This window comes from Ciconia boyciana, chromosome 12 (assembly GCF_034638445.1).
Source record: "Ciconia boyciana chromosome 12, ASM3463844v1, whole genome shotgun sequence".
NCBI classification, from domain to species: domain Eukaryota; kingdom Metazoa; phylum Chordata; class Aves; order Ciconiiformes; family Ciconiidae; genus Ciconia; species Ciconia boyciana.
Genome location: NC_132945.1, coordinates 18,139,130 through 18,261,025, shown reverse-complemented (window position 1 = coordinate 18,261,025; position 121,896 = coordinate 18,139,130). Strand labels below are relative to the sequence as shown.

Sequence of the window (121,896 nt, the reverse complement as noted above, 5' to 3'; positions counted from 1 at the left end):
AATAAGTAGAGAGATGAAGAAGAGTTGAACTGTTTTTTTCTCTCCATCATGCACTCCAAACATAAATAAGTTAAAGATGCTAATAATAAGCTTCAGTGCTTGCAAACACCTTCAGAAAGTGAAGGTGTTCCAGGCAGAGGGCTCAGGGCTGCTGCTGCCATGCCCAGACGCTTCTTGCTCCTCTGTGCAAGCTTTGATGGCAGCTGATGTTGCACCCTGCCTAAAATATTTTAAATGCCCCAGCCACCCCAAATGGCTTGGCAGGGAACAAGGGGCTTGCAGCACTGCAGATACATCACACCGCTATTTCTGGGCCGTTCTATAAATATGCTTTTCCTCTGAGACCGAACCTCTTCCCAGCACTTGACCTCTCCTTTTTTGGAGCCAGCCCTAGAAAAAAGGGCTTCCCTAGAAAATCCCCTCCTGGATTAAAAGCTGGTTCTCCCCAGATGCAGCTGTTGAGGGAGCCGGGGGCAGCTGGGGCAGGAGCCTTTCCTTCCACCCAGGGAGCCCGTTCCCCCAGCGTCTGGCCTGCGGCACAGTCGCACACCGTGAGCTGAAATGAGGTTTAGGCATATTTCCTAGGGAGAGGGGCCCCTGTCGCAAGCCTCCTTGGGGCAATTTTAGCACCTTTCCCAGTGCCAGCAGAGAAACAAAGCCCATTTGGGGGGACAACGGGACCGTCCCAGCACCGCTGCCCCCCTTGCTTGGGGATTGTTGCTCTCAGGCCCTACACAGGCTCCGCTTGCTAATCCCCAACATGCTGAAACACCCCTCTCCAAGTGCCAAGGGGACAAGGCAGGGCACGGCGGGGGAGCGGGCAGCAGGTTTTGTGCCCCCTCCTCCTCCGTACAAACTCACCGAAGGCAGCGCAGCGGGCAGCACGCCCTGAAGCACACCGGCAGCGGGCTCACCACGGGCTCACCCTTGGTGCAGCGCAGACACCGCAATAGCAAAGAGGCGAAGCTCTCGCTCGGGGAGGTTTGGGAGTGCGTTGCTTGCCTCCTCACCTGCCAGCTCCGCTCTGCAGCGAGCCAGAGCCGAGACAGCCTCCTGCCGCCTCCTCCCTCCGGGACACGGGACACAGGGATTTACCACCAAGCAGCACCTAGTGCAGTGTCAGATTTATACGGCCCGAACCCTTATTTACACTTCAATTTAGTCACTGCTCACACACAAACACAAATCACACTGCTTTCTCAAGACGTTCTCACCAGCAAGGCTGCACGCGTTTTCTCCCCTGGCATTTAAGGGTGGAGTGCAGCCATACTAGCAGCTAGATATTAAAAATAAATAAATTGGGGAAAAAAAACAGGAGCTAGCAGCTCTGATTGAAGATGAACAGGTATTTGGATTTTCAAAGAGATAGTGCTTTGACTTAAGCACATGAATGACTGATCACATTTATAAGATTGTTCATCTGCTTTGTACTTGAATTAGAGGATACACTTTTAGAAACCCATCCCCAGGCAAGTGACGGGCCTTTTTGGAAATCTGGCATAAAAGCACGAGACGGACGTGAGTCACGTGCCAAGCGATGAAACGCAGCAATCGCTCACCAGGTGCCATCTCTCATGCCTGGTGTTTTGAACACAGTCTGAAACAGAAATGCAAATATCTATTTTTTATTAGTGACCCAGCTCAAACCACTTCAGTTTGATCGCAGAGATGCAGCATGAACAGTTCACCAGAATAAACATTTACTCAAGTGCCTGAAAGGCTGGTGTATGCTATAGGAAGGAGGAAACTTTTTTTCCCCAAAAAAATTCACACTTTTTTTCCCTCCCCCTCCCAGAACTGTCAGGAAAGGCCACGAAACCTTTCCACAGGCTTTTCTCTCAAAGGCAGAGGACTGAGGCTTTCCTCGCCAGCTGGCCATGCCCTGTGCCGAGATGGTGGGCGATTCACATCCAGGCTCCAGGGCACCAAAAGCAGGACAGACGTTTGCGGTGGACCACGTGGGACGGACAGACGGGCACCCGCACGATGGAGCCCAGCCCGGCAGAGTACGAGCATCAGGAGGTACGTGGTGGGGACTGATCCACCTGTCCCCACCAAATGCCGTGCCCTGGGGACAGCACCCTCCAGCCTTCCCCACTCGAAGCCTTTCTTCCACCACCCTGCAGCTTACTTCTCAGGAAAGACCGAAATCCTTTATCCCGCCTCCCGCGGGGTGGGTTGGAAACGGGTCCTGGGTCCTGTTCCCCACGTTCCCAGCACAGCCCTCGGTCGGCGAGAGCGTTAGTGGGCCCTCGCCCACCCCGGGGCAGCCCCCGGGCGCTGCAGGGAGCACGGCCCAGCCTGCGGCACAGCGGGACGCTGTCTGGGAGAGAAAACACCGTTCTGCCCAACAGAGAGACACCCAGCTGCTGGGCTGGAGGTGTTTCACTCAATCAATTTTTAAATCATCTCACTTCTTTCTTAAAAAGAAAAAGCTGCTGCTCATTTTAAGGGTTTCTTCTCTTTTTTCCTTGTACCTGGAGGAAGCAGCACACCATCAGCACAGTGCAGTCAAGTCCTTTCCCCACTGCCAGCACAGGGATGAGGAGGGGCCGAGGCGCCTGAATCCTGCAAAACAAACCTCTGAGCTCCCACTCGGTGCCCTGCAGCACCAAGGAAAGGTCTGATTAACTTCACTGTGAAACAGCAGGTATTACATTATGTGCTGTATTATACTTAATCCAGAAGGATAAAACCATTCATTTAGATATAAGATGGATTCCTTATCTGATGTCGTGAAATCAGACAGCCAAAATTTAGCATTTGATCTGCGCTAATCTATGGTCTGCGCTGCTCAGAGAAAACACCGCAGCTCCTATCATCACCCTCCCAGGGTTCCTATATTCCCATATGCACTTGCATTTTAAGCAGATCAATAAAACCTGCCAATCACATAACAATACGGTCTCCTCGGCTCTTGGCAGTTTGCGCAGCTCGTTACAGGTTTCAGGGTTTTGCAGAGGCGGAGGCCGCCCGTGTCTGTGTGGAAGAGCAAAGGGGACGAGCAGGAGCCAAGAGACACTGCAAGGGCAGGGGGGCACAAGCCCCTCCTGCTGCGAGCCCTGCACACTGGAAATCTGCGGGCTTCGGTTTCCACCCAGGTCTCAGCTGCCTGCCCACAGTCGTCTGGTTGTGGATCGGGGCCATCGGCAATCACCGCCCTCAGCCGCACCGCACCAGCGCCCAGAGACCTCCCAGGAACGGCTCCACGGGCGTGGGGAGGCTCAAACCGGCCGTGCTCGCTGGCAGGAGGGGCTGTGCCCACGGACCCTGCAATGCCACAAATGCGTTTCGTGCTCGTGGAAGGGCTGAGCGTTCATCTGCGGGATCACGCAGAGCTCGGGGGCTGCAAGCCTGGAGCGGAGCCAGAGCCCGGCGCATTCGTCGGACAAGCTTTTCTCTCGCCCGCTGGCACTTGGACTAAGACCTACAACCAGCGAGACAGGGCCCCTCTCGTTCATCCAATACACGTGGGATTTTGTGATGGAAGAGCTTCAAAAAGCTGCAAGAGACCAACCATGATGGTCTTTACATTACAGCCCCGCTGCCGGGGGAAGCTTTCCCAGCCGAAGGGGCCCGTTCTCATGCAGGCAGGAGCTGCCTTTCCTGTCTTCACCTACCTGAGCAGGGCTCCTGCTGTCTCAGCATCAACGATCAGGTTTCCGAAGAGCTTTTTGCCTTCGGCATAGCTCTGCGACTTCCTCTTCCTTTCCATTTTAGTGACTTCAGATTTTCCACCCAACACTGCAGAGCTCAGATTTTATAAAGCAGCACCAGCGCCTTCTTCCTCAATCACATCTCTCTCCACTTGCTGGCAGGTTCTTTTTCCTTTACAGCTTCTTTTCCTGGGACATGCACAAGTCCACCCAAATTGCTAGACAGCCAGCTTGACTGGTATTAACAGATTTTCCATTTCCCCCCCTCTCTTGGTATTTTTTTTCCTAACCTGTATCTCATTCTCTCTCTTTGCTTCCCATCCCTCCTCTTCTCCACTTCCAGGTCCATCCCCCCCAAACACAAGAGACTCCAGCTCACTGTAACCACACAGCCCAGCCCACAGCTCACCCCACAATCTCACGCTTCACATCACGTTGGTTTTTTAGGTGGATGCCCTGTACAACTTCTAGCGCTCCCCACCTTCATTTATGGATGTAAGTTGGACGCAGATCTCCACCATGCTGCAGAAAAACAGCAAAAAGGAGTCCAAAGGCTCCTAAATTTACAAAGCCAAGTGGGAGGTGAATCTGCTACTGTCCCTCTTCTCTCGCCCCCTGCTTCTTGTCCGTCTGTCCTGAGGTCGTGCAACTCTGGCACATCCCTGCCTCCGGGCTAGGTGGGCTCCCAGCAGCTGGGAAGCCTCTAGCAGAGGAGAGGGCTGGAGCATCCCCTCCCGTCCACGGAGGGCACTCGGTACCATTGTGTGACACTGCTTTTGTATGGATATGCCTGTATGTTGTGAAATAAAACCCAAATTTAGAACGTCTGTGTTCTGCGCGACTGCAAAACACTGCGTTATTCAGATGCAGCACTTGTTCAAGTGGAGGGCTGATTTTAATTTGCATGTAAACTTTTAAAAGCTGTAGAAGGTGGTCTTTTCTGATACACTGAAAGAGATGATTAGGAAATGACAATTTAGGTGAGAGGCTCCATGTGGCTTCCATCAGCCTTGCAGAGAATCACAGACTTCACCAATACTGCAAGATACTATAACGATTCCAGCAAATTTGTCCAACAGCTTAGACACCGTTCTGGCACCGGAGAAGACGTCTGTAAGTCAGACACCTGCTCGGCGGTCCCCGCAGCTCAGCCTTCTGTCGAGCAGTTGCAGTGACAGAGGATCCCGTTTTTGCTAAAATTCCACTTTGGAGCATATCAAGCAGCCGACATCACCTGCTGAAGTACCCAACCCTCTCCTCACGTGAGTCTCTGGATGTTCGCATCCACACTTCCCATGCAGAAACGCTCTACCTGGTGTAAGATGGGGCAGCACCAGACCTGTGGGCCCACCAAGACAGCCCATGAAACCGTTCTTGGGAGAAGTTCAAACCCCCACCCCTCCCTCCAGCACCTCCACCTCTGCTGCACCCAGGGCGCTGCAGAACCTTTCATGTTCCGCTGTGGGAAACTGCCCTGCTTAACACATGGCATCTCTTCAAACAAGATAAGCAGAAGCCTCTCCACCTCTAATTTGATGTGATGGGGTGGTGAGAATTCATCTATACAGAAAGCTCCCAACACAAGCCCTTCCTAGAGCACTACCACTGTCTCGCACATCCTTCCAAGGAGGGCAATAAGGAGCAGTTTGAAAACCCTCCAACCACCCCTGGAGGGAGGACCCACCAGCAGAGCCGTCCTCTCTCGGGCACAGCAGAGGCTGTCCCGGGCCTCGGTTTCCCCTGCTGATGAAGAGGACACCCACTCCCACGCTGCCGTGGCTCCCCAGCCACTCCTGGTCCATCTCCAGTGAACTGCTTTCTCTCCTCCGTGGCTCCCCAGCCCAGAGCCCTCCTCGGCGCTGGCCCCAGGAGCACACAGATGCTGAGCCACCAGCTCAGCTCCCGTGGCCACAACGCTCCGCACGGCGGCACTGAAGAGATGCTCCAAAACGTAAATCAGGCTTATGGAGCCAATTACATGAAGTGTAAAATGGAGGCAAAGAAAACCGATTCATCCGAGGTTTTACAGTCATTCCTCGAGAAAGGAGAGGGTTTTGCTCCCACCTCCTCTAGCATTTCTTTTTATCGCTGTAACGGTGCCTCGCTGATTGGAAGAAGAGCCTGCGGAGTTTTAGCCTGGCTTAAAACAAATCCATCTACAGCACCAAGGAGCCTTCAACTACCACTGAGAGAGGATGGAGACAGAAACATCCATTATTTAGTGGAAAGCATATCAAATTTGATAGATCCTAAATTCCTTTTTAAATGACACTGATTAGGCCTAATTGGTGCAGGAGTCGGCATTACCTAGGTCCTGACACCAGCTCAGGAGCTGAATGCGAAGTCAAATAAATTCCAGTTTAAAACTATTCAAATTTTAAATAAAAATTGTGGGGTGTTTTTTGTCTTTCACTATGCCAAGAACATGTTTAACAATTAATTGTGCAAATGTCTAATGAGTTAAGAAACTGTCACAATTTTAGGAGAAGAAAGGTTGAAGTAAGGCAGTAAAAGAGTCAAGGACAGCACTTTGGATAGGCTCCCGATTTCATACCCAAGGCTGAAAAGAACTGATTAAGTTAACTGCTATTAATGAAACGATATACCTGTATATCTTATGTCATCATCTAATATACGGCAGTAGCCATGTGGTTTCTCATGTTACTGCTTTTATGGTTTACTGGTATCCACTTCACAGTGCCTACTGCTTCGAGATGCCACTGTCGGGGCCAGGGCAACGGGTGCTGGCGGCGAGGGTGGGTGCTCCCCCACCACAGCACACTGCAAGGCATCTACCCTACTGCTACGTCAGGCAACCACAAAGGGGGGGGGGGGGAAGGAAAAACCAAACCCCAGTATTTTCCAGGTTGAAAAACTTCGCAGCCATGACAAATCCATTCAGAAGAGAGACCTAAAGAAAAAGGAAATTTGGGGAAGAGATGGGAAGTTGGATGACTGGCTTCAGTGGAACTTCCATCCCAAATTCCTGCTGAACATGCTCAGACCTTTGAATTTATTCTTCTTTCTAGCTGGAGGGCCACTGAGAGGACACAGTATGACATGCTAGTAGAGAAAACACACTCCAAGAGAGGTTGATGCACATTTTTTTTTTCCCTGACGATTCGGAAAGAACCTCTTCCCAAAGCCCCAACTAGAGACCGCTCCACTGTGGTGAGGACCTCCTGTTTTAACTGAGTATTATCTTGGGAAGGGCCCTGCAGGAGAAACAGGGAAGAGAGAGCAGTCCCTGGGATGGAAATGGAATAACCAGCTTAGCATTCAAACCCCACTGATCCATAGTAACGTGTTATAAGGACCTGAAGCAAACCCAAATACCTCCCCAGAAGGCATTATGGTGAGAGTGGGGAATTCCTGTTGTGGTTCGAGCCTCTTAAGGGAGCCCTTCTGGTGGGCTCGTATCTCCTGAAAACCAGCAAGATGACCACGCTGCTGGAGCGGATCACCTTATGCTGTGGAAGCACAGGCGTCTATCAGGCTACTGGAGGATCTATGAGGGGAGATAAAGAGTATCTGCACAGCATAATGCACCACCACTTACGCTTCTGGGCTATTTTGGGTCCTAGAATAAATTTAGCTACATTTATGTTGCACTTAAGCCTGAACAAAAAGTATTCTCTTCCCCAGATTTCTGGCCAAACAAGGGGACGAAGAAGTGCTTTCCCCAGGAGCCGAACATCACTTACCTGAGCATTTCTGCAGTGGGAAGTACAGCAGCCTCCACCACAGTGACGCTCCACCACTTAAAACATATTTTCCATTACACATCTAAACCAGAACATCTGTAAATCAAATCCTGACAGTACTGAAAAGTACAACCTGTTCTCAAATTTCTCAGCCACTAAAAGCACGTAAACATCTCCTGTTTTACCTTTCTACTCTGCCAGCTCCTTTATTTCTAGTAGAGGCTCCTGTAATTCAATATTTTCCTAACGTATTAATATGTTCCTAAGACAGAGAACTCGGCCCATTTTAATCTAGCAATTAATTCCTTTCAGCTCCAAAAGTACTTGCCATTTTGTTCGCTAACACAGAGCTAATCCTCCATCCGCTGAAAGGTGAAAGCCTCTGCAGAGGCGAAGGCTGCTGGAGCGCACTGCAGAGCTGTTTTCGGGAGAGAAGAGCGTTCAGCACTTCGTACCGAAAACGGCACTCCTGGGGTGGGTCAGACTCCTACGCACGCACCCCTTTGCACTGCCCGCCGGCGGCTCAGGCGACACGGGGGAAAGATGAAGCCCACGCACAGAGCCTGTAAAACTCGGTGGAGAAGCCTCAGCCCTGCTCTCACAATACAAACCCTGAAGTATCCTTTAAGAAGGTTCTTTTCTTCATGAAGAGTCTTGTTAACTAATTTTATCTTCACCCTGAAGTGGCTTATCATGACCTTCTTTCTTCTGAAAAAAGGATTATTTTTTTTGTTACCGTAAAGCAACAAGAACAGCTCTGCTTATTTGCTCTTCTAAAAGAACTTATAAATGTTCTTTTAGAGATTGGCAGTTTGTGAAGATCTGCAGGCACAAAGTGATGGGGGGGGAAGGAAGGAAAAAAAAAAAAAAGAAAAAAAAAAGAGACCTTATCCCAGGCTGCAGACAGCTGTGAACCAGGCATGGCAGCGACATTCGGGTCAAGGGGATCAGATCAATTCTAGCCCAAGGAAACATCCAGGCTGTGTATGTGCGGATGGACGGGCCCTGCAGAAGGGGACATGCCACACCACGCCTTTTATGCTCTGCTATTGCAAGGTGCTATACTTGGGAGTTTACACAGGAGTATCAGAGTTAACTGGAAATATTTGAAAGAAAAAAGATCATTTTAATACACTTAAGTCTTCCTGTACTCATCGGCCTGCTGAAAAGCAGGCTGGGGGCCGGGGAGGCACCGCACCTCTCCAGACCAGCACCGCTCGTTCCGGCAGAGTACATCTCTGCTCACGCAGATGGAACGACTAAACAGGCATATCGGAATATTAAATACTCCCTCAAGTAGTGATATATTAATAGGATGTACAGTAAGATATATTTGCCTCATAATTCTGGAAATGCCTGCTGAGAGTCAAGTGAATGTAAAAATTGCTTGATCTTGACTTAAGTAGATTAAAGATGATCTTCCATTCCTTCACGGCAGCCTGCCCGGCCAGCAGATCGCGTGTTACCGTCCTCTGCTCCGGCGAGGCCACGCCTGGAGTAGCGCGTTGACCACCAGGCCCCCAGTTCAAGAGGAGCGTGAGGAACTGGGAAAGCCCAGCGGAGCCAAGGAGGGGGTCACGGCAAAGGGCACACGACCCACTCAGAGAGGGCAAGGGAACCGGGCTGTGCAGGCTGGCAAACGGGGGCAGCCCCCCAGCAGCCCAGCTCCTGCAGGCCAGCTCCAACACCGTGGGGTCAGGCTCCTTCTCCTTGGGGCAAGCGATATGGACGGGTGAAGAGCTGTGGCTTAGAGCGCTCAGCTGGGACAGCCGCAAACCTTCTTTGCCAGGAGGGTACTGCAGCAGGTTACTGCCATCCTTCACAGTGTTCAAGGCTCACAGCTATGAAAAAACTGTTCCGTCTAGGCGGACTTCAACTGGCTGACTTAAAAAAAAAGACAATAGGGGCCAAAGGTAACTAGAAAAGCTTCCTATATTTTGGATGGGTGGCAGAAAAAAATACCTGACTCTCAGCCAGGGATAGCAGCACCAGAAATAGAAGTAACAGAAAAAACACCCGATGTCTGAACAAATCAGAGAGGCCAAATTCAATTAATAAGTTACCACAAATTTTCTATCCAGATCTGATTCTCATACAAAGTCAGGGAAATCTCACCCCTAAATGCTATGGTACTAGAATGAAAACAGAATTAATACTTTGACTTTTGCAAAACCTACAAGGCATTACTTTGAAAATACCATACTGATTCGAGTTGCATGGTATTACTAACTTGAGCTTTACTTTGCATAATTGCTAGCACCATCCTTTGAAAGCAGAATTCTTTGTAATCAGCTGTACCATGAACACCAGTTTACTTAACGATACGTATCTGCCTTCAAAGACAAGGCTCAGTTCCGCAAATCGTTCAGTCCAAATTCCTGTAACGTGCACCCTCCTCTGTACCTTAAAATTGTACGGAAAGAGTCCATCATTACAAGAATGAATTACTGTTCTTAAATTCAGAAAATAATCATCCTGTTCAACATATGCAGGTGGAAGAGGGTATCTCGGTATCTGCCTGCCCGCCATTTCAATACCCCCGGACAAACGCTTTTGCCCATTTCCCATTACCTACAGCAGCGCCTGAGGATGGAGACAGCAACGGACTTGTATTGCTCTGACCAGTTACATACAGAGTGGAGTAAGAGGGGCCTTCTAAATCCACGATGCATCAAATCTTTTTATTCCTAGAATACAATGGTCTGAAAGGCTTGGCCCAAAACCAAGCTGGTTTATTTCTCCAACATTTTTCTGATAAAAAATGGATTATCTCACTCCCCAGGCAGGTGAGACCTGACTGCATTTGCCCAGCTCAAGCTGACCACACTAATAAATTTAAAATGAACCCAACAGCAAAGGTAACTTTTCTGGTATTCTTTTTGGTGGAGTCAGAAAAGTGGCTGACCCAGGGTTACAGCACTGGCGAAAGGCCACTGGCAGCTTGGTGACAAGCTAAAGGAATCATTATTAATTACCCCTTCAGAGCGGAGATGGGCACCACGCACCTCTGACACCATGCAGAAGGCAGAGCCTGAGGAGGAACCACGTTGTGGCCAAGCTGTCAGCCAGGGCCCAGCACGTTGACTGGTCAGAGCACCTTGTTCTCTAGATCCACGTTACGCTGGTGTAAACTAGATCTGGTGCCGCAATTTGTGCGTACATGTTCGTGTGATGTAGGACAGGAGTCGTTATCCACCCGCAAGACCCATCCTGCCAAGCTACCACGTTTTTGATTATACATCACTGAGCGGTGTGGTTTGGTTCTATGGACCACTCCATACATCATTCATTTCTGGTACATGAATAAGAGATGAATGGCAAATCAAATTTTGGGAGAAAAAAAAAAAGATACTTTCCTTGTGGGTAGGGATTTAAGAAAAGTCTAAAAGACATGATCCACTATTAAAGTTCAAAAGACAATGACCTAAATCTAATACCATTAACTAAAGGAGCAGCGTGTGAAGAGACAATGCTTCTACACTGTCCAAATCCACAAAATCTGTGGCTCTGTCACAATCTGTGACAAATCAGTAGCGTGCCACAACAAACATAAACAACCTATTCTCTTTGGTTAACTCAACACAGATCCCACGAAAAGGAAGGTAATGTGAACAGCTGAAATCGTGTCCTTGGCAGTCTCCCTGTTCTACAGGGTGCCACTTCTTTCTGTCAGATCTACAAAGCCAACCCAGGTGAGCTAGAGGACTATGTACGTTAAAAGTCGTTCTGAAGTAGAAGTGTTGCAAGGTTTTTAAAAAAAAAAAAGAGAGAGAGAGAGAATTTGTAATGAAAGCAACTTTAAATAGAACATCTGTTCCTTTTAGCTTCATGGCACTTCAAACAAGCTGCTTTCACCAAGTACAAGCTATTGATACGAGCAAGAAAAAAAAAGTTCCTAAACAAGGAAAACTACTGATAGACCAAATCTGTAGGCTTCTCCATTTACAAGCATTTACACAATATGCCCTTAAACCATAACACCATCAGTACCTCAAACAGGATGGAAATGACAAGATAGCGTTTTCACTGACAAAGCCACTTCCCTAATCCACGCGAGGTTTCACACAGCACTTCAATTCCTGGCTGTAATGGAAGACTTCAGTTAAAAAAAAATGCCCCCAAAAAATCTGCTTTTCAAGATTCAAAAGATTATAAGCCAGCAACAGAAATAATGAAAAGACAGGTTTTGTCAGTTGATATGTAAGAACAAATGTGTAAAAGACAGCTCAGTATTTTAAGATGAAAAATGCAAAGAGCAGGCTAAATATAAGATATACCACGTCTTTAAGTGCTTTTGTGCATGATATGAAAAACAAGTGGATGTGGTTTGCTTTTTTGCTTTTGGTAAGAGTTCAGCAGTCTAAGAAGAAGAAGAAAACAGAATATAAACCTGTGAAGAGCGTGTTAAAGTAATAAGAGATCTGCGCGTACGTCACTCAAGAACTGTGGTTTAACTGCTATTTAAAAAGCAACAGCAAATTGCATGGCTTCCTGGAATGGCCATATGGTGTGGTAAATAAGAGGTTTCACGTGGAGCTGCCAACATAGTACTCAAAGGCTGAAGCACTCTATCAGATAAATACTCGGGCTGAGCAGCGCAAGATCAGAAGGTTGAGATGAAGCCCCGTCATACGGACCACAGCTCTGAGCCAACCCAACCCAACCATCAACTGCATTAACTCGGGCACAGTGTTCGTATCAATTCCCAAGGAACCACTGTCTTACAATGCCTGTTGACAGATGTTACAGGCAATTTTGAGAGAAAGGTACACGGAAAAAAGTTTAAGTTAAGGTCAAATGTATTGAATGAGCAGCCTAGAGAAGGGCTAAATAAGCACAAGGACACCATCCCTGCTAAAATTCTGACAAACAAATCATAACAATATTAGTATCCAGGGGAGAAGAAGCTCTCAAAGGCACTTAAAGAACAGAAATAAACGGGACACTGGTCGTTTATTCAAGAGAGCATTCTAGAGATGTCCTCAGCCTACCAAATTTGAAACAAACTGCTGCTGTTCGCATTGATCTGACCTGGCACTGCCCACCTCAACGCACAAGAAACTGTCTTCATCAAACTCAATTTCTCCAAAACCTTGTTGCATTACTTGAATGCTTTCATGAAGAAACTACTAACTTCACATCCCTTTCCTAATTTGAGATGTTCTAGGACCCCTAGAGGTTTTATTATTTTGATTTACAGTTTACAGTACTTTTTTTTTAAATAGCTTTTCTAGAAGTGTAGAACTGAAGCTGTTATCAGCTGAACACAAATTTCACTTTTAAAACTGGTAACTGCAGCTTTTTCTTCAAAAAAAATAGTTAATATAGGCAAAATATGATGGCCTTTCCTCTTCTTTTCCAATGAAAAAATGCTCGGAAAAGCTTAGCAGAAATTACACCACCAGTTTTGGGAAGCACGATTACAGTACAAAGAACTGTACACATTCTCCAGAAGAACAGGGAAGTTTTCATGCGGGGTTCTGTCAGACAGCCATGCAATCACTTTAACACGCTTTGGATCACTTTTCTGGGCACAGCTATAGCTTCTTACCACTGTACTGCCACTATGATTTACATCTATAGAATCTGGCAGTAGCTACAAAAAACATAACACAAAAAGGCAACTGAATCTCTAGTTGGAAGGCACTCATTTACAAAATCCATAACAACTTGAAGTCTAGCTGTTAAAAACTTAAAAAAAGAAGAAAATTAAGATTTAATCGAAGAACTACATTCAAGAAAGCTCAGCAACATGAAGAAGGGCTACAGGAGAGAGACAGCTGAGGAAAATGACAGGCACAATTGAGATTGAATTGATACTTTTTTAAATGGAATTATTATTATAGAATAGTATTGTCCTACATTACCTTGTTTTCCAAGTACTTGTCATCACCCACCTCCATCAAATATACGATCCCTTTTGGATGCCAATAAATATCAGAAATTAAACAATCACAGTACTAGAGATTGCTTAGGATTATGAAAAATGAGGAAATGGCATAAGCTGCATAAATTGATTAAATTAAATTAAAGCAGTTATGTAGGAATGAGTGTATTTTTAAAGAACCAATTTGTGTTTTATCAAAAGAATTCTGAAGCACAAATTGACGATTTTGACAAATGCTTCAGAGAATGAACAAGCCCGTGACATTCATAGGTAGCTATAGGTTGAAAAGCAGCAAAACACTATTGTGAATCACAGCATCCCAAAGAACAAAGAAGTTAACAGTATTGGTACCCTGAAATCCCCTGCTAGGACAAGTGTACGTGTAAACTATAGGAAAAGGGAGAGGAGTAAACTTTAAAGAGACAATTATTTAGTTATACTGAGATTAGAGAAGATGGGGATTTACTGGCTCTAACAAGCTACAGGAATCAGCACCACACCATCCAAAGGGAAAAAAAAACCCCAACCAAACAAACAACAGCAATCACTAACTTCTTACATATTGTCTTTGGTTGTTTAATATCAAGAAATACTTTTTACAGAATATGTGAAGACTATTCCTTTGAATTTCATTCTGTGTCAATATCTTCTCTGTAGCCTCTGTGGTAAACTAGAGGACAGGCTTTACTTTCTCAGAATTGTTTGTTGTTTTCTACATTTTTATCACATATCTCTTCAAAACTCAAATTTCTTTCATTTACAGGCTTTTGTACCAAAATGGTATAACTGGAACAGACTTTACATTGTATAGTGAAGGTATTTTTCTTGTGTTACAAACTTAGAACCTACTAAAACCATTTTCCACAACATACTATTGAACTTACAGCAGGATTTAGAGACAGGAATGAACATTTTTAATAATAATAATAATAATTTAAAAAATATCCAAAGTTACATTAGCAAGGATTAGAAGTATTATCTCTAAGATTTTAAAATGACTCCTTTAAAAAGCCTTGTAACAGAAAGGAGTTTTCAACACACAGCCAGAGCTGCTCAGTAGCTAAGGAGAGGGAGGTAGGAGGGGAAGAGATGTTTAGGGTTTTTCCCCTCATTTCCTTGCTGTCTTGCCAATTAAGCTTAGAATGTTTATCAGGTGTATGATAAATGTAAGAAATGGGAAGTAGCACACACTTTTAGTGGTATTTCAATTGGACTATATACAATATCTCCAACGTCCAAATCAAAAGCATTCTGAGTAATGTCAGATAAAAGTTAATAGGAAAAAGAAACCAACAGAAAGGCTATTGATACACCTTTAAAAAACATAACACAAAAATAATTAACCACTGATTTCTTGGCATGTAAAAGTTCTATACAAATTTTAAAAATTTTATTTGCAGGTACTAACCTCTTGAAAAGCTCACTCTGTATTTACACTAATTCTTTTAACAAGTTTATCTCAAATTAAAGCATATTTAAAACAATCATGATTGCATTAACTTTTCTACTTTAAATTATTACCCAATTAGTGCTTTATTCACATTTTAAAAACTTGTACAATTTATTACAAATATAAAACAGTGCAGTTTTTCATACATTATCCCAACTCTGAGACAAACACTTAAAAGACATGGAAAAAGATTTTGATTTCTATAAACATAACATTTGCATTACTCATACCCCGTTCTTCATTGTCCTCCCCTAACCCCGATTTAAAAAGATCAAACATACAACATACTGTAGGTTTATTTTTATTCAAAAAGTTACTGTCTCAAGACATAAATACAAATCAGAAAACAGTACAATTAGGACAATAGAATGTGGAGGACAACAGGTTAAGGTAATATATAAAACATTTTTAGCTGGTTGAAAACAAAGCTGTAAGAACTGCTTTCACAAAGAAACACTCCTTCAAGAGTAAGAAAAATCAACTTAAGTTTAAAATCATATATACAGTCCTCTCAGCAGTTCTATTAAATGCAGTGGTGTGAAAAACAATATAGGCAGTACTTTTAGACATGAGAGTATTTATTTATGTAAAATGAGTTAGGCAGATCTAGTTTTGAGTTTGTTGTTACCCCATGACTTAGTAAAATAATTACATTTTATCATGATCCTTTAGATAATCTATGGTTTTTGGCTACCACAGCCGAATGTTTAATTTCTGAGTCTAAAAACAGGAAGCCTTTTTGTATTCACCCATTTGGGGAGATTCTTGTATTGCAAGCATATTAAGGCATGGAATGATTAAAATAATATACCTCAAGAACTGAGAGACAACTGACAAAAAATATACATATGTAATATAAGTTAATATTTCCTTTAAAATGATGTCTAGCTGCCTAAGCCTTGCAAAATGAGTCGATGTCAAAATGGCATAGATCCACTTTCTGTTTTAGACCAAATTTAATTTATTTGTGAATGGACACAAAATGAAGTTTAAAGCTTAGCTTTCAAAGAATATTATGGGTTGTTTATGAATTTCTATTATCCAATCTAATTTACATACAGAGGAAATGTACTGTAACCTGTTAGAAGTATCTTTAACCTGAAGACTGCTTGCAAAGACAGATAGATAAAACAATATAAAATACAAATTTAAAAATCATTTTTAAAGCATGAATTCTCATGCTCTTCTATTTTTAAACATTGTTAAACTTTCAATATATTTCTGAAACCTCATAATTTTAAGTTGGAATTTAAAAGTAAGAAAAAACTAAACAAACTGCGCAATTATAAAATCAGCACCAATTTATATATATATATAATTTTATTTAAAATTTAGATCCCTATTCCCACACTCTAATAAGCTGTATAATTTTTGTTTAGAATTTTTCTGCAAACATACTACAATAAGCTTCTTTTATTTGGAGACAAAATACAGTGGCACTACTGGAAGGAATTTCACAACATTACATTTTTCTTAAAGGACAAGCAAACTTTCAGGGTTGATAATGGGCAAGCATAACTGAGATCTGTTACTTTCTGGTAGTTCATAGTTTATGGACCTTTCTGAGAAGGCTAGCATGAAGCTTTTGGAATAAAAGTGTGTTTTAGATTAAAAAGCTGTTAAAATTCTCCTTTATGGTTTTTTTCCATGATTAATTAATACAAACCTTCTGTTGCTGAAGTTTGCATTTAATTTAAAATACTGACACTCTTCTGGTTCTATCACTGTCAGAAAACGAATCCATCTATTATTTCAGTTCATGGATGTAAACAGCAATCCAGCAGAGCTCATGATTATTTAGTATAGCCAGCAAATGTATAGAGAGGGGCTCAAATCTGTACCAAACACCTCTCAGACTGTTAGATTAAAACTCGGAGGGAATACTTCTTATGACCCGGAAATAAACTGATAGCACATAAATAAAATATTGAAATTTTTTTTCCCCAACAAAAAGTGTAGCTTATCCTCAAATTGTTTACTTGTCCTTTACATTTCTTTTTTTTCAGGCAAACAAAACTGCCCCTTCAATGCACTTGATCTTGAAAGCATGTCATTCTCCTTAGAGAAAAATCTGTTCAGAATTTCACTGTATCTACCACAATTTTGTATTGAAAAACTTCCTCTTCCACTTAGAAAATGACTTCACCACTGATTTATTTGCTGCTCTGGTATTAAAACATTGACACCCCAAGAACCTAAAAAAAAAGTTAGAAATGGTGTCAATTTGTAGTCTACTACACATTTAACAAAAACAAAGCAATTAGTATATGATTTAAGATTAAGACACTTCAAGTTATGTTAAGGCATTGTAAGTTTATTTTTCTTCCAAACCAGATTCACCACACTTCTGATTTATGTAATAATATGAAAAGGGCACCTGATTCTTTAGAAAATATTTTTTCCCCCACACTTGAAATTAACTAGATCCAGTAGGAATGTGATAAAGACTGTGCTCTAATTCTTTTAGGTAATAATTGCAAAATAATTTTTAGTTAGTTGCCTAACTTAGACTTCTTTGACAATGGCATTCTATAGGCCTTAACTTGAAATCAAGTGTGTAGTTTCCAGCAACTAAGCTTGGGACAAAACACTCTATACACTGGCTGCTGCTGTGTCTGTGTTCATAAAAACAACAGGTCATCTTGCAGCAGCTACCCAGGACACAAACTTAATATTTCTTATTAAATATATCAACTCTGTCAGGAAGACAGTGAAAAATCAAACAATAAATCAGGTAAAATCAAAATATGTCCTTCAGGAGACTGTGTGATTAAGTGAAGAAAAAGCTTTCCTGAAACGAAGAATCCGTTTCCACTTCCCGTGTGGGAGCAAGCCATATAGTTTTCTATGCCAATGGAAGTAGGTATCACTACTGATATGCCAAAAAAAAAAAAAAAAAAGCCCCAGAAGATCCAGATCTTGTGACTGTCCTAGCTTTTATAGGACTTTATAACATCAGAAAGAGCCACAAGAGACTTAATTTTCCTGAACCTTAACACTGCTGTTCACATTTATCTGTTTACAAACCAATTTTTACTGTCCTTGGTATTAAATTCGGTTTAGATGCATCATACAATATAGCACACTAAGACACAACTGCCTCTGGTGGCAGCAATAACTGGACACATCAAAAAATGAGAAGACAGACTAAAATTTTGATCGTAAACCATGTGCATCTGAATAAATTAAACAGTTTTATTATGTCTAGGTCTATTAAAAACAAGTGCAACAACTCCAAGAATAATGGACCTCAAATAAATTATATGAATAAAGCAAATTAACTTTATTCAGCGAAGGTTTTTTGCGTTTATGAAATTGGGGTTTTTTTACATTTAAAATACTGACTGATAAATTCAGCTCTGATTTAATATGGATTCATGTTGTCTCCTAAATTATTAGCAGAGCTTTCCCCATTTAGGCGGTTAAATTCATTTAGGTGGGGTTTATGCTAAAGAGCAGCTGTGTTCTGCGATGCAGCTGTTTTCTGCAGTCCTGCTTCCAGGATCACCACCCTTGCTGCGTCCTGCCTGGGAGAAAGGTTTGCTAGATGGTGCCCCTTGACCGTACCAACTCATTTCTGTGCACCACTGCTCCCTCCTTGCAGAGGAGCAGCAGACAGCTTGTTCTGCTGGCACACTGAGGCAGGCCACCGCTGGGCTCTCAGAACGGGCTCCAAAAGCTGGTACAGCAATGCGACTGTAACCGGCTGCCATCATGTGGTGATACTCCTACCCTGCAGCTAAGGAGTGGCTACCAAATCCTGGGCTCACATGGGGTGATGAAAGAGAAATAAAGTAACAGGAAAGAAACCTAGCTAACAGTGAACCTATTAAAACTATTCTTAATTAGTTTTAGAAATTGAAAAGCTAAAAGGTTTCTAAAAATCAATGAAATGCACCTGTAGAAGACCAAATTTTCAGCATTGTCAGAATAAAAAACGACTGGTATTTCACAGATCAATCAAAAATCAAGAAGGGGAGGGCAAGAACTATTTTAAAACAGAACGTCAGAAAACAGGTGATATACTTTCTTGGTGTTACTTCAAGAACAGAACACACAACAGTTAGATGCACAACCTAATCTGATTCATTACTACTAAAGCAAAGGCCTACTGGTACAAAATATATGGATTTGCATTTAAAACAGTATTTAAGACTTCTTTCTCCCACAACAAGAACAGGTTCAACGCTGCAACAATACTGTAAAAAAAATACATAACCGTCTTCCAAATTCCACCAAGCTGTCCAAGATTCCCAGGAAGCCTTGTTGTACTGTCCTCTGCTGGCTTGCTGCAGCTTGTTATTTCCAGTGTAATTTTGTACCAGCTACACAAGGTCAAAAATGGCTGCATACATTACAAGTGGTTCAAGACAGAAGGAATCCCTCATGCAGATTTTTAAAAGAGAATAGAGACTGCAGATTTATCAAGTCGGAAAAAAGGGCAACTGCAAGCAGAAACTAGACTTCGGATGTTTTGGACCTAAAACTTCATATGGAAAGAAAAAATACCTCTCATCTCTATAAACAGATAGCTGTATTATCTCTATTTTCTCCATTATCTTACTTATGCACAAAAGTAAATATGCCAATTTAAAAAACAAAAAAACAACGCAAACCATCCAATGCCGACAACTAGTAATGACATCAGAGTCACCCAACTAAGCTCATCACAACAGGAAACTTGCCTTTAATATTGTGTATGCACAAATTTTTTATTTTTTTTTTTTTTAAGCTCTTTGCTACCAACCTCTGCAAGGGTCTTTTCCATACTAGATGTGTTTACTTCTCAGATTCAAAGGCTTTTGATTTTTACATAACTACATATAAAGTAATAAGTAAAAAAATCCTATGAATTTGCAAAGAACACTGACTAGCTTAGAATTTATGAAGCCGAATTACAGCATTAAATATTTCACTGACTGTACCAGTCTGCCAAAATAGGCTAATGAAGACAACCTAAAGATTGCATTCTTTCCATTTAAAATTTGAAGTAAGAGAGTACTGTAACCTTAAGACTGATTTTACATTATTTTCCTCTTATGTAAGTTAACCTACCGATTCATCCATGATTGAAGCGGGGTCAAAGAAATCGGGTTTTAGTTCCATTCTTTCTCTCCTGTTCTTTGATGGTGGCTTTAGAAAGCAAGCAAATAGATGTGTTAACTGTAATTTCAGAAAATAATCCAGAGTTTTTAAACTGTAATAAATGAAGCTGAACTCTCAAGGGGTAAGAATTTACAGGGGATAAATGTTCATCTCCCACATTATTATTACAGGAGGTGTTCTTGCTTTTTTGTATGGCAGTTTGAACAGATGGCACTTGTATACAGATAGTGGCACAGCCGTTAAGAATGCAGAGATCAACAAGCATGATTTTTCTGTTTCACCAAAAGGAAAACTCAATTCAAATATCCTACTTTAAAAGTAGAAACACAAATCCAAAATCCACTAAGACGACAAGTAAATTTCTTACTAGGTCTATGTCCATGGTGTCAAAATCCATGCCTTCATTGAGATCTTCAATCCGCCCTTCTGATGACATCATCACATCTTCAACAATTGGCTCTTCATCATCTTCCATTAGACTTGTGCCACGTCGACTGAAATGAAAAGAAAAAGCATATTGTTTAGCACTAAATCGAGTTAAGTTTTATCTGAATATTTTAAAAGCTAACATTCAAGTAAGGAACTGCCAACAAATAATAATTCCATTAGATAGAAAAGTAATTAAATAAATGCATAACTACTATTAAAGAAAGCTGGTATTTAACCCGCTAGCAGATACTAAGAGAGCGAGGGAGAATGACTAAAAAAGATCAACTTATGGAACTTTGTGGTACATCTCTAAATGGGTATTCTGAGAGGCTGCAGGAATTGATAAGCAGATCAAAACCACACCTAATTCAGAGATTTCCATGCAAGTATGTATGCTCAAGTGAGAAAGAACGTAAGTTTTGCCACCTAAAAAAAAATCACTCTGGCCTTACGACAAGGCAAGGAAGAACATCTTTGAGATAAAGTGGATACATAAATCCATTTTCAGACATTCCCACACAGTCCTTCATCCTCTTTCCTCACAAAGTCTACATGCAACATCAGACCTTATGAGATAAGTAAGGAGTCGTTCTAATTATACTAACTGGTGTCACTGTATTAAAAAAAAGCAAACCCACACACACAAAAAAACCACTGAAACTATGTTACATGAAGTACTGGTATTAAAGAATTAAAAACAAGTAGGGGAAAGATGTAAAGCTCCTCAATATATATGTCCAGGGTTTTAGTTTACAACTGTACTTTCTGCTGTAGAACCACACAGTCTTCATTAAAGCAGAGAACTTCTAAAACTAGTCTTCCCCTTTCCAGCTAAACTAGCTCTGGAACATAATTTCATTAGCGTGCATGTCAAAATGCACACATGATGAATCACAATGAAGTAAATGACACTACAGTAAGAATGTATGACCTCTGAAGGACAACATTCAATTAAGAAACATTAGGCTGTCTTCATCTTTGTTCACAATATGAAAGACAAGGTTTTTGTGTGTTTGGGTTGGGAAGTTCTACAAAAACTGGTACTACAGGATTCCTCTCAACTTTGGTGTCAGTTTAGGTCAGACAAAATCTGTATCGATCACAGAAATGCTGAAGACAGCAGTTTGCTTAAAAGGAATACTTTTTTTAAAATAAAAACACAGCTGGACGCTAAACTTACAACTCAGAAGTCAAAGCAGAATGAAATAGTAGAATTAAACTGAGCAGAAACTTTCTGCTTCACACATTGAACACCTATTTTAAAACTCATTTTTTAATGTTCTATTTCTAAAAATGATTCTGCAGTTAGGAATACATAAAGAAGATGTTTCATATGTTGCATTGATTATATATATCTGCCACAGATAGCATCGACTTCAACCACCAGTTCCCTTTATTACAAAGCTCACTACTATTTAATTTTTCTGGAATTTAAGTTCAAAAATAAGCAAGAAATCAAACATCTGTTCTGCTAAATGCATCACCATACACTTTTACCACTGCTTTTCTAAGGCAACTTAAAATTTTAAGACACAGAAAAACACTACTCAAGAACTAGAACATGTATCCTTCTTAAAAGATACAGGAGTAACACTGCATTTAATAAACCCTCCCCTCCCCAAACCACTGAAGGAACATTTCACTCTCACTCACATAGCGTGTTGCAAGTTGGTTCTCAGCTTGACGTAGTTCATCGCTGCCCTCTCCTGTTGTCGCGCGGCTTCTTCCTGTTGCCTTTGAGCCAACATCCACGTTACTTGCGTGCTTAAAAAGACCATTATTCTATTTTAAACACAAACTGGTTTTGTGTATGAACACTAACACAAAGCAGACCTACTCATCTACGTACTTGTAATCGAGCGGAGCTTGGTGGTGTTCAGGCTGCATAGGATAGACACCCATATAACTTTCTTCAGGTCGCAATCTCTTGGGCTCCCTCATTATTGTGGAAGTAAGTTGAGGTGTCTGCATCATGACTGGTGTGTGCATTGTCTGCTCCCTGTTCAGCCACATACTGTCACTACTGCTGCTTTCTTCAGCTGGAGGGACATATAGGACATCAGTACATTTTTTCAAACTAGTCTAAAATTGAATGTTTAAACATGACTTAAATGCATGTACTTTCTGCTTACTGAGAATCAATTTCTTTACTTTTTGCCAGTGTCTTATGTGTGCCCCAAAAGGCCTGGATTTATAACCACTGGCTAGAGTATTTAAAATACTTTTATATTCTGTGACTTAACGCAGCATAGTGCCTTTATTTCCTTTTGTGAATCAGTGTTATGTTATTCAGACTCTTCAAATGAATAGTTTTCTCACTAAGACATATACATGAAGTTATCCTGTTTTAAAAAAATACATTAAAGCATACAAATTCACTCAAGCTAACAAATAGGGATCGACATGTGCAGTTTATATGAATATCTACTCTAGTAAATTTTAAGATAAGAAAAGTTCTACCTTCAGGTACTTTCCGTTTCCCTGTTGCTGGCTTTGTCTTCTTATTTCTTACTGTAGATCCTCGACTACTAATTCCACTAATCACTGACATAGTATCATCATCCCCACCAGCTAATAAAGAGTTTCTGTAGGACATGAGAGGAAGCCACACATCTTCTCTTCGTAGAGACATCTGAAAGGTCATAAACTTCTCCAAGTAAACATACCTTTAAATGGAAAAAATAATTACAAAGATGCAAAATATCTGTAACAAGATGTTAACATGTCAAGATAAGTAACTACTGAAATTAACACCCAGTGCTCCTCATCTAATTAACAAAAAGGCCCGACAACAGCAAATCCAGAATATGATTTCTGTTCATCCACTATAAAAACAGGAATAACAAGGATAAATACAATTTACCCTTTGTGATTATACTTGACCGCATTAGTGTAAAATTATCTTGACGTGCTGAAGATTCCACTTTAGGTGAATGCAATACACATAAATACATATTTATTCAGATGCATGTCTTTTATGATTATCATTACGAAAATTAAGAAAATACTTACACTGTTCTTTTGTCTTGTCTGAGAAGTTTGGAGGAGAACTCACTCAGAATATCAAGAAATGCCAAATTTAATGGTGGGTGGCTCTCACCTTGTGGATTAGGCTCCTTAAAAGCAAATTCTATGCCATCCCTAAGAAAAAGTTAAAAATTAAGTCACATAAAGCACAAACTAAAGAAAAAGTTCTAAGCACTGGGAGCTATCAAAACCGAACATCTTTCATCTACGCCAAGAAGGCAGTAATTCAATGTTTCCATGTTCTGGCAAAAAAAGTGAATATTTTTCGTAATTTGAATCTAGATGCACTCTTTCCATCATGATGTTTCTACCTTGCATTTCAAGTTTTCTGCATGAGGCCAACATGACCACCACTGACAATGAAGTGGATCAGTTCTTAATGTTAGGGGTAAGACATTAAAAATACTTTTTCATCATAGCATCAACACTGCTATCATTTACAGGCTTATACAATGATGCTGAAGAACATCAACATTATTTAACATTTGGGTTTAATTCAGGGAAAAAACTGCAGTCATCTCCTAATTTATAAATGGGCTATATTGTCTCTAGTGCTGATGCGTTTTGTATTAACAAACTGATTTTGAAAGGCTGAAAACATAATTTTTAATGTTAGTCAAGAAGTGTTACAAAAAGGGAAATAGTACAAAGCACACAATTACTTGTGTAACATGGCAATAGCTTCTCTTGTTTTTAACTGATCCAGTCCAAACGTTAAAGCAAAACGTCGAGCAAGTTCCTTTATGCCACTGAATGTCGGTGATGATCTGTCAAAATTATAACCATTTTCTTGAATCATTTCATTGAAAAGCTGTATGAAATGAAAAGGGAGATTTTCATTTATTAAAAGATTATGCCAAAAACTTTGGATCAACCGACACAGTTAAGTTTCATTTAAAAAGTGTTTTACAGCTTTTTTTTCTTAATTAGACAACCCCAAAAGACAAACATGGAGGCTTAGGAAAGCGAAGTCAAGGCTACTCTTGAAGAGTCTGCGCTTCAGAGTTAATCCTCGAAATGCACACTGTCCAAGCACGCATCACACTGTAAATATGTTGGATGACAGACTTCAGCACTTCCCTAAACGAGGTGTTCTAGAGTTGAGAATACTAAAAATTAGTAGGATTCCCTGATACATACACTAACAAAGAAATAAATGGGGTGAATTCTCACCTGGCCTTTACTATTACAGTTTTGTCAAACTACTGAATTTTTTTAATTATTTTTTCAAAATACAAGTATAACAAAGAAATTCTAAAATGGAAACATGTCTTCAGGGCAGTTGCCAAAGACACCAGAAACTTTGCCACTGAGGATCAGACTTCTAACTATTCATCAATAGCTGGCAAAGCTGAATACTCTGAACTTAACAATCTTTCTTTTGCTTTGATCAATCCTTTTCTCATCCTACTGAATTTGGCTGTAATTCTCTTCAACAGTCAATTTTTATATTATTTTCTAATTTTGTCTAACACACTCACCATTCACTCTCTCATATAACACAGAATAAACCCAAACCAGACTTACTAGGGCTAGGAACATTAACTTTTCATTTATAGACACATTTTGGCCCATAGTTGCATACTTTTATGTTGGTGTTGCTCACTGCAACTTAGTTATTCCCTTTATCCTCTATCACTTCTAATATTTCTTCTCTGGTTAGTTTCTTTTTTAAGAAGTTTTCCTGGAAAAAATACTAGTTACATGTTTAACTTTACATGTGGGGGTTTTTTGTTTGTTTGTTTTATAATACTTGGGTCCCCTCATGTTACTATTCTTATTGCCATATTAGGATTGTGTAACTGCCCCCCTATTACGTGCGTAACTGTACTTACTACATTCACTTCCTCCGTCTGCCCTTTAAAATATAAGGGGCTGGTTATTCATGGGACAGAAAAGACTAATAAGGATAGCATTTACCCAATATCACAAAAATTTGTGAACTCTGGTGAAAAGTCAGCAAAAACTGTAGCAGTATTTAGTTGCATATTTTATGTTGCAGTTCCACCAGCTACTTAACATCATGCTGCTATCAAAAAGAAAGGCCCCATCCTCTGTTGTATTGGCAATATCCATACAGATGAACCACCTTAGGGGCTTCATTAAGGACTTTTTCTGGTTAGTTCTCAACCAGGATCAATATCTAGATCTATATCCACTATGTGGCTCTATGACCTCTAGGCAAAAAAAAAAAAAAGGTGTGGGGAGAGAGAGGACAAATTGGGGTACATTATTCCTTTCAACAACAGCAGAGATCTATGTTGGATTACAGTGGTTTGCAGAGATATGTCTTTATTGTTCTGATCCTGTAAATAAGATTCATGCAGATGGTTCATGTGAGCAGATGAATCCGACTCTGACCTCGACTGAATTCATCAGGTCTCCACACAAACAAGCTCATTTACTGAAGAGAGCATTAAATCATGTTTTAATTTCAAAGATGGGTGAAGCCCCTACCAAACATTAAGAAATACTGAATTACTAAAACTTCCCATTACTTCTCAGAATAGTTTAAAAACAAACAAAAAACACAAAGCGAAGCAAAACAAACAAAAAAAACCCCACAAACAAAGCCACAAAACCCCACCACACTGGCAGGAAGTGTCTTCCCTTGTTTATCTGTTCATGAATAAGTAAATTAGCAGTTTCACAACATGTTTCTGAATATGTGACTCATACTATTGTTTTAGTTAAGAAGGAATCAGAGTTACATTAATTTCATATTTATCAGCCTCTCACATCCACTTTTTGTAGCACAGTATTTGGTAAATATAGGAAGACTTTCAGCAGTTTTTCAAATAGTTGCAGAAAATGTGTTTCAATTTAGACCTATTTATCCCTACCTTCCCTAAGAATTTCTTCATTAATACCTCACACTAGCTATTAAACAACAGGACGTGATCTACAGTAGGAATATCATGCATTAAAATATTGTAAATCATTCTTACCTGCTGCAAGCTAAGAATAAGCGTTTTAGCACACTGGATTTTGTCTATCTGTCTTGTTTTACTCATCGTTTCTTTAATAATATCACCATAGTCATTGTAATACTAGGAAAAAGAAAAAAAAAGGTTAACTTCTGATTTTAGTTGAAAACATTACAACTACTGAATTCTTCAGAAAACAACATCTAGGATGTGCTCTTTAAAAAAATGTTTTGAACACTTTCAAAAGGAAAAAGCCTAACATGTTCATGATTACATCATCCAAATGATATCCTAAAACACCTCCAAAATGATGAAATCAGAAAGAGTATACCTACTTCTTTTAATTCCTGTCATTAGTATTACTTAAGAGGCAGAACGACCTATTTATCTTCAAGGCCATGACACATTTGTTAATGACACATGTGCACCCCTTCAGGGTACAAGATTAGAATCTAATCTTTTTAGTAACTCCTGTAACTCTGATGGGGAGCTTTCTATTTTCTCTGCTGAAAGGAAGCACTTATGCATAGCGTCATAGCCATAATTTTTCCAGTGAAGACAGCTGCCTGTTCAGTTCTTTAAGTATTTCAGGTTCAATAAAGACCAAATTAGTTATTTAGAGATTCAAAATATATAGGGTACTCAGACAGACAAAAGCAACCTGCCCAAATTTTAAATTTTTTAAGGTAAAAACAGCTATAAAGATCACTGGGCAGGGGTGGCAGCAACCAGGCAGGAGGTGGAACTCACAAAACTTTTTTTTTTTTTTTCTTTTTCTTCTACAAAGTTTAAGCTGGAATTATTCGATGAGGCTAGACATGATGGAGTTGATCTTTGTGAGAAGATTCTCAAAAGGCCTGCTAAACTAATAACTGAATTAAAAATACACCATTGATCAGGATAAGAAAACATAAATCTATGAAAAACAACATAAAAATAATTATCAGGTTTCCTTCCTCCCTCCCAGCTACCCACACACTGGAACTGTAAAACTAATCTCAGTCATTTTTTCCCTTCTTATGGAAAAAGAACTTTTAAAGGCCTACAAACTACCAACTCTGGAGTTTCGAATTCTTCACATTTTGAATCAGTTATCTTGTAAGGTGAAAAATAAATAATAATTTAAAAAATTCACAGCTACTGTATTCTGGTAGTTTATGAAGTATCACTGCTAGGCTTCAGATTTACCTTCATATATTGCTTGAAAATGTCTGCAGCTGTATTCATTTCCACCACAGTATATACAATGAGTTTACAGAAAGCTGCAAGCAGATTTCTTCTTTTGTGCAATGCTTCAATTTTGCTAGCTTCATCATCCTGCTGTCCATCTAGAAAAGAGTTCAGAACATGAAAACTGTCAGGTTTAAATACTACATATTAAAGCATTTTATATAAAAGTGATGTGGGCTAATGGTCAGGATTCAGAAAATCAAATCTCAATTCTGATGGCAGTGCACTTCTTTGCCCACTGACAAGTCTCTTTTCCTGATACAGAGACATATATATTTGTGCCTATTAAACCGAACCTTTACCATGATTATCCTACATGTCCCCAAAACATAAAAAGCTTTAATCGGCTGCTAACATTTAAAAGACAAACCTATCTCTGTGTCCATGCAGACCTCTCAATGCCAGAAAAAAGAAAAAAAAAAAAAACACCACACCACACACCCCCCCTCCAAGCCCAAAAAAAACCCCAAAAAAGTACAGGCAAACAAATATATTAGTTAGAAGGCAAATAATATAAAGGAAACATAAGTTTTGTACAAACCTGCACTATTATTATCATCATCCTGATCAATGAAGACATGATCTAAAATAAAACTGAGTAGTTCAGATTGCAATGAAGAATCAGGAGTGTAAACAAGTGGCTCCAACATGTCACGTCCTCCTGTCATAATCTGATGACTGAAGATCATCAAAACATCACACAGAATTGTGAAAGCCTATTAAAAAGAAACCGTAGTAAATACTTGCTTGGAAACTGGATTTTATTCAGAATAATGTATTTCCACTTAACAAAATACTTAGAGCCCTATGGTGTACACAGGCCACTTACGTCCTAAACAACTACGCAGGCCAACTGGAAGTCAAAATGTGCACAGTTTCTTACAGGAGGTTGCTATATGAAGACTGGGTCTCCAAAGAAAAATATTGCACAGATGAAGCCAACTAAATATCAAAACATTGTGAGATTACAACATGAGGAGCCTGAAACTCCCAAATTCTGCCTGACTGATACTACGTTAGGTCACTAGAGAGCTTTGTGAACACCAACCACAGTACAGTCTCCTTTTTTCTTTCTTTTTTTAAAATTGATTCAATCACATTTGTAAAACATCTAACAGCTGAGGTCATTCAATCCCTTTAAATCCTGAAGTATGTCTTGCTTCCAAAAAAGCAACCACCTCTTCATTTTGCTGGCTAACTTGTACATCTGACATCAGATTGAAACGTCTGTACTCCACCTCCTCAGGAAGTTCAAAGGTATCAGTACCTAGACTGACACTCTTCAAACTAACAGACCAAGGCAGCACACTGCTTAGCGCTGCACCTCATCTCTTTGACTCTAATTCTCTTAAGTACTTCCACTTTAACGAACAGATCTGTTCTCTCAAAGCAAACATTACTAATTTCCTGGTCACAAAAACACACATGCTCCTCTGAAGTCCCTTGTGTCCTTTCATGAGATTAGAGAAGGAAAGCAGAACCATGGCTATTGTACCGTATGTGACTGAGGCAGCTCTAGTTTCTAGAGCATTCACCTAAGTCTGAGAGTTATATAGCCTTTTAAAGAGACCTACTCAGAGCTTCAGTAGTTTTTGTTACTCACACTTTCACACCCTACACCTTGTGATTTTGACACTAGATAGCTCTCCAACATAGAACATAGCCCTATTCAGTGCCAGGAATATTCTTGTTATAGCAAGAGTTTCAAAAGCTGCAGTTGTGCGACTTGGTGGGCCAGATTTTCAACTTCAAGCTCAACCAGGTTATTACCACCTTTAGCAGCAAAAAGGGTCCTGGTTTTCTATTTGTTTAATTAAAAAGTGTACCCAGAAGATAGTTTGGTCCTTCCTCCATGGAGAGATACTTCATTTTTTTCATTTTAGCATTCTAGAGGTTGTTAAAGGCATTTACTTAGAATTAATCCTGCTATCAGTAACCTGTGCTCTTCACTAGAACCTGAAATTCCTGTGAGTGTCCTGGCTGGAGAACTATTTGACCACAGACTGGAAGAGACTCAGCCCCTATGGTTTAACCTTTTCCTTTGACCCTGTTACCCTCAGAACGCAAGACAAGTATTTCCCAAAGTAATGTCTCAATCCTTTTTGAAACAGAAGAAAAATAAAAAACAACCCCCAAAACTTTCATGCCTGCATTTTTCTTCAAAAGAGCCAGGACTTTTGTCTCCTGCCTGAAATGTCAGGCACTACTTGCATGGACTAAATACCTACATATTTTATGTTTGAAATATCCACTAACTTAGGTCCAGCTAAAACTCTCCCCCACAAAGGACAACTATAGGAGGGACTGACTATAAAACTGGTAAAATGAAAACTGCTTGCTTCTTCTCTGAGCAGTACATCATTGTTGAGGCTTCCAAACATTTGCTCCAACGGTCTCCAAATATCTCTAACAATACTGTTAACAGTTGACCAGTGTGTGAGCATACCTAAGGATGGCCACAAAAAAGAAATACCATTTTCCAACAATAAAATCCCCTAGGTTACAGCGCATACGTGTGCATGTATAAACACACACACACTCATGTTAAGTACCCATTCTTTTTCTCCTGATTCAGAGATCCTCAAAATCCTGGGACTCTAAAGAACTGAGGAATATATTCTGTATGCAGCATCATGGTGAAGGGGAACAGACAGAGAAGTTGCCCTTGTATGTCCTCACAGGTTTACAGCAAGAGGAGGAAAGTTGTCTTCACAGTTCTTGAGTGGATGGGCACATATATCTATCATAGTACAAATGTGGGAATGTAAAAGCATTCAAAGACAGAACTAAAAAAATAACTTCTCTCTTTTAAATAGCTGTCCCTAGCTCTTCCAGCTCAGAGTCTATGAATCCACATCAGCTCCATCAGAGGTGTGTCACAACCACGTGGTAAGCAAGAGCTTTGAAATGGAACTCTCCTACCTAACTTACAAACCAGAAGGCTTCTACAGTGCACCTGCCCAGTCATTGTTTAAAGAAACAAACAAAAAACCCCTTTGAATAAAAGTTTATGCTGCCTAAAATTACGAGAAAGAATCAAGTTTAAATTGATTCTGAAATCCTACCTAAATCACCTAAAGGAGGGCAAGCATACAAGTACAGTATGTATTCACACTCAAAGGGCATTCAGCCTAAACATCCAAGACACACCACATTCCCACATAAGCACTAAAAGTATTAGCAAAAGGAACTTTTCAACTGCTTTAAAATATTAGAAGACTACAAGGATAAACAACAGTCACTAACCTGTTCCTTAACAGCAGTGTTTACATTGGTCAAGTAGTGTTGACAGATTTGACAGAACACTCTCATCTGCTTCTTTAGACGTAGAAGATCCTCCTTTAAAGAGAAGGATTTCATATAAGTTCTGCTTTTTTCATTTTATAGTCACATTTAGTGTATGCATTTTCAGAGCTATCCACCACAGACCTCGTACGTAGTCATAACATTCAAGTCCACTGCATTATTTAAAAATCACTATATTACAAATAAAAATAGCAAGTAGCAATTTCCTCAATTTTGTCATCCTGTGTACCTCAAAAAAAAAATGGAAGTTGGGATGAAAATACTGAAGTTATTTATTAAAAAAATAGTAACAACAAAACCCCAAAACCAAGCCTAAAAAAACCAACCCAGAGCATAAAGCATTTTCTCTTTAAAATATCTGTATTTTCAACCTAGAGGACAGATTTTAGGTAGCTGTTTATAACTAAAACAGACAAGGCTACATGTTATTATTTAATTTTTCTTTTTTATTTTTTTAACTCACTGCTTGGGGATAAAGTAAAATGTCAGATGAGAGTTGGGGTTTTCTTCCCCCCTTCCATTGAAAAAAAACCAAAACACCATAGCTTTGTAAGTGTTGCAATAACTTCCAGAAAAGTAGATTATTGAGCAAGGAAAGTATCAAACTGGTATAAATACCATCCACATGTGTGGCACAGCTGGTGTTACTCAATCAAGTGAAGATTCTAGCCCATGTAGAACTGGGGAAGTCATATTACAAAAGACCGACTGTGTAACCAGCATCAGTCCAGACAAAAAGGAAATACCCGAGATAAGTTTAAAAACTATCCATGCTATCTAAACCAAAACAAGTCTCTCCCTTCAAGAAAGCAGGTAATACACTGGTACAATTTGTCGTTTCATCTCAACAGGAATCACAAAAGAAACAGCTGCTTCTTGACTATGAGTTTCAGTACAATATGATTTTTTACCAACATTTTTTTTTTAAACCAACTTTTTTTTGTGGCAATGGTAATTTTTTTACCAACATTTACTGATGTTAAGAGAATTACACATGGGAATATTTTCTTTCCTTTATACAACATTCTTTTTTTAAATTTTAATAAAAATTGAACTATTTATATAGTCTTTTATTTTAGCAGCCTATCTTATGAAGCTAATTCCCATACTTAGTCAACCTGTTCACAACCAGCATGCAGTTAGCAGTTAATTTTGTCACAGAACAAAAAACCAAAAAAACCTAAACAAACAAACAAATCTTTAGGCACAGTACATGTCTGTCACTTCTGATTCTGTGCTTCAACTTCTTTGCTGTTATGTTCCATTGGCATTGAACAGAAATCAATGGAACCTCTGTATGTACCTGGTATATTTGGCAGCAGTCAAGCAGTTAAATATAATAAAACAGCTGTGGTTCAGAAGTTAAACCTATGAAAGCTTTAATTTACTAAATTTTACTATACAGGAGCATAAAATAGTCTCAATAAAGGACCACTTTTCAAATAAGTTATTTTCATTCCTGCTGAAAGTATTACAAATTACATTTTACTGCAAAATAGCTAAGTTAATCTTAATTTCTAACCTAACTTTTCAGTATTTAGCTCAGCTTCTGCTGCCAGGCTTGTGATAAAGCTTTAATCACTATTCTCAGACTGCTGTTTACCCTTTAAAGAATAAGCTAACAAAGCCTCCGAAATCCTTCACTCACATAAGTGGTTCTCAACAATCTATGTATCCACTTCATATCTGGTATTTTTGGTTTTGGAAACATTAAGAGCCGTTAAAACCTAGATGGTAAACTAGCTAGCCAGCCAGTGTTCACATTTATTTAACACACCTTCAGATTGTAATTACTGATTCAGTAAGACCACAATTATTCATTGGACTAATGAAGTCTTAACATGACAGGAGGGAAGAAAAAAAAAAAAGAAAGAAAAAACCCCCCACCATGATGTCACAAAGGGGTTCTCTGTTATAAAAAACATTAGTACAAGTTACATAGCATGCTTCTCCACTCCTGTATTTACCAAAACCTCATACTATCACACCCTAAGAAAAAAAATGATACATCCTCACATTAAGTTTATTGTAATAATGGATTTTTAATTAATTACAAATTACATTTTATTGATTATAAATTATTAATGTCCCGAGTTCTGTTTGTTTTCTCCCTAGTAAATTATGACAGATGCCTACAACTTCTTTTTCTTAAATTAATTATAAGTATGGCAGTCAAAGTGTTTAAAAAACCTGAAGAATTTACTTATTTCATCTCCGACATAAATACAGGATGTGTTATCAGTAACTCCAATAGCAAAGTGCAACTCCAGCGTAAATTTCCGGTGAAAGAACACAAAATGTACCCTTCTTACAGGACCGTAGAAGGCTTCCAGGAAAAGTATGTTTGATTATAACTTCTTTTTTTCAGTTAAAGAAATCATCAAAATGTTTCAAGCACTTATTAACTAATTCTAAACTGTCTAGCCTTTCAAAAACCATCTTTCATTAGGCAGTTTGCACAGCAAACCACCTAATCACCCTCTTTAAGCAATGCTGTCCAGTGGATACAAGAAACTTTAATCCCTCCTCCAAGATTTTTCGAGAAGTGAAATTAGAAAGATGACATTTGCCAGAGCTTTGCCCTTCAAGATTACTATACATAGAACCAGAACAGGCCCTCTTATTATTCCCTGAGAAAGTTTGAAATTTAACTTAATCTTTTCATGTCTTTATTTAACAACACATTTAAAAGACTGATGAAGAGCAAAGTATGATTGCAACATACTGAGCAATAAGAATACTACGATAGTGTACAAATTCTTATCTCACTGACTTGTCACTGAGACTTCACGGTTTGCGAACAAATTAAAACCCACTACTTGAGAGTAAGACTGACTATACTGTGTTTTATAATTGGTATTCTACCCCTCTTTAGCATTGTTACTATGCCAGACTAACAGGTATTGCATTTATTTACCACAATTACTTTAAAATTCTGTCAAATTAAACATAATACTGACATTTAAATAATAAAAACAACTTTGAGAAATACTAGGCTTAAAAGTCAAGCATTCCACTACTAAAACTATGAATTCTGAAGAACTTATTAGAAATGCAGATTTAGGCAGGTATCAGTATAAAAAAAAAATTTCTTAATTAATTCCATCACAGTTCTCACTTGATGACACTGCAGGTACGTACAAATGTTTATTTACTAATACAAATGGACCAAGGCATACCTTTGTGGAACTGCTTTCAGTTATTTTTGCTAGCTGCCAAAGGATTACATAATGAGTACACTGCAGTGCATGAATAACAATCTGAAATCAAAAGGAAAAAACGCATTAGATGACAAAGGCCAATAAAAGACAGCAACAAAAGCTATTTATTGTTGTACCTAAAGAACACATTTTAACTACAGACCTGTTCTGGCATGTCTCCATTTTCAATGCCAGTTTTCAATAACTTGTAGTTGCAGCCAAACAAGTCCCATCTTGATAGGTCATGAGCACTGAAAGCGTTAGAAATGAAGCAAAGATGTAATTTAACTAACACCATTTCTGCAATTTGATGTTAACAATTACTAAAAGCTTAACTGGTCTAAAAAATAAAAATAAAAAAACCCCACCAAAACAAACCACAGAAAACAAACCACAAATATCCCCCAAGCCCCAACAAAATCACCCCCAACAACACAAAAAAATACCAAAGCAAAAAAACCCCAAAATATTTCAGTTTTGTGTATATTTCTTCATATATTCAAAAAGCATCATGTTCTGCACAACTCATTCACATTAAAAAACCTCCAAGCTGCATTAAAAAGTTAAGAGATATGAAATTAAAAACAAACAAAACCAATCCCCCCACACCACAAATCCTGACAGATGTTTGCAGAAGCCTACTTGTGAAAAGCTGTGATTCTCTTCAGTGTTGACAAGACTTGATATGCATCATCTTCATCAGGTTCCTCCCCCTATTTAATAATCATACAGTAAGATATCCCAAGCAATGTATGCTAAGCAAACTAGGGAACTTAAGAAGATTTAAAAAACCCAAAACAAAAAAAAACCACCAAACCCCAAAACAGCCCCCGCAAACCCAATCAACAACCACCAGAGAGAGAGCGCGAGAGAGAGCGCTACATCTAAACTATTTATCGATGACACATTCGCTTTCAGAAGAGTGAAAGAGTTTGAGAGAGAAGGTAGCATTTCTAAACAGTTCATGTTTAGAAATAGTCAGCAGCACAAGGAGAAATAGGGGAGGGGGGCAGGGGAGGAGGGAGAAGGAAAAAAAAGAAAAAAGTCTAGGAAAAGGGAATACAATGTATTATGTAGGTGCTTCAATTTTCTCTGAAGAATCCAGCAGAGGCCACTGTCAGACAATAGATACTGGACTAGATGGGCCATAGGTCAGTACCTCAATCTTACTTTAATCACAGAAAAAAGTCTTTGAGAGAGGTAAGGGAAGTGTTTTGTTCTAGTTTTCCCACAAGTTCTGACAAACTTGCATTTGGAGAAAGAAAAAGAGTAAAAAGGAAAGGGTCCAAAAATTAAATATATAAGTACATAGGATAAACTATCTAAGGTCACAGAAACTCCTCCTCTATGTATCCTCACAGATACTGCAAGTCCAATGCGTTTTACTGTTCTGTAGTTGCACAACCTTATCAAAGCACTACGGATTTCAATACCGCTACCAGACTATTTGCCGTTTTCCTTCAAAACAACTGTCTGACATTTCATTTCCTTGCTTTACCTTGACTTCTTTTTCTCACAAAGGGAGAAATAAATGGATTACTAGGCACATTTCTTACGTAATCCACAAATGTCTAGGGTTTCTAGAGTGGAGTCCTAGTTCAGGCCAGTAAGCAAGAGGAACAGGAGCAAAGCTTGATAAAATAGGTATGCACCTGAGAAGTGTGGAGAATGAAGTCATCAAAAAGACACTTCCCATGCTACTTATCACAGATGAGGAGGAGGAGAAACAAGTTTTGTCTGAATGTCAGAGATCCCACATAGTGAAGGTAAATACTGTATCGGAAAATTCTCACTCTTCAGATCAGCACAGTGTGGGAACAAAGTGATTTTTAAGCTATTAACTGCATCAGCTTGCATTCAGGAAGGGAGGGGGAGTGCTTTCTAGAGATTTTGATATCTAACAGCAGCAACATGCAATCACAGACAAGACTAGCAACACTAGGACATCTGAGGAGAATCCCAGTGGAATTACAATGCTACATCTCTCAAAAACCATGAGCTTCAAAACCTAAAGGTGAAAAGTTTACATAATTTCATAGTTTATCTAAAACTCCATCAAATTCCCAAAAGACACTTGTCAAAAGGAGATTAAAGACTCACTGTCCTAATATAAAAGAACAGTCTGAGTTCACGTAATCACTCCAATGATACTGTTGTATTATTGTGCTTGACTTAACAGTTTAGTCAGAGGGAAGTTCCCATCCCTAATTCATTGACTTGCATAGGAAGGCAGAAAAACATACTGGAAATATTTACAGGGGCAGGAAAAGTTGATCTTGCACATTAAAATACCTCTTGCAGGAAGTCTTCAAGAAGTCGATTAAACTTGTCTGCCAATTCATCTATTAACTGACTTCTTGCAATATCAACCCTGTTAAAGATTGTGAATTCTTCATTACAGAGAGCATGGTATGTTTTTGAACAGGCTTCCAAAACATCTATATCTGTGTGCTTCTCCACAATATCCCGGATTTGTCGCAATAAGGCATCCAAATGCTACAAGAAAGATGAGGCATGGAAAAAAATATGTATTCATATATACACACACGCGCGTGCACTTATTTGTAATAAACCTTAAGGAATTTTAAAAGATAAATTCAATATATTACTTTTGTAACTATGATACAGAACACAAAACACTTCTAGAAAGGCAGTGAAGCTTCTGAGTAAATTAAAAATCTATTTAGCAAAAATTAAGTAGGAGCTTGTCAAAGACTAAAGATTCAATGCATTTTAAAAAGTAATTAAAATTTTGAAATTGTCAGTATGGTTTTATCTAACACTTGAATGTGCAATGACAACTGAACAACAGAGAAGCATTTATCTCCCACTCACACAAACATTTATACATGGTCTTAAGAGCTGTATAATTGAAGATTTAGTTTCGTAACACTCGAGTGTCAGCACTGAAACCAAGCTTCAGTTGTTCTTACGTGCCTCCCCTCAACCTGAATTGCTCACTGCTGCTCTATCACTGCTAGGCTATCCTGTCAACTAAACATTTTATTACTTTTTTGACCCTAATGATTTCTAGCTACTCGCTCCACAATACAGCAAAACAGTGCATCTGAGAAGGAGAAAATAAAGATGACAACAGCCTACACCAACTTCATCACCACAGCAGATAAAATGAGAACAGTAACTACATAATTTGTAATCTGGTAGCTTTCCCCTTTTTCGTGCAATGAAGACGGTGGTTTATCAGTTTCAGTGATCAGAAAAAGAAAACTTATCAAGCTATTTCTACAAGCTCTATCTGTCAGGCAGCATACCTCAAACACAACCATAATCCAACAATAAATGCTCTCACATAAAGGTCATCTAACTGGCAAGATTCTCTGTTAAAACTCACCAGACAGACCTTAGAAAACTCAAACTTTCAGTATATCTAAGAACAGCAGCAAGTCACAGCTCTGAAGTCTAAGTCTCATCCTCAATAAGGGTCATGATAAATAAAGTCTCATTTACACAAAAAAAGCACACCTACAATAGTGATTGAAATTCCAGTGACTAAGTCTAAATTCTGTGTTTTCTCCTTTTGTGTTAAGTGTTATTGAATGTTACCTTACCTTTTCTAGTCGTCCTGTTGTATAAATTTCCAAATCAAAGTACTGTGGCAACTGCAATAAGTTGGTGACTTTTTCTGCATCTACAGAATACTGTAAAATTGACAAGGAAAAAAGTTTAAATGAAAAACTCTTGGACAACACAATTTGTTATAGAACAATCAAATATTAATAAAGACTAATAAGAAAAAAAGAAGACTTGTGCAAGCCATACAGTTAATTACAAAAACTATACTTGTTAACATTTCAATAACAATCCATCAGCAATAAATGTAATTAAACCTACCTTTGCTAGCAACTGAGGAAGTGCCACTGCAAAAAGTTCAGTAATTTTTGTCCTGTCATCCAACTGGGTTTTCTTTTCCTTTGCTGTCAGCACCTAAAATATTGGTATTGTGAGGATTTTACAACTAAAAGTTCTGGTGCAAAGTTTCATTATCATTAATGAAATGACAATTAGCTACACAGACCTTCTAATATCACTGTAAAATATCAATGTAAAAAAAAAAAGCCAGTTAAAAAAAAAAAACATTCAGCACTCGAAAAATGCAATTCAAAGTTACACCTAATACTATTGAGATTATCTTGAAAACAGAAGTGACAATCTAGAACAAAAGGTTACCTTCCCTGCAACAAAATACCACGATCAGAATGCTTTTCTTGACAACGAGATAACAACAAATCTTTCAGCTTACTTACGACTTTTAATGACATTTACTCAATTTCTATGTCAATCTGAGCTTCATCCAAGTTTTCAATCTGTACCTAAATGGGTTTCTTACCAACAGCTGGACAGTCTTGAATGCAGTTCACTTCCCTGCTTAATGCCCCAGTAAAAGAGGCCTGCCTAAACTTTATATAATCAGAGAAAAGCCAATTGGTGGACTGTCCTCCTTCCAAAGAGCCTATGAATTATATTCCCTTCTCTCATTTTGGTCTTTCAAATTGAAAATAGTTTTACCTTTCCCAAACACTGATTTTTGTTCTCCTTTCCAACTGATACTTCTTTCAAAATCAATTTTGTATTATCTTTAATAGTAAAAACAAATGCATTAGTTCAAACAGTATTAAGCATGTGCCAAAGTCCAGAAAAAGTGAACTAGCCAGGGTAGTCAGATACTGGAGGCTGTGGAGAAGCTGAATTTCTGAATTCAGTCCCTTCAGCAGCAACAGCTTACAACCTTTTTCCTTCTTCCCACCCTGTCCCCACATAGCCATTCCCACATGTCTAGACGAGTAGCTTGTTGCTTCCTACCCTTTTCCCTGTTCCTCTTCCCACAGGAGGATGACATTCAGCTGCTTGCCGAATTGTACAAAGCATTATTTCAATCAGTGCGCTTTCCTGTCTATCCGTTAAAGCTGAAATTTAAGAAACAGATGTTAATACACAGCTTGATTTTTCATTTTCCACAAGTATTAGTATCTAAGGATCAAAATATGTTTATTTTTTAAAAGAAAAAAAAAAAGAAAGGCATTTAGGCCAACAGCTCATTTCCAGGGGTGGGGGTGGCACAAGGGATAGAGAAGATAAGCATCTTGTAAAACAACATCAGAAAATATTTACCATTGAGGGAGTATCACTGGATGAGTCACAGGACAGGATGAAACAAATACCAAGTTTCATAATCATTTTAGTTCCTTTTCATTTTTCAGAGGTCCATTTACTAGGACCTATGAATTACAGAATTATGCCAGGGGTTTCTTTGGTTTTACTGTCATCAAAGAAATGATGGTATTTTTCCATAGGGTAGTTTTAACACTCAATAAATGAACCAGTTTCAAAAGCAACTTAGTTTCTCTAATGCCAGAAGTGCAGGCTGAACCTGTGGAACAATAGGGCAACTGGACACTGCGTGCTTATTCCCTCTCTTTTCTCCCTCTTTTCTTCCCACCATTGTTCTTCCATGTCTCACTTCCATACCAGAACTGATCTCTTTCTACTCTTCCTCACATTTTATAATTAGTATTAGTGATTTGTTATAGTCATGTAGAAATAGAGAATATATGGGGACTCATAAATGTAAACATCTTATTTCCTTATAAATCAAGACTAACAGAAACTGCATAGCAATATAAAGAAAGATCTACAAAAATCTCTTACGTTCTTCTCCATTAAGAGGCTCCTCCAACAGAAGACTGTTCATACATTCCCAGTCCTTCAAGAGGTCTGTTGCACAGTCCCACATGCTGTCCACAAGATAAGCAGCATGTTCATGCAACTAAAATGAGAACAGATTAAGTATTTTTCTTTATGAGCAATAAAGTTCATTACAGAACTTGCTATAATACAGAGTATTTTTCTCGCTTGGCTCCTGTCTGTGGCAAAAAAAACAGAGACAATTTTGCAAGTTCTCTGGTTCAACAGAAGCCTCTCTTCCCCAATTAACTTAAAAAGGTGAATCCAGACCAACGGCTACAAAGAGTAGTGCTACAAGATCTGTAAGAACTTGGGGGATAGGGGAGTGAGGGGTTGTTTTGTGTTGGTGTCCCGTGTCCCCCCCCCCCCCCCCCATAAATCTCCTAAATCACCATTTCTTTCCACCTATATATTAGCATGAAGAATGACAGACAAATATTTGTCAGAGTAGAGCTCACAACCCGTCTCAACACTGTGTACTGGACAGATCTTTGAAATAAACACAACCACACAAAACAGGCTTTCAACCCCCAGGTTGCTCAAGTAATAGGAAAACCAGGACAGATTCATGGTTATTAACCAATGAGTGGGGAAAAGAAAAAAAAAATTAAATTTAAAAAATTAATTAAAACAAAAAACAACCAAAACCAACCAAACAAAAACAAAACAAAACAAAACAAGCCACAAAACATGCAGCACAAAAACAAGGATATCCCTGAAACTCAACTTACTTCACTTTCCAAAAAGAAAAACACTAATGTCTTCACAAGATTAGCATTTGGACTTTGTCTTCCCCTCCTTTTAAGTATTCCATCATCTTCAGGATCTCTGCGGCTGAAAAGCCTAAAAGAAAAATTATTTCAGAACAAGTTTCTTCTTCATTGCCTTTGCCACAGTCAATTCATATCAAGATATTGTTTTTTACAGACACACACTTAAGACCTTGCTGCTTGGCTCCACATTTTATTTTAAAAGGAAGTAATTTGGGACAAGTATCATTTGAACAATTTCATATATGCTAAGTTGGTATTTCACTGACTGCTTCCATTGGAATGTATAATTATACCAAAATACTTTACAAACATCAGGTAATTGCAGGTGCTTGAGGTCCCATGTTCCTCTTTAGCAAACTACATTTTCTGAACCTCCCCACGTGAGACTTCAAAGCAGCAAAGAAACAGTGGAAGAAGGTCTGAAAAGTATTAGATGGAAACTCTATTTTGTTTCGCTACACACCCGATATATGTGTTGAATCTCGCGCTTTCGGGGGAGGGGGGATGTTTGGATTTTTTGGGGGGGTTTGTTGTGGGTTTTTTGGTTTTGGGGTTTTTTTTTAAACAGAAAAATGCTTTATGAAATGGTCACATGAGCCACCTTGGTGAGGGGGCTGGGAGGGAGGAGCTACAAATGGGAAAATACTCGATATGATGCAAGCACAAGTTTTAGGTACCAAACTATGTGAGCATTTTAAGATGTTTCACAGAACACAGGAAGGACGGGAAAGGAGAAGACACAGCAATGTTTTTATTATATTCCCTGTAGGTATAAGCTTTTGAAGCGCAGCCTTCAAAACTACTCTCTATTTCCCATTCAGAAAAACTACAACAGTTCAAAAACTACTGTAGTGTTACATTTTCTGTAAGTTACTTCTTCAGGCCACTTCACTATTGAGTTTTTCCTTTTCTTAATTAAAACTAATGAGAATCATAGTATTAACGCACACACTAAAATCTACAGAATAAGAAGTTACTATAATTTCTCCACCTTACTTTTTATAAAGAAATTCCCCGGCAGCAACTGCTACTGGCCGATGAGCTGAATAAACCAGATGGTAGACATTTTCACAGTCTTCTGCAGTCAGAACTTCTTCACTACTCCTAGGGATGGGGATGGGAAGAAGGAAAGAAAAGAAAAAAGAAAAAAAAAGAAAAAGAAAAAAAAAAAGAAAGAGTTGAGTCAATAGAGTACGGACTCTAATGAAGGAAACAGAAATGAAGGAGAACCTAAACCTTTTCCTTCAATTTACCATCCTAAAACTCCAAACAAGATAGCTTAGTTCCAAAGTCTTCCTAAACAAAAATTACTGATAAAGTATGAGCGTTTGGTAGAAGGTTATGCTCAAAAATTAAGCTACTGTGTAATGTTCAATACATCCTATATTTCTTCAGTTCAAATATTCCACAATAGCTTCAAAGTAGGGAGGCTGAATTCTAAGTTTCTAGCCTTTCCACTTACTTAACTGTGGTAGGTAAGTAACAGCACTGTTCTAGCCAGATTACTTTTGAAATTCCAATTTGTTTGAGTGTAAGATGCGTAGACATTTCTCTAGATTTCGGATTATCTGAATTCTGTCAAGCTGCTGTCCTCACCCACAGGTATGAGAAATATTTTTAAGTTTTAATACTTGTTGTAGGTCAAATAAGGAGATACACATGTACTTACTGTAAAACAAGAGTGAGTAATTTTATTGCTTGGACTGCAACATCATATTCTTTGTCAAGAGTCATAGACACAATTCTATCCTAAGAACACAAAAGAAAGTATTTTCAAAGAGGAAAGAAGTGTAATACAACTTTAAAAAAATTCATACATACTTAAAAATATGAAGTTACACTAACCTTGAACCGACTGGTGAAGAGTTCCAATTTGGAATTAAGCTCTTTATTATAGTAAAGCCCTTGCAAAGCAGTTAGGCATTTGAGTCTTACTTCCCCTTGCTAAAATAAAATTAAGAACTGGATTAAAAGTCAAGTATAGAATACAGATGTGATCTTCAAATCATACAAGTTTCTTCTGCAGTCTGAATTAATTCAAAGACAAAGATTAAATGTTGTCAAGATACACTATCAATAATCATGTTAATGGCATAAGAATATGTCCTTGTTTGTAACAAGCCAACAAAGTAAAAAAACCAAACCAAACAAAAAACCAAACAAACCCAATGTCTTACTGCAGTTAGTATCTCTGTAAGTCAAAATACACTTGTTTCATTCTTTAAAGATGTATTCTAAATGATCAAGATATTTCTAAGTAGAATTCTATGTGTTTCCTTTCACTTAAATTAAAACTGGCAACATCTATATCATTAATGACCACCTCTTGTCAGATCAGAATTACCACGTAGATACAGAGAGAAACATTCCTCCTGAAGTACAAGATCTACTTCAGCAGAGAATATGTTTTAAGGCGTAGATACAGAAAAACTTTTGAAAAGTCTAGGACAACTGACTTCACCCAGTTTCTTATCACCCCGCTGCCAGAGGTTATTGGTTTTTGATACCAAACCCATGAACAGCATAGCATGAGTGAGCATCCCTCATTTGTTTCACTTCAAATTTTGATAGCTTGAGGTCTCCGATGTAAGAACTGAGACAATGTGGTGCCTCAACAATTAATCAAGGAGATTTGTAAACTATAGCTGTTGACCACTCCAAGCAGAGAATAATCTCTAGCTGGTAAGTAACAGCTTGAGGCACTCATCAGCACAAAAGGGGACTTTTCCCATGCTTTTTACAGCTAGCTGAGAACGCTAAAAAGTTTCTTATCTTGACAAAACAGAGAAACTGTTAGACTACATGCCTGGGTTATTCCACGTGAAATGTATTAATTTTAAATAGTTAAGTATTATAAAGTAGAAGTCTGTATCAGCAATAAATAGAAAAAGCCATTTCCTTACAAATAACAGTTCCTTAAAAACCTATACATATACTCTCTAAAACCATTCAAAATATTCACGTCTATTATATTTATATAAATATATAAATATATATATATATATATATATATATATATATATATATATATATATATGTTGAAACAGCAGTGCTTCTGAGTGATAAGAAAAGCAGCGACTGATTAAAACAGTTCAGAGATCAGAACCTAGTCTGGCAAGATCAACAACCAAAAACGTGGAGTTATGCTTCATGATTCTGTTCCTTTTCCTCAGTGCAGCTTACCTTATCATGCATAGTCCACCCTACATATTTTAAGTAGCTGTCATTGAGAAAGGCATCACTGTACATCTTCATCCATATTCCAATCTCTTCAATACAGATAGCTCTTATTTCAGCAATTGCATCTCTGTGGAGATAAGTGGGGCAATAGGATCAAAAAGGTGAATAATTAGAAATAGCTTGTCACTAGCTTCCAAAATAAATTAATGAAGCTACAAACTAGTTACTAAGAGAAACTTACCGGTATCTATGCACAAAAACACCTTTAAATATTGCATTCATCATATTTTCTATTTCATCCTGATTTTCCTGAAGCTGAAAGAATGAACAGAGTACATAAACAGTGAGCAGCACTTTTACAGTCAGATCAGATGGTGCTGATGCTAGACAAACTAAATTAAGTTAACATTTGCAAGTGTGGCCATTAAATCCTTTCCTGAAATATTCACAACTCTGTTTCACAGTACAATATGCTATTATTTAAGGAATTGTATCTACCACAGCATACAAATTTTAGTAATTCTGACCACTGGAAAACTGTTCTTCAACTGTAACACAGACATATGCGGTTTCTGCAAGCTCCTTCTTAAGTTATTGATAAGAAAACTTGATTTAATTTTCTAGTAACTTTTTAAGCCCGATGTTCAGCCCAATTTTTAATACACTTACTATGTTTTAATAGACACGTATTATTAGAACAATACCCAAATCATGTGAACTGCATTACAAGGAGTCTTTTCTGTACACTAAAGAATTTGTAATCTAAAACGACAAGATACAGATTAAGAACTTTGCAAATGGCTACATGAGCAGCAATACTCTGTTTTGAATACCTCTTTCCTCCTCATCCATCACTTAGAAAAAAATGCAGAAACTGAGTAAGGTATTGCAGAAAAAATTAATTTAAGAATATGGAGCTGAAAAATAATGGAGGAGACAAATCCAGTCTCAGTAACAACACAAGAGCAAGACATGCAAATGAGTTTAAAAGTGATACATGCAGTGTTTTAATACACAGAAAATTGTATTTGCTTTGAAAGCGCAAGAAAGTCAGTTAAAAGATTTGAAAATAACTAAATATTGTCAGCAGACAAGCATATTTTTTTTGCAGCTTGAACAATAAAGGTCGGACAAATTGAGACAATGTTAATGAGAACAGTCAAGGAGCGAGGAAGTCAACATTTTGGGGGATCAGACTGAAACAAAACAACACAACCACCACGACGTAAAATCACCCAAAAAACCCCACAAAGAAACCACCAGAGATACTACGGGGGGGGGGTGGGGGGCGGGGGGGGAGGCCAGGGGCGGCACATGCAGGGGAACAGATACAAAAGGTAAAGGACCTCTCCTACAGAAGTTTAGAAAAACAGCAAGAATGAACAATTTCCATAGCATCACAAGATTTAGGAATTTATGGAAGAAAGGAAAAACTATAAGGAAATATAGTAAGAAGAAAAAGACTAAGCAGCAGGAGAAAAGGACTAACAAAGCAAAATATTTAACATGTTCTGGGCCTAAATCTAACACCTGCCCACAGTACCCTCTGAAGTACGAAGATGGGAAAAAAAATTCAAAATTTTAAAACAAAAAGACATGCAAGAAGAATCAGTGAATAAAGTTAATTTTAGTACTGGTTAAGGCTGAGAGAAACAAAACAAAACCTGAAATCAAACAAACAATTGAATGTAACTTCGAAGCTTATTTTCATTTAGAAATGAAAAAAGAAAAACAGAAAATTGAAACCAAAACTAGAAAAGCTGGTAAGAAATCCTAAAAGCCAATATACGTAAGAGCAATTGAGACTGGGAAAAGTCTTGATTCTCACATCACTGCCTTTTCTGTGTATCTATGCATTACTTAGAATAGGACTGGTTCTGCACACGCATCTAGCACAACTACATTTAATGGGGTTTATGAGATCAGTTTCAAACTGCAAGATCTTTGTCACAAAGTTGTTAGTTTATCTGAATTGTCAAGAAAGTAAAAATGTTAACAGGTGACAGCACAAAAGTTGAAGAGCAAAGGTGAGATGCTTCCTTTGATCACAAGAAGGTTATGCCTAAAACAAACAAACAAAATCGAAAAAAAAAACCAAAACACCAGTTCCCCCCCCATAAAAGCCTTAAACCTGAATGAATTAGGCCTTTCAACAAGACAGCACTGTCAGCAATGAATCAGCAAGTCCCTTTTACACAAAAAGAAAGAAAATAGAAGTAGATTGCATTTTCAATTTTGACAGTGTTTGCCGTAGAAGAAAAAAAAACCTTATCCAAAGCCTTTAAAACACACTTTCTGCTGAGATCGGTATTGACATAATAAAAGCAGTATTTTGCCCCAAGATCATGGGGTTCTTCTCTAGAAGCCAAAACCAGTCAATGTACGGTAATTTTTGTTACATACTTGAGCTCAGTTTAGGAAACTAGTCAAGAAATACAACAAAAAATTATCTATTACTGATTGCAGTCTCTCTTGCTCCCTTTACTAAGATGGCACTACCTGAAAAATTTTTAAGAGTCTACATTTATCTCTTTTTACAGAAGACCAGACAGTAAGAAAGAATTACAAAGAATTCAAAGAATTTCAAAGCACCTTTCAAATAATTTTTTCAAACATTAAACATGAACAACTTAAAGAATAAAACAGAGGGACTAATAACTATCTTTACAAAAAAAGAAATTACAGAACAAGATTAATTATTAATTGCCATTTATAAATACTCATCCTATGCACACCAGCTACAGACAGCTGCACTAACCTCCTTTCTTTTTTGTAGTAAGAGTTCCAGCCTATCATTAGCTCGTTTCCCAATTATTTTATTTCGTTCTGCTTCATACTGCCGTTGTGTATTGTCCATGTTAATACTAAGATTTAATGCCACATTCACTAAAGCAGTCATCAGCTTCATGGCTACAAAAAAGTGAAAAGAATAAGGATTATTTAAAAGGTTACTTGATCAAAGAAAAATTATAAACAAAAATCTTGACACCTCCTCCTGTCAACCCTTTCTGTATTTATGAAAATATATTCACTGTAAATTTCTTGATACGCAAACTTTAGCAGTGTTTTACTAAGCACTGCATCATTACTTATCAAGACAACAGATAAAACACTGACATTTTGTTCTTTTCTGTCAATTTTTTAATATTATAAGCATCATTGTTGAATTGAGATATAGGATATGCTTCCCCAAAAAAATGAAAGTGGAATGTAAGGTTTACAAACATAGCCCAGGAAATATTAAAAGGATTCCATTATTAGAATCAGTTAGTAGACCGATAGTACCAAATCATTCAGCCTCAAACATACAAGAAGCTTCTTTCTTCAAAAGAAAGTGTCTTAGACAACCAACACCACTGTATCACACTATTTTTTTTCCTCTCAATTTAATTTTCATGAGGGGCAGTTTTCTTTAAATATTCCTTTATCTGCAGAAGCAGAGAAAAAGACATTAGCCAATTAGAAGGCAGAAAACTGGCCAAAATGTTAAATGCATTAGGGTGGGATTTTTTGCGTGCTTTTATTTCTGAATCAACCCTTTTTAAAAGGGTGCAGACAAATATGCTTATTCCAGAAACCAGGAGGTGGTCAATAGTATACTTGCTTTTCTTATGAACTTTTATAACAACAAGGCATGAAAGGGCTTGCAATGGCAGAGCATACACAGAACATTATTAAGCGTGTATCAGTAGCATAAAGTTGATGAGTAAGGCATAAAGACATGCAGATATATCAAAATATCATCACACACTGATCTCCAAGGATATCAAGATGAAAAGAACAAGTCTGAGCTAATCATAGAAGCTAAAATTACTGCAAATAACAGTAAATATGGATACAAGGATTTTGTTGGCTGTCTCTATCCCATATAAAACACAATCTTCAAGAATACAAACTGTAATCTCATATGAAATGCACAAGTAATTACACAAAATCAACAGAATCGACTACTGATGTGAACAAATGCAAACGGACTGCTGATAAAAATTGTTGTGTGACAAATTAACATGCAACAGGGCAACTTCTGCAACTTTTATTCAGGCACAGCTCAAAAAAAGTAGTAAAAACTTGGTTTTTTGAGAACTAAAATTTGTATTAGTCGTATGGTACAACAGTCAAACTGATGATACAGCAGAATCAGTATACTCTCCTGAAATAAAAGGTTTTGTTCCTCTCTCCATAATACATGCCTTGGCTAGTGGGAGTCTCACAGCAGCAGCCCAATACACAGTGTGCTCATGTATATTCAAGAGAGATTATTGATGAAATACAACAACTGATCAGATAGTCAGAAAAGAAGCTAGTTGTAAATTAGCCAGTTCCAGTAAAGCTAACAAGAACTATTTCCAGTGTGGCAAAAACTCAGTTTCACATGCAGTCTAAATTCACCTTGTTCAGACTAAAATTGCTATAATAAGCCTTACGTAAGTGGACTGCTGCACAATGCCATCTGAGACCCTTCTTCATTAGTCAACACAGGCTTAGGACTTCCTTATCCAAGCAGCTTATCCTTTTCCCATATAATTACGTATTTATTTAAAACACTCCACACTTAACTCATAAGGGATTTCTTTGTATTTTAACAGATTTGGAAAAAAAAAAACATCACGTAAAAAAAGGACAATTACTTACAACCGTAACAGAAATTTAGTGACTGTATCAATGATGAAGCATTCTTTAAAATTATTTCCAATACAATGAATGGAAATGCTACTTTCAACTATGTTGTGCCATGGCCTCAATGTACAGCACAATTTAAATTTGTAGTAAAAATTGCATCCAATCTAAAATACGATTCCTGTTTGACCTAATGCAGAGCATAAACACGTTCAACTGTATTTGAGGTTAAACAGGTACCTACACCCTTATTATGACCAAAAGACAAACTTGCAGAATCAACTGGAAAGTTTCCTTCTATTTACTTTTTCTACTAGACTTAAAGATAACCAAAATTAAGTACTAGACAGCTGGTAAAGAATGCTTTAAAATAATGGCTATGTTTTTCAGTAATGAAAAGCCAATAAAGACAAGATAAGAAAGCTGTACCAAAACAAGTTGCATTAGACGAAAACTGTATCCACAATGAAACACGAGTTGAATGTCCAATATCAAGTTGTTCAACCAGAACAATTCTTCCCTGTGCAACACAAAACATAAAATGGAAGCAATACACAGATAACTATAATTCACTGACCTGCCAGTGTGCTAGTGTGCCGAAATGCTCTGACTTGTGAGTCTGACAGCCCCGTAAGCAGTGAAATGACAGTATCCATCATATATTCATCATATATGATGCTATATTGACATTGTCGGACGAGGACTCCAATGAACTCACAAAAACTGGATTTGAACTTCTTCCACTGGGGACCAGCCATAGTTAGTGGATAATCTCCACTATCCTATTAGAAAACAAAAAGGGAAACAGGAAACTCTTTCAAATGTCTTAAAAGTTATTTTATTAAATAAAGACTAAAAAGAGATGGGTACAACTTTAAAGCAAAAATCTCCAATGCCATAAAAACGATACATCAGAAGAACGTGGTTCTACAAATATGCACCTACTTTGCAGCTTGGGCTTGTTATATGCAGAGACAACATTCTACAAGTCCTACCATAAAAACCACACATAACCAGATATACTGAAATTTCTTCTTTCTGTCCTACTCCCTTAAAAAAAAAATTCATGCTCCTTAGAAATCTGCTTCAGGTTACACTAGAACAAAAGAACCATAGCATGAACAGTTAGTTGACATGTTTAGAAACACTCAGTTCAGGACCATAATAAAGTTTTACAGGGAGATGCTTACACATCAGACTGAAAATTCCTGAAATCATAGTGACCTACTATAACACCTTGAACATAACAAATGTGTGTTCCTCTCCCGATTTGGGAACCTTTACAAATAACTGTAAAATGGCAGGGGAAAAAAAAAATGACAATCATTTGTACCAGTGCTTTCTGTGGTTAGCTTCTTTAAGAGGCTAAACAACATTACAGGTTGAAAATGAAGAAAGTATCCATGAAAAAGGATTAGAAATCTGAGAGTTGTTCATTAGAATTCTGTTACAAGAAAGAGTCAGCATAACATCGTGATAAAAAAAATACTGAACAAACAGTCCCAGCTGAAGCTTCATAAATTTCATACAATATTGCCTTATAGTAATCAAATCTATATATGCATTGAGATAGTTCTAAGGAATACTAAAATTCTTTTAAACAAAAATGTATTACATTTTCCCCTCTGTTAAAGTTACCAATGTTTTTTGGATTGGGGGGGTGGGGGAATGGGATATTATTTCCATATTCGACAAATTTTGGAAGAAGGTTTTAAAGCTACCTTTACATTCTTTGGAACACAGGGTGAAAGGAATACCACTCAAAAATAAACCCACAAACAAACAAAAAAACACCAAAAACAAAACAACCCCCCAAAACCCACCCACACACCCCAAAACAAAACAAAAACACAAAAAAAACCCACCCCAAAAAAACCCCATATCTCATCTACCCCAAAACTCAGTGGAACATAAAGTGACAATTTAAAGGAAAAAAAGCTATAATCCCCATGAAAGGCAAAGCATTAGTCTTCAATTGGAGAATAATCAAACCCAAATCCCCACGATTTGTAGATTAATGAATGCATAGAAATAAATTTAGCAGCCATTTTTAACAGTTAAAGACGACTTAAAGGCCTTACATACACAGCAGGAATGGGGAGGCATCCCACACAGCCCCACAGTAGTAGGAGTTCCCACTATTCAAAAACTGAAAGTTGGTATGGATTTCTTAAACCATTAATAAAACAAGTTATATACATGCAGAGCTTTACTTCTTAGTCTTACAAGTTCAGTGAAATAAGGGAGTTCAAGATTTTAATTCATAAACGTCCTATCATTTTTGCAGCTGACCTTACCCTTGAAAGAAACCTATAGCAACGTGATCCAGTAAGGACAAATAACATAAAAAGTTAATATCAATACATTATCAGCACTTAATTAAATTACCTCATCAAATTCTTCAGTCATTTTTCGGATTATTTCAGAATTCTGCATATGTCGGAACATCTCTGCTGTAACAACTCCTACAATTTAGATATTCGATTATTAGCACTTTTAATATGAAAGAGGTAGGTAGATAGCAGATGACATGCCTCCTGCTACAATGTAAAAATGATCAATTTTCAGCTAACCTATAGGTTATACATGTATTTTTTAGGAAGTTACACATTTTTTTATTTTAGCATCCATGTATAACAAGCACTGGGCACCAATACTTTATATATTTATATGTGTGTATGTGTGTGTGTATATATATATATATATATATATATATATGGGGGTTTTTATTATTCTTTTTTAAAAGTGTGTTTGTGTGCATGTACACGCACATCTAGAATTTACTCATTCACTTGTATTCAGACATCAAAGGCACTTGTGCCAGACCTCTTCATCAGCCGAGAGACTACACTAATCTGAAGTGACCTTTCAGGACTCAAGATTCTAAATGGTGTAAGACAATTTTGAACAGTTCTATTGCTACTTATTATCTTCTGCACTGTAATAAACAGTGATTTCATGCAATTTCTAGTTGTCTTAGCCTCAAATTGTTAGAGTGTAAATGGTGATACAAAAAACAAATGTATCTCCTAAAGTTTACTGCAACTGTACTGCAAAATTCATGACAAGGGTCATCTCAGAAAGCATTAAGATTCTGTAGTTTTATCTGGTAACAATAATCAAAAGGTCACCGCTCTTGAAAGCGCAGATAACCTCTGAGGAATGCTGTTAGCTTTCTGGAGATTTATGCACGTTAAAAGTTTATCAGGACAGAGAAACGCTTGAGCAGAAGAAATTACATCCAGTCCTACTCTATCAAGTGCAGTGACACTGCGGGGTAAGTTACCTTCTCCTCTTCAAAAGGAGGTGAGAGGAAAAAGAATGGAGGACGTGAAAATGAGGAAAGAAAAACAGAAAATAAAGAAGAAAATATGGAAACACAATCTTACTGTAGACACCATGAAGCTACCATTAAGCTGTCCATAAAATCTTTTAAATCAAGCATCTCTACAAAGGCTATTAAACAATCTTAAAACACTCAATAATAATAAGTAGATAAATGCAAACTAGAATTCCAAGACTGAACAAGCTAAACTATCAATGTTAAGAGAAAGAAATGGTTTTCTGAAGTAATATCGGCAGCAGAGGAAGATGAAGTAAGTGTTAAGTACCAGTATGGCATTCTCTCTGATGTGAATACAAAAGGCTTAATCTACATTTTTAAATATAGTATAGTATTTCTAAATCTCCTGCTCACAAGTTCAGAAATACTAGCTTAACTACAATAACCTAATAATGTAAACTAGCTGCAGGGATGGAGCACTCCTACAGCATATGTAGTATAAAGGCAAAGAATGAGAATCATACTATAGTATTACTTAAACAGGTAAGTAAACATTTCAGTATCTTACCTTTGCAGCCTGAACACTGAATAAAGAAGTTAATGAGATCAAGAAGTGCTATATCTCTGTCATGTTTGTATGACTCTATCCAGTCATCCACTACAGACTGAAAAGAAACAAGTATAAAGGCACTTTTTAGTTTTCATAAATTGAAGACAGCGTTATTTAACTGCTTTCCAGTAAGTGATTCTTGTTCCTTCCATAAATAACTTGAACTCTGTGTTTTTTTGATTAATACAGAACAAAACGTTTGAATGATCCTTTACTGCCATAATATCAATTATGCGCATATAGCACAAACATAAAGCACAGGAATACCATATAGTCCTACAATAACTTTTTTTGAGGAAGAATGCAAAAATAATTGGTATATTTTACAGAAGCAGGTTTTTCTCTCCCCCTCCCCCCAAACTAGTGACACTTCTCTAAAGATACTATCTAGGCATTCAGTTCCAACAGCTACAACTCCCTATACTCTTCAAAAATGTTGCCCCTTTGATGAACTGTGCTCCATGCACATTAGCCATAACAGGATGAACAGCACTGCCCTACACTGCATGGACATTAATTACTCTGTGTTCACTAAACCAAATCGCAACAAGAGCATTTTACTAAAGAACCTTAAAGGAAAGCAAATTAATAGGAAACCTGTGATAATGGTTTTGAGAAAACAGAATTTACACGCAATTATGTTTAAACTATCCACGTGTATAGTACAAACTGTCTACTGCAGAAGCCATAAAAACATACATCATACAATTAACTTACTAACACAGGCACAAGAGACTCACTTTAGTATCAAGCTCTCAGTTTTGAGTTTTTAAATATGTTGATAATCTGACCTTAAATCTAGTCATTCTAAATAAAGAGAGATGATGAAGTAGTTCAGAACTTCCAAAAGACAACTGAACTACGCAGCATCTCCAGTGCTTCCAGTCTGTACTCTTCTCGGTGCTTACTCTCACAGGCAATAATGCCATGAGCACAAAAAACATATTGTCATGCAGAAAAATTTCTGAACAGAGATACAGCTAAATCTCTCTTCCCTAAATTTAAGTTTGTTTATAGTATGATGCACAACTTTCGTCAGCAAGACAAAAAGAAGGAAAAACTCACAGTGAAGCTGTCATAGTATTCCCAGAAGCAGAACCTACAAACTAGTACTGATTTGACTGATCTGTGGGGAGGGGGGGAAATCATCTAGGAAACATCTTAAATTAGGCTTGTAAAGAAGGTCACTGTGCAAGAACAGGATAATGCTAGGAACAGGACATATTTCAGTTAGGCTGCCTTGTTTTCAGAATTTATTTTAAAGAACCTCCAGCAAAACAGTAGTTTCCCAAAACATTTTGTCTCGGTGCATGAACCATCTATTTTTGCCAGAGAACAGACACTAGCTCAGAAGAAGTTATGGAACAGAATTTCAAATAAAATACAATAAAAATTATTATCAACATCTTTTCAGGTAAGCAAGCACTGAAGGCCATGGAGAAAACTTTTTACACTGAGTGCTGAAGTGGACTTTACTTTAGAAATACTTTGAGAATTTTTTTCTTCCTTAATTTTGACAAAAAGTATCGACTAAGATTCACTCTATTACCCAGGTACCAATTCCCCAATTCAACAGAGTAATCAGGCCTGGCAAAGGTCCATTTTGCTCTTGGAAAGCAAAAAATTTTGACCATGTATCAATTTAAACAGTTAAAATGTCATGAAGATACAACTGCTAATAATTGGCTGAAAATGTAGCACACACAGCAACAGTTAGAAAAGTATAGTTTTTCCACCCGCTTTGAAATACAGCGGAACAAAACAAATGACGGAAGTATCACAATTTCTCTGTGCAAATACATCAAAGTAGTCTGTTCTTTTTTAAAAAGTCTGAAATAAATTTCTGCCAAGGAATTCAGGCTTCAAGGTTCCCAGCTCTAATGCAGGAGCCTGCAAATCTCAAGAGGACTGCATATAGACCCAGCTTCCTGCATGCGTATCACAGAAGCTGTAAACTCTAGATTTTCAATCCCAAAGATAGTCTTTCTTCAATGCTGCTGAGGAGTCACATGAGTGAGTCAGCGGGAAGGCTTCATGGCTGACAGGCTTACACTTTAACCCCCTCTGCACTGGAAGATTCACACAGTCAAGCAAATACTTTACTGATTTAACTGAATTTTAAAAAAAAAAAAGTGCCAAATTTCTTAATAGACTGACTTCAGTCCTATTAGTAAATACAGTGGAGACAGTGCCTAATGCAGAGACTTCTGACAGGTTAAAATTTCCTGACCCAAATTCCACCCAATTAGAGTGCTGCAATATACATTACCCAAGTCAACTTCAAGGAAATTTAAAGAGTAGCCCTTAAGTTGCAGCCAGTGATTTTATTTGGGTGAGAGAAGAGAAGGAATTATTCCTTTCCAGATAATCTAAGCTCTGGAAGCATCTACAAACTACAGACTTCTTGTTAAGTTCTATGACAGCCATAGGCATAACCCACATTTGTATTTAGTTACAGACACACAAAAAGGACTTTAAAGTCATGTAATCTAAAATAACCTTTCTTCATTCAAGATACTGAAAATTCACTTTGATTCACAGTTTGAATTTCTTCATTATATATATGACTATTCATGCCTAACATTTAAAAATGAAAAATCAGTTCATTCAAATTCAAACATTAACAATGCACAACCACTTTTTTTTAAATCTTAATCTGGAACTAAAAACTACAAACTGAAGGGGAAAAAAATTACTTTAGGCTTCATTTTATTAAATCATATGTACAGGAAAATATTGTTATATTTAATTTGTATATTCATCCAAGTCATAGAGATATCTATCCCAAGTCTTACCTGCATAGCACTCTTGCCCATTTTAACTACTTCAAACAGCATCATGTTTTCCACACCATTCTGTTGGTGATGTCCATTCATCCGATTTGGACCACCAGGTTTCCCTCCTCCGTTTCCACTTTTCCCCTTCTCTGCTGGTCCTTTTTTCCCTTTTTTACAGGTCTGCAATCATACACACACAAGAAGTTTTAACTGGGTATTATGTAGTAATAAAAAAAAAAAAATCCACCAACAACAAATTACTATTCATACATGACAACTACACACAAGGCCTTTTGTTTTCAGGAACCAGATTTAAAATCCAAAGTTGAGAATAATAGCTGATCCTGACTGATAAATAGACCAATGAGAATTCTACAGGTTGCATTTCCTCCTTCCCTCATTTAAAATCTTCTAGCAACTAAAAATGCAATTAGTGACATTGTATGACACAAAGATTTTTCTCGTGTTTAAATTGTAAAACAGATTGTAGAGATTTTATTGAAAACAGCTACGGCAACTCCCTTAACACACATCACTAAGTCTCCTCTGCAATTCATTAACCTTTTGTTTTTTAATTTGAGCACACGTTGGCAAGTTGGGGCGAGGAAGAGCAGACAGGTGTCTTTGTATTTGATTCCCCAAATCAAGTATAGCTTACAGAAAGGAGAAAGAAAAAAAATTTAAACAGAAATTAAATGACTGTTGTACAGAACTATTTATCACCACCTCTTAAGAACTGGGCGCACTCTACCGGTACAGGTACATGGGGTGCCCAGCAAGGCAGTCACAGCCCAGGCCAGCCGGCATGCAGCAGCCTGCCTGCGCCACGGCAGCGAGGGAGCCGCGTGTGGTGGGTGCCAAGCTAGCAAGAGGGCAGGAGCCACCCGGGTGGGGAGGACACCTGTCTGATGAGGGGGAGAAGGGCTATTAACTGGGTTTGGACCTCCCAACTTGGGTAGCGTAACCTCCCATCTGCGACCTATTAAAAAAAAAAACCTTTTAATTGAATTATTGGTTTCTGTTCACTTTTCAAATTAAAAGAGAGTCAGAATTAATGACACTAACCAAAAGAGACTGTATTAGCACCAAATTTAAGTAAAGCATGGAACACATGCAGAGAGACTAATAAAATCAAAGCTAATCTTCTTCTCCCCCACTTCCCTTATGCCTTCACAGCACTTAGGAAATATCATGCAAATACTCAAGATGAAGCATTTCAATGCAAATACAAATATGAACTCTCTTCACAGAACACTCGCATTTTCAGAAAATATTCCTAGCTCATTCAGCTTCAAAGCAAGTGTTGAACTCTTCAGTTCGTAACAGGAGAAGCGTTTCAGTATCCCTGTAAACTGAACATACTTTTCCTTTGCCTTGTTTTTGGTTTTTTCCTTCAATATCCTCAAAGTCTGTATCAGAAGAGAAGTGTGTTTCAGACTCCCTGCAAGGATAAAAAGACAAACCATTGACACATTTCATTAAAAACATTCTTAAATATACTACATAAAGCCACATTATGCTCTCAGGCCAGTAAGTCAACTCTAACAGTGAAACTGCTTTTTTCTTCTGCTTAAGTCTACTGTCAAGGAACAGATCAGAGCATATCCTCACACTCACACCCTGCCCTGCCTCCTCCCAACAATTTACCTGCCAAGAAAGCCATACAGCAGGGTTAAAAGATGTGAGGGTGGGTAGAAAATAGCAACAGGTTGGGAACCTTGCTTTTGGCACATGACAAACATTACGCCATCTCAAAAAGCAAAGAGCACTATAAATATCTACCACAAATACTTGAACAAAACAAAATAAAAAGAAAGGAAAAAACCCAACAGCAAAAAAAGAAACCACCACCTTCCCTCATAACCAAAGTGTCTCAGCAGATCTCTTCATGCTATTAGAAACTAAGTAAGTAGTTAAGAGGTAAACACTTATGTTGAAAGGTACAGAAAAGAAGTTTTGGTGAAGTTTCTCCATCAAAGAGACAGCCTGTAGTTTTGTTTAAGCTTATAAGATAAAAAGATCTTAAACAATATACAAACTTTTTCATTTGTTTAACTTTCTACATCATTAAAATATGCTGCATTGATATACAAATCCTTTATTGCCAACATTGATTGGGGGGGTGGGGGAGGATGTGAAATCACCTGAATTATTAAAGAATGCTTAGCTTATATATTCTCAATTTCTACATTTCCTGTAGAATACAAGTTAATGCAACTGGATCTTGTTTAAACACATACATGCAGTACGATGAATTCCAGCTGCTATCACAAATTTCTGATACGTATTTCCTGATTCAATTTAACAATGCAATCATAAAGATGACCAGGGGGCCCAGGAGACCCATTCCTATGTATTTATTTATAACATTCTGCAACAATCCAGCAACTTAAGGTCACTGACTATTGCAAGTGTCTGAAAGGAGCTTTCTGCCTTTTAACATGTATTTTGCTTCTGGTTTTGTTGACTATGTACTCTGACAGGGACTGAAAGAGTCTCCAACCTGGGGGTGTGAGAAAGAAAAAGGTGAGAAAAATTTCTTAGTCAAAACTTCCTAGGTGTTCTTATTTTCACAGGAAAAAACAGAACACAAATTCCAAACATTTCACTAAGCAATGAATTGTACCAATAGAGTAAAAAACCATTATAAACAGCTGTAAAAACAGTATTCCATATTAAACCATCTTCCAATTTACCTTTATTTGTCATCAAAAGGAAAAAACCCCACACACAAACAACCTCATTGATACAAAACCACATCTTTGTATCTTTTTAGATTTTATACCAATTTAATCCATTTCAATAGTCTGTTGAAATGTATTCATGCCAATTTCTTGACAATGACAAGGTGAGGAACTGGATTCTTTTGGTCTGCTTAAAATAACAACTTTATTTCCCTGTCCAAAATGTAATCTATATCCGATTTTAAATCTTGGAAATTCAAATGTCTGTTTCTTCAAAACTGCAGGAAGATTAGTGAGCTAATAAAATGATGTCAAAAACACCAAGAAACTGATGCCTGAGGGAACCTAAGACTTTGGCTTTAACTAAAGCATTTGGCATTAGGTATTTTAAATATTAGGCAACCTGCCCCGGTTATTAAGGGTAAATACCTCAACTACTCCCTCTCTCTATATAAAGAGGCTTTAATGAAAGAAGCTCTTTTTTGGTATTCCTAATCAAACAGTTTCTCATTCAAATATTTCATTTTGAGAGACAAAATCCTGAGAAGTATATAACATAAATTAAAAAAAGTGTCTGTCACAATAGCTTCCTACTAGTAAAGTTTAAAAATTGATTTAAATAACTAAGCACTTCTAAAATACTTATTTTAATTACCACTGGATACTCAAGAAAGAATTCAGACAATGCTTTATCAACGTCAACAGGAAAAAATCTAGAACCCTATTCCCTCATTTTGTTTCCTTGTTTCCACGAGAAAAACAACCATATGTATTAACACTAAAAAGAGCCAATACATTTAAAAACGAAACTTCAAGTTCTTAAAATACTTACTGAAGGAGAGTAAAATCAGTTGGTATTTCTGGAGCTGCTATCATTTCTTTATCATCTTCTGGAACACCACTGTATTAGAAAGATATTCAAAAACCAGTCTGAAGTACAAGCTTACTTTTCTTTCTTCCTTTGTGGTGGACAACTTCTATAATAAAATAAATAAATAAAATACAGTGAAAATTTTTCCACATATGAAGGGGTAAAAAAGTTGGAAATACAGAAAATTTAGATCACGCCACCCTCTGTTTCCAACCAAGCTTTTTCCTATTTAAAGATTTTGTATTTTTCACTCCTCCCATGATCTTACTACAAAGTACCTCCACAAATCTTAAAAGCATCACAGTAAAATAAAATACAAAAACATTTGGCAAAAAAAACACTTTCTAAATAGGATGAGCAAACTGGAATGGTTTTCATTAACACCTTGCAAGTAATAGCTTTCATTTCTAAATCTCTACTAGATTTAAGTTTGAACTGTAACACCATGCACAGCAGAGCCCAGGCTTGCCAACACTAGCATATTTCTGGTTAACCAAACCAAAACCAGATTTGATGTTAAATTTAAAGCACAGTATGTGTACATTTAAGGACATTATGTATACCAACTCTGTGATTTGTAAACTTCCATGACATTTTCCACAAAGATAAGCTCTTATAACAAGTTCTTACAACCTAGCCAGCTGTTTCAGAACTCCCTGTCTTCCAGAGTTGATAAACCAGGCTTACAACCATTTTAACATCTCAGGCATTTGACAAAACTCTAAGAATATCACAGAAGATAATACTATCCACATGTTATAAAGAAAACACATCAGAAACAGCATAGCGTTTTATCAAGAAATCATAAGATTGTAAAATACATGCTTTTCAATTTAATTGTAATATTGCCACCTATTCATAAATTTTGTTATTTATCTAGTTTTCCTATGTTTACGGGGAAAAAACCTCACTGGATACTTCAAACATGAGATTTAACCATGCAGGCTAAAGTTTTCTATGCCCATTGTCTGCCCCAGGCTAACTTTTCTACAGTTAAATTAAGAAAGCATGATGCTCAGGTATTTTAAAGATACAATAGCAATGAGAAAAACCTTCAGAGTCAAAGTCTGCTGACTCTACAGCTTGCTGGAGCGATAGGTATTTGAGAGAAAGATTTAATTTTAGCATGCTAAGCACATGTTGCTTAATGTCTGGTAGCTATGCTTCAGAGACTGCATTTCAATTGAGTATGTAGACAGATGCCGTACTTTTTTTTCCTGCAAGTGCTTATTCTGAATGCTAGGGGCCACTGTAGCTTCCAGAATTTAGAGAACCGAGAGAAACCATAAACCCTGGACTTATTATGTTCTCTTTCTTCACATTTCACACAATTACATAAAAGCAGAGAACCAGAGTGAAAATAAATAGTGGCAAAAAGAGAGGAAGTTTGAGATAGGCTGGTGAATCTCAAGATAGTCTGCAACTACTAAAGCATGTTCCATCCAAAACATAGTAGAAGATAAAAAGCATCAAAAACATTGCTGCTACAGAATGGCAGCAATCTTTGTCACCCCACTCCTCCCTTCTCTAAAGCCACACGGGCACGTGACTGGTGCGTTTCATCCTCTCCTGCTCCATTTATACACTCTCTTCAGCAAACAATCATTCACAGGCAGGGTAACTTCCCTTCCCCAGCCATTTATCTTTGTCGGCTCTGCCATTCAGTATCACCTGATTCAATTCCCCAATAAAATGGGCAAAATATACCTGAAGAATTTTTTTCCCCTGGATTATCAAGTTAAACTGGTTCGAGAGCAGGTATCCGGAGCCAATGCATGGAAAACACAAGACTGCGTAGCCATGAACAGGGCAGGGAAGAGTAAAGCTCCCTTCTTTGGTGACAAGGAGCTATTATACCATCCAGGCTGTCTGCAAAACTATATGCACAGTTGGCAACTTATCAAAATGCGCTACACTTTTGATTTTTTTATATTATTTATTTATTTTTTATTTTTTTAAGACTTGCTCTGTTTCCTGTCAGCTCTGATTCCTGTCAGCAACTTGAACTTGGAAAAATACCACAGCACACTTTAGTGCCTTGGTCATCAGGCTAGCACCTGCTCAGAGGTGGGGGGGGAAAGAAGGCACGGGGAGAAGAGATAACAGGGAAAAAATGAACAAGAAAGAGATCCAGCCACACAAGTCCTTTTTGGGGCCATACTTGTGATTCAGCCCCAGTGCAAAGCAAAGATGCAAACTTCAAAAACCACACTGCTCAGTTTCAAGTTCAGCCTGTCTATCAACATGTTGTTTTTTGACTTTTTCTAGTTTACAGTTTTCAATGTTGAGAAGCAACACATCTATTAAAGTGACAATCAGGATGCTTACATGCAAATTTTGTATTGTGGCTCATTAATAGTACCTATTTACAATACTAAAATTACCTATTCCATAAAATTTGAAAGTACTGAGAAACAAAGCAAGTTAACCACTTGTTCACAGAATTAACACATTTTTAGTTCCCTTTATGAAAAGCAAATCTATTGTCCTATCAAATTTTGCAAAAAATTCTCAATAAAGTTTCTTACAGTCACAGAAATATTTTAAGGACAAAAATAAGTAACAAAACTATGAAAAAGGATGGGTAAATGATTAAAGTATATATTTTCTACATCAAATGAGTTGAATCACTGACAAAAATAGCTCGCTGCAGTTTATATCAACTTGAACTTCTTGTAAGAACTGTTCATCTTAGTACAAACAACAAAACATGAAAGAACACATGGCCTTGTTTGGTCAGAATCACCTTATAAAATGGGAGAGAAATATCAAGTTCTTGCTAGATGCTGAAGCATTAAGCCACTAAGATTTACGTTTCAAGAATTGTTTTTCTTGAAGGAAGAAGAAACTTGGCCCGCATGAGTACTGCTATATACCGGTATTATGGAAAACAGTAGCTACAGATGAACGCCTTGCAAGAATACATGAGGTAAGACTGTAAGGGATCGCCAGCGTCAAGCTCAAACTCCAGCAGTGACAAAAAACCCCTTGCATTTGTCCCAGTAAAGGACAATTTTACAAGATTTACATACATCCAGAATACGACACAGACTTTTGATTCTCAACCAGCAGGGTCAGCCTAGCCCAGCATGTCCTCTCTGGCAGTGGCCAACAGAAGCTGCCCAAAGAAGAACACATTTGCTCTGTTCTTACTGGTGATGTTTTCCCTGAATACCTTCCCAGCATCCAGAAATAACTCAGGGATTTTTTCAGCCAGAGAGGCTGTCCCTGTATTTTATAACCTTTTATCAATATTTTTCCATTAATATTTCAAATTACTTTTTGAACTCAATATTCATCAGCGATGGTATTCCACACAAGAACTCCCACAGCCAAACTCCATACTACCAAGAGGCACGTTCTTTGCTTTGAATTTATCACTTTCCGATTTTATTTGATGTTCTCTTGTTTTGCTATGGGAAAAGACTGGCATTGGTCATTCCCCATTATCTTTGATCTCAGTAAGTGCCTTCTGGAAAGTCAGGACTACTGCCAGCCACATCTTTATGCATGTACTTGATGACTCATTCAAAGGACTCAGTTTAGGAAGTCAATGAGAAAGGGAAATGGTCCATATAAGTATCCTAGCAGAACTTCTAAAATATACCAAGTTCATCACAGTGTAGTCTGAAAAGAGGAAAGTGAAATTCTCGCAGATGCCATTCCAAACAGTGAAAGTCTATGTTATCTATTAAATGTGCTCTAATAAGCAGATTATTTTAATAAGTTAAATCTAAATTGAAGTGCATCATAAAACGCAGCTGCTCTTCAGTTTCTTTTTTTGTGTGTTCACAGAATTCCAACTTTAACTTTCCCAAGCACATACTGAAATCTCTCAAGTCTGTGAAAACTTTCTGAAGTCACTCAACTTTGTGAAATCATAATTAAATTATTAACTATAAAAAGAAAATGTATCCTGCTGAAAGATCACAAGGTGGAGCTCTAGCCTAAAGCTAACTGAAGAAACTCCAAAAGACAGGTCATCCAGAGGTTGACCTAGTTATTTCTGTGCAATAAACTTTATAATAGATTGCTAAAAATGCAATAATATTGTAGCGCTTTTCCTTTAGATTTATATTTAGATTACATAAAGACACCAGAAAATTCTTGTGTCTTTTCTGAAATAAATGCATATACGTTTTGATTCAATGACTCTTCCAAAGATAGAAATGCATACAGCTGCTGTAGTACAACTACTCTGAGTATTTAGTTTTCAAAAAGTAAGCAGAAGAATTTAAAAATACATTTTAACAGCAGAAATAATGTATCCCTTTATTGTGCTTTGCCATTTAAAATTTTGCTAACAAAATGTTAATGAACTAGAAAACCACTGGAACAACAGAAGTAGTCCACGAACACACTAATCACATAACGTTGCTGCCTCTAAATGTAAGAGGAGGTTCCATTTTAAATAATTTGACTGATAAAAGCAAGAGCTAAGCATGAAACACTATGAAGAACTCAAATGCATCTTCACTGAAAAACAGATTTGAATTCTAAAAGGTTATTTTTCCCTAATGCATGAATAATTAATTTAGGTATGGTTGTGATTAACTCAAATATACTGGCCAAATGCTGAGATCTGGCAAAAGTTGAGAAAATTCACCAGCACAATTCACACAACAACACATATGCGATCAGCAGCTGCTGAGTGCTACCTGTCGTCTCACGATTTCTATTACATGCACAGATAGGCTAAACAAACATTAATACAATTCAGCGAGCAGTCTTTGTTAAAAGAATATGCATACACACACACACACACAAGATATAAAGAATCACAAGATCTGTCCCAGGAGCTTGTGTTACATACACTTGTGTAAATTCAGTAACTAGAGTATTACTTAACAAGCTCACAGCAAGGTGTTTCAGGTAGGTGGGTTTTGGTTTGGGGTGGGTTCCCTGCACATGCACTTTTGTTGTTGTTGTTGCTTGGTGTCTATTATCTGGAAGTTTTACAAGGCAAACCAGTGAAGCAGTTATCATTTTTCTGGGAAAGCAGAGATGCAAAGTTTAAAAATGGCTACGGGGCCAGGACAAAGATTTTGAAAATGCAGGACAGCTGTTCAGAGATGTATTGACTTTTCCCTGTAATTCAGTTAATCAACTGTAAAATCAAGAACCTCACTTTCTTAATTCAGAAAATCAGAACTTCTAAAATTGTGATGCTGAAGTGTGTGGCTAAAGTTCATCCCTGAATTATTTATCTATCCATGAATGAGAGATGCTGATGCTTCAGAACCAATTATGCAGCAGCAACAGTTAAAATGCTCGTCAGATAAAATTTAAACAAAGGATTAGAAGTATGTCCAATATTTTCCCTTAACTATTTTAGAAGAGAAAGCTGTTGTCAACTACATTATGCCCCTCACTCCTTTTCTGAGAGACTAGACTATGTCTAAAAACTTTTGTTTTATAAAATAAGGTTTGGTTGTCTGGGTCTTTTTCCCCCAAAATAAGTATGCTTCTTCATATTACTCTTGCATTCACCTTCATAAGCATATTTTTAAGCAAGAATTTGAGCAACTGCATGACATTCCCTACAGGCCTGAAAGAGTGTGTTACTTCTATGTGTGTTATTTCTACTAATATTACACAACCTAGTATTTCAGGTGCCAACAAGCTTTAAAGCAATTCTGTAATTTGAGTAAAACACAGAAAACATACTTCAAGTAGCATTCTGTATTGTAACAACTGTACTTTAACATGATTTAGTTATAACCATATCAGCAGTTTTGATCATATTACGATAGCATAATCAAGACTAAACTGAACAATAATGCAATTAATACCTTTAGATGCTTGGTTATTTTTGTGCTGTTTGCTTAACAAAATTAGTCTCGTAATTCCTTTACAAGAAGACCTGAACTAGACATCATCAATCTACATTCTTCCATGCTTACCAAGAGACATGTATACACAATAACAGTCCATAGTGCCAAAGTCACTGAACAGTTAACACTCCAACAAAGAACCTAAATGACCTAATTTACACAGGTCTTATCTTTTCCGTCTCTTTCTTCACTATTTATTTTCTTCTGAATTTCCAGCTCTTACACCCCCTCCACACCACTTCCGTCCACACATCTCTCTTTCTCTTCATCTTTCAAAAAATGGAAAAGCAATGTTACGGTGGCTGTTTATATTATGCCATCACACTACCATTTTTATTCCCTGGCCTGCTCTTTATTCAGTTTTTATAATATTTGCTCTTTAGTTCATGCAACAAGTCTGCTGATTAAGTGGGAAAGAACCATCTCAGAACATGCTTTTCTGACACTGTGGGCTGCTGCTGAAAGCAGTAGTCTGGTCTTCTTTCCCACTCCCCAAACACACAGGAAAGTTTCTGCTCCCTTCTAGCGCTCAAATGAACCAGCAGCAAGCAAATTATGAAAACAAAACCATTTTCTCCCCCCATGATTAGCTCTCCATTGGATCAGCCAGCTGAATCAACTCATCCTGCAGCCACACAAGTCACTAGATGCAGTATCCGAGGCAGCTGAACTCTACCCCTTTACAACAAAGCCAATGACGAGCTTTTGCCAACGTCAGTGCATCAGCAGCAGTGGCAGAGCCCTGCTGTGACACAGGACCCGATATATTGAAGAGAAGTGGCAAACTTGTGGAGTCCTTGCACAGCTACTACTAATATTCCTCCCCTTCCCTTGGGAGGGGCCACAGCCAACACTCTGCTGTTCCGTGGCTGCGGTGGGACAAAGCAGGCAGTACGGCCCAGACACCCACTGGGCTGCTACTCATGCACCTGGCTACCTGCGAGGGGAGAGACAGCCCTGCAGGCAAGCACCTCGCCGGCGACCCACGCGTCAGAGGGAGACAGCATGTTCTACCTGTAAATTCATCAGGCACCTGCCCAGTCTTAGCTGTCTCCTTCTCAAAGCATTCTCCTCACTCCTTTTTCACACGCATTTCCTACATTTTCATTACATAGCAGACTTGCACATATACCTACATAACCATTTACTTCTTACCAGCCTCCAGACGAGAAGCCCAGCTAACAGCTGATGGTGACTGCCAGAACCTGAGATGACGACCAGACAGGAAACAGACAAGCACATGGAAAACATAGGTCCCCAGAGGTAATGCATACATCAGTAAATACAAAGCAAAATTTGCTTTCACAGTTGTGAAAGCAAAAGCTTAAACAGGCTGAGGGGAGAATATTTAAAAGGCACATGAAAAAAGTCAGCCTAAAACCTAAAGTGAAGGTTGAGACTTTACCCCATGCTGAGACTTGAAAGTGAATAACATACAAGGACCTCTGTACCACCCTAATAACTCTGCCAACCTCAACTTCACCATCAAATAGTCCCCCTCTCATTAGAAGTATTTTTTGGACTTCTGCTGTTTTTATTAAATAAACATGTGGAACAACTATTATGGAAGGAAGAGAGTGTGATACAGTGCTTCACAGTCATAGGATTACTCATTAAAGTACCACTAATAATATCGATATCTTTAACGCAATAAGTTAAATACTATTTTGAAATATACTGTTACAGTCTGAATCATATGAGGTTTTTATATTGGTATTTAGTAATTTACACTGTCCAGTAAAATGTGGGTTTAAAACACTTGATATAAGCATTACAAAATACTGAAAAATTATATCAACTGTACAATAAGTGCAACTATTACCCTTATTTAAGTGAAAAATACTTATATTACTCTTTAACTATTTGGCCCAACCGTATTGCTGAGTTTTGCTAAAACATACCTGAAGTTCCCATACATCTTTAAGAAGGTTTGGTTTTGGATGTCTTTTTTAAAAGGCAAAGGTAAGATAACAAAAGTAGAAGTTACACCTCATTGTGTCTGTCACATCTTTCCCTGCCAAATAAGAGATGGCTTCCAGATGTTGCAGTCTGACTGCGTGGAAAATGAGGCTCTTAGGAGGAATAAAAGCCAAGTCAGATGACAACCAAGATTTAAAAATTAAAAAAAGCGCCACATACACCTACTTAAACAAGCCAAAAAAGTATTAGTTCATTTATGATACAAGGCAAGCACACCTCCCAGCTGCCTAAATGCCCTAAATTTCCAAACTAAACTAGAGAATAGATCAATATGCCCCTTTGCACACTGATTTTTCAAAAATGTAGTCCTTTGCACACCCCCTCAAAATTTTGGCTCTTGTAAAAGCTAGGGATGAAGATGCACGCACACTATCCACAGCAAGGAGGTAACCAGCTACACAGTAAAAGCCTAGAACAGAATTAGCATTGTTCAAATGTGCAGCCAACAGCGATGAATTACTTCAGTACACATGGCAGAGGCAGGGTTTTCCAACCAACAAGGTATCCCATCTGGCAAGTGTTATTTTTTGTTCTTCCACTGATCAATGTAAGCCTGCAAGTTGCCTTGCTTTATAGGAGCCTCAGCTTCCCCTCCTACCATATAGATATTCCCCTTTGGAAAGTCCAGGTCACCAGGGCTTTGTGCCCAAAACTTTGCCTGGGCATTTCTAAGAACAACTGCATTTGATTATAACTTCTGAAGGGGGTACTAAACAGTACATACTGCAATAGCATCAGCTGCTACTATAAGATACAGTCAATATTAGATGACTGCAATAAGGGAAAACCCCATAAAACAAAACTACTAAAACCGACTAAAGAGTGGAAAGTCAAATCTCTCAAGCACATCTCCCAGAGTCAGCTCAGGTCACAGTGCACCTTCGATAGTCCTTTCAAGAGCCCACTGTACTCCTCTGCACTACGATCCCAAGCCTTCTCAGATAAGAAAAGGAGAACCAGCTCAGTTCCGTGTTTTGTCAGCTGAGATCCACCAGAGTTTACAAGATGAAGCTTCACACTACATAAAAATGGTTGAACTGCTTCCAGACGATAACTGAAGAGACTAAGTCCAGCACAGAAACAAACAGAACAGAACACAAGCACAAGTCAAACTGCATTAGTCTCAACTGGATCTTTAAAATAATTTAAAAAAAAAAAAAGGGGGGGGGAAGAAATGCGGGTGCTTGGTGTGTAAGAATGCTTCATGCCCCATTCCAACCTGCTTTCTTCTCCTGCACCAGCCCAGCTTTTTTTGTAACAGGCCTGGACTATAGAAAGGGCATCACTGTCTCGGGTTCCCCATGGGCCACCTGCAGGAATGCAGCTGCTCTGCACCCCAAGGCAGCGCGCTCTCCTGTCACCCTCTCAGTCGGATGACTACCGTCATTACCAGTCTCACAACAGCAGTACAAGACTCTTATTTATAGTGAAGCTCCAAATACTGCCATTACCTTGGTGTTTGTGTAAACAATCAAGAGCAGTCGTCCATCCTTCTCTGGCTCAAATGAAAAATCTATGCCATCAGAAAGGAAAAGGAATATTTAAGAAAAAAGAAATAAATATTGTGCTGCATCCAAACCAAGCAGTATGACAACTAAAAACCTAAGCCTTTCGTAAGTGGATTACGGTTCTTTCAACAATCAATCTAAATAACCATCCTTACAAAATAAAATTCAAGCAACTACTCATGTATGCAAAAGCTGGCTTCACCTCTAAAACAGAAGAAATAAAGATAAAAACCTTGTTATCTTTCATTAAAAAGTTATCTCTGCAATTCTGCCAACCTCAGAACATCTGTGCTCCATACATCCTCAGTCATAACTTGAAGATTTTTAATACCCAACATTTTGTTCTTGTTCTCCCTCATAACATTTGGGCTAAAATCCCAATTGGTTTGTTCAGAGATTTGCAGCACTGAATACTAATTTTATATGAAACAGCAGTTGTGATGTGCACAGCTTTCCCCCACACAATTTAGAGAACTGAATATACCCACAATGCAGAATGCTAATAATCCATTAATGAATTCATTACCAGATGAAAAAAAAAAAATACATATTATCATCACCAAGTCTAAAAATCACCCTCTCTTTCTTTTTCTTTATTCTTCCTAAAACCGAGTCCTCTTAAAAGAATTTTGTGGGAGAGGTGCTGAAGCCTCATGTATGGAGACCTAGAGTTAGCTATTGACATTCATTAAGCATCCAGAGGAAACCAGCGTGGCCACTTGTACATGTCCTAGGAACTTGCAAAAATATTGACATTATTCAAATCAATAAGTGCTTTCAACTCTGTAATTGCTTACTTGTGGCAGGTAACAAATTACCCCAACTGGGAGAGATATAACATACTATGCCTGTTTTATGAAAGCTAACATGAAGAAAAAGTATAAAAATCCATTTTTTTAAGAGACCAAACTCATTTTACTAAGTAAGCTGACAAATACTGAGAAACTCTTGATGTGTATAAAGTATTGGGAAGCAAAGGTTAGTGAGACTTGTCCTTTTGAGATTATCTTCCTTTATAAGTCTCTCAAATACTGTGCATTAGACACCATAGGGATACAGGAGCATACATTCCACACAGATCTAATACACGAAACATACAGCTTGTTAAATCAAGCAAAATTAAACCTTAGGTTTCTTCATTTAATCTAAAAAGAAAAAAATACTGAAAGCATACCCTTACATGTTTGTTCTTAAGTAAATCTATCATGTAAATAAAGCTAGTAGCTCCCTCCTCCTTCAAAAGGCAGTTATAGCCTACAGATAAATTTGTATTTTGTTGAAAATTTACTGGTTGCATTATGCAAGTGTCATAATTTGTGGTAAATATTTTACTTGAGCAACGTTCAATACATAGAAAATATTTCTAAAACTACAACTATCGCACTTATTAGCTCAGCAACACAGTAGAAGCTGTTGAGATAAGGTAGTTATTTTCATCCTTTTTCCTGTATTTTCCTTTTAAAAGGAGAAAGAAAAAAAAAAAGAAAAAAGGAGCAGTAGTGCCAGATGTCTCTTAAACAAGCTACATGTGCTATGATTCCTCCCCCTTCCCCCACTCCAAGAGAGGCATTCTGGAACAGGGTGTACCCTATAGCATCAGTTAGCCGAATTCAGAGAACTGCCCCATACTCATGGGATCACATAAAAATTGCAGCAGATTTTGAGGACTCCAAGGTACCAATCACTTTCTAATACCCTTACCTCCAGCAGATGAAACAAGATTCACATGCTAAATCTGGGGTGTTTTTCTTTTTCTTCCTTACAACTGAGACAAAAATGCAGTCTTGGGCATAATTGAAGAATTCAAGCTATTGTTTTTACTGTATCTTAAACACAAAAAGAACATCCTTTTAGTTGTCACAGTTTACTAGCTCCTTCAATACAAGGCATACCAAAAACCATTTTTCTCTGCTCAAAGTTAGTTGGTAAGTACGTATAGAATGTAAAATAACATTTTGTTGCAGTGTTGACTATTTACAGCAGCTACATTTTAATTCACACAGAAGTTTAATACTTGTGATTTTGTGTGGCAAATTCAGATAAATTTACCGCTGAATAACCCGTTCCTAGGACTCTTAACAGGCTGCTACCCAGGGGAGGAATCCTAACTAGATCAAATATTACCATTCCATTGAAAAACACCACCACCACCACCACACCAAAAGAGAACAAATTTTCACGTTTCATATGCTCTGGTTTACAGTCAGATCTATTAATGACAGCTCATCTTCACTGTCAATTAAAGCTGATATTCTGAACTGCAAATAGGGAGGACTAAAGAGCTGACAAATCCCATTTTGCTAACTTCCGTTACATGGGTGATAACCTCCAACAGAGGGATGGCAAACTCAACTGCCACAGCAAAAGTCACCAGGGGACAACTATCAAAACCTATAGTTGTCCAACAATTGCATGGAAAAATGCTTCAGTCACTCACTATAGTTTCAGCTTTTGATTTATTATCTGAACTGTATTATCTTCTTGTGGTTTTCAGCTGATGATCATATTTGACTTATCAGTTTGAAATTACCTCTAATTATTAAAACAAGAATTGCTAGATGGCAAGTTCTGTATCTGTCACCACGTCTTCCCCAACAATTGTTGTGGTTTCATAATTAACTGCATTCCTACTCTTAGCACAGGTTTCTCTTCCTCTGTTTTGTACCAAATACATATCCCCCATCTCCCTGCACTCAAATCAGAAATGGGTAACTCAACACTTGAGACCACAACATACTGTTAAGTGTACAGGGCTTTTTCAGTCCTGCTTTAGTTTTTCTGACTTCTCTCAGTAAATAATAATTCCAACTGCTTTAAACAGTTGGACAGAAAAGGGATTATTTAAAATAGGCAATACCTCTTTCAGATTGCTTTGATCTTTCTACTCCCATTTTACATTGTACAACGATGCAATACTGAAATAAGTTAATACACTTTCTCTAAACCACATATTTAAATTTCTGAAATACAAAACTAAATCTAGTTGAATTCCCCATATTAAGTTATTCGGTTGCCCTAGCTACTTATTCAAGAGCAGTGTTTCTTTGACTTAATCAGTTAGCCATCGATTATATAATTATTTATTACTCCTGTGTTGAACTCTGCAGACTCCACTCTTGCTTACAGCTAACAGATTTTGTTCTCATAAATTATTTTTATCAATAGCTTGTGTTCACCACTCAGGATTCTAACATCAAATCATAACATCTAATGGCAAATAAAAAGGTTTTCACCTGGTAAGATTCTGCAAGATCATTTACTACTTACAGCAAGTTCACAGCTCCTGAAACCAAGGTGTACTTAAAAAAAAAAAACTTCAATTGCATATAGTTTGTTATCACAGGACTGGCTATTCATTATGGGAAAAGGGAAGAGACTAAAAATTAAGTAACTGGATTAGGATTCATGCACATTTAAAATACCTTTATATTAAAAAATAACCTAGTATACTTAAGTATCATCAAGTAACAAATTTTTTCAAGTCATGATTTTAATGCCCCAGGCACTGATTTCATAAGAACACTGGATCAGCAATAAGCTATGTTATATTAATCTCTTTACGTTACTAATGCAAACCTCCAACTTTGTGTTCTGCTTACTCAAAAGCCACTTAACGTTTAGAATTGCTCTTACAATAAATCAGCAATACAGAATTCTCAAGCTGTTGTACTGCTAATCAGGATTACAAGTATAATACCTTTTCAAACAGGTTTACACTCAAAATTTTCTAAAATTTACATAAAATTCCTATACAGGCATGTCACTGGAAGTTAACATCACCTGACGAAATAGCTACACACGGTGTTTAGTTGTAATAACACAATGCTTTGACTGAAATATATTTACCATCTTTCCTTTACTTTTGTTTGCCCATATACAACTAAGCATAATCAGTTTTAATGTTTCAGAGTAAGGTTTAATTCCTTACCTAACCTATATGAGAAACCTCTCACTATTTTGGTCATGATCTATTACATAGATGGCAAAACATAGGTTACTAATAAATCAATTGATTATTCAGATCTGTCTTGGAAGACTGCAAACGTAAATAGTCTAAGGGGTTATATCTTTCCAAGAATTTTTCTTCCCCCTGTTTCAGCATCATTGACTGCTGCTTTCTGTGGACATCATATTAAGAAGAGTGAATATATTAAGAAAACATTATATTTGGAGTAAGTCTCCTATCCCCTCCACAACAAGCATGCTAGGCGTCATTAATATGTATACCTGATCCTGTGCAATTTCATAAACTCGAAAGGTGAGACTAATGTTCCATTCAGAGGATGCTTTCTTGGCATCAGAATGCCTTGGTCTTGAAACAATATAAACCAAATTTTAGCAAGAGTTAGGGAAAGAGGTATTAACATTCAATCTAATTGTTAGACAAGAACATTTTTATCAGAGTGTAAATTAGGTCTGGCAGTTGTTCAGCTTGACCTCCACTTACTATAAGCTTGCCCTAGGGTATGAAAATCCTAGATCATTAAATGCTATGAATTTAGTCTTGCAAGCAACCTAAAATGAACCTGCAATCAGAGCCACAGTTTTCAACTGCTGTTAAGAGTTGAAGAGACAATAGCGATAATAGATAACACCATGTCAAGCTGGGCTTGTTATTTGTTTTGGTTTGGGGGTTTTGTTTGTTTGTTTGTTTTTAAAGAAACACAACTACTATCTCTACCCTTAGCGTATTATTTTTAATTTCAGGGTGTTTTTGAGATTAAGAGAAAGTAATTACCCTTTAAATTCAGAGGTCAACAGAAAAACAATCCACCTTTTTTGTTTGTTTGTTTGTTTTTATATAGATAGATAGATAGATACTTCAGCTGGGATTTTATATATATAATCAGTTGGAAGTTTGGGAAGTTTTTCTGAGAAAAGATGGGTTAATATAAAGCTGCCCACTTCTTTCAGTTATGAGAAACATTTTAAAATGCCAGCTTTCCTACAATTCTCTAGACAGTCAACAGACATTTTAGGAACTGCTACCAATTCATTACTGTGAAACAGATGCCTGCCAAAAAAATTAATTACAGAACATAAATTTTATTACTATGTGAATTAACTTAAGACTTTATATGCTAAGCGTAAAAACTACTCTAGAACCACAGAATCTGGTATAATACACAGCCCACTAAGAAAACAAGGCAGAAGAAAAAAACCCAGAAAGATATATAAGCACTTCTTGCAGCTGATCATAGCGAGATACACTTGCTAGGCCACAAACTAGTAAAATTCCTCTTCTGCAAGTCTTAGCTGCAGGGAAGGAACAAAGGTAAGAACAGTAGACCAGCAGAGAAGGAGCCAGACAGCAACACAGAACCTTTAAAAAAGGTCAGAGAAGACTGATGATGGACCACAGAACAAGCAGTAATTAGCTACTTGTGAACCTAACTTACATGGTAAGGGAAGGTCTAAGAACACAACTAGAGCATTTGAAGGACTAAAGCACAAGAATGGCAAAGTCACAGCTGTTTCAACAGCAAAATAAAATAAAAAAAACACAAATACCATCTGAGAAACTAAAAAAGCTTTAACAAGAACCAGAGATACCACTCAATTTACAGAACTCTGCATAAGTCTCTCAGGGAATTATCTCCAATTAACATCCATGTGTATTGATAATAATAAGAAAGCATTAACTAAGTGTTAAAAATTAGATATCAAGTCTTAGCACTGAATTTGCACAGAGTAAACGCATACCAGTGACAAGCTCTAAAGAAGCCTTTTCACCCTCGTAGCAGCGATACAGAGGAATAGAAAGTACTTCATCAAAATTGTTGTTCACACAGCTTTCTCACAAACAAATGCATAAAACTCTTTACACCTAGGACATAGTTAAGGAAATAATTCTGGCATTTTACGCTGACCACAAAAAAAGCCAATCCACAAAGGACATCTTACCAGTTTAGGCCTAACAGAATGTCACCAGGTTTCTCTGTAGCGTATACTACAAATACTAATCTCTTCTTTCCAAGCAAAATAATTGTATGCCATTCTCTATCAGACCATATAACGATGTTATTAACTGTATGATGATTACAGACTACAAGTAACATTCTACAGCAACGAAGGTTTAATCATTCTTAACATTACAGTATTTCTATATTTAATTCTGTATTACAGCCCAACTGAGTATACACATTTTAGAACTGCAATCAGTTAGTCCCCTTGAACCCCCCAAAAGAACACATTAGGGAGTTTTTTTGACTCTGATAAGTGAAAAACTGTATACTATAAATTGAGAATTTTAATGATATCAACATACCTTCACCTGACTTCCCCAAGAATCAATTTCCTTAAGTTTAAATAGAAGGGAAAAGACCATTTTGCAGAGAAAAAGACAATTGTCCAGCATTATTTCCAGAAGCAGATACCAAAATATTTTCACTTCCTCCAATAACCCTGAAGAAAGTGAAGTATTCATCAAGCTATTCACTTTACATGTGAGGTGACTCCGTGGAGCAACACAAGCAGCAATTTCCAGCTCAAGAAATCTGCGAGTATTTGCTAGATTGCGATATTTACATCCCTCAAGCACTAGCATAAAATGATGTCATTAAATGGTTCCCCTTTACCAAAACAATATTCTTGTTCAAAATGGAAGCTAGTATTTGTCAAGGGAGAACAGACAAATAAGTGCCATGACTGCCTATTTAAACCAAATCTCTCGCCAATTAGCACATCAAGGTGCATGCACGATGATGATTCCCTATCCTGAAACAGAAAGAAAAAATTTAAGTTTTGATACTTACCGTTCCCAAAATTTACATTAAAATAACAGACTAAATATTATTTATAAATAAATCACAATCTCATTGTATATAAGGAGCAGTGGTTTAAGACATGTCCATCTCCAGCACAGTAGTAGAATGTAAACAAACTATGACCATAGGGGTGTATGCTGTAAGTAACAAATGAAAACAAATAAAAAAAGATTTAAACCATCAGGGTTGAAATACCATTCGATGTTCTCATATATCACACAGCCTCTAATGTCCAAGATGACATACTACTTGTTAACAGTTCTCATCTAGGCAACACGAAGACAAAACCCAAAAATTCTGAATGTAATTTTTCAGTTTTCTGCAGCACAGAAGACTAAAGGGAAGAGAAACAATATAAAGCACCTATCTTAAATATCTTTTTAAAGAGACTGACTGATCAGTAGAAAAGAGGAAGGAACTTTTATCTTCCCTAGGAAAATAAAGAAAATAAATTTTGTAGAAAAATTCATTTTGTAAAAATCTATCAACATTTCTGTCAGCAAGACTAACAACTAGACAGAACTTATACTGGAATGACAAGTACAGGAAAAAAAAAAACACAGAGCACGAAAGAAGTCAACAAAAACTAAACACACTAGAGAGATCCTTAATAACGAGCAGATAGAAATCACAAATGAAAAGGGAAACACAATGTAGTGACCACGTTTAAATATTCAGTACTAATGGCTGATAATCATATTCTGTAAGCAGCAGGAACAGAGGTGTGATGTTGCAAATGCAATAAATCCCCAAGGAAACAATATGTCTTCAAGATGTTCTCTAGAAACTGCTTATGGTTGATTAAAGCAGCATCAGTAACACATATCTAGCTATGCACTGGCAGGTACCAATCACCCCACACTGCTAGTGAGAGAGAAAAAAAAGTGAAAGACCACATGATTTGTGTTAACCTTACCAGTTAAAAGCCAACAAAAATCAAACCAGCAATACTGCAGTATTCTAGTCCCTTCCATCACATGAAAGAAGGGATGAATGTGCATTTTGTCATGAGTGAAGAGAACTTACTATTAAAAACATTTAAGCCACAATTAGTAAAACTCCCCTCTTTCACAGGAAATATTGGTATTAGAGTATTTTTAATACAGACATAAAATCACTCATGCCGAGCAGTATTTTAAGAAAGACTGAAAATAATATAATTTAATATATTCATTTCCAGTCACTTAAAACAAACCTTTCACAACCTTTTATACATGAAAAAAATTTTGACATTGGATACAGGCTACCTGTTTTCCAATAAAACAGCTTGAAACCATAAAGAATAATGAACACCTACAACCCAAAGAAAACTGCAGAGCTGGAATAAAAAGTATTCATCTTCCTGGTCTTCCACCAGCCATTTTACAGTAGACAAAATTTCTGCTATGTCTGCTCCAGTGCTGCCTGTACTTTCGTATGGGGGGGGAAAGAAAAAGGACAATGCATCCTAACAGATTATACCTAGTTCTCAAAACCTTTTTGAGTATTAACATACAGACAGCATTCACACTTGCATCTCTAACAATCAATCTATCCGCCCCTGTAGCACAGGCTCCCTACATCCTCTATGACCCTTTACTGATCAGAAAGGAATCAGGAGCTATGCATTTTTACAAGATTTTTTAAATCTCGCTTTAACCTGTGACAATTCCTTGGAACTTCTGGAAGTCTTCCACAACCCTCTAATGAACTAAAAATTCTACAAGCACAGGCAGTACAGGCAGCCAAAGTACAAATCTAGGCAGTAACTCATCAGCTGATTTATCAATGGTTAGCAAGAAAAGCTCTGTCATGGTTCTAACACTACAAGCAAAATTATGTTCAGTGAAAACCATCTGCAGAATGCGTACATATTAAAAAATGTTGCCTACCACAAATATTTGCAAATATGTAACCATTATTCATTTTTAAAAGGCAGCCTTTTAACTATACCAAACTCATTCCTTAAAACAGACTGTTAACCTAACAGTTACCCTTCAGACAAGGCAAGCTTTGTATTGTCCCCTGAAAAAGCCATGGTGTTCTCAACCTATGGTGTAAGACAAGAAAAATGATTTTTTTTTAAATTTAAGCCGCTAAATTGTTAAGAATACTGTGGAATCCAAAACATTTTTCTAGAGGCTACCTACTTGAATCCCACATGCTTTAGTCCTGTGAAAAAACATTAAGAACCCAAATACATACAATTTTTTTTCCCCACAACAGGACACTAGTGTAGTTTCCAGAAAAATGCCAGAACAAATGCTACTGACAAAAAATGACAGGATTTCTTAGGGGGATATGAGTTTTAAAATTAAGCTAAGTATATTGTACACAGAAATGCAAACAGTTAAATATGGTTGGCCAAAGCATAAGGAACTGGATAACCATCCACTACAGTCAAGCTACCAAGGTGTTTTTGGCTACTCTGAAGAACAACTGAAACGTTATAGCACATCCCTGTTTTAAGCTTCCCTCACTAAAACTACATAAACCAAATAGCAAGATCACCAACACTCACACATTCTTTTAAAACTCCTCCAGTAGCTTTGCTTGAGCGCAGGAGCTACAACGCTTACCTAACGTAACCCTAACAAACCCCACTTCCCTCAAGAACTCAGCAACACGCCTGCTCACCAATTTATCTGTGGTCTTCAACAACCATTTTTCTAAGCTTGTGTTTTCACAGCACAGTTTATGTAGTACACATTATTGCATGTCTAGATTAGAAGCAGTGCGCATTAAAAAAAAGAATTACTTTAACAGAAAATTTCTTAGAAACACTTTTTCAAGAGTACAGTCCCGTACTTCTCGCTCCAACGTAATTAATAATTTCAATTAAAGTTGACTGGTCTAATGTGGAAACCTTTCCTGAGACAGTGAAAAAACGCTTGTCTTATCCTCTCCATCAATACATACAAGAGCAAAACAAAATATTAATCCAAGAACTGCTTTATGAACTTGAATTTATTACTAAGTTGATTTTGGGCCTTCACATTTCTACAGGTAGGGTAATCTACAGAAGCCTAACAATATATTTCAAAAAAGGAAAGAAAAAAAAGCAAGCCTTTGTAATACTGCACAGGAAACTCACATCTAACCATATTACAGTGACAAAAACCAGGGGAAAACATTTTATTTCTCCCTTTCCAGCCTTTTGCCCTAACTTGTACTAAGTGATCAAGTCTACTTCCATAGATATTAATGGGTCCCTAAAAACCAGGGTGTCCCCTAGGCTTTCTTCAGTTTAGCAGGTTTTCTTAAAAGGTCCTGATGGAGTTTCCTATGCCTTGTCAGTGGTAGCTGTTAATGGGGACCCATTAGCCTACATCTCCATTATTGACAACTCCCCTGTTTCTACTTGCTACACTGAAGACCATTTACCTCACAAGAAGAATTAGCAAACATCAATGCAAGAAAAATATTTTTTTTTAATGCAATTAAATAGGGCAGCACTACCGTGTCTTTCAGAGAATTCTGAAAGACAGAGGAGTTAACAGTGTTAAAAGACAGATGCTATTCATAAATCTAAATATGTGGGGGCAGGAATGAGGGAGAAGGAGGAAACAAATGAAAATGGCATGGATAAGAATTACTTCAGGAAGGTAACTACTACCAAATTAGGATAAGAAGATTAATATTCAGCCATTATGAAATGGACAGTATTTACCCACCATATAATTTAGCCTTCATTAAGCAAAATTAGTACTACTGGCTCTTCTGCAATATCTTGTGCCTTCGTTTTATTTAGGCTCTCAATGAAGAGAAATTTAGTATTCTAGTAATAATTCACAATTATTAGAAACTTCAACTTCAATTCATAATATAACTTATGAATTCCATTTGGTATCCCATAAAGCAATACAGGTAGATAACGCACACCAACAGGTATACTCACCTATACTGTCACCACACACAGTTCACAAGGAACAATGCTCAGGGGAATAACAACCCAGTCTATTCTAAGTAACTGTATGGCATTTTCAGAATAAATAACCGTCTTATTCCAAAATTAAGTCACCAGGGGAAGAGTCTAAGCACAGGAAGATCTAATTTACAGGACAGTCAAAAACTGCAGCGTGATACTTAAATCACACCATCTTCCAGGTTTCTGCATAAACATCTGCCTTCTGTGCCAACAGGACATAGAAGCACACTGCAAGAGTCCTTTGACAGCAATACCACAATTGTTAATACTTGGACACAGTAGTACCAGATCACCCAGTCATGAAAACTTGACAGATATTAGACTGAAGCACACAGCTGTATTTCTGGTAATTTTGCACAAACACATAATGCCAGATCTGTCCTGGACAGAAGATACATGATTCATCATTAAATCTGTCTGAGAATTATAGGTTTATTTTACAAACAGGAAGAATAAGTTAGCACCTTCCTAACATGTAGCTGTGGCATTTTTGATTCATTGACACTTAGAGTGCTGCCAGGCCTTTTTCACAAAGGATGGGCACCAAAATATGATCGTTTTGTAAATTATAAAAACATTAACTAACTGAAGCAATACTAAAACCAGTATTACAGACAATGAAAGCCCTTAACTTTATCAAGCACCAGTAGAATTTAGTGCTTTCTTTAAAAGAACACCTATACTGCCGGGGGGGGGAAAAAAAAAGCCAAGAATGGAGAAAAAGGGGGAGGGGGGAGAAGAGATGCAAAAGAAGGAACAGAGCACATAGCTTCAAATGTCACCGTTACTCTAAAGTATAAAAGTTAAAATACAATGGTATTTTAAAAAGAAAACCAACCCTTACTTACACAGTAGGACAAAGTATCTCTAAGAGTAAAGATAAACATGTTATTTGTCCAGTAAAACCAATACAGACTATAACAAACAAAAATACTGTAGTATATACCCAACAGGAACACAAAATAGTATTTCCAATCATGTTACAAATTCCTTCTACTACATTTTCCTTAAAGACACTCCTTACTGCCTTAAGCTTGCATTTCCTTCAATGCTGATTTATCATTACACTACATCATTAAAATATTCTAAACAAGTATTTTCTTACCATTTTTGACAGTTTATTGGTAATTTCTCTTAAACTAAAAAACTGATTTTCCTCTCCTTTTGATCTCATTCCATGTATATCCATATAAAGACACTCCTTAGCATTGCTTTCTCAAGATTTGAGGATCTAGTAACAACACTGGTGAAATATATTTTAAGTAACTTTTTTGCATGCCAATAACATTTTTTGCTTATTGCTTATTATAATAAAAAGTTATTAACTATTCTGATCTGCTATATTGCTTCTGAACATGACAACTGCATTAGTTAAGCTTTTGTATGATGCCCAAAATAGCAGTATTTTTACAGCAATATGCAGCTTACACTGTTTGACATGTCTGGTAATTCCATCGTGTACATGTTCCCTGAATAAACTGTAGAATCTTCCTCCATTTTATTTGGAGTATAATCTATTCCCAGATTAGTGGCTCCGGAGAACCACTTAACTAGAAGTAACAATATGGTAATATTTAAGCAGTCTGAGAACACAGATACCCCAGATTTCTAACGCTCTAGACTATGTTCTACTATATCGTGACACACAAGTCCCAATGTACAACCTGCAACACATAACAATGACATTTACAGTTGAAGGGTAAGTCTTTTGTGCAGAAACTACCACATCCTAAAAATTAAGTATATATTTAAAACCACCATGCAGTTAAAGGTTTTACACTGTTATTATTGAAAACTTAGAATATAAAATATGTTGCACATACATTATATAAAATCCGTTTTTCAAACTTAAGCACTTCCACTAGTTCCACTTACTTCCCTATTTCACAATTTTTGCCTTTTATATGCCTTCTCAAACTCCCATTCACCTTTAGAAAAGGAAGCTGTTCAATGGCAAAAACTTAGCCAAGTACTAGTAATTTCGATTTTTTTCCAGTATTCCTTTCAATTATCAACTGAGAGCACATTTTATACCAGTTGGAACAGACTGCATTAACTAGATCTATCCTCTTTTTTGCTAAATAATGAATGAAACTACAAACAATTACCACAGTAGTTTGATAATACCATAAAATAGATGGGTTGGTACTGGTGAAAGAACAGTCACACTGCCCCCTTCTCCCTGCATTTACTTCTGGCCATATCTCACAGTCAAGGGCATTTGTCAGACCCTTTGTTGAGCAACAATCTATTAATTTCTTTTTGAATGAATTAGCTTTCCAACAATTTAGTAAGTTGAGCTGGCTCGACAAAAGAGTCCTGTGGCTGGTGCAAGAAAACAGCTCTTTTCAAAATCAGTGAGACACTACAGCAGACATGATTGACTGTCAAATTATGTCAAAGGAAAAAAAAAGAAGGGGAAAAAAAAAAAAAAAAAAAAAAAAAAGAGATGTCCATACTGTTAACTGCTTTAAAAGTTGCCATACACTGCTCCACATCTACCTTATCCTCTCTGGCTATAGCACTACAATGCATACTTAGTACAGGACCCAAATGCCAGTACCAAGTGTTATCTACCCAGATATGAAACATAAAAGCCTGGCCCCAACATGCTGCTTTTCCAACAATAACAAAAATTCATAACTCTGTTTTGTGGCATTTGAATAAATGTTCTGACAAACCAATAGTTGATCACCTTTGCCCAAACCCTATATAAAATGGCAATGAAAGCAGCAGAGATGTGACAGACGTTACATCCCTGCTGAACAAAGAACCACTAGCTTATTTTACCAAGTACAGCCAAGAGTGGTCTCATTTAGGTTCTATAATCCATTACTATTACAATGTTTCTTCAGCATATTAGACATGATTAGAATCTGCCATTACTCTATATAAAGCCAGGACTAGCTTTATTCAATCACAGACAGCACTCACCACTGAGTAGTTTAATACTATAAGAGTAGGTAATGAGAACTAGTTCTATTTCTAATGATTTTCTTCATTGATCTGTGTAGCTTCTAAAAAAATCATGCTATTACCAGAAAACAAACAAAAAGAAATTTTTTTTTTTACTGTGTTCATACCCGAGTTGTTTTGACTAACATTTTGTCAGTTGATAATCAAATAGAAATAGATTTATTCCATTTTAACTAAGATCAGAATTCTTAGAACAGTACTAGGCCTGCATATGGGATACTTATGCAGGCTATTAATTTTTGTACAACACTACTTTTCTTAAAAAGCTAGCTACATTTTAGACACTTAGTGAAGGTCAAAAGTCCCAGAGCTATTTAATTTCTAAAGCTACTGAACTCTACAACAAACAAAAAACCTTCATTAACTAAAACTCAAAACCTCATTAACTAAAACTCAACAACAAATTAATACATAATAACCAATTTAAAAATCGGTGAACTGTTTAGTCAAAGACAAAACGTAACAGGAAGTAAGAGATTAGACCTTCTTCTATAGACTTTCTCTCTCTGAATTTACAGTCAGCTTTTAATGTGTTACAAGTTACAATTCAAACTTGCTTACAGAGTAATAGAATTTTGTTCTCCAAATTCTGCGAACTATATATTCCCAGAGACTACAAATTACTGTCAGACTGATTTTTTTATATTAATTTAGGAAATTTCTCTTTCAACTCTCTGCTAAAAGTTTAAGACCAATATGCCCTATCCACCACTTCGTTTTCCTTAGGGCTCTGTAAGGGTCTCCAAGATGCAACACACCGCCACCAAAAAGTATCCAGGCCAGTCCTGGTGCAGAAAACAAGAGCTGTTTTACCACAGTACCCTACCTATACTAAGATGGCCCTGATCTCAGTATTTCTTCCTATTAGTCCACACTGTTTCCAGCATGCAATTTCCTGTAGAGACCTGTTCTTGCAAATTTTCATGTTTAACTCCCCTAGGAAAATGTGGAACAACATCATCTTGAAGCTTAAGTCAGAACTGCTGAAGCCTCTCTTTAAAAGGATGCTTAACATGAAAACATATCCAATCCAATTTGCAGACACACACATTTATAAAATTCATGCATATTACTGTTGTAAACTACCTGAAGAATATTTTACAATCTCTTCAAAAGAAAAACAAGCAGTAGAAAACCTGCGTAATACAAGCTAAAACGTACAACTATGTAACTTTCTGTGAAAACTGCCACTCAAAAGGGGTATTTTTATGAATTATAAATCTGTTTGTTTTAAATCCATATGCTGATTTTTCAGACGCTGCTGCAGCAAAATAGTTCCATACAACACACTAGTCATTTACAGCTGATCAACAGCATAGACAAAAACCAACATAATAGTAATTTTCAAAGTAGAGCATGGGATCCTAGTAAAAACGTACATAGCTACTTTGGTTTTGGTGTTGTGAGAACCTTACTGTAATCAAAATACTAACAGCTTAATGAATTTGTCATACCAGTTATATTTAATAAGTATCAGTTAACTGAAAACTACCATTTATAATGCCAGAACACAGATAGGGAAAACGTTAATAACTTTTTAGTACAGGTATACAGCAAGTAATTAAAATAATTTTCAACTTAAGACTACGTTTTAAGATGAATAACAGACAGTTCTTAAGAAGCAAGCTCAGAATGAACGTCATTCTCACAGCATTACTCGTTATAAATATGCTATGGCTCCCCAGACTAGAAAGAAATAAACCATAATATAGCAGAAAAAAAAACTAGCACAGAAAATCTAGACACCACACACAAAACAAACGAAATGCCATTCTCTCCAGCAGTCAGCATCCTACAATGCACGACCTCCTGAAGAGTACTACTATACTCTATTCATAACTTTTTTCTACACCCCACTAAACCAGAAGGGTAGAGTGACAAAAATGGTATGTTAATAAGATGATAAAGATTATTCTTAACTACACTAGTTACAGCATTTCATTCTTTTGACATCAAAAAAAGTAGGGGTCATAACTGGCTGTTACTGATTTATACTGACAGAAATCGAGCTCAAATGTTAAATAAAGATTAGTTAATATTTGCAGAAGACTGTGAACATACAAAATGCTATGTAAGTAGCAAGTATTAAGTCTTCCCACACACTCATTTTGGCATGCCTCCAAGCAGGGAAGTCCCACAGAAACATTTCAACAGCAGTAAGGAGAAACAGAGAGCTCAGGCAATTGCAGCTATATTCACAACAGTCCTTCTAAGAAGCACCTGTAAAACTGGGGAGAACCAATGCCCACTAGCCATGCTCACTGCCTCCTACAATTCAACACCAAAAAAGTAACTACTGTTTCAACATGCCTCATATAAATGGATACTGAACAACCCAAATCTCTATAATCCTCTGTACAACCTAAAATGATCTACGAAACTCCAGAAGTTTTGTACATGTGCCTCTCCCGTTGTCTAGTATTTCTGACCAGACTACAACTTCACAAAGCAAAATCACAGCCTACAGTGTAGCTGTCAGTTTGATTATTCACATAGAAGCTTATTTTCAACAAATCATAGCTTCTGCCTAGAGCAGACCAGTTTCCTGGTTTAGAATCTAAATTCTAAAATGGTGAAGAATTAAGCAATGCATCACCATGCAGTAGTTTCTGATTAAATCAACAGTAAAGCTCCTCCTGAACAGCTAAAGAAGAAAGCTGGCATCATGTTAGCTAGTTGGAAAAAAAAAAAAAAAAAAAGAGAGGATTCCACGTTGTAAAAAACACTCTACAAGTTTCCTTCCCAAAGCGGAAGAAAACAAAATGCTCTGAACTGAGCCTAAAGTGAGGTAGAGAGGAGAGGCAGGCAATGTGTTCAGGCATTATTTGGTCTATTTCTCAATATCTCTGAAAGACAATATTAATATTTTATGATATTTAAAAAGGGCATGTCTGGTTTAATTATCAGGTACTCCCGGAGATGAGACCTGTAGCCTCAGCATGCCCTCAAAAACTCAGAAGCTAGGAGGGAGATGAGTTGGGAGGGATGGGAATTAAGATCATTGCACTGGATGGTCCACATTCTGTGAAAAGACCGAAGACAGACCTCACGTATAGAACTGGCACTGCAGCTTCCATAAACCACGGAAAACTTGAGAGTGCAAAGGCTCATAATAAGCTCTAACCACAACAGGCTGGTAAGCATCCAACTGAAGGAGGAGGTCTAGCAGGGTTTTGACAACAGCATCTGATTAACCATGCTAAGGCTGGAAGAAAATCTTGATGGGAGGAAACTCTTCTATAACCATTCCTAAATCTTCTCTTACCCCTTCCATCTCATCCCAAGTAACACCTGCACAACTTCTAACCAGCGTATAGACTGAATCCAAAGAAAAATCTACATGATCTTCCTGCCTGCATAAATTAATGCAAATCAACAGCAGTCCTGAATTTCCTTGCAGAGCTCTAACTGATCTATGACAGACTACGTAACATTCGGAAAATGAAAAGATAAAATGGAGATCACTACAGAGATTAGAGGATTACTTTTGGAACTGGCATATCGCCCAAGTGGTTTTTAAGAGTCAGATCAGGTAGAAAAGTAGCAGACGACAGCAGGAGTAAAGTTTTATTTTCCTGGTCCTACAGTTACGGAAAACATTACCACTACTGTTGGAACAGGCAACTGATACGACACAAACTACTGAAAGGGGCAGTCCCCCTCAATTCTACATTCTCACTGGCCAAAAGCTCCTGTATCCTTTTCCACGCAGAAGCAGCATGCATTTGCCTCCACAGAGATTTAACCCACAGGAAACTAACAGTTCAGCTCCTTAAACCAGTTCACCTAAGGGGTTCAAATGGGCAGAAAACACAAGCACAAGGCAAATAACAGAAGTATGTGGTCAGGACACAGAGACAGGACCCCCCTATTCAGTGGCTGCTAGCCACTGAACTGGCCTAGTTACATGGTGAAGGCACATCTTCAATAGCTTGAAGAGAAGTAGTATGGAAGGAAGAAGACTATGAAAGAGGGAGGAATCTCTGCATGTGGAATTATGTTCAAAAATTACTTCCACTTATATAACTGCCCAATTCTGTTCTTTCACATCAGTTAAGTAACTAGTCTCTCCATCAACTACCCTCATAGTAGAAAACAACTTGCCATTTTCAACGGGTTGCCAGCTTGATTTCTCTCCTCCAGATCCCCCCCACAAAAGGCTTTAATGATTAATTTTTCAATTCCTAACTTTATCAAACATTTAAGACAAACATTTGTACCTTCCACATCTGACAGGACAACATATTCCAAGATTAAGATTTTACATAAAAGCAGTTATTTATACTTTATGTAGCTAATAACTCCATGCCAACATATTCCACAACAGAAACAAAAAAGTGAAGGTGATGCAACTGGACACTAGAACCATTTGAAAAGTATGTTCTGTAAGCATCAACATATTCTTACACTTTTCCATCTTTCTTATCTTCCTTGGTATACTTTCCTTCATCCTGGTAATCATACTTCATCTTCTAGGATGCTTAATTCCTTATATACTGTCAAGGAGTCCTTACTATAAAGCAACTAAAGAACTTCAGTAAATTTCTCAAATCCCCAAGCTACCAAGAACATGGACTCAATCTTGTATCCAAAAGAACTGTTAGAATTTTCCCATGCTTCTCTTCACTGGAGATAGGGGAAGACTAAGCCCATTTGTAGGATTATGCAAGAATGCATAAGTCCTCCCTGTACACAAAACTTCCCTAACCAGTTCTGAATGCAAGGTATGCTTCACATAGTTTATACCCCTTTGGCACAAAAAGGAAAAAACTTGGTAATTCAGTTTTACAGAGACTGTTATTGCATTGGGGGTGAATATGAAGAATCTTAATGCCTGACTTACTGTATTTTCTTCTACCGAACTGAAAGTTTCTAAAAATGTTTTTGACATTTTTATATCATACTGATGTATACAACCTGTGTCTTGCCACCTTTGAAAATGTTTGCTTAGCAGCAACTACTGCTCTGAGACACAAATATACTCTCTTCTAAGTACACAACTTTATTAACTTTCATAAAACCATTGCATTGCTGAATAGAAATTGAGCAGTATAACCAAAAAGACAATGCAATGCAGCAAGACAAATAAAATGCCTAAAGACTGATTTTTCTGATTATTTTTCAACTGTCAAGCCACAGGTCGTCTGGTTTACAAAATCTGTTCTATTTCACAGTAGAGTAGTAATATAGCATACACACATTGCTACATCAGCAGAACTTTTAAATTCATAAACATTTAAAAATTAAACAAATACCAATATAAGTGTGTCAGTTTTGACAATACAGCTTATCGAATTAAGTCCAATGGAAGCCCAATTAATAAAACAAGATCAGCTTAAACATGGAATACTGAAGACACAAATGTAATCCAGCAGCACATGCAGAAAAATACCTTTTTTTTTTCCCATTATCATTGAAGTATTTGCCTTAATAAACCATTTCTATGTTTGGTAAATCAATATGCAAAAGCCAGTTTCACCTTTTTTTGGCCAATCGTTTATTAGGCAAATAATGAGAGACCTATACCACAGATACAAGAGAGATACTTGTGCAGCTTTCCTTTCTGGTTACCATAGTTTCAAATGAACAGTAGATTTCTAGAAATAATACTTATGAGAAGGAATAAAAATATCACTGCTTAAATATGAAAACTGCAAGAAGAATTGTTTTGATCGGTGTATGAATAACAGTTAAGTGAACAGGTAAATGCTTAGGAAAGGAAGTTTTATTTGCAAGACCTTGTCATAGACACAGTAGTGAAGCTTGAGTGTGGACAGCAGCAGCAGAATAAAGACAGTAAATGTGACCAGAGGGAAGAGGAAAGTAGGCACCAAAAAGTCATTCTCTAGCCATTCACCTCTCTCTCTCTCTCTTTTTTTCAATAATTCCTAATAAAAACCACAATCAGCTCTAAACCAGGTCATTAGCCTCCCAAGCCTCCGTCATCAAGGAATACTTTCCAAACATATACGGGGAGGTGGAAGGGCATGAATCTTCATAGGAATTTAAGATTACTTTAAGGCATGACATAAAAAAAGACCTTCCAATAAGAATAGAGTAACAGGTTGCCAGAGAGATTGTGGAAACTCCATCCTCTGAGATATTCGAAACTTGACTGGACAAATTCTTGAGCAACCTGGTGTAACTGGACAAGCTTTAAGCAGGAGGTTGGAGTAGACCTCCAGAGGGTCTTTCCCTCCTATACGATTCTGTGACCTAGAACACAATTTTTTCATTGTGGCATCACTTCTAGGAAGCAACTGCCCCTCCACAATACAAAGCTTTATTTTATGTGGAGTTAAAAGGAAGTATTTTGGATATAGTTTTCAAACAGGTACATAAAACAATGATAAAAGTAAAACAGTATATGGCAGCACACCAACCTGGAACTTTCCTGTAAGAATATAGTTCCCATCCCAAAGTAGTACAAAATAACAAAATTTTTAAAATACTTCTATCACATCACAAATTATTTAAAATTACAAAATTTTAAAATTTATTAAAATTCTTTTAATAAAAATATTAAAACATTATTAAAAATAAATTATGAATATCACAGTCTTCCCTTTTCAACTATACTTAAATTGTATTCTTTACCCTAAATCAAGATACAATAGTCCGTATCAATTCTACTTCCTATTTGTCTGCCACCAGCATAGCACTGCCATATGTAGACTGCAGCCACTGGTCATTCTCATTTTGACAAAAAAAATCTTTATCAAGTTTCCCCAGTTTTCTCCCCTGGAAAAAGCATCATAATTAACCAGTTCTCTGTTTCTAAGAGGATCAGAAGTGAAATGAAAAATATTGCCAGTGGTCAGGATGTACCGTCTTATTACTCAAATTAAATTAGTTGGCCGCTATATCCATAACTATAAAAAATATCTTATGCCAAGACCCGTGTCATATAAAATCACCTTCAAATTAAAAACTAGACACCTCAAATGCATGCTACAGGAATTACAAAACTGTATTCCTAATGTTTACTACTTCTATTGGGTTTTTAGTAACTTCAGTTATCTATATATTCAATTGCCCAGAATAAGATAAGTAACATATATAAAAAAAATACAGATCTTCAATATTCACATCCCTACTCCATACAAACTCTCCTCATACTGAACACTGCCTGCTGGAAGATTACACTCTGATAAATAAAATCAGCCAATTATATTACTTGCATATTATCTGCTTACTAAGACTTGATATGGTCCAAATTTCCAGAGTTGATCCTTCTTAAGGGATGAACTGGGAGTTTTACCTAAAGCAATAATAGGTAATTGCATGAAAGACAGAAAAGTCTTATCCTGAACAGCTTATTTTTATTTGTAAACAAAGTAAAAGTCCATCTTTTTTTCCCAGACGAGATGCTGCAAGGAAGATATTATTTCATAAAACTTAGGCTGAAATCCTATGTTAAGTAAAGAAATGCAATTTCACCCATAACCAAGAACTGCAACATTACCTCCAAATAAAAAATATTCATCTCTTTCTAGGCAGATCACATGTATTAAGCAATAGGAAAATAACTGCATTAAGTCCTCTTTGCTATGCGACTGCATGTACTACATCACCACATCTTCCCAGGAAGCATCAAATTGACAAGTGTGTACACTAAATGATGCCTGTCACTCAGTGGGAGTGAGGTTCTACTGGGGAAGGGAGAAACTCGGCAGAAGCCTGCAGGTAAGGTTAGCTGTCCTGCAGATCACCCAAAGCTCACTCACTGGCCAGAAGTTGAGCAGCATTTCACCAAACCTTGGCAGCAATTGAAGCCAATTTTGGAATGCAATCCCAACTAAATAAAACATGCATTCCTAAGGTTTGTTGTTTCTTTTTTAAGTGGTCAGTAATTTCGGTGATGTTTTGTGCTTACTGAAATGTCAGTATATTTGATTTCATTATTTTGCTAATATAAAACCCTGAAATTCAGACTCCAGCTATAATTCTCATCAATCTAGACCATTGCAGACATACATACTACACGGCAACACGCACCATTTGAGACCTTTTTCAAAATATAAGCAAAAGTCATTGGCTTGCCCTATCAACTCTATAACAATGGGAACAGATGCAAAAATACTTTCCTCTCTAGGAGCCACACAGAAGCACTAACAAAAAACTGCTGCAGAAAACAAATATTTTTCCATTGACTTCTAGTTCCACTCTAGTTCCATGATACTCCCTTGCTCTAATCCAATGACTAACCTTTACTGAAATAAAAGCATAGAAAAGTAAAATGCATAAAAGGTTGTGTAAGGGCAGGACTAATAAGCCATCAGATTCAGAGCCATAAGAAAATAAAACATTCATCTACCTAAAAAAAAAAAAAAAAACACCCAAAAAAAACCAAAAAACCCACCAACCAACACTCTCATCTCTACATACTCATTTTTGAGTAGCTATTGTGACTGACTTCGCAATCACAGATCACAACATACCCTCCAATATATGCCAATCTTCTTACATCTACTTACTCTTCTCATTATATTCTTTTACAAAAATAAGCCCTCCAGAAGGGGAAGTTATAGCTAGTTACACAATTAAAAAAGTGTACAGAATAGACAATAATAAAGTACATACCTGGACATAAAAGTGTGTACCTGTAGCCAGTAAAGGCTAGAAAAAGCTAACCGTTACATGAAAGCCAAGGGGGTACCTTGGGGGATCAATTTTTCCCACATCTCTATCTCCAAAATTGGGTGCCAGATCTCTCCTCAGATATGACCAGTTGAGGGAAAATGTTTGTGAGGTGAAAGAAAAGAATCGTCTCACTTTACCTTCTTCTCTACCCAAGATCTCACAGATCTGAGATTTTCTTAATAGTGCAACGCTTGGAGATACAGAGACACTAAAAAGGGATAGTATATACTGTGAAATACTGCAGTGGCATAACCCATCACATTTAGGACTCTGGTCTAGTCTTAGTGATCCCGGCCATCAAACTGAGAGGACCAAGAAAAGAGAACACAGTTTTTGTGTTGATACCTGAACAGTGAAACATCATCTTCAAGACAGAAGCCAGTCAGACAACAGCCCCTCAAGCTTCCCAACTTGAACAAGTCCGCATTAGCCCTACATTTGTCTGTGGTGATCTAAATGAGGGCCACCTTCAGAAGTTTCCCTTACTTTGTATTTACTCTCAAAAAAACCCCATATCCAACTTCATCAGATAATTATGAACTGCAACATGAGAAAACGTAACGAAAATAAATTCTAATTAAAACAACAGACAATTAAAAGTACATTTTTAATCTCCAACTCTCAAAACAGAAGTTTTCACTGTACCACTCATAAGTAAACATCTGACCCTGTTAAAAGTCATATCGGATTTCAAGGCTTACCCTTAAACCACAAAGATACACAACTTTTTGAAAGCAGATTTTTTTTTTCTAATATAAAAAGCCAACTGAAGTCACTGGACTAATCTTCAACCATGAAATCTGTTCACAGAATGGTGGAAGAGTTTAACTGGTTTACTCCAGAAAGCAGTCTTTTAGAAAAAACAAATGCTAGAGCAAGAGCACCAGTTATGCCAATGTAATACTGCAAAGGCTACCTAAAGGTTCTCCCTCCCAAATTTCCTTTACCAGAACAAAACTCCAAGTCTTCCTACCTTCACAGACTGCCCTCCAAGCGCAGCTTTCCCACGAGGACCCTTCCACGACCTCGGCAGCGCCCTCTGGGGTGCAGGGGCGGCCGATGCGACAGGGCGAACCAGGGCCATGTTCAACCACGACCAACCCACCCACCCAGCCGAGCCAGGTCTGGCTCCAGAAGGAGCCCAAACCTGAACAGACCGCGGCAAGTAACTCGACACACTACAGACTCCTTCCTGGCGGGAAGGACTCTAATCTCTTAACCAGGAGGTTTAATCTGCCCATAGGCCCATTTAGGTCCACCTCTGTCCACGGCCAAGAGGACAGAAGGGTCAGGAGGCAGGAGGAGGACCAGAGCAGATCAAACCGCAGGACTGCCAGGGTCACTGACAGAAGAGCTATGGGACCATGAATAATTGCCATTTTTACCTACCCTTTGACTTTAAAAGTGGAGGTGATCTAAAGGGTTGGATGGCGTTGAATCTAAACCAATGCAGTAAGCCTATACATCACCATTTAAGTTTTTGTGATGCATACGGAAAAGAGCTCTTTCCATTCCTCCATGGATTTGTTGTGTATAAGCTTCGTATTTTCCAACCTAAAACTCCATTTCCCTGCTCACCCCAGTTTCCCAAGGACTAAGTTATCACTTCATTCTCTCTTCTTGTCAATGATCCTCATACACAGAAGCTGAAGTTTTCAGAATGTGAGTGTTTTAAGTGATACTGAGAAAGCGAGCAGAGCTTATTTAAGAATATTAAACTGGTATGTTGATGGTTGCTATCAATCACTTCTTTCCATTACAAGACAATTCCTGAAGCAGATGAAGCTCTTGGAAATTCTAGCATCTAGCTGACAGAGACACAATGTACAACACATTCCTTTTCCAGTGTGTTTTCTTAATTCCTCACCCCCACACAGACAAAAAAAAAAAAAAAAAAAAAAAAAACACAAACAACAAAACCCAAACCCACCACCAAAAACCAACAGTACCATTCTGGAAATTCACACCTACAATATTCTCCTAAGTTTTCAAACTAATCAGAGAAGAACTGGTCACACTGTAGGCAGACATCACACTGAGTTCAAAATCTCATCTCATTTGAGAAAACACAGCATTCCAGTAACACAACCAAGAAGCATAAGTAACCAGCAGAAATATTTGCTTACTTTTGGGGATTCATCTAGCGAAAATAAGCAACCAAAGTGTTTAAGGTTTCTGTAAAACATACAACCTGTTTATGCTGGCACGCAAATTCCAGAAAACCTAATCTCTCCTATAATATTTACCTGCAGGAAAACAACCGAGACAGTAACACCAGAAATGAAAATGACAAACGAGGACTCTCAAATCATTCTAAATTTGAACCGTAAGTGACAAAGAGCAATGTAATTTTAAAAAGTTCATAATGCTCCGATGTGCTAACATTATCTCATGATTTGACTAAGTCTAATCCAGTTGCTCCCACCAACAAGAGCACGCACTTTCAAGTGGTTTGTTGCCTGCAGCTATTTTCTACAGGAGACATGTAATGATAGCATGTAATATTCAAGAGAAGCCGTCTACATTACTTTTTTAAAAAATAATTCAGTTGCTCTTGATAAGTTATACTGAAACAAAACAAGACTAAAGAGAGCATTTAACTGACAATTGTATTTACACTCCCTCCAAGTGGAAATTATTTCATTCCGCACATCTATGCCTTTAAAGACTTTAACACATAAAGCTGGAATGTGATATATTTATGGAATTTGAGTTAGAGTAACAGCCAGCTAATTGAATACTCCCATTTTAGAACTGGAATGCTCTTCAAGTGCATTTTTAAACCAAGTATTTTAATAAGCTATGAACCTACCCATTTTTTGTCATTTCACAGAATCCATTTTTTAAAAATATATTAAAATATCACAGCATCTCTAATTTGAACCAACTTAAACCAATAATTTCAGCTTTTGGTTGCAAAACATCAAGAATTCATGTCTAAAAGAAAAGATCCGTACATAAATTTTAACTAGTCTTCCTAAATACAAGCTTAACAAACCCTTACCTTGCTTATTGACTTTACGCAGTATTATCTTCCCGAAACTGTAAATGGATGAAAAAGCTCCAAAAACATAACTCTGGCCCAAGTACATAACTTGGGAGATAGCTGAGCGCTAGGAAGTTCCACAGGAAAGTTAATGAGTCTCTCCCATCCCCCAGTTCCATGTCTGGCTTTTTTTTGTTTGAATGTAAGCTTATACTACACCCAACATTAAGTTTACCACCGTTAACATAATACAAACAATAGCAACAGAAATTCAGGGATTTCTCTCACAGGTTGCATAAAACCCACCTGTAGATGACACCATAAAACATCATTGGTTTTGCTAAGAAGGACCCACATGAGCCCCATTGGTTACGGAGCAAGATCTGTCTGTTAGCGATGGGAAGTAATTCATATTTTTCTCCTTTGTATAACTTTGAAGCTTTCTTAGTCTGTGTTTAATTAATCAGAACGGTATGGGGATTCCACCCCATTCAGCTCCAGGGCTGAAAGAAGCAAAAAGATGAAGGTTTATGCTAACAGCATGGCAGCTGCCTTCTCACACCTTGTTTCATTTCGTAATGAAACTGTTATCATGGTTATAAGAGAAAAGAAACCATGTTACCCAGCAAAGAGCCCCACAGAAGATCCGTGGCATTGTGATTTTGCGACTGAGCACCACCAAGATTTAACCGCAAAATTAAGAGTGGGGGATAATGAGCTAGTAATGCCAAGAAGACAGAGCTCAATGTCTGTCGATTGCACAATCACGCGTGGTATTTATTTACCTGCACATACCAACCAGCCTGCACATGGATATTTTGTAAGTCCTGGACAGTTCCACACCAGATAAACACTCCAGGAATAAGTACATTGATAAATAATGGATTTAGGGAAAAGAGAAGGGAAAGGGGGGAAAAAGTTGTTTCAAATGGCCAAGCATTATAAACGAGAAAGAAGTCATCAATTGCCAATCGCGACTGAATCGCCAAGAGTTAACAGCGAGACCCATGCTTGCAGAACACCTTACTGCAGGAAATGCTAGCAACTCTAGTTTCTGGTCATTTAGAACAGGACCGAACGCAACTCCCAGGCAGCATAAAAACGCTCGTACAACGGCTTCGAGGGAAGCGATCCAAAAGGCGTTTTCCTCCCCTTCCGTTTCAGCAAAACCCAACAGAACCGGGAAGACGTGGAAGCGCCTTCCACGGGGTGACCTCCGCGCCGCCGCCAGCTTTCCGAAGCAGCGGCGCCCGAACGCACCTCGGGCAGCGCCAGCCGCGAGGGCGCCGCTTCTCTCGGGGCAAACGACATCCCCGCCGAGAGCGCGGCGACGGGGCCCGCCGGAGGCGCCCGGCCGGGCTGCCCGCCGCGGGGCGCGGGAGGAAGCCGCCGCCTCCCTCCCGGGCGCTGGCCAATGGGCGGCAGGCGGAGGCAGGCGGGCGCGGCGGCAGCGGCCCAGGCCCCGGCGGGGCCGCGCGTGACGCACTTCGGTAACCCGACTCCCCGCCCCCGGCACGGACCGCCGCGCTGCCATGGCCCCTCCTCGCCCCGCCGAGGGGCACGGCAGCGGGGCGCAGCGCGGCCTCGGCCGCCCCGGGTTACCTCCGGGCACTCCTGCTGCGGCCGGCCGGGACGCACGCTCCTGCCGGGGGAGGAGAGGGAAAGCGCGGGGTCACCCCGGCGATAAGGCGCCTAATGAGACCGGACACGCCAGGGTGTGGCTGCGGGGAGCACACGGGAAGCGCGGGCGGGGGGAGGCGGGGGGCAGCAGTGTTACCCGGGCTGCCAAAAAGTAATTTAAAAAAAAAAAAAAAAACCAAACACCAAAAAAAACCAAAACACCACAGTAACTACAGCACCGGACTCGGCGGGTATTGAAACTTTGCGTTAACTCCGAACACCGCATCCCGTGGGAAGGCAACAACAGCAAGAGCCCAGCCGGGGCAGTACAAGAAATAAAAAGCAGCGAAAGAGGGAGCCGAGCGCCTTCGCTCCCCGTCCTCGGGGGTGAGAACAACAAAAAAATTGAGGTCGGTCGGTCCCGGATTTCCACGGGACAGACGGACTGTACAACGCTACCGGCGACAGAGGCAGGCATGGAGGCACAGCGGCGGGGAGAGGAGCGGTGCAGGCACCCAAAGCCAGCACACCCAGGCACCAGGGATGCGCTCAGGCAGGGAGAGAGGAATACCCCAAAAGCAGGGCCTCCCAGCCCAGCCATCTGCCGCCGCTCTCCTCTCCTCCTCCCCTGTCCCTCCAACTCCCTCACCACAGCAACAACTCTATATATGTTGGGTTTTTTTTTTAAATCCGTGTAGAGAAAATAAGCGCCCAGAAAAGAGAAACACCAGGAAAGCTCTCGCCTCCTACCTGGGCAGGGTTCAGCTCAGTTCAGTGCGTGCCGAGGAGGAGGGGGCAGAGGAGCACTATCTAAAACAAAAGTGGCGCCAAAACCCCCCAGTAAGAAGCATTCTTCTTCCTCCTCCTCCTCCTCCCTCCCCCCCCCCCGGGCCGGCGAGAGCCCAGCGGGGTTCCTGCAACACGCGGTTCCCGGCATCGGGCGTCCCCGGCACAAGTTGGCAAACACCCTTTCTTTATAAAAAAAAAAAAAATAAAGAAAGCCGAACGGAAACTGCCACAACTCTTCCTCTTCGCGGGCAGCCGCCGAAGAGCTCGCCCAAAGTCACTCGGAGGGGAAAACTCGCCCCACAAAGGCCTTCCCCGAGCTGGGCGCCGGGTCGGGGGGGGGGTGGGGGGGTGTGCCAGCTCTTTCGGAGAAGGCAGCGAAGGGAGATGGGGAGGGGGAAAGGCGCAGGTCAGTCCCCACGTCCTCACTTTGGGCCGAGGGAACTCGCTCTCCCCAGCCCTCCAGCCCAGTCACTCGGGAAGAGGCGGCCGGAGTTGCCCCGGCTCGGCCGAGCCGGGAAAGAGAGACGGAGGAGAGAAACCCCGATCCCTCGGCACTTCCCTCCGCGGGGAAGCTGCCAGGAGCGGGCTGGCAGGAAGAGCTCAGCTGCTGGGCGGCGGGAAGGAGGGGGAGCGCTGTCAGGGGTGGGAGTCCCTTCTCCCCGGCCTCCTCCGACACTCCACCCCGGGGCACCGGCAGCCGCCCCACCATTTTCTCCTGCGCGCCGCGCGGCCCAGCGCTCTCCCCCCCCCGAGCGCGGCCCGCTCCGTCCGCAGCGGCTCCGACCCCCCTTCCCCTCCCTCCCCACCCCCCGGGCGGCCCAGCTCGGCTTGCCCACACACACACCCCCCCCACACACAATGCCCGAGTCCTCCATCTTGCCAGCAGCCCCTGCTCGGCTCGGGAGAAGGGGGGAGGAGGAGGAGGAGAAGGTGGTTCTCCATTTTAGCTCGCCGAGCGCTGGGCCCAGCCTGCCCGCGGCCGGCTCTAGGGAGAAGGAACGGGGCTCCGAGCGGGCAGCGGGGGCCGCTTTCGGCGCCCTCTCGCTCTCTCACTCGCGCTCCCGCCCGCGTCCCCCCTCCCCACCGAGGCGCGCTGGGAAGGGGGGGTGGGGAAGCGGGGGGCTGGAGTGTTTTCGCGGCTCGGCCCCGCCGTCCTCCATCTTGGCTGCGCGGAGTCCCTGTGGCCCGCCGGCCTAGCGCCCCGCGCCGTCCCCGCAGGCCCGGGGACGGCGGGCCCCGTCCCGGCCTCTCTCCGCAGCCACGCACCGCGATCCCGAGTCCCCCCTCCAAACTTCCAGAAGCTTCGCCGCCATTTTCTAACTTACCTTGCCCAGTGTCGGCGTAGGCAGCGAGGAGGCCCAGGCTCGTAGCTCCGCTCCTATATCCCCGGCCCGGCTGCCGGTTGCGCGCCCGGCCCGGCCCGGCCCGGAGACTTGGCCGCGGAGGGGGGCTCTGGGGAGGGCGCGGGGCGCGGGCAGGTTATTTAATTTGGCGGCGGCGCTGGGGATTGTTTGGGGTGTTCGCTGCTCGGCGGCTCGCGAGCGAATGGAGGGCGCAGGCGCCACCTGGCGGCCACCGAGCGAGGCCCGCTCTCCTGGGCGTGGGGCGACACCTGCCGGTCGGCCGCGGCAGGGCCGCGCCGAGCGGGGTAAACAAGGTGCCGCGCATGCGTGCGCTGCCCGGCCGCTCCGCCGCCCCCGCCGGCTCGCGAGCGCGGGGCTCGGCGGCGGCGCGGGGGGACGCGGGGCCCGGCGGAGGCAGCGGGACGGGACGGGACGGGACGGGACGGGACGGGACCGCCTGGGGCTGAGTGGGGCCGGGCCGCCGCCAGGCTTGGCGGGGCGAGGCGGCGGCCTCCCAGGCGGTGTGGGCCCGGGCTCCTGCGTGCGCGGCCGGCGGAAGAGGCCCAGCTGCTGGCTTCGCTCTCGGGGCAGGATCGGGTAACCGAAACACGAGGACAGCCTAAAAAGGAGAGCTTCGGCACGGCGCTGCCCCGGCCCGAGGGGAGCCGGAGGGACGCGCCCGGCCTCGCGCAGCACACGCAGACGCGGGGCCTGCTGCCCTTCCCCGTTGCAACACAGAAGTAATTAGAAAATAATGGTGCAGCTGAGGCAAAGTTCAGTCTTTCTAGAAATAATCCACTGCCCACTCGCAGTTTGTCCTCGCTAACCGGGGCCGTGAGCTGCGGCAGGAGCTGGCTGCAGCAGAGGCGGGCGGGCTGCGCCGCGGGGCTGCCGGCTCCTGGGCCAAGCTCCGCGCCAGCGCCCGGCCGCCGCCGCTGCCTTTGCAGAGCCAGGCACAGCGGATCTGCCGTATCTTCATTCATTTGGCGTTCAGGAAGCGAAGTTGTGTGCAAGGGAGCCTGTGGTTTTTGAAGATAAATTTACAGTTGCCCACATGGATGCAGGGAGAGAGAACTTCAGAACTCCAAGCCTGCGTGGCGGTGCAAACAGAAGCAATGTTCGCTGGCGTGGGTCGTATTTCTTGCGGCTAGGAGCGTTCTCCTGAAACGTTTTCCGCTTCTGCCCATCACCAAGTGCGTTCCCAGTTTAAATTGGCATTTGCTCCTAGGCTCCGAGTGCGATTCCTTTCTTCTCCCTGCATGAAGAGTCATATGAACCTGAAATGATCGCATATAAGCAGTATAGAACACCTAAAGTAACCAGATATAAAATTTGGGATGCTTATTTTTCTAAACACGCAATTCAGTAGTTCCTTCCACTTTTTTTTTTCTCTGTATTGTGTAATGCTAAGCACATTACTCATACTCAGTAGTTGCACATAAGCTTATAGTTAGATTAGTCAGCACAAGAATAGTTTTGTCCTGGTAATTAGTCTCCACTCATCCTCTTGTGTTTATCTACTTTTAATTTTGGGGAGAGGGTTAGCATAACTAAGCAGGCACTAAGCTGAGTTACTCTGCTCGCCTGCCTAACAAAGGCAGGACACTTAAGAGAAGAGTATCCATCAGTTCCCGTCTTTTCAAAACTAAGATGAGGCCTCTCAGAGCAAATGACACTTACAATGGAAACCGTGATCAGATAAGGAGCGTTTAAAATAAAAAAACTAGTGTGGTATGAGTTGATGTCACCTAGCAATTCTAGATATAATCTGTCAGTTGGTACGTGAGACAGACTTACAAAAATAAATTATATTCTATAGCTTGAATTCACGTTCCACAATGTTTTTTCACCTCCTGTCAAGGTTGGGGAAAAAGTAAGAAAATTAGAAGAAAAATTCCCTTTTAGGGAACACTTTAAAATAGAATCCTGAACGCCTAGTCATAAAACCATGTTCAAGGTTTCAGTTACAGCTACAGATGCTGATCTTTAATGTGAATCTGTTAATGTCTGTGTGGAAGTTGTAGAAGAATTGTGAATAAAAGATAATCTGTTAAACAAAAAACCTCAGACTCCAGGTAAGTTTTAAACTTGCCCATTATATATATGGTTGTTAAATTACACACAGAAATAGATGGAAAGGAGCTGGATCCATTTGTGCCTTCCCCGTACAAAGTCAGCTTCTGACAGCTGCCAGATAGACGACTTTTCCATGAAAATAAAGTACACACTTCCAAAACTAACATTTTGCCTGCACACGGAATTCCAGTAATGTATCCTCTGCTTGAGATACAACAGGGCTACTCCTATTACAACTCAAATCCAAAACTTTTGTAAGATTATAGCAGTCTCCTGCGAGAGCTGGCAGAAGCACAAAACTGAGGCAGCCTCAGAGTCAGCTGTGCATAAAATCCACGTATTGGCACGTGCGTCAGATATTTGGTCTATTCCGAAAACACTGTAGTTCACGCTTGACCTCATAGCTGAGATTTTCTAGGTAAATGTGTTTAACAGAAGAAAACGTGACATAGTTTTTAGGGTGGGTTTTTCTGAAGGAATGAGTGTGCAAGTGCTGACAATACCATGGCAGAGAGTTCAGCCCATTTCCAAAGCTGACTCAGACCTTGGAAGCCCAGATTTGTAACACTTCTGGGTGTCCTGACTCACATGACAGAATTTGCTTTTTTAAACTTGTGACAACAAAACTTGGAAACACTCTGGAGACCAGACTCCAGGTGCAGTGGCATATTACAAACCGTTGGTCACAGAGCCTGCCTAAGAGGATTTTGCACTCTCCAGTTCATTTCCTCCCTCCCAGTTGTTCCATTCAGCTGTTTGCCTGGCTGCTGTCTAAGCAAAATTGTTGCCTCATCAGAGAAGGGGGGAGGGCCATTTGTTTTCCAAGGGACTGGTTTCAATTTTTCCCCCCCCCCAAACCAGACCATTTCTCAGATGCTATTTAGAGTACGACTACATAAGCAATTCAGTCAGCACAACTGAAGGTGCAGTGAGCTCCTATAGAGGCTGGGAATGTTTCAGCTCTGCGCCAGTGACAAGAAGATGGGAATTTCTTAAGCCAGCTGTGCCCTGGGAGGATTCCTAACACAGCACCACACTTGGATCATGCAAATAACCGCCATAAACCAGTTTATATAGCATGCATCTAAAGAGCAAACGCAACACTCTCTCAAACGGTGGGTAGGAATATAGGGGGCAGAAAAGTGGACCAAGTTGTATTTGTTGTCTTTATGGGGGACAAAACTGGCTCCCTAAAGAGCCTAACTTCTGCATTTTCCCCATGAACCGATCAGGCTTCTGGGACTGAGCCTTCCAGTTGGTACAACAGGGAAGACGAGATGAAAAGCAGTTCCTCTGCTAGCACACCACTTCTTTCTAAGCTAACAATTCCAGAATGGGCTTCTACCATCTCTTCAGACTTTCTGAAGAAATCAAAGAACATCCTGAAGTTTCTGTATAGTTTTAGCACTCTAGCATCCTTTCCAATACAATGAAAAAAGGTAAAAGAAAAAAAAAAGTGTTATCCAAGCCTGATAAGGAAATAGAGATATTTTAAATTCTGACCTTCCTAGAGAGGATTTATATCTGATAGAAAATAAGTTCTGTGGAAAACTGTAGAAGAAAGTATTCTACAGGACTATATAATCTTTCTCATAAAAGCTACTCTTTAAGAGCTTCAAAGTCCACCATTTCTGATACTGAGCCCAATTCAGAGATGATTTAACAAAGACGTTGCAACAGGGACTTTTACTATGCTTGATCCAAAGAGAGCTCTTGATCAGTCACCCCGTTAAGAAACTGAGCAAGGAGAGGGTAGATTAATGGCCAGAATTAATGGCCAGAGGTTCACCACCAGAGAAGATCAGAATAAACTGAAGCTGCCAGATGGCTGATTCATTCTTCCAGGCAGGAGATTCATGCTCATGCTGCTTCCTTTTCTTTGAGGGCAGCGGAATAGGAACTCCCTCTGCAATTCCATTTCCTCTTTTCTATTTCAAAAAAAAAAACAACAAAAAAAAGCCACAATCCTTTACCATTCCTTTTACTTTTTAAAAGAATTTGCTTACAAGAATTGGAAAACAAACCAGAATTTGTATACTGGTTTCGTTCCAAGGTGAGGTGGTACCTTTGATGGCCTGTATTAAATAAGCCACAACCATATTTTTATCTTTACCCATTTTTAGTTGGGTACAGAGGGGCAAAAGAGTCTTCCCAGTCAGATTTTTTTTCCCAGATTCTGAAACTGGCTTAGTCACTCTAGGGAAATCTGCTCTAAATCCTTCTGGAGATGAGCTATTACATAAGAAACAAAAATAAAGACCAAAAAATGGGTTACTTTCCCATAATTTGCAGGAGAGAGATTGCACATCAGTAGCTCCTTAGGCCTTTCCCTGTTCTGTGAATAATTTCTTCCTTTTGTGGTTTACATAGGTCTCCCTTGTATGCCCCTATTTCTGGCCAGGTCTTTCCAGAACACCTAACTCAAGTCTGAAGTTTCTTTGATTCAGTAAGTTTCCGCCTACCACGCTCTCAGACCTGTAAAGGAGCAGAGAATCAGCATTTGTCCCATATCACTAAAAAGGAAGGAAGTTTTAACTCCCCTTCATTATCAGCTCTAGAAATTAGTAGAACCCCAGTAAGTCACAAATGCCTTCCTGCTAGTTGCATTATCAGCAGCTTTATTCAGTCGTCTGTGCCACTTGGTCCCCGAAGCCCCGCACTCATTCCCCTGTTTGAGCTGAGGTGCTCTTGCTATGTCTCATTCTTTGAGATAAAAATCCCTTAGCCATGTTTTAAAGTTCTCATCACCGAACTGTGTAAAGGCCACTCCAGTTATTGGTAGGAAATAATGAAAAGCCTTTCTCCCAGCTTCAGTCAAGAGGAGTTGCTTTCACTTGAGGCGTCACCTCACCTTATGTATGGGAAAGAGTAAGCGTTACCATTCAGGCCACCTCTCTTGGAGCCGGGACATGATCAGCTCCAGTTTCCATATGTAGGGAGGTTTGGGGAGACACGACCAAGACATTCTTGTGTCCTGTAGCTAAGTCCAGGCAGAGGGATCATGAATCAACGACCACTTTGAGTCAGGCACCATGACAGCATCAGTGAGAAAGGCTGTGGAAGAAGCACAGGAACCAGAGAAACATGTTTCAAATTGGGTAAGCTGGGTAAGTGGAAGGGTACGGTTAAAGGCAGGAAAAAACCAGACTGTATGACAGAAAAAGGGCTGGGGTGTGAAGCAGGTAAGAACTGAAATAAGGTCAAGCAGGCCAAACAGCAGGAACTAGCACTGAGCAGGGGAAGCAGCTTTAGCTAAGCGACAGTGAAAAAGCAAACAGTGAAACTACATCATATTCTTCACGTGCAGGGCAACTCACCCGTCAGGAACAGAAAGCAGTTCTCAGCTGCTCAGATTTCCTAGGGCCTCCAGCCCCCCTGGGACTGACATGGAGCCAGGGGGTTGCCCAAAGAGGGAGGAAGGAGGCTGGCTTGTGGTTAGATGAGGTTAGAGTGGAACTGGGACAGAAACATCGTTATTCAGCAAAACCTCTGCCCAAGATCATACAGCAAAACAATTATAAACGATAAAGTCAAATACATTTCTGTTTAAGCTTTGAAGAAGGTCTTCCATCAAATGAATGGGACAGCTCTCTTCTGTATTTGCAGGCAAACAGCAGGTTTAGATGATGACAGTAGATTGGTTTCTCTTGGTCTTTTCCCCACAAACTACCGAGGCTAGAACTTAGAGGGTTAAAGTGGGAGTATATGCAATGGGGGGTTGTTACTTGACAGGTTACATGACAGGTAAGGTCAAGGAACAGATTACTCTTTCAGATAATAAGCTTGCATGGTTTTCTGGGGCTGACCTACCACATTCCCAAGATCCTACATATATCCCTAACATGGTTTCCTTTGGTTTAGATTTCATCATCAACCAACTTCAAGATTTCTTTCAGACAGTGCTTCTCAGAAGTCCCCTCTCCTTCCAGTCGTCTCTGGAGCTCAAGGCCATTCTTGCTGCCTCGACTCTCTGACAGTGGGAGGCAGAAGCAAAGCAAAGTGTGGTCTTGTCATTAGCTGTGATTTAGAGTTTTTGTAAGTGGCATAATGCATAACAAGTAGCAAGGAATACAACAGTTTCTGCCATCTTGGTGGTTTGCACAGATGTTCAAAACCGTTAAGATAAAAATACTTCTTTTAGACTGTAACTTCCTTTAGCATGGTTGTAGAAGTCCTGCAAAGCAGCAGTGCCAGCAGCTGTGACCAGTGTTTCCCCTCCATGGCAAAGGGCACCATTTTTTTTACCCCATATTTTCCTTGGGGTTTTGTTTATCCAAGCCACTTACAACTGAATATATACTGTCTTCTTTCCTGTCCTAGGAAAAAGCAAGGTCTTTTGATAAGTTGGTCACAGAGCCATATTCTCTGAATTAATACTCGTAGTTTTACTGTGACGTTGGTATCAGTATTACTTAATAGGAATTCCTGGTTAAGAAAATGTAAGATAAAATCTGAATTTCAGCAAAGGTTCTTTATTATCACAGGTCATTTGCCTCCTCACAGAAAGCCACATTATAATTACGGCACACTAATTACTGTACAGCAGCATCGGTACATCTCTTGAAACGACGTGACACAGTGGCATTCGTAAAGATGGCAAGATACTTTCAACAACCTGAATCAGTGCGAAGGCATGACAGGGTCATGAGGGATGAAAGATTTTCTTGATCACATTTCCAAGCTACTCAGTAAAACTTATGCATGTAAAACACACAAAAAATAGTAAGAGGGAGAGTATTCACTCGTACTTCAGTTCCACAAGGAATGAAGGTCATCTCACTAGACTGGCTCTTCCCATTTGACTATATGGAGAAGACTACCATCACCCTTCGCAAAGCAGGTTCAAGAGCTAAGGCCAGTCTAGCCATTCTGCACAAGACAGGCAATGAGAAGCCTCTGGGGCAGCCGTGGAAGTGCTTCTCTAGCCTACTCTTTGGCACCTAGCCTTCTTGCTGATAGGAGGCAACCGTGCACAAAGCGGAGGGTACAAAAGAACCCTGTGTAACAACTCACTGTTTGCGTACTTACCACCGCAGAAAAACACTGCAAAAGCCAGAAAAATATCCAACTCCTCCTTCGCTCTGTGAAGAGCCGACCTTCCCTTCGGGTAGGCCTTACGCATCATATGCTAGAACTTGCATGCCTTGAAAGGCAGAACAGGTTCTCTTCTGAGTAGTACTAAACACTGTGGCAGCAAATGTCACCCCACCTTGTAACATTTAATCCTAGTATACAACACTTCAGCTTGAAGTTTCACATGAACACAGTAATCAAGTGTCTGCATTAACCTCCCACCCAGTTATAATTCAATTCTAACAACCCATTGTATTTATATTTTTGTTAATTTCAATAAAAGCAAGCATAAAAGCTAACTTTAAAAACTCCTGTCTTAGGTTAACAACAATGCTTTGAAAACTTTGACAAACTGTTTGTCCTGTAGCTTCAGGCTACACATACAGCTAACAAAAATAAACATTGGAGCATTGCGGTCAAAACTAACCAGGCAATATTAAAAGAAGTGTTTAAATACTCTAATTAAAAAAAAAAAACCTATAACTACTCAAAATATTTTTATTGTGCGATGAGCTTTGGATCAAGCCCCAAAACAAATTTTAAAAAGTACGGACAGCTAAGCATCTGTAGAGATACAAGCTGCAGCAACCAGTGCAGTAAGTCAGTATTATGTTTCAAGCCCCATGTTTCAAGGCAGTGAGAAAAAGCTAAATGCATAACAAAGAAATTGGATCTACAGGTTTTCCTTATTTTAGCCTTCTGTTCCTAAATTAGGCATGCGATTTCCATGTTTTCTAAACAAAACAGTTCCAGAACACACTATTAAAACCCTTGTAAATCTCCCACTTAGCTAGAGCAGCAAATAGTTCTGCCGTTGCAAGTAAAATGGAAGAAAGATTTCACATAGAAGCTACAAGAAGAAAGTTACTGAATACTGATATTTGAATATATTCCATAGCTCTTATTCCAGGTAACTCTTTTATAAAAATCAACTCCCAAGGCATCTTTGTCCTGCTACTAACCTCCTTTTCAAAGCACCTGTGCTTCTACTCCCTTTATTTGCATTCTTCATTTCTATCTCTTTAAACACTCAGCCCAGTATCAGTGTCCATGGAATTTCTTCTCTAAGATACTGAAAATCAAAGTAATTTGAAAAAACATCTTCCTCATTCAAGCTGCCAAAATCTGATGACTATGGTAATTATTTTTTTCACATTTAGTTTGACTAGAACTCGGATTATAGTTTTTTAAAAACCCTCAACCTACAGAGCAGGTATTTTGTCATCTCACTAACAGGTTTTTAACCCTTTAACGTTCCTAAGGGATTAAAATTTGAGTTGCTATTATAGCTATATCTTTTATAACATCTATCAAGAAGTTACAATAAGGGATACAGTATACCTTTTAAAAGTTAACAAGCTGTAACATGAAGCATTTATGCTATTTGCTTGCGTATTATTTGGACAATGTGTTTGCTCTCCATTTCAGTTTAGAAGGTACCATTTGTGACCTACTTCCAGGCTTTTCTCGGACAGTTTACATACTATGCTTACATCCAAAATCATCTCCTTACTAGGATTTAGTTTTGTAACAGTTCTAAGTAAAATTTGGTCAATCTCTTTCCCAGACAGGGCTTTGTCAAGCCGCATGCCAAGTTCTGCAGCCTGTAAGTTGGATCCAGCTCATCCAGATAGCCTCTCTCACATGACTTAGGTCAAGGTTAGGTAACAAACCATCTGCTTAAGCAAGTCAGCATAACATGGTTCGCAACACTAACTACACAAGCTATTTCAGGCAAGATACACCAGCTCATAGACAAACACCCACCCCACCCTTTAATTTCCCTTGAAAAGTACAGAAAACGCTCCCTATAAGTGAGAGTGGGAACTAGAAACAAGCCTGTCAGAATTGCCAGTCCGTATCTGTGCTGAAAAATCCCCGTATGCATTAATTATCTAAATTCTTCACTAAACTGTTCACAAAGGCACAAAAAGGCAAAATAAAACCTTTCTGTGCTGAATTCTTTATGAATTTCTAGTCATCATGTATTCCTCAGAACCAAATTCTAATTTATTTTAAAAAATAGCAAAATTAACGTATTTTAATTTTATAATTAATGAACTTTAATTTATACAAACAATAGATTTTATTGCCTCTCCAGTTAAAATATATTTGTTATCCTTAATAACACTCCGGTTAAATTAGTAACAGTTGAGTTACAAAACAAAAAAAAACAACAGAAAGAAACCTTCTGTTATGGTTTTTTTTTTTTTGCATGTGAGAATCAAATATGCTGATGAAGGAACAACTGGGTTGCACTTTATTTTAAATATTCATAACATTACACCAGCATATAATCACAGCACATATTTAAAAAAATAGAAAAAGTTGACATTAGATTTCTGTGTATTGCATTTAAAACTTTTATCACGTGAAAAACTATATTCTGTATATTCTAAATATATTAGTGTGTAGGACTCAAAGATAAAAATATATACACAGAACATATTAGTAGCTCCACAAAATAAGGAAGTCACATAATTAAGCAGAGTGCTCGTAAACCAGCTGTACTTAAATACAAAGCTATGAAACTTTTTCAATTGGAGAACTGAGGATCAGTCCAGTAAGAAATGGTTTATTACGTATTTTAAGGTGACTCTCACTAGAATAGTTCTTAACTTTTTAATTTAAATGCTGCAAACTGACAAGAACAAAAATGGCACATTTCTAACAATACTGGTGAATTATAAAAAAAATAAAGAAAGCATTTTCATGTAGATAGCGTTTAATCTTCTCTTATGAAAAAAATAAACAAACAGCAGCACTGCAAAGTATTAGCAGATAAACGAGTTAGGACGATGCTAAATGTTAAAAAAACCACAAGGAAAAAAAAAATCAAACAATGAGCAACTTTTTATGTAGGGGGCAATTTTAAAATGAGACCACTCCTTTCATGAAAGGCACAAGGTCCATAAATTCTCCCTCATTTCTGTTGAGTTCTCTTTTAAGGAATGAAATTAATGTACATGGTCTATACAGAGGGATTTTTGTGAAAAACTGATGGCTAAAACCAGTTTACTGAAGCCAATTTATATATCTAAACCAGAAAAAAATAAATGGGGAGACAGGAATTATGTATCAAAACAGACAAACTTACAAAGTAGCAGTAGGAAACATGAGGTGAAATCTTTCAGCAGCAGGTTTATGCGTATTCTCTGAATTAAGTCACAACCAAAGTTACAGAAATAAGATAACATTTTCAGTCTTACATAACATTTTTGAGAAGCTAAAATCTCAGCTATAATATACATGTATATAATAATTTTAAAAATTCTCTTACTTATTTACAAATTTTATATAGGGCTGGACTCTTTAGACAACTGTATTTGCATGAACTTCAGCCATACAGAGTTCTACCAAAGTGAAGCAAAGTAATGATCACATAAATAAAGCTTTGCATTACTTAGGCTTTCCCAAATCAGGTCTATGAATTGAAGTTACAGAATATATTTGCCTTTCAATATTGATTTTTACATACAAAAAAGTCACTTAAGGAAAATAATTTTTAAAATGTATGTAGAGTTTGACAGCAGAAAAATCTAAATACTGCCGTATGATTACAACCTGGAATTAACTAAATTTTTTACATTACATTACATGTATTTAAAGCAATAAAGCAGGAAATGTTTGAATGCACAGTGCTGTATATTTCACTAATACATAAAAATTTCCTGTCTTTTCATAATATTTGTACGACACAGAGGGCATTTATTAAGTGCTTCAGCACATTCCTTACAGGCAACTAGGTGACCACAGGGAATGAAGACGACTGATATGTCTTTAGCCATACAGATTTTACAAAGCTTTTCTTCCTGCAAGCGTCTTAACTTCTCTTCAGTACTGAGATCTAAGGAAAACAACACATAGAAAGAAGTTAACACACTTAGTACCATTGAAAATCTCTCTTTTTTTTTTTTCTTTACACACAAGGACAAGGTTTTCTTCGTATGATTTAAAGGTCACACCTTTAAAAAGAAAAAAAAATTCCAAGAGAGAGGAAACCAAGCTGCAGCATGGAATCCTCTTTTTTTTCCCCCCTCTCATCTCATCATATCTCCCAGGCCAACGCAAGCAGGGAATTCAGCTATCTATATTTGCAAGAGCTTGAAATATCTATAGAATTTAGGATATACATATTTCAATCAGGAACCATTCTTTTCACAGACTTCCCATTGACAGCTTTCCCAAAACTTGTACAGAAGGTGAAAGAAAGGCTCGCTGATACTGGTTAAGTAATTTGGATTTTATTTTTTTTTCCAGAGAGTTTACCCAATGAAAAGAAAGAGGATGTGATTTCCTTCTCTGCCTTTGTTTTCAAAATGCCCATACTTCAAAAGCTTTAAAATTTGTAATACAGAAAGAATCAATACTGCATTGTACATTAGCTCTTTATTATTCCAGTATGCCCCATTTGAAAATGGAAACTTCAAAAGCCGTCCCCTGTCACTTGGGGAAAGCTCTGCACAGCCAACCACAAAAATAATGTCCATCTTCATTGCAAGTTCTTTTTCCCCCATAATGTCCATTAAAAATCTTATTAAAAAGAGTAGGCTGGTAAGATCTTTGCCTATCATGCCACCCAGATGGTCTTTTCCCTCCCTATGAATTCACCCATATGCTTGTCTTAAACTACAAGTCTCCTGACTTAGAAACCTTGGTTTTGGTCTATTTGCAGAGTGTACCACAATGGCTTTCTGAGCGTAACTTGCACGTCCCAGCATAGCTGGAACACAAATAATTGAAAAGAAACACCATCTAGAAGTACACTTTTTCTTATTGGCCAAGAAGGAAAATGCTTCTATCCCATGCAAAATTTTATACTGAAAAATAATCCCCTACCAAGATTTTTTCATTTTGAGTATACCGAATATTTGACAGTATATTGCTGTGTCTATTTCATTTTGCCACCAGAGTCCCCACATTTATAGTTATTCTTGCCTTTTTTTTTTTTTCCTTCTTTCAAATGTCATTGTCACAATCATTTTGGCTTTTTAGTTGGCATGTATAACCTCGCCCAGAAGCACACTAGACCATTATTTCAATATTATACACTTTCGAGGTATTAATACTACTTATTTTATAGATGATTATTTATAAATGCTGCTACGCTCAAATATTTTAACACCCCCTTTGTTCAGCTTTTTATTTTAACACCCCCTTTGTTCATCTTTTTTTTTTTATGTCCAAAAATAAATATCTTGAATTTTAAGTTACAATACTGTAACTTCACCTTAAGTAAGACTTGGATCAGAAGGTAGAATAAACAGGTAACAATAAGATATATTTCATAAACTAAAGAGCCGATAGGAAAGTACACACAGAGGTTTTGTAATTGAATAAGCTCATCTTGCTCAACTGGGAATTCATTTGGTTCTTCTTCCCTTATATTTTCTTTTTGAGCACTTAAGTCTGCTGCCGGATCCCCAACAGATGTGTGACTTTCTCCAGATATCTGCAATTTCTTTTCGATGGTGTTCCTAATCTCAAACTGAAACTCATGTCTATGGCACTTTGTACCAAAGGATTCTGTAAGGGATCATCTAAAACAAGAAATTACAAACAAACAAAACAACCCCAACAATTTAACAAGGATTAATCTGATTATCATACAGTATTTGCTGTAGTACTCTAAGACACCTTTGCAAATACCTAGCCAAAGGAACTATATTTACAATTTGAGAATTTTGCTGGTTGTAAAAACTTATTTCTGGTTCTTCTATTACATGTAAATGAATAATTCCTTCTTTACTTAACAAGATGGTTCAAAGAGCAAAATTTTTTAACTCAATTTTCACTCTCATAAGTGAGCAGTATGTGAGACATTTCTAAAATAGGTTTTGTGTAACCACTCTTATTAGCAACAGCTATTATTCCCTGGGATGAAGCTGCTTGACTGTCTTCCTACTACCCCTTTAACTGTCTTGTCTTTTTATTGCTTGGTATTTGTGAAAAACATTCCAGGAATGCGTAATACTGGAACACATAACAACCTATTTAAGCTTTCTTCGGCTTCCTAGTCCTTGCCATTTAACAGACCAACTCTTCCTGCCTCATGAAAAGCAACAATGTTTCATTTCAGTATTCTTTAACATTCATCCCACAGCACTACTACTTCCATACTTGATGCATACTTACTAGCGATAAAAATAACACTGCATCCTATATGTACTTCTTTCATGGTTTACATTCTTTACTTTGCAATATTTATCCAACCGTGATTAGATTTCCCCTAAGAGAAATAAAATTCATTCTGCAGTTGTTTAGAAGCAATGAAGCAATGGAACAGTATCATCCAACAATTCGCCTGTCATGCTTTATTTTTAAAATTAACCATTTCCTTTACTATACATGCAAATATGGATATTCCAAAATAGGGGGGGTTGTTTGTTTTGGGTTTTTTTCTAGACAGATACCTTTAGGAAGTATTGTCCCTTCAGCAGCTTCTGTCTAAAAGTGAAATATAAACGGACAAAATTACAATTCTGGAGAAGGTATAAGGAAACCTATACAGTTACAAGACAGAAAATAGCTATTTGATCTCAGTTATTTTACTAAAACTATTAAATCTGATCTGAACAACTGCAAAGGGATCAGTATTTTGTTATGTCTTTCATATTGTTTTCAATTTTCATTTTAACCCATCTTTGCTATAATCACATGATTCGTAGTCTATGGAAGAATTCTAAAATAACATCAGTTTTACTTTTTACTGATGGCATACAAGTTTAACAATGCTCTACCAACAAGAAAAGAAAAATTATCTTCTACATTTGAATAAGGAAATTATTCATCATAAACTTTAGGTTCCCAGGCTATAAAAAAACCAGCACTTATTCAGTACCAAAATACACAACATAGACAAGGTACCCCACCTGTGATCCATACCCCAACTAAGGAGAACTGCAAGATCTATAAACCCTGAATGATAGAACCAAAATATACTTTGATGTCTTTCACTTTCTGCCAATGAAAGAAGCAGCAGGAGGACTAAATGATATGCAGATAATAAGAAGAGTAACTTCATATGAAAATTACGTTATGATTGTTTTCTATTTTAACAAAATGATATTTGATTAATAAGCAAGACACTTACTGTTGAATCCCTACATCCATCTCTTAAGTGAACATTATTTATAAATTCTAGCCCCTTTTCCTTTCTCACAAATCTGCACCTATAAATGAAAATATTTCGTTATAATAAAACTGCATAAGCAGCAAACAAAAATTGACTACATAACTTTGGAAAGCTTTGATACATTTCCTACATCATACAGAATGCTTGCTTTTGAAATCTCTAAATGTTTAGTCAACATCAGTAACGTCATTTAAACATTTCTAAAAACATCTTAATCACTTCAGCAGTACTTATCTTTTTCACAGTTTTGGTGAAACAGAAAGCTAAAGAGTTGTTGGCCATGACAGCTGATGCCATAGGTTTATAAAAGTAATGACTCCAATAAAAAACAAACATTATGTTAAAATGTTGGTTCTTTTAGTCTTTTGCAATCAAAGAAAAGCAGTCACTGGTCAGACAGGTGCCTTACGTGCTTTCTTTCACTATTTTCCAACCAGTCCTAGCCACTGGGCAGAGCTCTTCCCTACCAGAAGATTTAGGGAATGCCATAACTCCTCGACAGTAGTTCTCTAGCTTCAGCAGTTACTTCACCTTCATGGTGTCCTGTTCATGGACATAGACAGCACACTGTGAGACTGATACACTGCCACTGAAGTTGATGTGCAAACAAAAACTCCATACAAGACAGTTAATTATCTGAGAGGAACTAATAAAATCTGACATAATTTAAACAATCTAAAACCAAATCAAACCCATATAAGGAAGAGTGAAATGTAGCACAAAAATGCGTCTTAACCATTCACTACACCAAGCCAAAAACTCAGAATGGCATCTCTTTCAAGTGGCAAAGACTATTAATTAAAAGCTGCCTACACGACTATTGAAAAAAGGATCAGCTAATGCATAAATACTAACTTCCACCTTCCAGAGCACCTTTCACCACAGAAGACAAATTTGGCAGCTAACGCATAAAAGACATTGATTTTATCAACGTTATACAAGTAACTAAGTCTTTGTACTTGGACAGCTTTTATCTACCTGCAAGAAACAATGAGTCATATACTATTCTTCCTTTCCTCAAGACAGATTTTAGACAAAATTGGCAGTCTTTCTAAAAACTACTTCTGGGTCTGGAATCCTCAATCCTTTAAAATTATGCAGAAGTATGTTTTGAATTCAGTACCACTGCTGACTTCTTCAGGTTTGTTTGCACCCTGACAGTTTAGTAATTTTGTATCCTGACATAAGGTACAAACTTTGGCATGTATAGGGCTATTAAAATAACAAGTAGAATGTAGCGCTTGGATAATGAGGGGGGAAAAAAAAAAAAAATCAGATACATATTCACAAAAATTCACAATTCTGCTAGCTAAGACATCAATTAAGTCCAGATGCAGAAATCTTCTCTTCCCTTTAATAATTCCTACAAACAAGCTGACATACAAACAACACTGACTTAAAAGTAAAGTTACTCAGAAGGTACAATTTCAGGGCAACCTTTCAGAGTCATCACCTCTAATGAGTTAGTTGTGCCCTCAACCTCTTTAGATTTAGTTCTCTTTCCCACTCACTTTAGAAGAACTCCCTCCTACCTCTCAAAGAAGACATCAGGTTAATGTCCTCTTTTGAGGCCTCCAATATAACATTAAAGCATATGTTGATGATTATACATCTAATAGCAGCACTACAGAAGGTAGAACAGATGGAACAACAAAAATAAGGACCCCCATGCAAAAAATTCCTTAAAATCTTTTCTACTTATTGAGAAAGAAAAATATAAACCATGGAAGATAATTGATATTCCTTTGGTGCCTACATGACAAAAATGAAGAAGGAAGTGGAGGAGGGCAATTAAAAAAAATTAAGTTATTTTCATAAATCTAAACAACATTAAGCCATAGTCAACCTTCTGAAACGTTTATTAGTATGCTGTCATTAAAACATAATATACTGTAAATAAGACTCAGACATGCAACAAGAAAACAGTAAAAAATACCTTACCCAGGAAACCATTTGGCGTGTTGATCCCACGGGTCTTCATTTTCCTTCCATTCTTGCAATCCTCCACCACAGTGGAAACACACAACACGATCACCATTACCTGAGGAAACATACGAGAATAAAGTTACATACTTCTAGTAGGCATAAGAATAAGTTTTCAACTAAAATGTTACATTATTAAGAAAAAAATATTTATTTTCTTGATTAGCAACTGTAACTAAAAAGAATCCCATTTTCAAGAAGGACATAATACATATGATTTGAAACAAATATTCAGGAGAGACTTGAGCTTAAAAAAATACAAAATAAGAATCACATGAAATATTCCTGAATTTTATTTTAGCAAGTAATTATACAGATAAAAAGCAAAAGCTAAAAATAATCTATTACCAAATAGCTCAATCCACTGGTAAACAAGCCATGAAGCAGTCTACCACAAAGAATTAAGGATGGTTACGTGCCTTTTTGGTCCTTCATTTCACCATTAAGTTTAATGGGCCCTATACAGCAGTAGCATAACTGACTGAGATGTTAGGAGAAACTGCATTCTCTCTGTTCTCGCACTATGCCTACTGTAATCAAAGACTGCAACAGAACTGCTTTGATACTGTGTTTACTGAAATGAGAGGAGGTATGGATAGATTTTTCCTACAGGGCTAAATCATTCTCAGGCCACAGGAAACAAAGTTTTCACAGAAGTCACTTGAACAGCTATTGGGTCTCATAAACTGGTGCCCATGTAGTGCACCTCCACAACACAAATCTCACTTGGCTGTGAGAAGCTAGGTACTTTTAGGAATCCAGGAAGAAATCAATAACAACAGTTCCACTGGGTACAAATATTGTCCATATATCACCCATACAATAATGTAGCAAAGGTTTTATTTATGGCCACAAGTAAAACAAATGGAATGAGATTAAAAAGTTCTTCCCAGAGCTACTAAGAGAGAAGCCAATTAAGATGAGAGCAAGAAATTATCCCCGATAATCCCTTTTTCTTTGTGACCTAATAATAGCAACACTTTGCACTCTTACAGCATCTCTCAGTGAAGAATTTCAAAGAGCTTTAACAGCACTGTGCAATTCAATCTAGTTGGGAAACCAATGCATAAAGACGTTGAACAAGTCACACACTGCATGTCTAACAGTAAAAGCTCTTCCACTGGAGTCATTGTCTTCATAACGCTTTTACAGTAGGTCGTAATGGTATTTGCTAGTTTCAGGTGTCCGAATGCTATGATAACGCAAACACATGTTAACTAAATAAAATGGCACACAACCTGGATTGTCTTGTTCATAGGCTTCTGTACAGGCCAGAAGCCCACTCCTTAGACCTAAAGTAGATATCTGGAGGACAGCACTTACATTTTTAAAAAAATATTAATTTCAATAATTATCATTGTGCAAGATGTATTATGAGGGTTTTAGCAGGCAAGGAAAACACACTTTGATGTTTTACTGCTAAAAATGAATTTATGACCAAGTTTATACTTTGCTATTAAAAATACTTGATATAACGTATATCATTTTACACAAGAACTATGAAAAGTAGTTTACAGAGTAAAGAAATTCTGGCAAACCATTCGATATTAGAATAACAAAATACTTATTTTTTCATAACAAGACACTCATCTTTTACAAAGAAATTTTATATATTAGCCATTTTAAGGTCTGGCTTACCTATGCTATAGAATCCAGCTTCAGCAAGTTGCTCCTTGTCAACAGGATATATCCAAGTTAAAAATGTTTGTAAACGACTTCCATATTTTGCCATAGATGGATTCGCTGGATGCTGTGCATTGTTCGGACCACTTCTCCCAAGCTCAGCAGGAATAGATTCACTTGGAACATTTCCAACATCCCGGCCCAGGACAAAAAAGCATTTGGGAAAATGCCTCTTGTGTTCTGACCAAGCTCTGTCACTGGGTTCCCACTTTTTCAATTTTCCACCACAACAAAAACATGTCACTTCATCACCAATACCCGTATAATAGAATCCAGCATTAGCTAATTCCTTTGGTGTCAACTGGCTATCGAGGGGCCAGTTGTGAAAAGACTTTAATCTTGTCTCTTCGCTGCACATAGCAGAGTTTTTAGGATACAAATTATCTGACATATCCACAACCTGCCTAGTTCTCAAAAGGTAATCTGCCTCCACATCAGATGGGTCATCCAGAGTACACGGGAGAGCTGAATTGCTGGAACCGTTTTCAGTTCTATGCTGGTAGTTCTGGGTGAGAGGACGTATGTTATTTTCCAGAAAAGTAGATTTAGTAATAAATTTGCAATTTGGGGAAAGCTTTTTGTGTCTCTCAACTGCAGAATCCCCAGGCACCCATCCTTCAATAGCTGTATGGCAACTGAAGCACTTCACTTTGTCACCTTCTCCAGTATAAACAAAGCCAGCTCGTGCTAGGGCTGATGCAGAAACTGGACAGCCAAGTGGAAATTCAACAAAAGTTCCTAGTCGGTAGTGTTCCTGTGCCCATTCCTGGTCACAGTCAGTGTCTGGAGTGGCACAAGCTTCCGAGTTATCTGGGCCATTACACGTCATCTCTTCATAAGTAGGGCTCTCCTTTTAGATTTCCTAAACAAAGAAAAAATGTTTTAATTTCACAGACAGAAGAATAGATCACACCCATATGCAAGCCTGGAAAATGCCTAAATTAAACTAGCCATCCTTTATCTATTAAAATAATGCCTCTTCCTCTTCCCTCCCACTTCACCCTTGCCTGCCTCCCCTGCCATGCAGAGGCAAACACCAGAACATTAAAAACAAACAAACAAACAAATCTGTAAAAAAAGGCAGGAAGATCATCAAGTTTTATAGGCCAATAAAAATTTACCTGGAAAACACACAGGTTTATACATTTATAGCTTTAAAAGCATGTTCTACTTCTTAACAAACAAACATTGCAAGAATGAAATAAAATATTTAACAAAAGCTCTGGGCAAAACCCTGCCAACAGGCTTCTGAACCTGAAATACAAAGTTACTGAATTTAAAATACTGATCTAAGCCAGACCACATTTGCAAGATTTTACAGTCCAGTTCTGAAACACAACTATCTTTATTTTTCCCCGTATGAAGGCCATGAACACCACGCCCATTACAGATGGGCATCAACTCGTAAAACCATCATCAAAAAGAAAAAAGCCTTTAGACTTGTGTTATATTGTAAAGACATACATCTCTGTTTCCTTTTAGCAAAATATCTCATGAAATAAACTATCAGACATTTCACTGGGGCATTTTACTGAAGTGCTGTGCTCTGCTTTTAAGATCAGTGTCTTGGACTACCCAGCACTAGCATTCATGCCCAGCACACTGCTTCCACTTTCCCGTGCCCTGCCTACGCTCTCTATCAAAACTACAACCTGCACCTCTGCCATTACCTCAGCTTTTCCCCCCTTCCCTACCTGAAGGAATGTCATTCTCCTTACCACCTGTCCCACATTCCTATTCCTGCCTACACTTTTCCAGGGTGAGTACCGACTGCTAGTCCTGCCATGCGCCCTTCTGGGCCAGAAGGCTGCTAAGAGCACTCAGACAAGCCCCTTCTTTCACGAGGATGAAAGAAAGCAACTCAGTTCCCACAGGTGCTGTGCAAGAACCACAAACTGATACAGTCATCACTTTCTTCCCAAGATGGATGAAGTCAGAGCACAGTAAAAAGTCACCTCTTGTCCTGACAAGTGCAGGGATGTTATTGACTTAGAAAGTCTTGGATAAAACACAAGCTGCTGCTGATGGACATCTCAAACTTACTCCTCTATTAAGTGGTAAATTAAATTATTATGAGACTGCCCAAATGGACTTCTTAGCACAAAGCAATAATAATTCAGCAATTAGCAAAAAGAAATGCATATAAGGAAGAACAGAATATGTATTTATTTGAACAAGTGTCCTCCTCCATTTTCTATTTGAATCCTGAAATGTATCTATCTCCAGTCCTCACCTTTATAAGGTAAGCCATCAGGCAAAAATTTAGCTTCTTCAACATGCTCCTTCCTCAACACCTGCATTAACATTGACGATACTTTCTATAAGGCCAATGCAGATGTTACAATTATTATAATTGCTTATATAATACCAGATTTAGCTCCTACAGGAACAACAAAACCTTTTTTAAAGTTCAGAAGGGGGAGGGGAAAATTAAAATGACTATGCATTGCAGGATCACTGCATCCTTTCCCAAGATGACAATTAACCTATTCGCAGGTTGAGAAAACATGACATTAGAGACCCAGCATGCTTGCTTCATGTAATGACGGATACAGGACTACTTCTGAGCACCAGCTTTAATTCCTTCTGTAAGTCAGTTTGTGACTAACGTAACGACACTAGAAATTATACTGTGGTTTTGTTTTAGCTTAACAAATTCAAAAATAGCTTCTGAGTAAATTACATTGACTGACCTACAAATCTGACCTACATGCTTGTTTTGACTTTGAAGGGAAAAGAAAAAAAATAAATCAGTAATTACATGTAGTAATATGAAAGCTATCACAATACATATATTTAACATATATACGTATATTATAAACAATCCATTTTTATAACAAGTTTAAAGTTCATGTTTATTTCCTTTTAAAAATCTTATTTTAAATCCTGTAGGACTGTTTCTGTAAAGATCTCAAGTGACCTTTGGGTCCATCATCATTACTACTACACTGCATTCATTAGAATAATTTGTATTACTCAAATACCGTTAGCTGCATACAACCTCTCTTATCTGCATGCCTAAAAGACTTTCTACAAGGCAAACAAAGCCTACCTCACATCCTTCAGAGACTCTTCAAAATGTACGTTTAAAAACAAAACAAATGCATAAGTTTTCAATGTTTGAGTAGCAGTTTATCTTCATTTCTGTTTTACATATATAGAAAAGAGTTCAGAAACAGTGAAAAAACTCATACTATTTAAGTTTTTACATATTAACTTTTTTGTTTATATTTACTTTAAAATCAGAATAGAGCTTCTACATCCCTCTTTGATCAGTTGCATACAAAATAACTGCAGCAAATCAGAGATGATCTACTCAGCCATTCTCTGTAATTAGTCCTTAGTGAAATCAGGGGTAAAGACAGACCAAGGTTCAAGCCTGACACCCTCAAGAATTTACTAGAGACACAAAGATCACCCTTGGTTTGTGTTTTTTTGTTCCTTATGCCATATGGGGTGACCACATACTACAATGATGGCTATGATACATGAAGTTAAAAAACAGTTAAGAGACAGAATTAATATGCCCCCACTTCTCATAAACGACCTACATGTTCTAAGCACCACTTAACTGCTCCATTATCAGAAGTCATCTTAAAATCTGCCATTCTTAAAAAGAAAAGAAGTCTGATACAGCAGTTTCATATGCATAAAGAATAAAAAATAGATTAATATATACCAGGGCATATATATAGACATAGATATAAAACTTCATTACAACATGAATGCACTGCTTACAGTAAGTCATTATTTTTCATAAGCTAAAGAAGATATTTTACCAAAGCAATTTGAACAAATATTGTATCTTAAGTAACACCCAGATTCTCCAGCGCCCTCTGACAGGAATGACCTTCAAATCATACTTACGCTGCATGAGAAAGCCTGGGTCTTGCAGTACTTTTCTGGACTTTTTCACTAAAACTCTCCCCCTCCAACATCAGAAAATTTAAGAAACCTCATAACTTTTTTTTGTAAGCTGAAAATAAACTGAAAATTCTGAAAATTGTTATTTCATGCAATTGGCAAACATTTACTTTTTAGATAATTTCATTCCAAAGACCCCACTTCTTTTAAAGCAGGCTTAATTTTCAGAGTGCCTATAAACATACAAAGTTTAATTGTGCGTTTTCTCCTCTTCTCGCCTTTAAAAATAACAGCTGCAGAACTCAAAATATCACGTAGGTGGTACATCTCATCTATGATAGACTGTCCTAACAGAAATAACAGCATGAGTTTTAAACTATTATTTAAATCAGTTTGCATTAGTTTTACTCCACTTACTCTGTTGATCCTCTTGGTGTTTCCTGGAAAGATAGGTGTGTGTTTTAATGACACTAAGGAACTGAGAAGGAAACACTTGAGCAAAGACACAAAGAGGGAAGGAAGAGGATCAAAGACTAAACTGAAATATTAGAAATCAGGATGGAGATGATATTCAATTAACTGAGATGTTCTTTTTCAGTTTCTGTTGATTATTTTTAATTAACTGTGAATGCTAGACAGAAATAAATGAACAGAACTACCTAAAATTCAGTATCTGTACCACCCTCAACTGCAACGGAAATCACAGGATAATGCCTTTCAGCTAGATCTAACAGCACTATCTGAGGCAGAAAAAAAAATATCTCTATGTACTGTACTGGAAGTTCTAACAATTGAGGGAAAATATAATTGGAAATAAGCATTAGGATAAAACTAAAAAAAACCCTATACATAATGCATTCATCACTCTGAACACTGAGATTAGCGGCTTTATTCTTCCAAAGAGTTTTTTCTACAGTGCTATAAATACTTCAATACTCCTTCTGTTAACACGGTGAATAAAAAAAATTATGCCCTCAGCATGGCGATAATCAAAATATCTGCCACATTTGGATTCTCTGAAGGTAAGCAATCTATCTCGATCCTCACAATCTAAATAGCGTGAAAAGCACATATCAAAAGAGCAGTAAGTACTGACAGAAGGTCCAATGACCACAGATCATTTCTTTAATATGAAGTAAATGTTTCAAATTATATCAACCACATTATTTAATCTTGATCTTTTGGAGCAGAAAGATTCAACCAGCATTCTAGAAGCCTCTCAAAATCACGTCTAAATACTGCAATGACAGAAGCAGGACAAATCCCTCACAGGTATCTGCTAGCTTTAACAACGCTCCATCCACATTACGAAGCTCTTTCCTTATGGCAGCCCCTCTAAACATAGTTGGTTTGCATTTCAGTATAATTTTATCTAAAAGACATTAACACATTTATTAAGCATTGAGGCAAACTCTTTGCCTGTGTAAGTACTGCTTTAAATACAACATTAGTACTACTTTAAATGCAACATCAAGTTCAATTATTTCTATTTCAAACAACTGTTAAAAGCAACTGTTCAAAGTGTAAAATTAAAACTAGCTTAGGAATAGTATTTCTACACAGGTATTTTAACAGTTGCCTTACTCCAATTAGCTGTGAGTAATGATTTAGAACAATATCCTGCACCATAACAGCACTCAGACAGACATTAACTGCAGAAGAAAAATAACTGAAGGTAAATTTTTTAATGGTTTATGGCTAAGAAACATAAATTAATAAAAAGCAGCCAAGACATGTACACAAGACTTTACAATACGTACCAGCAGCAAACCCGAATTCAGAAAGCATACTTTATGTACACGGAAGTTAATTAAGCCTTTCTGCATAGATTTAATTAATCACACATTAATTAAAAGTAGAAGGTCCAGAAATGCTAAAGTTCATCTTCACTTATAAAACCCAGGAGATTTTTTAAACTATTATTGAAGCATTAAATATCTTCTTATATATGCAGTAAGTAAACAAAGCCTGTTTTAGTCTGAAAGACTTCCAGAAGCTGAGCCAAGTTTAATCCTGCTTTTAAACATCTGAAGGTATTTGTCACAAGACACCTCCCACTTTCAAGCTAAAGTACCAATTTATATAGTCTATTGATTACAGTTCAGAAGAAAAAATAAAGACAAGAATTTATAGCAAAAATGTTAACTTATTAAAAATGCAAATTTGTACACTGTGGTTTTGCAAGCCAAATGTGTTCAATTCAGCTTTAAAAATATTAACAGGTATGATTTTATGCAAAAATACAACATCATCACATTACCTATATCTGAAATGCTTCAAAGGAAAAGTACGAAACCCACTTTTCTCTTTCAAGTATATTTTATTAGACATGATTATTTCCATCCTTACTCCTAAAACAGATTGGCATTACAAGGAGTTATTTTTACTTCTTCCACATGACAAGCATGGCAGTAACCTCCAAGTCAGAAACCTACTTGCACAGCCTCATGTTCCTGACCAAAGGGTACATGAACACGGAGCTTCTACTGCTTGACATGCTGACTATGAGAGCAATGTTAGTGTTCACTGTTGACTGCATTTTGAAATGTGAGAGTAGTGCACCAAGCAAATAACAAACAGAACACACTGTACCAGCTGACACACAGATTATGCATGTCACTTCACTGAATTTCACTTTGTGCCTGCTCAGCTGCAATTAGATCAAGGAAGGTGAATGCTGCTAACTGAAAGCATACGTATAAAGATTAAAACCACAAGAAACATAGGATTTATTTAAACAGTGTTTACAAATCTTAGCATATTTACATCTAATTATCAATAGCCACTTTTAAAAAATTCTGCTTAGAGTTTTTTTTATTTTATTGTATAAAGAGGGTATGTAGCTACAGAACGCCTTTTGATTCAGCGCCAAAGCTTACATAAATCCATCAGCTCAGCTTCATTTGTCTGTTTTTCAAGCAGGTCCTACTTAGCTTCCCATCAAGGTTTATCATCATAGGAAGTCAGTCAGCTGCTCAAGGTTATAGTAGGCTATTAGATCCTCCTAATTCTTGAGTCCAGTCACAAAGACTCGTACATTCTCTCTATCTTAGAAATAAATATAACCAGGCCAACATACCATTTTGAGAATTATTTTCATATTGTATTTTTCTTCATGAAGAAGTCATATGGGTATAGAGCAATAAACAAGAACTATGGATTCATGGCAGTGCTCTCAGTAGATAAGAGTGGGACCGATTTCCATCTGCCAAGGGCAGAGAAAAAAAATAGTTTTTGTGAACTTGCAAGATAAAGGTCTTCAGAAGAACTTTAGCTGTATGTATGAGAAGGAAGGACTAAATACCAGCC

General features: G+C 38.4%; 2 protein-coding genes and 1 long non-coding RNA gene across 7 annotated transcripts in view; all 3 read right to left on the bottom strand.

The window, feature by feature from the left end:
- Positions 1 to 13,928: 13,928 nt before the first annotated feature.
- Positions 13,929 to 96,991, bottom strand: STAG2 (STAG2 cohesin complex component). Of its 5 annotated transcripts, none has more exons than XM_072876763.1 (34): positions 96,756 to 96,990; positions 58,382 to 58,526; positions 56,228 to 56,306; positions 54,884 to 55,045; positions 52,047 to 52,143; positions 50,584 to 50,660; positions 48,773 to 48,977; positions 46,337 to 46,488; positions 43,820 to 43,893; positions 43,582 to 43,705; positions 42,244 to 42,342; positions 42,068 to 42,147; positions 41,395 to 41,502; positions 40,357 to 40,468; positions 39,590 to 39,707; positions 38,744 to 38,847; positions 37,775 to 37,867; positions 37,492 to 37,581; positions 36,215 to 36,418; positions 34,565 to 34,635; positions 34,086 to 34,173; positions 33,902 to 33,982; positions 30,663 to 30,755; positions 27,958 to 28,132; positions 27,375 to 27,514; positions 26,208 to 26,309; positions 23,922 to 24,070; positions 23,245 to 23,373; positions 22,693 to 22,898; positions 22,082 to 22,271; positions 21,886 to 21,996; positions 20,171 to 20,297; positions 19,753 to 19,830; positions 13,929 to 16,892 (listed from the first exon to the last, which is right to left on the bottom strand). In XM_072876763.1, the coding sequence occupies exons 2-34, from the start codon at positions 58,423 to 58,425 to the stop codon at positions 16,869 to 16,871; spliced, it is 3,786 nt and encodes a 1,261-aa protein (XP_072732864.1). In that variant the 5' UTR covers positions 58,426 to 58,526; positions 96,756 to 96,990; the 3' UTR covers positions 13,929 to 16,868. The 5 variants fall into 5 exon arrangements, with proteins under 5 accessions (XP_072732864.1, XP_072732862.1, XP_072732860.1 ...); XM_072876761.1 differs by lacking the exon at positions 13,929 to 16,892 and adding an exon at positions 16,923 to 19,022 and having other exon boundaries at positions 21,886 to 21,966; positions 96,756 to 96,991; XM_072876759.1 differs by lacking the exon at positions 13,929 to 16,892 and adding an exon at positions 16,923 to 19,022.
- Positions 96,992 to 107,510: 10,519 nt separating this feature from the next.
- Positions 107,511 to 115,576, bottom strand: XIAP (X-linked inhibitor of apoptosis). The gene is given in 7 exon segments (XM_072877087.1): positions 107,511 to 107,769; positions 109,242 to 109,409; positions 109,412 to 109,462; positions 110,336 to 110,369; positions 111,016 to 111,094; positions 112,999 to 113,098; positions 114,679 to 115,576. Coding segments are annotated over 7 exon segments (1,500 nt in total). The 5' UTR covers positions 115,553 to 115,576; the 3' UTR covers positions 107,511 to 107,575.
- Positions 115,577 to 121,665: 6,089 nt separating this feature from the next.
- The window catches only part of LOC140658533 (uncharacterized), a 5,209-nt gene continuing 4,978 nt past the window's right edge, over positions 121,666 to 121,896 (bottom strand). The window contains exon 3 of the long non-coding RNA XR_012044758.1: positions 121,666 to 121,792. This is a non-coding gene — a long non-coding RNA (uncharacterized lncRNA). The remainder of the gene's footprint in view (positions 121,793 to 121,896) is intronic.

Bases quoted from the DNA above. Each gene is read 5' to 3' on its own strand.
- STAG2 (XM_072876759.1), bottom strand. From the start codon at position 58,425: ATGATAGCAGCTCCAGAAATACCAACTGATTTTACTCTCCTTCA. The intron at 42,148-42,243 runs GTTAGTGTAACT...TTGTGTTCTTAG, and splicing joins TCTTCACCAGTCGGTTCAAG to GATAGAATTGTGTCTATGAC. The intron at 38,848-39,589 runs GTAAGAGATTTT...CTTAAATTTCAG, and splicing joins GCCTCTTAATGGAGAAGAAC to CTTTAACGGATAGACAGGAA.